This window comes from Labeo rohita, chromosome 19, assembly GCF_022985175.1.
Source record: "Labeo rohita strain BAU-BD-2019 chromosome 19, IGBB_LRoh.1.0, whole genome shotgun sequence".
Lineage (NCBI taxonomy): Eukaryota > Metazoa > Chordata > Actinopteri > Cypriniformes > Cyprinidae > Labeo > Labeo rohita.
The window spans coordinates 16,992,438-17,136,616 of record NC_066887.1 but is presented as its reverse complement, the minus strand read 5'-3'; the positions used below and the strand labels follow the sequence as shown (position 1 = coordinate 17,136,616).

The window sequence follows — 144,179 nt, the reverse complement described above, 5'->3', positions numbered from 1 at the left end:
TGTCAATCAGAGGTGGACAAAAGCCGCCAAGAGAACCAGAGTCATTCTAATGATCAACAATGCTATGGACCCATGAGATTTGTAGGGTCAGGCTAATCTCCACCTCTCGGTGCACCCGATGGGTGGTCCATCCAGCCCGCGGTCGTTCGGTTTTTCTCATCTACAAGGCGGGAGCACAGTGGAAAGCCAGTAAAGCTGAGTTTTGTAGTCCCTATTAACATCGTTAACAACAATGATGTAAAGTATATTACTATATAAGCTTACAGTCAAGGCTTAATAACATAAAACATTTGGTAAGCACCACCAAGCACTGCACAGAAAAACCCCAAAGGGGATATTTCTTTATGCTTTATGCAAAACAGATATCATTTACTTCATACAAACTGTCTGATTCAACCTCCTCGTGTTGAGAACGGTAGTCTGTTTTGAATCATCATAATTCTGCAAGCCTTCTGGTGGGCAGTTATGACTCAGCCAACCGGTCCATTCAGCACTTCTCAAGTCTTCGAATGTACAGTTTATGTCAGCATGGCAAACTAGTAGCTAACATTGAGTGTTGTCATAGAACGAGGAGCCAAAAGCCATAACAGAACAGAACGTCTGCTTTTGCATACACAATAACGACATTCCTGTAACTGCCAAGAGAGAGGAAATGGATTTTTTTAGCTGCTTGAAGGGCGGGGGATAGGGGGATTCCAGGCACATTAATCAGGAGAGCCAAAGAGTCCCCGCTCACTGTAAGCAAGCCCCTGCCTTATCTATCGCCGTTTTTTTTGGTTTCTCAGTATGTGTTGGGTGTGGTAAAACGGAGGGGGCATTTTCTAGTGGTAGATTCCCAGGTGAACTCACAGAGACTCACCCTCCCAACGACTTAACAGCCAGCAGCCCCTTATTAAAGAACTGAAACAACGTTTTTTTTGCACAGCAACCAAACCACCGAAACCACACAACTGACAGAAGGCGCTGGCAGTCATTCAGAATCTGCAAACTGAATGAGATGTGAAAAAGTAGGTTAACGTAGCACGCTCTTGCACTCCCTTGTGCGTGTGATATGGACCATGGTAACAACTATAATTAGTTGAGATGAATTCAATTCTTGCATCTTGACATCTTAACTAAATTTAAAAATGTGATAAATCAGCCATGTAAAACAGGCTATGCAAAAAGCTGCTGACTTAATTTTGGACTTTCTCTAAGAAGAGTAAACAGAATGTCCGTTTAAAGCCTGTGTGCTATCTTTTGACATCAGAGCCATCCTCAAGAGAATGTGACTTTAAGGGTGCTTTCACACCTGTAGATCGATTGCTTTGTTCCAAAACAGGGGTTAAAATTATTACAATGTTGCTTTTTATTCATGGTGCGGTTTACTTTCACACAGCAAAGTTTCTAAACTGACCAAATGTGTCACGCGTGAGTAAACTGTCATCTCATTGGTCAAAGTTCCACGTTTTCTTCCGGGATTCCGCTCAGCTGTCATCCATCAGAATGGAACAACAACAGCTTTGCCGGGCTTATTGTTGCATTTTTTTTTTTTTTCTTAGGTATCATTATATTAATTTGTAATTTTGAGCAGGAGTCCAGGATTCATCAGGAAAACATTTTTAAAACACACCTCCTACAAACAGAGCAATAAGACGGCATTATAAAATGAAAAGGCACGCTTTGATTTTAAATGGCGCAGACAGACACAGGTTCATTTTAAGCGGTATTAGCAAAACAACAAAGCTACTGCTGTTCATGGAACTGTAATTACCCATTATACAGTGTGATAAAGCCTGGTTCGTTGGTCCATTGGATCGGATGGCTTTCTCACTACAACCGAACCGCTCCAGTGTTCGTTTGAAAGCATACCGAGACCACCTCTTCAAGGAGGTCTCGGTACGCTTCTTTGGTCCGCTTTTGGTGCGCACTCGAGTGCGATTGCTACATTCACACCTGCCCAAATGAACCGCACCAAGAGGGAAAACGATTTGTGCTTTTAATTCAAAATGTGAAAATGGACAGTAACTACAAAGATTTCTAAGATTTGTATCATCAAAGCTTTCCAATGTTCACGTGAGTTTTCTCATTCAGGAAATACATTCTCTGATCATTCTGACACCCCATGAATGCAGTATTTAAATTTAACTAGCGATCGTGCATGTTGATGAATCAAAGCTTCTTACAACTGTGTCATAGCACCAGAAGACAAAAATTATTTAAATCGACAGTTCAGGCATTTAAGTGGCACCGAAATTCACGTTCTGACTCGGTTCGGTACATACCGGTACATGGGTACCGGCATTGGCAACATTTGACTCTTGAGAAAAAAATGAGGGGAAAACAAGCAAAAGAAAAAATCTTTTTCGGATAAGCATCAAAACAATGCTCTACTGTATTGCAATGCACCACAGCAGTCAATACAGCACAGTCAAGAATAATTTAAAGTGGTTGCCAACGTTCTATTGACTCTTACCGCTGACTCTTGAATCTGGCGATGCTTCCCGTTTTACGTGTCAGTTGACAGACAGATTGCTATATTCATGTGAATCAATGGTCTTTTCTATTATATTGAGATGACATTAGTTTCATTAAATTATACTGTTTTCTTTGTGAAAACTCCACCACCTGCTCTGCAAAAACGTTTGTGGCGTCCAATGTTTCATTCCTAAAATCTATTTAATTAAAAACAACAATTAAAGGTTCTAAAGGTTCTTTACTGAGTTATATAAGTGACTATTCACAAGCTGTTTTATTCACGGTATAATAGGGTAAATGATTGGAAATATATTTAACGTCTTCCATTCATTATTTGCAGAGCGCCAGACACCCAGTAATTGCAATAATTTTGTGCTTTGTTGCTTTTAATATAACACAACTCAGTCTTCAAATTCAGTTAGTTTTATAATGAAATACAAATTATAAATGTGATTTATTTCAAATTTATAGCACAATATAAATGTAAAGTAACATCAGAAGGAATGAAAAAAAAAATCCTAATTTAATGAAACAAATGTCTCATTGCAATTGGAAAGATGACTGATTCACATGCCGCTTAAACTGAAGTGAATACAACGATCTGTCATGCCACATTAGAGAGCGTGAAAAACATATTGTAAGACATATTGTTCGCATTTTGATAAAACTGACAGATTTTGAAAGCTGAGACTTTGGAATATCTCCCGGCGCTCCCAATCCGGGCCATCTGCATGCATGATAGGCTAGAATGTACTCTCCAAATATTATAATTTTAACCTCGTAATTGCTATGAATTAATTCTCACAAGTTTGACTTTATTCTCAAAATATTCTGACTTTATTATCAAAACACTTCAACTTTATCCTCGTAATTTTGACTTTATTGTTGAAATGTTTAGACTTTATTGTAGAAATATTTCAACTTTATTCTCAATATATTTTAACTTTATTCTTGAAATATTTAGTCTTTATTTTCAATTATGACTTTATTCTCTCGTAATATTACAGCTTTATTCTCAAAATATTATGAATTTATTCTCTTAATTTTTAACATTCTCTAAATATTTTGACTTTCGTAATATTTCAACTTTATTATGTTAATTTTTAACGTTATTCTCTAAATATTTCAACTTTATTCTCTGGTAATACTTAAACTTTATTTTCAAAATGTTTCGACTTTATTCTCGAAATATTTTCAACTTTATTTCTCGAAATATTACGACTTTAATCTCGTAATCTTTTTTTTTTTATTTGGCACTAAAACAAAAAGAAAAAGAAAGGAAAAAAATCTAACATTTATAAAAATCAGTTATATATTCATGTGTGTGTGTGTGTGTGTCATTTTTATGACATCATATGAAATTTTTTAAAACATTTGTGCTGCTTCAGACAGTTGTGCAACCCCGTTACTCACCACGGAAGTAAGAGCCATCTGAAAGCTGTAGATCCGTGCCAGACCAAAATCAGCCAGCTTGATCTGTCCTCCACTGGTGACTAGAATGTTTTGAGGCTTAAGATCTCTATGAACCACACGGTGAGAGTGGAGGAAATCCAGACCCTGCAGCAGCTGGTACATCATATCCTGCCAAAACAAGACCAGAAGACCAGCGTCATTCCAATTATATTTTAATAACTTGAAGTGGAATAAAAAAAAATGTCTGAAAAGGACTAATATCTATCTATCTATGTGTGTGGGGGAGGGAAAAAGTGTGCATGTGCCTTTAAACCAAAAGTATGGCAGATGTTGATAACTGACATGACGGCAGAGCAGGAAAGACACACAGCCTTAAGGCTACATCCCTGTAGGCCTCTGTTTCCATGCAGCTGTTCCGGGATCACAGCTAATTGTAAATTGTCTCGTTCTGCCTACGGGCCAATATGAAATCAGACCATGATACTGAAACTCAAAACAAACAAGCAAAAAAAAAAAACCCCACACACACAAAAAGAAGGTGGGGAGAAAGACAGAAACCTAACTGCCATTTTACTTGGTAGAAATCATCGATAATGGCAGTTGAAGGTCTAACTGCCAAATAGATTTTAAAAAAATGGGGCGATGCGCAAACAGGGGATAGAAAAGTCATCGGGTCGAAGTGTCGAGCGAGGAGCATTTGCTCACAGTTGCTGCTTGACTTGTTCCAAAGCAGAGGTATCAAGCGGTGGCAGCCTACCCCTGAGAAACCCGCTGCCAAGACCTCACAAGTGACATGGATCTGAGCCCACAGCACTGTTCATTCCCTGACCAGCTGGTGAGTGATTAAAACCACTGAAACAATGGGGTGCACACTCAAGCAGAAAACTGCAAACGGCGCGAGTCAGACCGGGCGAGGGGAAGGGGACGGAGGTCCTCACAATGTGCGCGCTGGGGGCCTGCACTAGGGAACGCGTGTGTGTCAGAGTCAGGCAGCCAGGATAAACAAGAAGCCTTTCTGAATGCCCATCCAGCCATGACCTTGCAGACCTTCAGGCACAGGCAGTTATTCTGGGAGCTCCTAAAACGGCATCACCCCCTACCAGCTCCTCTGTCTTGGCCTAAAATGGGCCACGATTGGCCCGCTTTTGCTCAAGACTAAGGTGAAAAGAAAATGAAAGGTACACAAACGCCTCGGAAGCGTGACCCGAGGATAAATACGCATATAGTCGCCTCCTAACTCCTCCAAACACATATTGAGCAGCTTGTGTACCTTTTATTGACGTGTTATGTATCTAATTATCACGACAAACAGAGTCTGTGCTCATTTCCAGTGCTGTCTTTACAGGTAAATAAGCAGATTGTGTCATTTGCATGTGTGAAATGAGAGCACCGTTTGAATTCTTAAGAATTTTCTGGGTATACATACCTCATACTTATTAACCATAATTTAAATGTTATTATTTTTGAATTATGAGTGATCTGCTTAAGTGACAATCTTGAAAGCACTTTAGTTCGGTGGAAAGTCAACCTTGATATACCTGTCATACAATCTCAGTAATCTTAAAAGGAGTAACCCAACAGGTGGAATCTGAATGATTCTTCAGAGACGGTTCTTTGTTGTAACATGCTATTCACACAACAGAGGCAGCGTAATTTATAATCAAAACATTAATGTCTCAAATTAAACCAACAGTACCGACCTGAAATAACCAGGCTTTGCTGAGAGGCATTCAGACTCTAAACAAAGGAAAGATTTGATAGCACCTGTCCTAAAGTACCTCTTCTCGGAAAAAGGGAGGAAATAAAGCAGAGGACAGAGTGGAAGAAGAAAAAAAAATCCCCAAAAACAGCAGTCAAAACAGAGCTTCCAGAAGGCACCCCCCCTTTCTCATGCTAATTCATGAGAGGCAGCCATATTGTTTATTGTACCCCGGCACAATGCAGGACATCTGCCAGTTAGCGTTAGTGTAATTCCTTCCCCATGCTTCATTAGGCTCTCCTTTATGGACCAGAGACAGGCCTCGGGAAGGCGCGGGGCCGGAGAGCCTAGCCGCACTCCCCAACGCAGGGCCAGCCGCTTGATCTCCTTCCAGCTCATTTGATTCCCGGGGCCTCTCTCATCAATTAGCATGCGGTGGGTCTGAAATGGGGCAGAAGTGGGCAGTTTGGGGGCTGGAATGGGGTGGAGGCTGGGACCTCTGCAATCTGGTGTCCTTAGGAGGGTGGTGAATAAGGTTGCTGGGCATCTTTGGGAGGGCCACACGGTCTACAACTGATGTCTGTTATCTGATGTCTGTGTGGCCTGACAGAATGAAATCTCACTAATGCATATTCAAGAGCTCTTTGGTTAAAACATTGTGTATTGCATAAATTACATATAAACGTCTACTAATTATATAATATTAGTATATAACAGAAACACAATTTTGTTATCATCAACATCTGTTAATTCGTGACTGATCCGTGACTGATGCGTGAGGATCCGTGATCCTTGATCCTTAATGAGAAAAAGTGTATATATTTTATGCTTCTCTTTTTATATATGGGCCATTCTACAGAAAAGTCATGGAAACATCTTGAAAAAAAAATGTCTTTTTCCAAATAATTTGTATGTACACAAATGGCATAATATCCAAGGTACACATTTCTAGTTAATTCTCATATTGTACTTTCCGAAAGTTTTGGAATATTTGTCCCGTCCCCAAATTTGTCACTACCGAAGGGTTATATTGACCTACATTGTAAATATATATAGTTTTCCCATTTCATTAAAAGCTTCTCAGAGGTAAATCAATAATTACATTTGTAACAATATTTCAAGTGTAATTTATGAGATTTGTTTTAACTCAAATCCAATTTTTTTTGTAAAAGGCAAAAAGTTGATCATTCTGATTTTAAACTTAAAGGAGAAGTCCACTTCCAGAACAACAATTCACATATAATGTACTCACCCCCCTTGTCATCATTTTCATGTCTTTCTTTCTTCAGTTGTAACAAAAAAAAAAAATGTTTTTTGAGGAAATCATTTCAGCATTTTCTCCATATAATGGACTGGTATGGTGCCCCGATTTTGAACTTCCAAAATGCAGTTTAAATGCGGCTTCAAATGATCCCAAATGCGGTTGTAAACAATCCCAGCTGAGAAAGAAGGGTCTCTTCTAGCGAAATGATCGGTTATTATCATTAAAATAATACAATTTATATACTTTTTATTCTCAAACGCTCGTCTTGCCTTGCAGTCCTTGAACTTTGTGTATTCTTACTCAAGACAGTTAGGGTATGTCGAAAAACTCCGACCGTATTTTTTCCCTCAACTTCAAAAATCATTTCAAAATCCTCCTACATCGCTGCAGAAGTACCGAGCCAGTCTTTGCAAAGAGACATGCAAAGAAGATCAAACACCCTTAACAAAAGGGTAAAACAACGATTTTGAAGTTGAGGGAGAACATGAGATGGGAGTTTTTCGACATACCCTAACTGTCATGAACTGGAACAAAAACAGTCCAGGCAGAGTAAGACAAGACAAGACAAGCGTTTGGCATTAAAAAGTACATAAATTGCATTATGTTTATTAAAATAACTGATCGTTACGCTAGATAAGACCCTTCTTTCTCGACTGGGATCATTTGAAGCCGCATTTAAACTTCATTTTGGAAGTTCAAAATCGGGGCACCATATCAGTCCATTATATGTGGAAAAATGCAGAAATGTTTTCCTTAAAAAAACAATTTCTTTACGACTGAAGAAAGAAAGACATGAACATCATGGATGACAAGGGGGTGAGTAAATTATTTGTAAATTATTGTTCTAGAAGTGGACTTCTTTAAGGATTCATTAGTTTGAATATACATTGAACCAAAAACTACTTTATTTATATAGCAAATGACACAAATACTTTATTTTTGACAAAACATTCCATGTCCAGGTAGTGACAGTAATGCTTTGGTAGCGATCGCATCACATTACAGTTTTAACTTTTAACTAAAACACTACTAAAACATACTAAAATACAAAAAAATTGCATAACTGTACTAAAACTGTGTTTATTTCCCCCAATATGAGGATTATGTGTTCTCTTTTGTCACTATCGAAACAATGATGACGTTTCAGTCGTACAGTGTTTCTGTAGTGACAATTTTATGCGATAACACCCAAAAAAAACTGTAGTGATAATGTTTGATACTTATGAACCTTGCTTAAAGATGCTAATCAGAAAAAAAGGGTGTTTCATTGCAGAGTACAGATTTTTCAGACTTTTGAACACATTTACCTCAAAATAATGAGACCTGTCTACTCACACCTTGTAGCTATGAGAAAGAGGGACACAGGAATATTTCCTGATCATAAATTTACAGGTTTAGTTAAAATCAGTCTCTGCCAATATACTAAAACATACACTGTTTCGGTAGTGACATGAAAATGCGGGACACATTTTTTTTTTTTACGCAGTTTCCTAATTTACAAAGAAAAAATAAAATAAATATTTTGAACTTTTTTTTAAAGAATCAAAAAGATACAACAGAAAAAAAAAAAAAAACATTTTTTCAATATTATTTTCTTAAGTTGAAATTCAGGGGTTAGGGTTCACGACAGCCACCTCCCAATTGAAAGTACCCAATAAATTATGATTTTAAATATATAAAACTTACTAATATTTTAAATATTATTGTGGGATTCAATGGGTAATAGAAGAATCTTACTAAACATATAAGATTTGAGGTGTTTTTTAAATGTATTTTTTGGTTGTGGGACAGCAGTTTAGATCAATTCTGTAGAAATGCCCATATACGTTGCATTACATGTTTTTATAATAGTCTCTTATGCTCACAGAGGCTGGATTTTTTTTTTTTTTTTTTTTTTGATAAAAAAAAATACAGTAAATCAGTAATATTGTTATAACTGTTTTCTATCTAAATTTTAAAATGTAATTTATTTGTGATGGCAAAGCTGAAATTTCAGCAGCCATTACTCTAGTCTTAAAAACCCAAAAATTAAAATTCATTCATGCAGTCATTTCCATGTTGTTCCAAACCATTTTTATGTTGAACATAAAAGAAGATGTTTTGAAGAATGAAGTAAAAAAAAGAACGAATTTAGAACTAATCAAACAGCTGATGGTCCCTATTGACTTCCACAGTATTTCTTTCCCTACTATGGAAGTCAGTGGGGACCAACAACTGTTTGGTTCTTCAAAATATCTTCTTCTGTGTTCAGCGTAAGAAAGCAACTTATACAGGTTTGGAAAGACATGAAGGTGAGTAAATTACGACAAAATTTAAATTTTGGGGTGAGCTATTCCTTTAAGTGTCTCATTATCCTTCAGAAATCATTAAATTATGCAGATTTGGTGTTAAACATTTCAATGTTGAAAACAATTGCGGGGCTTAATAGTTTTTTTGTTTTAAACTGGATTCTAGGAATTGATGAATAGAAATTTTAAAAGAACAGCATTTATTTTAAACATTTTTAGGGTCACTTTTAATGAGTTTAAAGCATCCTTTTTTATTAGGTCTTTTAGGTCTAACAGACAATCAATGGGAAAAATGCAGAGAAACCACATACTTATCTCTAACATGCAAACTAGAGACTCAAACCAAGACTGCGTTATGTTCAAAAGTCCCTCTCGATACACAATCCTTCCTTAACGATACACAAAACTTGCAAAGGAAACCCCTTAGGTGTCACTTTTTAACTTTTCGAATGTTTCTTAGCTTCTGTTTCCATTTCAATTTGGCACGAGTGACAAAGAGAGAGATACGGTTTGTTCAGGCACTCAATGTAAGATGTCCTAGGGGGAGAGGTAGCGAAATATGATGAATGGATTTGTAAGACTACCATGTGGGAAAAGTCATAATAGATTACGGGAGAGTAGATGATCAGGACAAGAAAAAAAAATCCAACATTTCCGCTCAAAGCTTTCCGGATGAACGTAAGAGGACACTGACACGGGACACGCACCAGGATTATTTCTAGACTAATGAAAATGATATCTTACAGCCACTTAAGGAAGCCCCTTGCAGTCCACAGGTTCATTCTAGTGAAAGGCTGAGAGGGAGGCCACTAACCAGACATACAAACCCTATGCATGAGCACACACACACATACACTGAAGCAACATTCCTCTGGCCAATCTTTGGTGAAAGCCAGAGCTGAATGAAAATAGAGGCACACAGGCACCCAGCCCTTTAATTAGAAGCCCATCCACCACATGTACTGCCCATCAAAAGGACAGGACTCTGTGATCTGAGGGAGCTCCATCCTTCATCTGCCGACTTAGAAGGCTATCATTTTTAATATAAAAATACCTATTGGAAGACAATATGGAACATAGAAATAAAAATCTTCTTTAAGTAAGCATCCATAAAACATACCTGTGACACAAGTTCCATCACGAAAACTCTCTGAAGATTTTAGCATGGTAATGGTATGACAGTGTATTTGGTCTTGGTGGAATACAATTGCTACACTGCTGAACTGTTGTTGTAGATTATTGCTTTTGCACAGGAACTTGCTACTGCCAATATATGCAGTTGCTTCGAGTATTTAAGACATGCTGCTGCACAAACAGCATATATAATAACCTGTAGTAGATCTTTACAGGTGGAGCCGGGAAGGTGGAGGGTTTCAGAGGAACTCTGAAAGCATGCTGCAAACTGCTCTAGTGAATGCTAACCAGCCATTTAAATGTAAAGCAGCAAGCTCATTGGCTGCGTATGCAACAAGAACCAATCAATTTGTACCAAGTACTTTAACGCTTTGAATACCATCAGTTCGTGTTAAGGACCCATCAGCCTGCGCCATCTACACTCTCAAAAATGCTGGGTTATTTTTTTAATCCAAATGCTGGTTTCAGCCTTTTGGGTCATTTTATTAGATTATTTTTAATATTTTTACCCAGGTGCTGGGTAGTTTTTCTGCACTCTAAAAAAAAAAAAAAAATTCTGTTGTTTTTTTTTTGAGCCTGAGCCAGAGTTGAGCCTGTCTCCAAAGAAACAACCCAGCTGCTGAGTAACAGTCAGATCGTGGGCTTTTTGCGTCCTCTACAGGATAGTACCACCGATTAGATTCTTCGGCGAAATAAAGGTTGGTATTTCATTTCATTCATAAATTCGTTACTGTGCTGGAAATTATGCATTTTTATGCAATGCAACATCCTGGGACGAGATGTCGGTCTGTTTAATATACTGAATTTCATTTAATTTCATGTTAAAATCTAATCTCAGTACTGTTTGTTTATGGGCAGGTTATGGAGTCAGTCACGGCATCTTTCAGCTACGAGTGAAACGCGAGGCAGTTTGAGGTTCGCAGTTCCCTTGGCAAACCCATCACCAGCTTAGATTTCGCTGACACACTGTCAGGAGAATTAGCACCATTTTGGTGAAAAGGGATTACAGCAAACGGTTGAATACACTTAAAGTAAAATGCTTCTTTTAAATGTTAATTTTTTTTATTTCTATAAAACTTGTTAAACGAGTTTAAATGTATGTAATATTGGAAATTATTCTGTATTCACTCAAATAAATTCAATTTGTCTTATATTTTTGTTCATGGGTGTTTTTGCCTAATAAATGTTCATCTTTTGATTATTGCTGTTGCCTCAAGTAATTCTGCGTGTGATTTTTAATTTCCAGTCTATTTTAAGCCAGCAATATAGTAATTTTTAAACAACAGTTGACCTAAATAAACCAACCCAGCAGGTTGGGTAAAAATATTTAACTCAACCAGCTGGATCAAAATAACCCAGCGTGTGTTCTGTCTAATATTTACCCAGCACTGGGTTGCCAAATAACCCAGCATTTTTTAGAGTGTAGAGTTTGATGACAGAACTTGGCATTTAATTAATGCAGGTTTTAAATTCCAAATTTACCTCGTTTAGTAATAACAGTTCATTCTTATCAGTTACAGCTTAACGTCAGTGTAAAATGTTTTACTTTAATAACCTGACCTTGTTTTATCCATCACCGCTGACATAATAGAATTTTTATTAGAAAGTTAGATTGATTAAAATATTATGAAACACAATGATTATGAACACGGTTAAGAATAACGCACCAGAATTTACACTGAATATGTGCATTAAACAGCTAAAAGGGTTTGTTTCGATTTGTTCGATGTTGACCTTACAATTATTAAAGTTATAAATATACAGTTTCTTCTCCTGATTGGCAATACTGACATGAATTTGTTGGTGTGATGGTACCTTTATGGTTTCAGGTGGCACTCCTGGATCAGGTGCTTTCTCCAAATATGTGGTTAAATCTTGGTCCACGTGCTCAAAGACCAAAGTTAGTTTGGTTTCCCGGTCTGTCCTGGAAACTGTGCATACGTCAAACAACCTAAACAAGGGAAAGGCATAATCAAGAATGCTTTCATTAAAAGCTGTTTAAGTGATTTAGTAATAGTTCATAAAATACATATGAATTAAGAATGGAAATTCTACAACAGAATCTGCAATGAAATTTTATTTAAACTAAACAGAAACCTACTAAACAAGACAAGCTGACACTGTCCTCAAATTGACATTGGCAAGACCTGTCAGCATAGCATCATCTCAATGCAAAAAGGCCAGAACCCTAAAATTGCTACTCGTTCTTCAAGGACATGGATGCATGCTCTATAACAAGATAATATATTTGACAGAAGAGAAGGAGTTCCCTAATTGCCTGACGTCACTTGAAAAGATAATGAATTATCCCAGACTTTTAGTGAAAGACAAAGTCAAATATCCGTAATCTAAGAAAATAATCTTTCATGGTAACGTTACTCGATCCCATGACATCATAAACCGAACCTCTCCAGGAAACACTTCTGCTGGAATCCAGATTGTGCCTCCACAATGAAGCCTCTTAACCAGCAAAACATATGGCATGAATAATATTCTCATTATAGGCACTGAGAGGTTGCCTGCACTTTCACAGCATTCCAAACACACGGCCCTATAGGATTCTTAGGCCCCTACATTTCTTAATACTCTTTAGTGTTTCATTTAAAACATTTTTCTTCCATGCACTCTACAAAAAAACCTGTTCTATAGATCCCACATATACTCATAAAAATATTGAGGTCCAAAAATCTGCAACCCCAATAAGAAGTTTGGAGATATTCTGATATAAAACGAAAGAGAAATATTTTAGATTACGCACTATTTCTAGGTATTGAAGCTCAAGATGCTCTCTGGAACATCTCGAACCATGCTGGAGAACACGATCATCAGGTGTTTGACTTGTTGAGTTTTAACTTGTTGAGTTCATACAGCTTAAGTGCTGCTGTCATTAAAGGCAAAGGGGAAATCAAATGGACAACATTAAAAGATTAATTTGCATCCCTGGACAAATTACGAACCAGCAAAATCTGCATTTTCAATCCAGACCTTGTCTGGTCTAGCCAAAAGAATAAAGAGTACATGCTCAGCAGCTTTAAGTACACAACAATTCATGGCAAGGTTAAAGCCTTGAGCTAGGCCAGCCAATGACGTGAGTTCTGTCATCAGTTGAATGAACTAGAACAAGACCTCCCCTGACGGAGTCATCGATGATCTCAAAACATTTTCCACCTACCCATTTTGACATTCACAAGCCACCAATCTAAAAATATCAACACACATTACCAAAACAATACAAGATGCCCTTGATGCCAGACACAGACAATAAAGAATGCGTCTATTCGCAGTCGAAGATGACAGCCGACTGCTCGCAGATTATTTACGCATCAATGGTTTCACATCTGCACATAAAGGTCAACAATGAATATCTTTTCAGTTGACCAGGAAAGGTGAATTGTCAAAGCGGTGCAGGCGTGAATGGTACGATTTGCATTTGACACTCTAATTATCAAAACAATGGAAGCCGCATAGCTGTTCCTTGAAGATGTCCTCATTTTAAATGCAAAGAGAGAAGACACTGTGGTTTGGTGGACTAGATTATCTGTTAATCTTTTATACCTAGGAAAGATGACTCATTTTATCATTATGGCTAGCGATCAACAGATAAGGTTACATCAGGGGCCAGTGCTGATACTAGTATAGCAAAAGATCTGCAGTATAATGGCTCAAATTGAAGTAAGTAATATTTTCTCAAAATTCAATAAAAAAAATATCTCATTGCTCTTAAATGGCCAGGTTAGGATGACTATCATCCGATGCCTCGGCCAATATATTGGTCTGTTATGAATTTTAAAAGCAAGCTTCCCACACTTGAACCATTTAATCAACTAAAAACCGAGTGGGCATAATGCTCCGCAAGAAAAAGAAACTGTTGGAGGCGAATCCACCTAATTTATGCAACTATCTTTGCAAATAATTGGAAAGAAGCCTTTCGGTTTTCTCGAAGTTCGTAGGGGATCTCCCTTAAACAAGGGTCGATGAGTGCAAAATGATGTGACAGGAAACCATAGGCGTGATGTATGTCTAAAACCAAATTTTGAGCCATTTTCCCCAATCAACTTAGGATGCCTACACATTAGAGATCACTGAGTTTTACGGATAGGAATATGTGACAGCTGACTCGCTATCTTGCATATTACCAGATCTCCCACTGACAACCCTGTTGAAAAAAAACAGCACATGCTGGTTAGGTACGTTTTGAAGCATGGCAGCTGGTTTAAGCTGGCCCTTGGTTGGTTAACCAGCTTATAACCAGTTCGGGACCATATTAAACCAGCTCATGACCAACTAAGGACCATCTTAAACCAGCTGTCATGCTTCAAAACGTACCTAACCAGCATATGCTAGTTTTTACAACAGGGTAGAGGGACAATGTAACGTAGCCTACCAAAACGGTTTTTTAAAGGACAGGATTTTGAGTGTAATATCCTCTGATATCAGGAAAAGGGTATGTCAGCAGCCATATTTAATATTGTGGGCCAGAGAAAGGTGCAGGAAATGAAACTTGTGATATGAGGAATAAAGTTATTTTCATTGTAGCACCATGCTGTTCTTAACATAAGCATTTTGAATGTGCAATGTCTTCTTCCGCTCTCATTTAATCGTGTTTTAAAACATTATAATATCAAGGTTATGTCGTAGCAATACGTCCGACGTTCAAACAAACCTACACCCTTGCAGGAAATACATACAGCATGAGGAAGTACGTTAAACTGTCGTCTATAAACAAACCAAAGCAGACTTGTTATCATGCATCCCTCATGCCATTCCCCCCACTTTCTTTACCTGACAACATTGGGATGCTCAAAGGACTCGAGCTGCCTCAGCACCGCCACCTCGCGGATGGTTGACAGCGGCATTCCCTCTTCCTCGGTCTGCACCCGAACTCTTTTTAGGGCTACAAAGCGGCCCCCGTTCTTCAAATCCCGTGCTTTGTACACCTTTCCGTATGCACCTTCGCCGATCTCAGCCACCGGCTCATACTGTTGGGTCTCTTTGTCCATTTTTTTTTCTCACGGCGAGGTATTGCGGGGAATCCCGAAACGTGACGAGTGCGCGGATATTTCACAAAGGCATTATTGGGAGAGCGGCGCTGGCACGTGCACTGCCTGTAGAGCGCGAGCACAAAAGGAGGCAGAGGTAAACACCAATGTGATCAGAGTTAAATCAAATCTTATCTACGCACTGAAGATAACAGACATGGAGCTTAAACCATAATTATAGCATTCACAAAGCTTGCTTAGCCGCCTTTACAGCCAAATAGCAAGGAAGGTCCAGTTAATATATTAACATCTGGAGTCTACAAGTAATAAAGCAGACGGGTGAATGACAAATGATGAGTTCCCGAATGATATCAAGTAGAAAACTTTTAAAGGTATAGTTAAAGTGCAAACCTTTTGAATTTCAGTCTGTGCCTTCACGTTGGTTTTACCAAATACAAAGCATCTCAAGCTAATGACTCTAAACGTGTCAATTGGCGTAACCAAATATGCTTTGGAGCTTGAACACGTGGTTGTGCACAACTCAATCATCATTTTCAACAAGTGGTATAACACTTATCATTTATTTAACAAATATTATGAATTTTTGAGTCGAAATATGAAAAAGTTTTATAGGTTACTCTGACCTGAACGAAACGTGTTTTTCATTTTGTTTTGTTTTTTAAAAGTCATTATGATATACATTTTTAATAATAATAATAATAGCCTTGACACAGTTATGAGGGTCTACAAGGGACCTTAATGTGATATCATTTCCTGTTTTATAGTTTTTTTTAGTCACATGACAACAAAATGGCTTCTTGCGTGCTGGTTAAACCAGAGACATTTTTTTTTACAATATTTATACACCTACTTTTAAACACATATTAAAAATATTATTTAAAATAATAATAATTATATTAATTAAAAAATAACAATAAATTCCCTTTTAATTAATGTTTTAACCATTTCAGCAGTCACACCACCCTGACATTTTTCACTTTAAGCCCCACATAGACCTGTGTTTTATTCAAAGTAAAATTTATTTAAAATAATAAACATAAATATTAAAAATGTAAATATAACAGCGTTTAATTTAGAAGTTGAACACGTTAATCAAAGACAAAAAATGTCTAATCAAATCACTTTGTAGGAATTGCGAATTTATTTATTTTTGTAATAACCTCACGTCACTGATCTATAATTACTTGTTAACCTTTGAGTCTACACAGGTATGTCTAATGTAACTCGTTTCCGCACAGTAAACGCCTGTAATACACTCAAGCTTTGAGTCTAACCCGTGCGCATATTGTCAATGAAAATAAACGGGCTGAGTTTTCTAATGACAAGATTGTCCTTGCTCTTCTTTGTGCCACACAGCCCTGAGCACGTGGTTATCTACTGATTGCATTGTTTAGCTGTGCATATCAATAAACGCTGGAACTAAAGCGCCCACGTTAGCTTCCAGACTCAAACAACACGAACGGGTCGCTCTAATAACCCCTCTAACGTGCACGCAAAGCCCCATATGTAGAAACACGCGCACTGAATGTAGAAGTAACGCCTAAGTGAATGAGAGTTTGCTCAGTATAGTTACCCCGTTTGTTATATTCCGCCCGGAGAGTCGCGTCATTCATAAACTTCAGTAAGTTTCCCAGCGTCTCCACACGCATCACAGCTCGTGCAGTGTCCTCGCAACGGGCCACACAGGTAGTCGGATGGTGCACGCGCTAAGCCCCATCTCCCAGCAGTACCACACCACTGCAACAGCAAATCAAGTGAAAGATCGTCTGATCAGTCCCCCTAGAAAGCGGAGTGGATCAAACAGGGACTGATTTTCATCGATCTGCTATGGCCGTCCTTCCCCCTTTATGTTTTTCCCATCTATGCAGGAATATGCAGCGTGTGTGTGTGCTCGGTCTCCTCCTCGCTTTCCCACGCTGGCTGAATGTGCCTTGACCCCCTTCAGAGCAGTTTGACACAGAGCAGGAGCGTTTCCGCATTCCTCACCGACTACAAAGACTAACCGCCTCCTCTTGCTTTCTCCCTGCCTGTTCGCTCCTTCACCATTCATACTGCTTTTTTGTTTTTGTCTCGGTGTCAAAACGGGATCACCGCGGGGGAAAGAGCTGGGACGCGGAAAGGTTATTGGATGCAGCAGCCCAAACTTTGTGCATCTGAAAATCTACATTCGTGAGGCAACACATTGCTTCTTCTAAAATAATGCATGCATCATGCATAATTTATATATATATATATATATATATATATATGTGTGTGTGTGTATATATATATATATATATATATATATATATATATATATATATGTGTGTGTGTGTGTGTGTGTGTGTGTGTGTGTGTGTGTGTGTGTGTGTGTGTGTGTGTATATATATGTATGTGTGTGTATATATATATATATATATGCACACATACACATATGCAGTCTATCCATATATTTACCTAGACTGCACTTATGGACTTGTACCATTTATATTCTTTAGTATTTTAAATTGTTAAAAATTAGGTTTTTGCACTGTACTGCTAAGCTGAGCTACAGTACAAAATGTTTAACAGAAAAAGAATGTAAAAATGCTACAATAAAAACTTTAGTTAACTATACTTTCACTATATAAACAGTGAAAATTATAATAATTTAACAGGACATTGCATGAACGTTTAATGCAAAATTTATTTGTTTCAAAAGTAAAAAAATATGATTTGCCTGTAGTATAAGCCTCATTATTTTAAAACAAACAAATCATAATTCTGATAATATTTTACCTTAAAGGGGACATCGGATGCAAAATTCACTTTTACGTTTGCATATACATGTGTCTTAGCAGTATGTGGACACAACCAGCCTACAATGATAAAAATCAATTTATTCATTTTTAAATCCCCCCAAAACCTAAACAGTCTCAATAATCAATTTGTTTTGATTTTCTGAGCAGTATGATGTCATACTGTTCAGACTCCGCCCATGACTGCTGACAGTCTCGTTTTAGCATATTTCAACCCTCAGCCATTTTCTCCGCGCTCAAGCAGCTGTAGCGACAACAACGTCTTGTAAGCAATGCAGATGTTTTTTTTATTTGGATGTAAAAGTGAACACAAGAGTCTTCATTTTCTCCTGACATCAGAGCCACTGAGGACGCAGTGGATTAGTTTTGTGTTTGATGGTAACGAGCCACCGAATACAGAAAAAAAAAATGGTAGTAGCTCATTATCATTTAAAGAGACATGCACCAAAACGGGCCGCTGTTTTTGATGAGAATTTTAAAGTATGTTGTAGACATTTCATGAAGGCCCTAAACAATGATACCAACTTGTGGAAAATGGGCATCCAATGTCTCCCTTAAAAGTTTGTTTGGTTACCTAAATTTTTTATTGTATAATTTTTCCATCCCTTTTCCATGTCGTCAAACGTTTTTTTAATACACTTATTTTAATTTTATTATTTATAATTAATATATATTGTTACCCATTATATTTAGTAACTGAACTGGTAACTTTGCATTTTAATAAATACATTTTGTACATTTATAGTGTTTTATATCAATGTATGTTGTTAATTGCATTTCTTTGTTGTCGTGTGTTACCCTCACTCTTAAAAATAAAGGTTCCAAAAGGGTGTTTTTGCAGTGATGCCATAGAAGAACCGTTTTTGGTTCCCCAAAGAACCTTTCAGTGAACAGTTCTTAAAAGAACCATTTTGAAGAACATTTTAATAATCTAGAGAACCTTTTCTGGATTTGAAAGGTTCCATGGATGTTCAAGTTTCTTCATGGAACCATTAATGCCAATAAAGAACCTTTATTTTTAAGAGTGCTGATGGTGTTTTGTAGACAGTGTATAGACCGTGGTACCAATTATTAGCCACTCTGTATAGACAGACTTTTATTCATCATGTGACCTGTTCGAACAACTGTATTAGGTTATCAGTAGCCTATATTTGTATTTTTATTTAAGAAGCTTGCTTTTTGTTTTTTTACAAAATGTCTGGGATAACAACTCAAAGGGATTTACCAGGATTTGTTTGTTTTTGCAGTTAATGTCATAATTGGGCTCATGTTCAATGTCACTGGATCTATGCTGCCTTTGCTGATCAATACTGCACTGCTGTCTTGTATGTTGTCTTGTGTAGATAGACAGATGGATAGACTGACAGACAATTTTATGTAAAAGCTTTATGAAAGTGCAGTTAAATCTGTTCCCCTGTTGCATTCTAAAGAGGATATACTGTAAAAGAAATGTAAAGTGTTGATAATCAGGCAAAGGATATGGGTGAATCTTCCTAAATGAACTGTATTGTCAGGTATGGTGGGGGGGCTTTGTAGTTCGCCGAGGTGAATGAATCTGCTCGTCTGCACTATTCAGAGCAACTGAACGTTCGTTGATTTGAGTGAGAGCGGTTCGGCATGGGGGCAGATGATGAGTCTGAAGTAGGTTTGTCTGCCAATACAGTTTCCCCATGCGTGCCCCCTCTTGTCAACTTAAAATTCAACTTTTTTGCATCACAAAGCACACATTACACACAATGGCCTCTAAACCAATAACTGCAAAGGCTTCCCTGTACATTTATGCATCATGATTGTTCATTTTAAATGAGCTCTGAGAGCCATTTCCCAGATTGAATACATTACCATGCACACACATGCTTATTAGCCAGTGAAAAACAAAACAATTAAATTGGTTTGTGTGTGGTATGTTCGCTGTCCTTTGAGCCATGCCAAAGTAGTCATTTTGAAAAAGGAGAAACAGTCATACACTGTAAAGTCTGTGCGAGACAGATGTCATAAAACAAGACTCGAATGAGTCAACAAACGTATATCTAAAACAAGAAAGTGGCAATATTATCAAAATATGTAACATTAAATCATTCTTGGGAACGAGGACACAGAGATGAATGAGCAACTGAAAGAGATCGCTTGGGGAGATTTATACAGCATGGTGGCGTGTGCTGGTTTAACGTTTGTCTTTTTGTGTAAGGATGAAAAGGAATTTTGTGGTTGAGATAATTAACACTTACCAAGGCATTTTAATTGTCTCCCAGTAAAAGGCCTTAATGGTTTATGAAAACAAACACATGCTTCAAGCAAAAAAATACATAATTTAGTCTGCAAAAAACACCTAAATATGTAAATGCGGTGAGAATTTCCTGTTTTTTTGCTGCTACTTTAAAATCCCTGTATTTTTCAGTTACATTTCAGTTTATATTACCACACATAATTAATTTTATAAATGCACCAAAAGATGTGAATTCTGTTGCTTACTGTTAAAGTTTTTAGGCTGTTGGGATGCAAGGTTCTAGTTAGAGAACAAATCTATACAACTTAATTTGTTGCTCAAGTTCAATCGTCTTATGTGTCTTTTTGCATATGCTTTTCTTATCATTACAATGACTTCTGGTTGAGCAGAGTGTAAGCCGTATAGTCTAGATGAAAGGCTCCAATCATACACTATCAGTGTTTTTTAAATGACAATCTCTGTGGTTATTTGAGAAGCTTGAGTGGCAGATGGGGATCAGTCTGTCTATGTAAGAGAGACTCTCTCCAGTGGAGAACAGGTGACATTCTACCAGATTACCTTTCCACCCCATACACTTCTAACCAGACACCAGTCGGCCCGACAGCAGCCTCTCAGATCGGCTTTCTCAAATCAGATTCAGCCACACATGGAGGCAGCATTTGTGAAAGTGATCCCAACAGTCTTCATGTTACTCCTAGTCGATTCACTGTCCCCCCAGCGCAGAGAATAACTGCTGACCACACCCCAAACACAGTGTCTGTGTGGTTTGTTAATGATAACACAACCTTATGTTTGGTTTACGTATATGAACGGAGGAGATTACATAACAAAAATCATTAATATTAGTAATTTCTTTTTTGAAAAAATGTCTCTTTTTTGTCCATACATTGATGTTTTGGACCCTGTGGACTTTTATTGTATGGACAAACAGTTGTAACATTCTTCAAAATATCTTATTTGGGTGACCTATCCCTGGAAAGCACTTTAAACTTTCAACTTTAGAAGTTAACGACTCGAACTTGCGGAACTGGAGTGGGAGCCTCATTCAGAGTCTACATAAACTGAGATGCAGCTATTGTTCACCCACTCAGGTTGCTATACTGTTCAAAAGTTTGGGGTCAGTAAGATTTTTGATTTTTTTGAAAGAAATTCTTATATGCTCACCAAGGCTGTATTTGTTTGATCAAAAATACAGCAATATTGTGAAATATTATTACAATTTAAAAATATCTCTATTTTAATATATTTTTAAATGCTATTTATTTCTGTGATGGCAAAGCTGAATTTTCCAGCATCATTACTCTAGTCTATCCTGATTCGGTGCTCAAGAAACATTACAGTTGTGCAAAATATTTTTGTGGAAACCATGATTTTTCTTTTTTTCAGGATTCTTTAATTAATAGAAAGTTTAAAGAACAGCATTTATTTGACAGAAATCTTTTGTACCATTATAAATGTCTTTACTGCCACTTTTGATCAATTTAATGTGTACATCCTAAATAAAACTAACAATTTCTTGCATGTTACCTCATTCTTTAGTTAGAGGCTAATTTAACTTAACTTGGGTATAGTTTACCCCAAAATAATAATTCTGTCATTAAAGGGATAGTTCACCTAAAAATGAAAATTAGCCCATTATTTACTCACCCTGCAGGCATCCTAGGTGTATATGACTTCCTTCTTTTATATTAAAAATTATCCTGGCACTTCCAAGCTTTAGAATGGCAATGGGTGGGTGTTTCTTTTCATCAGTCCAATAAAGTGCATCATCCATTATAAAAAGTGCCTCACACGGCTACGGGGGGTGAATACAGGCATCCTGTAGCGAATCGATGCGTTTTTGTAAGAAAAAAATCCATATTTAAAAGGTAAGAATCACTTTAATCTAGCTTGCGCCAACTGGTTGTACACAGAAGCAGCTATGGGAGGATGACGTAGAACATCGGCATTGCGCATGCACTGGTGAGTCTCACACAAACCAACGTTTGTTTACAGGAGCAAAGGAAGAAAAGTTTTGTTACTTTACAAATTTCTCCTCTTGGTTTATATTGAAATCCTCAATCCAATTCATGAGTATTGTTTTCTTTTGGTTTCTTCACGGTGTGTTCACGTTCATCACTTCCGAGTGGTGAATATGCAACGCCGATGTCTTACGTCATCCACCCAGAGCTGCTTCCATGTATGACCAGTTGGCGCAAGCTAGATTAAAGTGATTCTTACATTTTAAATACGGATATTTTTTTTTACAAAAATGCATCGATTCGCTACAGGAGGCCTTTATTCACCCCCCTGAGCCATGTGAGGCAATTTATATCATGGATGGTTGCACTTGTCGGACTGATGAAGAGAAACACCCACCCATTGCCATTCTAAAGCTTGGAATTGCCAGGATAATTTTTAGTATAACTCCGATTGGTTTTCGTCTAAAAAAAGGAAGTCATATACACCTAGGATGCCAGGAGGGAGAATAATAGGCTAATTTTCATTTTTGGGTTAACTATACCTTAAATTACTCACCCTCATGTCGTTCCAAACCGTCTAAACAAAATAAAAATATTTGATGAAATCCTGCTTTCTGAACCTGCGTAGACAGCAACAGAACTGACACGTTGGGAACCTAGAAAGGTAGTAAAGACATTAAAAAAATAATTTTGTGCACAAAAAAAAACTAACGACTTCAGGGCTCGACAATAAGGAGTGCCTGATGGCCTGGGGCCAGCGTGAAAGACGCTTGGGACAGTTGACGAATATGTCACTGGCCCGATCAGGCCACTGCCGCATCGTCACTTAAGTTTATCATCCCTGGTAAAAAAAACAGCATATGCTGGTTAGGTACGTTTTTGATGCTGGTTTAAGCTGGTCCTTTGCTGGTTTATGCTGGTCCTTGACCAGCAACATGACCAGCATAAACCAGCAAAGGACCAGCATAAACCAGCAAAGGACCAGCTTAAACCAGCATCAAAACATACCTAACCAGCATATGCTGTTTTTTTCACCAGGGATTTGCTCGTGTTTTTTAGCCTTGATAATTTTAAATTTTAAGCGATCACAGAGAGACGTGTCTCTGACGGACAAATAGCCTACAAAAGTATTAGCTTTGTAGCTTTAACAATTATCAATACATACTTTATACAGTGGAGACAGATGCACCGATCGACCGGACATATTTCAACCAATCTTATTCCGGGCTTGCACACAAACTGCAAAACTGTAATCTTCTTTCAAAATGTCATGTGTGTAGAAATATGACGAACTCTTTAGAAATCCGTTAACAGAGGCCAAAGATGAACGCAAAGAGAAAAAAATACTGTAGCAGGCAGACCAAGATTACAGCCCTGTTGAAAAAACCAGCATATGCTGGTAGGTATGTTTTGATGCTGGAATGCTGGTTAGGTAGGTTTTGATGCTGGTTTAAGCTGGTCCTTTGCTGGTTTATGCTGGTCTTTAGCTGGTTTATGCTGGTCCTTGACCAGCAACATGACCAGCAAAAACCAGCAAAGGACCAGCTTAAACCAGCAGCAAAACCTACCCAACCAGCATTCCAGCATCAAAACATACCTACCAGCATATGCTGTTTTTTTCACCAGGGGGTGTACAATGCGTGAAATATTATCCTAAATATTGAAACTGTGGTTTATGAGAATGTATCTGTGAAGGGAACTGACTGTTTAAATTGCGTTTTCTTTTCATTTGCCCATGTATGCTGTATTTAAAGTAGCGTTCATAAGCACGGAGCTGCTTTGTTTACAGCGGTAACCATAGAAACGTAATATCGCTCTTATTCTGACAAATACTTTTTTTGAGAGTTCGCGCTCTTTCAGTCTGTCTGCTGTATTTTCCTAAAGTATCTTTTCATTTTCAATAAAATATTAATAACAATTAAAATTTTTGTTGAACAAACAAATAATGTTTGGACTTTAGTTAGGCTAATAGGTTTAGGTGTGGTATCGAAATTGCAATCGAGAATTGTACAATTTTATTTGGTATGTAAAATTTTGGTGTCATATATGCTTATTTATTAGAATAAAAGATAACATAAATCAAAAACAATGATAACAGCAACAGTTTAATTTTTTTGTGGTAGGGCCAGTAAAATTTTGACCGGGCAAGAAAAAATCCTTAGCGTTGAGACTTTATTCAACAATTTCTTCTCTACCGTGTCAGTCTTCGACGCGCATTCATGAGAGTACCAATTGCAAATTGCAAGTCATCCTCTCTGTTGAAATCTTCAGACATGTCAAAGGGGTCATTTTGTGTATTTGGTGTAATGCAATGTGTTTATGCCCTTTGAAGTTAAAAAAACATTATTTTCCACCTACTGTACATTAATGTTGCTTCTCTCTGCCCCCGCCTTTTCTAAAAACGCAACGATTTTTGCAAAGCTAATCATTCTGAAAAGCGCAGCATGCTCTGATTAGCCAGCTAACCACCGCGTTGTGATTGGTTGAATACCTCAAGCGTGTGACGGAAATGTTACGTCTCTTACCATGTTGTGATGCCGTGTCCCGCGGCAACGAGACAAAAACAATAAAACCTGTTAAAAATGAGTCATTTGTTGCATCCAATGAGGACATAATTACTAATAATAATGACTCATACTTTTTTTTTACGCGCTGCACTGCTTCGCGCCATGTAAACATGACACCATGTCTCCATTTGTGATTGTAGAAGCAACAAACAAGCACTACCCTACACTGCCCAAAACTCGCGTTTAAATAGCCAGTAGTAGATTCTTTAAATATAAAAAATGTACTTACAGGCTGTGAGTCTGAAGCCCAGACTGTCCTTGCAAATTTGGAATTGCCCCCTTTTATAGTGTGCACAGTCGGCATTGTAAGCTCCTCTCCCAGGTTCAGGAAACAGTCCTCTATAAAATGCGTTGCACTCACTTGAATATTTGTGTTGTACTGTTCTGGAACATTGCTGTAAATATAACTTAACCACTGATTTCTAGTTGTGTACTCATTTGGAAGATCAAACAAAGTACTTTCGCTTTCGCAACGAAACTCACAGTGTCTCCACAACATGGCAGTGGTTGCAACAATACTATAGTGAAAATAAAAGTTACGCCTTCTTTGTTTGCGTATACATTTGGGCGGTGTTATGCAAATCTTCCCACACCGTGACGTAGATATGTGGGGGTGTGTTTGAATGAGCCGTTTTAGGAAGGCGTGGCTGAGTCTTAACTTTAATAAAGAATATCTCTTTGGGTTTGAGACTTTAATCATTGCAACTTTACAGGTTTTATATATGCACAAACAGCTTGTAACACTCCAAAGACAAAGGAAAACATGAGATCACATCATATGACCCCTTTAACGAAGACAAAGTTTCATGTACAGCGTGCATGTAAACTTGTAAACAAAGCGCAGCACATCCGGGTTATACATCTGAACACCACACGTATGCGTCGTGGTATTCTAATGAAAACAAGTCTGACTGACAGAAGAGACAAAAATGTTGAATAAATTTTTTTTGTTTTGTTTTCATTGCACACAAAAAGTATTCTAGCTTCATAACATTACGGTTGGGTTGCTGTCTATGCAAGGTCAGAAAGCTCTCGGATTTCATCAAAAGTATCTTAATTTGTGTTCTGAAGATAAACGAAGGTCTTACAGGTTTGGAATGACATTTATGGGTGATTTAACCCTTTCAACCCATACAACTATAGCTTAAAACTAATTTAACATATGAAAACAGGCATGTAGATTCTACCTGATGTTTCCTTTTCAGTCTCAGGAAGTCTTGCCATTCTCACAAGGATGTTCTATTTTGTTAAATGTGCTTTATAAATAAACAACTGCTTATAAAAAGGACATTTTAAGACGATTCGATGACGCTATCTGTACTGTGAAAGCCCAGCTCTCCCTTATATGAAACATCTGCTCTGAACATCTCCATTCAATCTCAGCATCAGGCACAGAGACAATGCTCAGTTGTTTTTCCATGTTGGATTGATTTTTCATCTTTTTTTCCTTTTTTTTCCCCCTCTTCACTAAAGTCCAGTCCAGGCAGCTAGTAAAGCCTTCCCCGGCACAGGCCCCTTAAGACAAGACTCTTTCTGTTGAGCATTTCCATGGAAACCAAGTAACTAACTTGAGGAGGAACATAAAAACTTGCTTTTTTGGAGAACGGAGGAACACCTGCCACCTCTGCAAATGGAGGGTCGAACACACAGCGCTTTTACACATCATACAGAACTCACTTTCACTGGCTCTCAATGAGACCCTCACATCTGTTATCACTTACATGAATAGCCATTTATCAGTGATTTGTGAGGGGACTGTGCGCTAGCGGAATAAACATCGTAAGGATATCCCATAGATCTCAAAGCTTTCACTGTCACAGCCGAGAATCAATGCTAACGCTGTGTTTCGTAGCCCATCTGAATTTATGTTCTTAGCAGAAGCTCTCTCAGCACAGGAAATTGCTTATATTGTGATGATTACATCAGCATTTGAGGCCAAACACAGTATCGATGCTACATTAGCACTGTTTAAACTTGAAAAAGACAAGCCAGTCCATACCGTGCTGACTCACGCGTATCTGGGGTTTTTCAGGAGGGACTGTAATGATACACACAGTGACTGAAATTTTCTGCCTCTCCTTCCCAAAGCACTTCTACCACAGACCCGTGACGAGGGGCCTTTAAGGGTCAGCACATCGCTGGCTGTGAGTAAAGAGTTCTGGAAAGTATCAAGAGCTTTCTTGATTTGTTCATTAACAGCATTAATCATTAACTGAGGTGCCATTGTCCCAGGCCAGCTGTCTACTGTTTATTCGGCTCCGAGCCTTGGGTTAGCAGAACTCACACAGAGCTGCCCCTTTAACTTTAGAAACTGACAGCTGCTCCTCACATTCATGTGAAAATGAAGCGCTGTTCCAAAATCAGGGTATGTTTGGAGAAATTCAGATGCTGTACTGTACGTCACTGCATATGTGAAATACTCAGAGAGTTCATATGGGGGTCAGTTAGGGTGACTCTCAATCTCTTGCGTACTGAGAAGTATTAGTCAATAATGTTAGTGCATATTTGCTTCATTTTACTTGTATAATAAGAATGGTTGGTTTAAAAAATATGAATTTTCCGATTAATCACAAGTTTTATTTGAACTCTCTCTATACCTGCTCTTAAAATCTCAATACTGACCACTTTGGAGAGGTGGTGCAGAACTACAGCTCCACAACAAAAGCAGCTATATTTTAGAAATATTTCAGTTATAAGAGGAAGAAATAATGGTAAGGAAACACGTCTTTCTGTTGAGTTTAGTAAATAATTTGATACGTTTCACAAATAAATGACCCTGGTTGAAAGCATATAGCTCATTTTTCATTCTGAACAAATGACTTTTTGGGTGGGTATTTAAATGAATCATTTAAAATGAACTCATGATTTGAGTTCAACAGCCATTCACTCAAAAATGAAAATTCTGTCAATAATTACTCACCCTCATGTCGTTCCAAACCCGTAAGACCTTTGTTCATCTTCGCAGCACAAATTAAGATATTTTTGATGAAATCCAAATGTTTCTGACCCTACAGCAATGCAACTGAAATGTTTTATGGCCCAAAAAGGTTGTGAGAACATCAATAAAACAGTCTATGTGACATCAGTGGTTCAACTGTAATATTATCAAGCTATAAGAATAAATTTTGTGTGCAAAGAAAACAAAACGCGTCACATGCGTTGTGCCAATGTGATCGCGCATCGAAGACTGACATGGAAGAGAAGAAATTGTTCAATTAAGTTGTTGTTACTCTAGTAGTTTCATAACATTACGGTTAAACCACTGATGTCACATGGACTATTTTATTGATGTTCTTACAACCTTTCTGTGTCTTGAATGTGGTAGTTGTGTTGCTGTCTATGCAGGGTCAGAAAGCTCTCAAATTGAATCAAAAATATCTTACTTTGCATTCTTAAGATGAATGAAGATGGGCGAACTAACATTTTTTGGGTGAACCATCCCTTTTAAGCCTTTTAAAACAAATATTTTTGTAACGTATCCACAAAGTTAGAAGGTTCCTTTTTTAAAATACAGCAAAGGCTGAGAGATCATTTCTTTCATACGTAAGCAAAATAGACAACTTAACTTACACAAATGAATCACACATTAAACTGAGAAGTTGTGAAGCAGAAACGGATGAAATTAGCACGTACCGATACCCAGCCATGATAACTTTTGTTTGTATTTGCTTTCACATTACGATTCATTTCAGTACACCAGGTTATTTAAAGGTGAATATTTTTACCTCTTGCATTTTACAGTAGGCATTTATATGCCACTTGTTACAGTAGTTTTGCAGAGTACTACTGCAAATATTTACTAAGAAGCAACCAACACAGTGAAGGAAGTGTGTTGGTGTCATTTTCTTTGTCTAAGATGAGTGCAAGATATCCGATGTTGTCTCTTAGCAACAGCTTTTGCTTTTGCTTGCTTTGTCAACAATGACATTCCAGTGGAAACTGTGGTTCGCATCATATTCTCACTAACTTTGTGTTATCGCTTTGTCACTACCCATATTGTGCAATATGTCAAGTAACCACACTGTATAAATATTGTAGCCATAAATTCATAGAGTCCTTTATGGTTTCGTCCTTTAGGTATGCCATAAAAAGAAATAAAGGATGGGTTTTATCTTAAAGACTTTGATTGGGTCTTTGAAGGTGCCGCTACCAGAACTTTGATTATGACAAATCATTATACAGTGGTTACTTTCATTATGGATTATGCAGTATCGGTTTTTCTGCAATCATCATGCTTTCAGACACATGAGACTTGAATGATTTACTTGAATAAGGTTTAAGAGCTCTTTTTTCAAAATAATAAAACCGCATGTTTAAAGATCTATCATATTTACGTGAATCACAGTTGTGTTAACCACAGAATGTAACATTGAACCTTTTGCTGAAGCAAAGTGTGCATGTGCAGTTGAATAAAGCCCATCTGGCTTGTCTTTTTGAATAATTCGGTGACAGGGTAAAGCACCTGAGCCAAAATACCTCTGGCTCCTTCCATCTGGCAGCTAACGCATGTGTCTGTATAGCAAGCTGCATATTTGGAAAACCATTTCTTTAGATTACATCACTTAAGTGCAAACTTGCCCTGGCTTCCCTCTGAGCATGTTCATCATCTCCTAATCCACTCAGTCTGTGAGGGCGGAGAACAACACGTGAGTTGTGTGAATGCATGTGGGAGGTCAGGTGGGTAGCTGCGTTGCGTTTACCACAGCTGAGCAAAATTATTTGACCTGACAAAATGATTTATAGCAGCTGCAGTTCTCAAATCTCAGCTACCTCAGGAAGACATGACCTGTTTTACCTCCAGTCTCTACAAAATGACATCATAGAGACTATGATCGCACGCCCCACTCTTTCAAATAAACAACAATCCTGTTTTAGGATGAACTGAGTGATGCCACAAGAGGCTGTGTGTTACAGTGTTTTCACCACATTTCTTGGTTTTATACAACAGCTGTGACAGCAGCAGGCTATAAAAAGACACCAATGTTCAATAAACAATGGTATTTATAATTATATAACAGTTATGGTTCTCAAATTTGATTGGTCGAGTTCCATTCCAAGAGTGCTGATATACAGTCCAACTCACTGTTTGTCAGCCAGTCCGATTTTTCTTTCACCACAGATATGCCAATAAGTGTCGACAAGTGTATGGAACTACATTTGTGCCAATAAAAATGAACTAAACCATGTTTTTGCAAAAAGGAAACTTCAAAAACTGTTAACAGAGAATGCAATTTATTTGAAAACCATGTTACATTTTTGGTATTTATTTAATTGTTTTAATTTTTTACAGATTGTTTTTCTTCTTTCTCAATGTGTATTTTGGTCAAGTTCCATTAATTCATTATTACTGGCACAAATCTAATTCCATACAAGTGCCTGAATTTAGAGAGAGTCATCAGTTCATCTGATCTGAACAACACTCCTTTCTTCAAGAAAGATTAGCGAGCAATTAAATAATTCACTCAAGCGACTGGTTTAAAAACAATGATTCCAGATTCAAATAGCTGTACAAAAGGCTTTACACTGCCAAAGCATTGGTTGCTAACATTAAATTACAAACATATGATAAAAAGGAAAAGGCAAGAAGCAGTACACAAAGACTTTTTTTTATGACCATTCACTGAGAAATGAAACAAGTGACTGTCTTTATGAGCGACTCACTGAATCATTTATTCAACAGATTCGTTGCAAAAACACTGATTCATTCAGGAACTGCAACTACGGAATAAAAATAGACAAAGTAACAAGCAAATTATTCGTGTACGATACTTCATTTTAACTTTTTGTGAGCTGTTGTATAAAAGCAGTACACAATTACTTGTTTTGTGACCATTCACTGAGGAATAAAAAAAAAGTATGAGCATCTCACTGAATCATTCATGGATTTGATTCATTCAGGAACGCCTGCTGCATCTATGGAATAAAAATAGACAAAGTAACAAGCAACTGTGTACGATACTTCATTTTAAATTTTTGTGAGCTGTTGTATAAAAGAAATATCATATGTGACCGTGGACAACAAAACCAGTCATAAGGGTTACTTTTTTTTTAAATTGAGATTTATACATTATCTGAAAGTCAAATAAATAAGCTTTCCAGTGATGTATGGTTTTTAGGATAGGATAATATCTGGCCAAGATACAACTATTTAAAATCTGGAATCTGAGGGTAGAAAAAAATTAAAATATTGAGAAAATCGCCTTTAAAGTTGTCCTAATGAAGTTCTTAGCAATGCGCATTACTAATCAAAAATTAAGTTGTGATATATTTATGGTAGGAAATTGGCAAACTATATTCATAGAACATGATCTTTACTTAATTTCCTAATGATTTTCGGCATAAAAGAAATATCGATGATTTTAACCCATACAATGTATTGTTTGCTATTGCTACACATTTACCTGTGCTACTTACGACTGTTTTTGTGGTCCAGGGTCACACATAAGTCGCTGGGGTATATTTATAGCAATAGCCAAAAATACATTGTATGGGTCAAAATTATTGATTTTTCTTTTATGCCAAAAATCATTAGGATATTATTAAAGATCATGTTCCATGAAGATACTTTGTAAAGTTCCTACTGTAAAGATATGAAAACTTAATTTTTGATTAGTAATACACATTGTTAAGAACTTTATTTGGACAACTTTAAAGGCAATTTTCTCAATATTTAGATTTTTGTTGCACCCTCAGATTCCAGATTTTAAAATAGTTGTATCTTGGCCAAACCACACATCAATGGAAAGCTTATTTGTTCATCATTTAGATAATGCATAACTCTCAGTTTTGAAAAATGGACCCTTATGACTGGTTTTGTGATCCAGGGTCACATCTTAATTAACATTTATTGGCATAAACAGTGGTTTCTAACTTTTTGTGAGCTGTTGTATAAAAGCAGTACACAATGACTTGTTTTATTACCATTCACTGTCTTTATGAGCGACTCACTGAATCATTCATTCATCGGATTTGTTCAAAAACACAGATTCATTCAGGAATGCCTGCTGCAACTACGAAGTAAAAATAGACAAAGTAACAAGCTGTGTATGATACTTCATTGTAACTTTTTGTAAGCTGTTAGAAATATCATATACATTGCTTAAGTAATGTTTATTGGCATAAACACTAAAGTGGTTTCTAACTAAGTTATACTTGCCGTATATGGTCATTTTACACAATGGCTTCAAATACTCATTCGTTTAGTATTTAAAGTTGGGTCAGTATTGTTTTTCTAAATGCTATTTTCTAAAATCTATGAGCTCTAGCTGTAGCAAAGTGGTTTGGATTGAATGCGTGACAAGAAAAGCTGACCAGGCTTCACGCTGTCAAGTTGACCAGTCTTCTAGTTTTCTCCTCTCTGTGTCCCTGAAGGGAAAGCGGAGCAGACCAAACAACAATTACATCATTTGAGATCATAATGTGGCACTTTAGAACTCTCCAAAAAGCTCAGCTCTACAGAACTACAGCCCAGAAATGTCAGCACTAAATACTTTAGGGAACCGTGTTCAAAAAAAAAAGACATGATTGCCCTTTAAGGTTATAAAGATATGCATGTGAGGGATCGGTGCAAAAACTGAAAGCAAGGGAAAATCACTCCTACATTATCCTGAATTTATTTCTGGAAATCTAGAAGATTTAAAGATAAAACTGCTGGGGTCGGACAACACGGTAATGCTCAGCGAGCTTTTGAGAAGGCCTTCTTGGAGAGAGTGTGGCTCTGCATAGCTGAGTGCAGGATTTGACATCCTTGATTTCCTGTCACTGGCAGTCACATGCCGTGTGTGGGCGAGATAGCTGAGTGAAAGTGGAATGCGTTAAAGAGGCGAGGCAGAAGTGCAGACGTCGCAGTCTCTCTCACTCTCACACACATAGACACTACTGTTCTGACTGTCTGAGCCGTTAGCAAGTAAAGAATGTGAAGACGTTTTCAGGCAGAGCTGTGCAACAAGTCATCAGGGCGGGCAGGCTGAGGCCAAGTACTTAGAGAATGAAGGAAATGTGCTTGATGTGAGGAAAATAAATCACTTATGCACACACATTTAAACTAAGTAATTCATCGATACTGTGCATAACTGTGTACAACTCCCACACCATGTAAATGAATAAAATAGAGTTGCTAGATGAGATTGCAGGGGGCGGAGCCATGCTACCAAAACAATCTTATTGGGTTTTGCACTTCATTGCATTAAAATGTTATAATATTTTAGAATAAACAATAAAATAATATATCAAATATAAATGTGTTTGTGTGTGTGCAATTTAGTCTAGAAACCATAGTTGTCCCTTCCCCTCTCTTTCTGTATATGTTGTTTTTCAGCTGTATTTATAAATGAAGTCAGTCTGAAAGGCTTTTAAAATGCAGCACTGTCTAAAAGTGTCCAAAACAAAATATAACCAATGCAAGTAGGTTCACTCTGTGGCCATATTGGTAACACCTCCAGCGTATAGGAAACACTGTAGAGAAAAAAGGGTAACGCCTTTTTCAGAAAGCGACTGGCTCTTGCAATTAAAAGCCTTGACTTCTGTTACTACAGTTGATATGTTGAGCATCAAGGTTTCTCCTATTCACTTTCCTATTGTATTTAGTCTTCTCCTTTCTCTCTGAAAGCTCATGACTATTCATTTTAGCCAGAAAAAAATGAATACACAAAATCTTTTATCTTTTCTCATTAGGGGAAAACATCATAGACTCCCTAAACAATGGCTGATTGTGAATTCTTAGCAGATAATGCAATCCCATAATTGCACAAGATGGCACACAAACCACTTATACATAATAATTAATTAAATAGTGAAGTTAAGCAATAAAATTGCTTAAAATAATTCAAAGCTTCACACTTACCTTACAATTATAGGGGATTTCATACTGGGTAATAATAGGAACTCAGTTATAGGAACCAGTCACCAGGGTGGTCCCCCAAGAAGAACTAAATTTTCCCCTAGGGTCATTTTCCTGGTTGCATTTACACCAGTAGCAGAAACTGTAAAGTGATGCAAGTGACATTGTTGTTGCAATCTGGTCTCATGGTGAAAACGTTTTTTTGCGAGATGTGAAATACACACCAATAAGTACATACTGTATTACTGCAGTTTCCAACAGAAATGTCCACTGAGTGGCGCTAAAAGAGTGTTTGTTGTTTTTCCCCGGAACAGACGAATGTACATATGGACATATTGTACAAATGTCCATTGAGTGTTGCTACTGAGCAAGCTTGTTACATCCGGTGTTATGACAATTTGTGCTACCTTGTTGTGTTCACCTACCCCAACCCTAAACCTACCCATACAGTATTAAAAATACAAAGTTGGTAGCATTATTTGTCAAAAATCGGGAAAGCGAAACATATGGAGAAACGATTAAAAGTGCTCGCTGTTTTACTGGCTCTAGTGTTCATTTCTGTTGAAAACTGCAGTGATATGTACTTATTGGTACATATTTCGCATCTCTCAAGAAAAAGTTCCCACAGGTACATTTTCATCATGAGACCACGTTGCATTTAAGTGCAGCATTCAACAATGTCAATAACTGGTGGATGGACGACAGATAAGTGCCTTTGGCATCTGTCCATCTATCACTGTTTTCCATGTTCATGGAGTTAGTTTGTGGAATAAGTATATGTAAATTGTGTGTTAAGATTAGCTCACTTCTAGAATACAAAATTCCTGATAATTTACTCACCCCCATGTCATCCAAGATGTTCACGTCTTTCTTCAATTGACAAGAAATTAGAGTTTTTGAGGAAAACATTCCAGGATTTTTCTCCATATAGTGGACTTCAATGGGAGCCAACGGGTTGAAGGTCCAAACTGCAGCTTTAATGCAGCTTCAAAGGGCTCTACACGATCCCAGTGGAGTAATAAGGGTCTTATCTAGTGAAACAATCAATCATTTTCTAAAAAAAACAATAAAAACATATACACTTTCTAACCACAAATGCTCGGCTTGCACTCACATTGTAATCACATTGAAAAAGTCACACGTGAAATGTGCAAAGAAAGTTAAATGCCCTTTACAAAAAAAAAAAGGTAAAACAACGTCAGATGATTTTGAAGTTGAAGAAAATGAGAGTTTTTTTTGCCCTACCCTATTTTTTTGAACCAGAAAATGCAGACAAAGAACTAAACACTCGTGACCTTTCCAAAATGATTATGCAATGCGTTAAGGACGTCCATCGCAGAACTGCAGTTTCCAACAGAAATGTCTACTGAGTGGTGCTAAAAGAGTTTATGTTTTTTGTTTTTCACAAGAACAGATGAACATACATATGGTACGTTTTGTGGTAAAGGCCAGATGGTATACAATAATTACTGTTTTTTCATTTTTGTAAGGGGTAGGTTTAGGGTAAGTGTAGATGTTGATTAAACACAATCTAATAGGTAGAAAATGTAATTAATTAGACTTTTAAAAAATAAAGTACCATCTGCAATATGAACAAATGCAAATGTGACGTAAAAACACAATCGTAGGTATGCCGTCTTAGCTTGTTTTTCGATCTCTCATCTTTCAGCTCTTTTATCATGAGTCATGTTTTTCACAGGATTCATACTCAAGAATTCCACATCCTAAGTCCAATTCCATGGCACCCGAGCTGCCGAGCTCCCTGTCGTGTACACCTACCCCAACCCTAAACCTATCCTTACTGTATTAAAAATATAGTGTTGGTAGCATAATCTGATAGGTAGCATTATTTGTCAGAACCCCAGAAAGCGAAACAGGAAGCTGTAATCATACCTGTGTACAAAAACGATTAAAAGTGCTCGCTGTTTTACTGCCTCTAGTGTTAATTTCTTTTGGAAACTGCTGTGATATGTACTTATTGGTGCATATTTCGCGTCTCATGAAAAAGTTCCCCCAGGCACATTTTTATCATGAGACCAGGCTTATTCCTCGGCTGGGATCGTGTAGAGCCCTTTAAAGCTGCATTGAAACTGCAATTTGGACATTCAACCCATTGGCTCCCATTGAAGATGGAGACAAATCCTGGAATGTTTTCCTCAAAACCTTTTTTTTGACTGAAGAAAGACATGAACATCTTGGATGACATGGGGCTGAATAAATTAGGAGGAAATCTTTATTCTGGAAGTGAACTAATCCTTTAACACAGCTTTTTAAAAGTGGCGGGTGCCAGTATTTTGTATGGTATAAGTTCGGCCAATCAACATACATTTATGTCACTAATACTTCCTATTGTGCTGTCAGACCCTACTCCAAGGTAGAAGCTTATTTAGTCTGCTCAAAAAGTGCTTGTAGAACTAAAATCATTCCTAGTTCCTGCGGTGCAAACAGGACTAAAAGCAGGTACTTCCACCAATAGTTATAGGAGAGTTTATAGGTTGTAGGAAAATATGATATTATGTTAATTATATATATTTATGCTTATTTCTCTTCTGTCACCTGTATTGAAATCAGTCAAGTTTCCTGTACATTTTGCATAGTAAGTTGTATGCAAACTATTCCAAAATGTCACTTAAGCTTGACTGTAACTAGGATTACGCTTTGGGTGTAGAAACAGAATTATTGTGTGAAAATGTAAAATGCGCAGCTTCAGGCATGACTAAGTATATTCACGCATTCTTACGCCACAGGCCATCAGTCAACACAGTATTACCAAAGAAACGTGGGAGGAGAACTACAGCAGAATATGACGTCCACATGGCTCGAACCATAGCATTTAGAGTGCATTGTTCCAGGGCCGCATGTGCAGTCATGTCATTAGCAGGCGTGCTGGATGATTATCTCAGGGTCTCACATGTTGTGGGATAAAATCCTGCCGTTGTGGGGAGGGTAACTGACCACTGAAAGTGCCAACCAGATCGCCTGACTGCAATGATAATCACAAGAAGCAGAGCCTTTTCCTAGCCGCAAGTGTGAGGCACTGTAGGGGCTCAAGTCTTGATGTTGGCTCCTATTGTGAGTTAGTGCTGAGAGTCTGCAGCTGGAGCTTTTGGCCTCAGAGCAGAGGGCGTCTGACAGGGAAGGCTTCGATGTGTTTCTGTTGGATGAACAGGGTCTTATTGCTAAGGTAGGGCAGTGACGTGCAACACCTCACCTGCAAAACTGACCTGCGTTATCCATATGCGTGGGCCTTGTAGTAAGTAACAGGCTTTTAACACACACACACACAAGTTTGTGTGCAAAAAGAAGCCTGGAGAGTAATTTAAAGGGATGGTTCATTCAAAAATAAAAATTCTGTCATTAACATGTGATTTCAAACCCGTAATGCATTCATCTTTATAATACAAATTAAGATATTTTTGATGAAATCCAAGCTTTGAGAACAGTTTTTGTGTGGAAAGTCGACACACATTCACAAGAGTTAATTTGATACAGGCATATATGATACTGATATGTCATGCGTGCTTTAATGGTCATCTGGAATACTTGATTCTGACTGGTCATTGGCTACATCCTGTGGTCCAGCGTCTTTACATAATGACCTGTGAACTGTATATTTGCCCACTGTCTCTAGCAAACAATCTGCACTATGCTATGCTAGCTTCATACGGTCTCTTTCTTCTCAGAAACTAATATAAGTAAGCAGTACCTCATCTTCACTGAGGTGGGCTCGAAGCGGGACACTGGCTCTGCAGTGTGACCGTGGCCTCCCTCCAGCCTCTCTTGGCTCAGGCCGTGTCTTTCCATCCTGCACAGTGTCAGCACAGAAGACCTATGCTCTACACAACCATCCAAGCAAGTGTCAATGAGTGCAAGCCATTGCAAAAAAAGACATATGTGTACACATACCCATATAGATACAAACACTCAAATCTCTTAACGTGTTTTTTTTGTCACTGAACAGGAGATGAACGTCTTGTTTTGATGTGAAACTCAACACACTGCAGCTCAATGAACAGTAAACATATACGGTGTTTTGGTGGCTCCATCTTGAGGTTGACTGTTGTACACGCAAACTGATAAATTAATGGGACGCAGAGAAGGTTCTCATACCGAATTTTAACCTCTCACAGAGTGTCTACAGGACCATGATACAGTACATCGATCGATTTATAATATATATAAGGTATATGAAATCTATCGACCTTTTCGAAATATTCTCCATGATATGGTCCCTTTTAGCATTTTAAAGGGATAGTTCATTAAAAAAAAAAAGTTCTGTCATTATTACTCACCCTCAATCCCGTAAGACTTTTGGAAAACAAATTAAGAGAGAGTTTTCTGACCCTCCATAGACATGGCACTACACACAGAAAAATAAGGGGTCAGAATTGTACCTTTCGGGGTACAACAGTAACTTACCCTTAAAAGGATATCTTTGTACCTTTTTTTTTAACCCCTAATAAGTACATAAGTACCTTAGGGTAGGGTAGAGTGGGGGGGAACGCCCCCTACTGTTTTTCCACAAAATGAAATCAAGATACATTTTTATTGTAACTGTGGACTACGTTGACAAGAGTGATGTAGATGTTTTCACGATGAAACTTACACTGGTGATGCATTTTACACCACCCAAAAATTAAATTTGAACCCCACCTATAGGGCAAAACGCCCCCTTGGTACAAATGTAATTTTTGTTAAAAATCTAATAACATGAAAACATTTTTCATACTTTGTTTATAATTTATGTCATTGTCACTAAAACTATGATAACTTTTCTTAAGACATTTAACTTTTGTTTCACAGAAAAAAATTGCACAGTCCTTAAGGGGGGAGTTTTACCCAACTCTACCCTACACATTCCTACTAATATGTACCTATTAGGGGTAAAAAAAAAAAAAAAGGTGCAAAGATGACCTTTTTAAGGGGACAAGCTGTTGTACCCCAAAAGGTACAATTCTGACCCCTTTATAGGGTGTATAGGGTGACCCAGAGGATAAGAATTGATGAATAAAGTTGTTGTTTTAGTTTGTGTGTGTGTGTGTGTGTGTGTACTTGTTTTTGCTACTTTGTGGGGACCAAATGTCCCCACAAGGACAGTAAAACCTGAAATTTTTGACATTGGGGGGACCGGCCTGCGGTCCCCACAATGTTAAAAAATGATTAAAAATAGTAAATGATGTTTATCTGAAAATGTAACGATGCAAACATGTTTTCTGTGAGGGCTAGGTTTAGGGTTAGGGTTGGGTTAGGGGATAGACAATATCGGTTGGTCAGTATAAAAACTATAGAAGTCTTTGGAAAGTCCCCACAATTCACAAAAACAAACATGTGTGTGTGTGTGTGTGAACAAAAATTATTCTCAAAACTTAACAAAATTACAGTTTAACCACTGTTGTCACATGGACTATTTTGTAGATGTTTTTGGTACTTTTCTGGACATTGAAGGTGTTAGTTGTGTTGTTGTCTATGCAGGGTCAGAAAGTTCTCAGATTTCATAAAAATATCTTAATTTGTGTTCCGAAGATGAACGAAAGTTTGAAACAACATGAGGGTGAGTAATTAATGACAGAATTTTCATTTTTGGGTAAACTATTCCTTTAAAGACAGATACACACATAAGGATTTACCAAATTGAGCATTATTGTAAATTCTATCATAAAAAAGTGTATTTGTCACATATATGGTCGTAAATGTGATGTGTGATATATAGTGTGGGAATATATTCTTTATATATATATATAATTATATAAAATATTATATAAAATATTTTAAATATATATAAAATATAAAATTCTTTATATATATATGTATATATATATACCAGGGGTGGTGAACTCCGGTCCTGGAGAGCCGCAGCACTGCAGAGTTCAGCTTCAACCCTAATTAAAACTCACCTGCCTGTTGCTTTCTAGTAACCCTTGAGACCTTGATTAGCTTGTTCAGGTGCGTTTGATTAGAATTGAAGCAAAACTATGCAGGGCTGCGGCTCTCCAGGACCGACGTTCGCCACCCCTGATATATACTGTCATGTAAAAAAGTTAGGACACCCTATTGAATTCCATGGTTTTCCATATCAGGACATCATTAAAAAAAACTGGTCCTTGGCTGGTCTTAAAATTTCGAAAATAAAAACCCAGATGGACAACAACACATGACAAATTGCACTGTCATTATTTACTGAACAAAAATAAAGCCAAAATAGAAAAGCCATTTGTGACAAACTTAGGACACCCTTACTGTAAACATTGAAATTAAGAAGGTAAATAACAGTCAAGCACTGCTAATCAAATATCTTTGATTAACTGATCATCAGCAAGTCTGAGTGCCTCTATAAACGCATAAGCTTAGGCAGTTTGCTGGTCTGGAGCCTTCAGGTGTGTGTTAACACAATGCCAAGGAGGTAAGACATCAGTAATCATCTTAGGGAAGCAGTTGTTGCTGCCATCAATCTGAGAAGAGTAATACGGCCATTTCCAAACAATTTGAAGTTTATTCACAAGTGGAAGACATTTAAAATAGACACCTCTCCAGACACTTCCAGGAGTGGATGTCCCAGAAAATTCACCCCAAGATCAGACGGTGTAAAGCTCAGAGAAATGGCAGACAACCCAAAACAACACCTCAGACTCCAAAGGCCTCAATTAACATGTTAAATGATAAAGTTCATGACAATGCCATCAGAAAAATATGGGACAAAAATGGCATGTTTGGAAGGATGGACAGAAGAAAGCCTCTTTTATCTAAAAAAACAAAAAAAAAAAAAAAAAAAAAAACACTGCAGCACAGTTTAAGTCAGCAAAGTTGCATCTGAACAAAACACAAGTCTTCTAGAATAATGTCCTTTGAACAGACAAGACCGAAGTGGAGATGTTTGGCTATAATGCACAGCGCCACGTTTGGTGAAAACCTAAAGAGCATATCAGCGCAAACACCTCATACAAAATGACAAGCATGCTGGAGGAGGGCTGATAATTTTGGGCTTGTTTTGTAGCCACAGGACCTGGGCACCTCATAGTCATTGAGTTGGCCATGAACTCCTCTATATATCAAAGTATTCTATAGTCAGATGCGAGGGCATCTAAAGTTGGGTCATGCAACAGGACAATGATCCCAAGCACACCATCAAATCTACAACAGAATGGCTGAAAAGAATCAAGGTGTTGCAATAGCCCAGTCAAAGTCCAGAGCTCATCCTGACTCAAATGCTGTGGTGAGAGCTGTGCATAAGCAAATGCACACAAACCTCAATAAACTGGAGCAACGTTGAAAAGAAGAGAGGTCCAAATTCCTCCACGATGTGAGAGACTGATAAAGTCACACAGAAAATGAAAGCTTCAAGTTATTGCTGCTGAAAGTGGATCTACAGGCAGTTGAATTACAGGGTGTCCTAACTTTGTCACACATGGCCTTTCCCTCTTGGCTTTATTTTTCTTAAATAAATAATGACACTGTGTGATATGTTATATGATGATGTTTATCTGAGGATTTATTTTCCAAATTTTAAGACCTGCCAAGGACCAGATCATTTTTTATTATGTCCTGATACAGAGAACCATGGAATTCAATAGGGTGTCTGAACTTTTTCACATGACTGTACATTATCTTATTCTATATTGTTAAAATCAGCATTCTATAGAAGATTTTACAAGGTTTCATTCAGACAGACAAAGTTCATCAATGTAGACTGTAACTGTAGAAATTCACAACAATGAAATTCAGTGTCCATTGACATGACATTATATTAGAGAAGGCACTTCTGGTTTTGAATAAATTTTGCCGGGCAGCTTTTTTTGAACGATGTTGCTTGGGCACTTTCCCATTGAGAATGGGTAGCAAATTTCTATCTGGATAATTTAGATCGGTCGTGGACCCTGTGTCTTACCTGGTTTCCCACTGACGCCAACATTGCCCAAAACTGCCCCGCAACATTGTTCAAAAAGTTGCCCCATGTATCATCAGCCTAAGAGTGTTTCTTTACCTCTGCATGAGACTTCATGACTTTGCTGTACTTACTTTCTTAGTCTGTTTGTTTATTTCAGCCCTTTTGCACCTGCGTCTCATTGCATCCACTGCTTGAATGAGTGAGCTTGTGAGAGATGAGATACACATAAGAGACTGTCATAAAAGATATTAATTTAAATGCATTTAACAAGGCATGAAGAAACACAGCTGTCACCACAAAAGTTTGAGATAGGGGACTAAAAGAAAATATCTGACTATCCACCTTCTTCCCGAGTAACCGATGAGCGGTGCCATGAAGGAAAAAAGATATATATTAAAAAAATAGAATATAAAAAACAGAATATATATATATATATATATAATGATAGTGAGTGAATGCTCCTGACACATAGTATACATCCATCAAATACTTTTACTTCAAACCTCAGCCCAATCAGAAATACCAGTACTTACATAGAAACCAGAAAGAAAAGTAGCCAGAAAGAAATGCTAATTTCAAAGAAATACTTCAGATGGATTTAGAGGCTTTTGCATCTGAACTCTTCATATATATATATATATATATATATATATATGAAGCATATATATCTGTCATATGCTCACACTTACAATGTAACAACGCCACCTATTGGGCATGTTGTCACATTTCACTTCTACTCTTTTGGGGTAAATAAAGAAATTAAGTATTATTATTATTATTATTATTATATTATTAAGTAAATTAAGTATACACTGTAATTATTAAAGAAAATCACACATTTCACTGTGAACTGCATTCATCTGAAGCAGAGATAAAAGGATTACAGAAAGACACAAAAGTAGCTCACAGCTGATTGGTCCATCTCTGGTTTGCGATCTCTTACGTAAAATAAAACCTGTTTCAAAGCAAATTAGGCGTGTAGCATAAGTTACTATACTGATGAACACACTGATAAAAAAAAAAAAAAAAAAAAAAAAAACAGACCTTCATGAGCTAGAAAAGCCAGGTATTCCAGAAAGCACGTTACGTGACATACCCTGGTAAACTTCCAGATAAGTTAACAGATAACTTAAACTTTCAGTTACAAAAACAACGATAATTTTTAGGTTATGTAAACAGAAACTGGTTATGTTTCAGGGTTAGTTTACTTTAGAGATACCAGTGCATGCATGCCTTGTTGATGGTGCTCCACTGGGTGTGACAGACTGTGATCAATATTATGTTTAGTTATACATATTGCTTAATATATTTATATATTTCTCTATAAATTCAGCTTCGCCATCACAGGAAGAAATTACACTTTAATATGTTTTCAATAGAGGGTTTGCATTTATGTCACGATTTGCTCAGTTAACCAGGTGTGTGGCCATATTGGCAATATTCGGGTGTAAACAACAGCAAGGATTGCACGGTTAATGAATATGTTGTTCTGCTGATGCTGTCTAAACCACGGGAAAACACATGGGAAGCTGCTAAATCATACAGAGAAGGACTTAGTAAGCAGGAAAGGGCGCAATATTTTGACAAACTAAAGTTAATACAAGCAGTATTAATTAAGGTATTAGCCTAATATTTTTTACCTACCTGATCGGAAACGATAAGAACAAACACAAATGTTGTCAAGATTCTTGCCCTGGAAATCCTGGTTCAGTTTGGCCAACCCCAAATGCCTTCCCTGGTGAAAAAAACAGCATATGCTGGTAGGTATGTTTTGATGCTGGTTTTAGCTGGTCCTTAGCTGGTTTATGCTGGCCCTTTGCTGGTTTTTGCTGGTCCTTTGCTGGTTTATGCTGGTCATGTTGCTGGTCAAGGACCAGCATGAACCAGCAAAGGACCAGCTTAAACCAGTATCAAAACATACCTACCAGCATATGCTGGTTTTTTCACCAGGGTTATGTTCCTCAGACAATTTTTTGCACTCCTCTCCTTGATTTGTTTTAACTTTTGGCAGTCTATAGTGCCGACCGATTAGTACAGCCCAAAACATGACAATAATTGACTATTTTCAGCAGCAATAATCAGCAAAATATGCTTTCGTTCGGTTCAGTGGCATTGTTTAAGTTAAGGGCAGTCAATTTGGGCGATTGCATTAGAGACTTCTTTCAGAAACATTTAAATTCAAACTTTTGACCAGTATGTATAGTCACTAAGAGTAATCAGATTACTTTTTTTAAAGTAAATAGTAAGGTAACACATTACTTTTTAATTTATAAGAAAATATCTGAGTTACTTTTTCAACTAAGTAAGGCCAGTTACTGCATTAATCATGCATTAATTCATCTCACTCACAAAAATATGTCTTTGCTGCTGACTTTTGATGATCCAGTTCAATCATACTAGTAAGCAAAAATTACTCTAGATAAACATTTGTGCTTTTTTTCTCTCCTGCGTTCTACTAAACAGACATGAATTTACTTTTCTTTCAGCCTGAGGCTTATTCATTTCACTTTTGGTGTGAAAGGGCTTTTACGTTTGCCAACAATATAACTTTTTATATTAAAAAGAAACAAGCAAGCCCTGCACATATTTTAAAAAGTAACAGGACAGTAATGTATCGCATTACTTTCCATAACAAGTAATTAAGTAAAGTAATTAGTTACATTTTTAGGAAGTAACATGTAGCATGTTTCCCCAGCACTGGTCACTAATATGCAACATGAAGTATGCAACAAGAGGAATAGGAAACGGACCTAACGAACAAAGCAGTAAAGTAATTTGGGAACCAAATAGTGTTAACTAAGTAGCAATTCCCACAGTTCATTTAAAATCAATGTGTATCAAAAAGTGAAGTGTAGGGTTAGACAGTTGGTCTACTGTTGACATTTTTGTACATTTTGAGAGGAAGTTTTGCATTTTGCATAATTGTGGGAACCTGTGTCAAGAGCTTTGCAATTTCTGTTTATGGCTGGAAAAAAGATGTGAAGAGTTCAGATGCAAAACCAGCTAAATCCAGCTGATGTATTTCTTTAAAATGAGCATTTCTTTCTGGCTACTTTGTATAGGTTTCTATGTAAGTACTGGTATTTCTGATTGGGCTGAGGCTGGAATTTAGCGAGTTTGAAGTAAAAGTATTTGATGGACATATAATATGTATCAGGAGCTTTCACTTAGTATCATTATCTCATTTTTGACCAAAATGGCTTTTAGCTGGTTTTGCATCTGAACTCTTCATGTATAAATGTTGAAACGAACAATTTATTGAATGAATGGAGTCAGAAAGATAATGAGGTTTCACAACCAGATCCTTTAAAAACTCAGAAAGTGTTATTTTTGATATAAAACATATAAGCATTATTGAGTCATACATTCAGAGATATTATTAATCATTTCGTATTTCAGTATCATTATTCATAAATATTTTCCCTTAGTCATTTTAATTATATACATCACCATTTGTAAGTTTGGGGTCAGTAAGATTTAAAGAAAGAAAATATGAATTATATAATTTAATACTTTTATTCAGCAAGATGTAATATAAAGTGACAGAGAAGACATGTGTAATGTTACTTAAAGATTTCTGTTTCAAATAAACCCTGAAAAAATGTATCACACTTTCTACAAAAATATTAAGCAGCACAACTGTTCAATATTGATTTTAAGACATATTTCAGCATATACACTACCGTTCAAAAGTTTGGGGTCAGTACATTTTTATTGTTTCTTTTTTTTTTGTTTTTTTTTTTAAAGAAATTAATACTTTTATTCACCAAGGATGTATTAAGTTAATAATTAAAAGTTTATTAAAAGTTAATAATAAATAATTTACATTGTTATAAAATATTTATATTTTGAATAAACACATAAAAAACACATATAAAGTATGTTAAAATAAAAAAAATATTTTTTATTGTAAAAACATTTTGCAATATTACTGTTTTTTTTCTATATTTTTAATCAAATAAATGCAGCCTTGATGAGCATAAGAGACTTCTTTAAAGACTATTACAAGTCTTACTGACCCCAAACTTTTGAACGGTAGTGTATGTTTAATAGATTAAACATAGATTAACCAGTTTTGGTTCCTCAAAGAACCTTTCAGTTCTTAAAAGAACCATTTTGAAAAACATTTTAAAAATCTATAAAGAACCTTTTCTGACTATAAAGAACCTTTTCTGCATTTGAAAGCTTCCATGGATGTTCAAGGTTCTTCATGGAACCATTGATGCCAGTACAGAACCTTTATTTTTAAGTGTATTGGAATGATTTTTAAAGACTTACATTTTAAAATCTATTAAAATAGAAAACTGTTATTTTTAATTGTAATAATATTTCATAATATTACTGTTTTTACTGTATGATCAAATAAATTCAGCATTGGTGGGAAGAAGAAAAACATGTGTCACATGACTTCAGTGCAAATGTCTTGGCTAACATTTTAACTGAAAAACTTAATATTGGGAGGTGAAATTAAAGAGAAGAAAAGAATGATATATGGTCCATAAAAAAAGTAAAAATAAATTAGTTTAAAGGACCAAATATTCATGAGTGTTAATGGTAAACAGAGTTAACCTGTTTGCTGTATGCTTTGGTGAGACACTGTGACTAACATTCATTAAAGCTCTGATTTCCTCCTGTTAATATTAATAATAGACAAAGATTAAAAATATGGTAGAAAAATCTGAAATAAAGTTTGCACTTGACGCTAACAGAATTGTACTCTGCAGTTGGGTGCTATACACTGTGAAAAAACAATTTGTTGAGTCAACTTAAAATAACCTGGCTGCCTTAAACTTTTAAGTTCAGTCAACTCAAAAAAAGTTTATTCAACTTGAAATGTTAAATTATACTAAGTGACAACTTAGATATTTGAGTTGAATCAACTTAAAATTTTAAGGCAGCTGGGTTACTTACCCATCTGTTAAGTTTAGCAAACACAAATATCTAAGCTGTTACTTAGTACAACTTAACATTTCAAGTTGACAACTTATTTTAGTTGTCTGAACTTAAAATTTTAAGGCAGCAGGGTAACAAATTATCTTAAGCTGACTCAACATATTGTGTTTTTTATTTTTTACAGTGTAGGTCGTGTGACAGACTGACAACTTCAAGACAGTAACCATGGAAACAAAAGGTTTAATATACCATGACACTATTTCCCATACAGTAAAAACAAGAAACTAAACCACAATTTGCATTAAAATACTGAAGTGAAAGTGTAGGCAGTTGGTGTGGTGATTATGAAATATATGTTTATGCTCCAAAAGTTACATAATAAGCGAGCGGGAACCTCATTTGCAAATGTTGAGGTTTATTAAGAAATCAAATTGTTTTAATGCAATCTTCTCATTCCCCAGCATAAATACAAAATAAAACTTTCCAAACTATGCAACCAGTACACAACCTCATCATTTTACAACGACCAACATACTTATACATGCATACTTTCACTTGCATGTGATATTAATCAGTCGTATGATTTTAGTCACCTTTTCCGGCAGTGATGAAAACATGGTTGAATATTTTCAAGCTGCAAATAACAAACAGTGTACAATAAAAATGTGTATGACTGATTATTTTGAACACACATTAAAGACAGTAATAATACAGTAAACGGTTGTTTCAAAATAACCCTCTGTTTGTAAAAATAAACAATAGGGAAAAAAGATTCCTGTAGATTCCTGATAGAAATCCAACTGAGCATGCATTTCATCTGCTGAATAAGATAGAAACTAAAAATGGCTGAATAAAGTATTTCAAAGTGTGAGACCCAGAGTCAGGTGATGTCTATGGGTTGTAGACGCACTTGTGATTAAATGACATGTGATTAAATGCAAGGAATTTGCAGAAGCTCAAATTTGCAGCTAAATACTAGCTTTCAGTGAGATGGATAAAAAAATTAAAAAGTGCTGCTCTTTTTAAGTGGTAAAACATGTAGGATTTGAAACAGCCAATAATAAAACATGACATTACTTAATTTTGAGTCATTTTATCATAGTTACAGATGTCTTGGCTCCATAGTAAAAGAGCTATTTTGCTAAAAAAATCAGCTTTGAAATCACATGAATGAATTTGATTAAATAAATAGTCATTTTAAGTAGTAAAGATATTTCAAAATGTATTTTTTTTTTGCTGTACTTTATCTCAAACGCAGGCTTGGTGAGCAGAAGAGATTTAAAAAAAAAAAAAAAAAAAAACATTTTATAATCAGTTTTATAAACTGCTCAAAAACTTTTGACTGGCAGTGTAATTGATTTGCCGATTTGCTGCTAATGCGAAAGTTAAGCATTTGTATGTTTTTTTTTTTTTATTTTATTTTAAAGGGGTCATGGGATGCCCATTTTCCAGAAGCTGATATGATTCTTCAGGGTCTTAATGAAAAATCTATAATATACTTTGGTTAAAAATTCTCAATGGTAGTTTAAAACAACACCCTTTTTACCTTGTCAAAATGAGGCCTGCAAAAAATCATCCCATTCTGATGGATTGTTCCTTTAAATGCAAATCAGCTCAGCTTGCCCCGCCCCGCTCTTCTCTCTGTTGAGTGAGGAGTTGCTCTGAGAGATTGTTTACTTTAGCCGCATTTAGCACCTTTAGCCGCGAAACTTGCTAACTACCACGTTATTAGGAAAGGTGATTGCAGAGATTCATAAAAAAAAATCCTTTATACTCACTTCTGCTGTAGGTGAAGCTTGATCACGAATCGTGAACATAGACGCATTTATGTAGATTCCCTTCACAAACAAATGTAATCTACTGCATCTTCAGCGGCTCAGATATTGGGAGCAAATGAGCAACACAACACCTCAATCGCTCAATCAGAGACATTCTTGTCTAACTTACATCCCTGCTCCGGCATCGAAACAATGGAGGTCGGACTGTTACAGCTGATCTGAGGTAAAATGCTCATGTCAATCAACTATTGTGGGAGCAGCCTCCATCGGTGTGATGGCACAACAACAGGCATCTGAGAATGGCTTGATTTGAAAAAGGGGATATTATTATTACAGATTAATTAAAATCCACTGCATGGATTTTTATCATTATAGGGTAGATTTGTACATACACTGCCAACACATATCAATGTTCAAACAACATGTAAAAGTGAACTTTGCATCTGATGACCCCTTTATTAAAAAAAAAAAAAAAAATTAATAATTTTATTCAGCAAGGACACAGTAAAATTAATCAGCAACATGATTTCTGAAGGATTACGTGACACTGAAGACTGGAGTAATGGCTGCTGAAAATTCAGGATTAAACCTAGGAATAAATTACATTTTGAAATCTGTTCAATTTTTTAATTGTAATAATATATTTGTGACTGATTTATTAATAATAAGAAATACATTTTAAATGTATGCCTTTGGATGAGAGGAAGTGATCCTGCCTTACTCCCATTTCTGTTCATGCAAAGACTTCTGCATGTTCAGAAAGCCATAAAGTAGTATCTAAATGTTATGGTTAAAAGGTGACTAAACAGATTTCCTGTTTTTACAGAAGAGGAACCATGTGAACAAATATAAGCGGTAGACAGATCACAGGTCAGCACGGCGAGTGGCAAAATACAATCATTCACACCAGAGGAGACCCAGCCAGCAAGGTAAATGATCTGACGGTCACTGTCAGGAAGGGAAAACAAAAAAACAACAACAAAAAATGCAATAGCAAATTGCAAAACAATAACATATAATAAATAAATAAATTACATTATATTATGTTATACTATTTCACTTTATTTATTTATTATTTTTAGATGGTTCCAGTGTTGATGTTACTCATGGCAGCTCTTGTAGCTGCAGATGAGTCAATGATGGATCTTTCAAGTCCAGTAGAGTCTGACAGTGCTGTTTCTGTGGTTCACTGTACTGCTACTATTGTTTGCCCTGATAGAACAACGTGCTGTCGGACTCCTTATGGTGTGTGGCACTGCTGTCCATATTCAATGGTAAGTGAATCACAGTCTAATTGTTTTACACTCCAATAAATTTATGGTTTAACATTTATTCATTTTTTTTTTACCCCTTCAGGGTCAGTGCTGCAGAGATGGAATTCACTGCTGTTCTCATGGTTATCACTGCGATTCAACATCAACCCATTGTTTGAGGGGCTGGCTGAGACTGACATCTTCTCCCCGGATGGCCACCAAAGCTATCGAGAAACCTCAGGTGAGTATGTGCTCTGTATATGACAGAAAAGTAATGCCAACTATGCAACCAGTGATGGAAATTTCTTGTTACAGTGACCTATATACTTGACAGTCATATGACTTGTAATCACTATTTCCGGCAGCAATAAAACATGGTTAAAAATTAGCTGCAAATAATCAACAGTGTGCAATAAAAAGGCATATGACTTCTGAAAGTTCAAATCAAATGGGTTCAAAACACATTTTGTAGTGTGTTCTTAATTACAATAAGCAGTCATTTCAACAGTATATTATATTATCTATTTATTTGAGCTGTAAAAAATGAAATGGTTATTTTCTAAGTAGGTGAACTTCTGGGTATGTTTAGCGCATTTCTCTTTTGCAGTCTGCGTCCTTTGACCAGGCTCTCACATGGCAGAGCCAGACTGAGACGGTTCATTGTGATGGAAATGCGTACTGTCCCGTGGATCAGTTCTGCTGCAAGACAGCAGATGGCCAGTGGGGGTGCTGCAACGGTAAAACAAACTTTATTTTGCTGTATTAATCATGTCTAATTATGAATCTTATGCAAACGTAGATGAATAATAGCAATGCAATAAGGTTTTGTGTTTGCTCATGTTATAATTTGTATTTCTTTCTTTTTTTAGAGATGGTGTCGTAAGTAATCATCCCACGTGATCTGGGTGCAGCTCTTATCAAAGACGGTTAAAATGCAAGAGGCTTTTAAATACAGTTACTGTTGAGAGAAAGCAGTAATATACAAACAAGCTTTACAGTCAAAGGTCATTGTCATTTAATAAATGAACTGTTTCAAAACTTTTTTCGAGAGTGTGTTTTTATTTTGTATTTTTTATCATCCATCCATAGGCTACATGGTATATTGTTCATGAATGATTTTTTTAAGGCAACAAACTTTATTAATGCTAATGGAGCAGAATGAGCTTATGTGATCAAATGCTTATAATGATTATGATCGAATTTTGGTGATTTAATGACTCATCAATACACAACACTCACTGGTCACCAGTTACACAGACATAATCTACGAAAAGGGCCACTGAGTGAACTTTGAACAAATTTCCATGCAAGACAATAACTACCGTAAACAGTTTTAGTCAATGAACAGTCATTGCATTTTTGTCAACTTTCGTAACTGCAGTTACCAACATTTATTTTGGTAGCTATTTTAGTCTTCAAACAAAAATAATCATTAATTCGTTAGACCAAATCAAAGCTTATGACAAATTAGAATCAAGGATTGAATTTGGGAAAACTTGAATAAATTCTGACAATTTTCTTTTTTGGGTGAACTATCCCTTTAACAGTATGGAAAAAGGAGTACTTATTATTATACTTGTACTTCTACTTATTATTATATAATTATTATAAGTTTTGAAAAAGAGGCACAATAAGACAAATACGCTAGAGATACAAATAAACTCATTTTCAGATACAGTAAGTTTAATTACCATGTAGGCTATACATTTATTTTAAGTTGTAAATAGTGTAAAATAAAAAGGCATATGACCTATTCTTTCCACATCCTATTACATGGCAGTCATATAAGATCTCATGATCGCAGTTTGACCGAACAGATTTACAGTGTTTGCGGTAGGAGGAACCATGTGAACGAATATAAAAGGTGCAGTCAGAACATCACAAGACAGCACAGATAGCAGCAAAACACAATCCACACCAGAGGAGACCCAGACCCAGCCAGCAAGGTAAAGGTTCTTATTTTTACTGTAAATGAATCTATTACTGACTTTCTCACATTTTCAGTAATATCAAATGTAAAAAAAATATAAAGCAAATGTATTAATCGATTAATCATGTTAAATCGCATCCAAAATAAAGGGTTGTGTATACATAACGTGTGTGTGCTGTGTATATATATACACACACACACAAACATACAAGTATATATTAAAAAAAATGTAATATATATTATATATAAATCATGTGTAAATATGAACACACACACACACACACACACACACACACACACATATATATATATATACATATATATATATACAGTGGGTACGGAAAGTATTCAGACCCCCTTAAATTTTTCACTCTTTGTTATATTGCAGCCATTTGCTAAAATCATGTAAGTTCATTTTTTTTTCCTCATTAATGTACACACAGCACCCCATATTGACAGAAAAACACAGAATTGTTGACATTTTTGCAGATTTATTAAAAAAGAAAAACTGAAATATCACATGGTCCTAAGTATTCAGACCCTTTGTTCAGTATTTAGTAGAAGCACCCTTTTGATCTAATACAGCCATGAGTCTTTTTGGGAAAGATGCAACAAGTTTTTCACACCTGGATTTGGGGATCCTCTGCCATTCCTCCTTACAGATCCTCTCCAGTTCTGTCAGGTTGGATGGTAAATGTTGGTGGACAGCCATTTTTAGGTCTCTCCAGAGATGCTCAATTGGGTTTAAGTCAGGGCTCTGGCTGGGCCATTCAAGAACAGTCACGGAGTCGTTGTGAAGCCACTCCTTCGTTATTTTAGCTGTGTGCTTAGGGTCATTGTCTTGTTGGAAGGTAAACCTTCGGCCCAGTCTGAGGTCCTGAGCACTCCGGAGAAGGTTTTCGCCCAGGATATCCCTGTACTTGGCCGCATTCACCTTTCCCTCATTTGCAACCAGTCGTCCTGTCCCTGCAGCTGAAAAACACCCCCACAGCATGATGCTGCCACCACCATGCTTCACTGTTGGGACTGTATTGGACAGGTGATGAGCAGTGTCTGGTTTTCTCCACACATACCGCTTAGAATTAAGGCCACAAAGTTTTATCTTATTTCTCCCCATCTTGGAGTCCTTCAGGTGTTTTTTAGCAAACTCCATGCGGGCGTTCATGTGTCTGGCTTCCGTCGGGCCACTCTGCCATAAAGCCCCGACTGGTGGAGGGCTGCAGTGATGGTTGAATTTCTACAACTTTCTCCTATCTCCCGACTGCATCAGTTTTTCTTTTTTAATAAATCTGCAAAAATGTCAACAATTCTGTGTTTTTCTGTCAATATGGGGTGCTGTGTGTACATTAATGAGGAAAAAAATGAACTTAAATGATTTTAGCAAATGGCTGCAATATAACAAAGAGTGAAAAATTTAAGGGGGTCTGAATACTTTCCGTACCCACTGTATATATATTAGAGCTGTCAGTTGAGACAAATTTTTTAATCTAATTAATCACATGATGTTTTGATTAATCTAATTAATCGCAAAATAAATTTGACTGTGAAAAACCCCACAAAAGATTATTTAAAGCTATTTTTGTGGTAAATGAAAAAGTATCAAGTAGACATTACAAATTGTAGAAAGAAATGTATATCAGCTGCCAGTAGCAACTGTAGCAGAATTAATATGTCAATCAACTGATCTGTTCGTCCAGCGAACATTCAGTGTAGTTTTATATCAACTCTAAGAAACGTTATTCAACATATAATACACACTCTCATTTAGATCATCAAAGTACGAATTCATCCATTAAATATAATTAATAATTGTGTGTCTGATTGGTCCAAACTCTACACACTATGTCATATAATTTATTTATTCATTATTTTCAGATGGTTCCAGTACTGATGTTACTCATGGCAGCTCTTGTAGCTGCAGATGAATCTATGATGGATCTCTCAGGCCCAGCAAAGTCTGACAGTGCTGTTTCTGTGGTTCACTGTGATTCTACTACTGCTTGTCCTGATGGAACAACATGCTGTCTGACTCCTTATGGGACCTGGGGCTGCTGTCCATACTCACTGGTAAGTAAACCACAGTAAAATATTTTGCCCTAATAGTTACATATTAAGATTAACTTTTGTTTATTCTCCCCTCTCCTTCAGGGTCAGTGCTGCAGAGATGGACTTCATTGCTGTCCTCATGGTTATCACTGCGATTCGACATCGACCCAATGTTTGAGGGGGTGGTTGAGATTGCCATCTTTTCCCCAGATGGCTACCAAAGCTATTCAGAAACCTCAGGTTTGTCCATACTTTACATGAATCTTTAATGTAATATTTTTAGGGCTGTCAGTTTAACACGTTAACTTAATTAATTAGGTATGAAAAATAACGCGATTTAAATATTTTACCGCAGTTAACACGCTGACCCCGCCCACAGATCATCTTACATTTCAGATAGTTGACAAATATGATGCAGGGCAACAACTCCACAAATGAGTGCTGATTTTGTCCCGATCTATCACGAGCTTAAATGTGATTTTATACAACAGTTCAGTAAATAAAAAGTTGATATTGTATTATATTTTAAACTCAATATTATGTGTTTTTGCTCAATTTTGCAGAGAACATATTACCTTTCAAGCCATAGCTGAATTGTTGCGCATCTCCAAGCAACACAGGGGTGTTTAGTTTCTGAATGAATCCGCGTTTTGAACGAACTCCTGAACCAATGATTCAAAGGTCCATTCATAAAGAGAGCAATTTACTTAATTCCTGAATGAATCTGGAATTAACACCTGCTGGCAGATTCATTTAGAGTATCATTTCATAAAAAAAAATAAAAAAAAAAATACAAATAATAATAATAACAATAATAATTATAACCAACAAGAAGAATAAAAAAAAAAAAAAACATTAAAGGGATAGTTTTACAAAAAAAAAAAACATTAAATTCTGTCATCATTTACTCACCCACATGTCGTTTCAAACCTTTCTTTTGTGGAACATGAAAGAAGCTATTTTGAAGACTGTTGGTAACAAAGCTGTTTTGGTTACCATGACTTACATCATGTAATTAATTAGATTGACAGCCCTAAATAATTTATTTGCGACTTAAAACAAAACAATTTTTTTACAGAGTGTCTTTGACACAAAAAAAAGCAACCTGTTCAACCAGTGATACAATTTATTTTGCTATAACCTACATACTTGACTGTTTACATATTCGCCATTTCTGGCAAGCGTATGGTTGAATGATTTCAAGCTACAATTAAAGAATGAACAATAAAAATGCATATTGAATTAATCATGTTTAGGGTTTTGTGATTCAGTGGCATTATTCTTTAGTACAAACATTTATTATTTAAGCTGTATAATGGTCCTTTTAGAACCTTTTTTAAAAAAGCAAGAAGGTGAATGTTTGCTATGTTTCCTACCTTTTTTCTTGTCAATGAAATATCTCTTTTGCGGTCCTTTGACCAGGTTCTTAAATGGCAGAGCCAGACTGAGATGGTTCATTGTGATGGAAATGTCTACTGTCCCGCTGATCAGTTCTGCTGCAAGACAGCAGCTGGCCAGTGGGGGTGCTGCAACGGTAAATCAAACTTTGTATTAATCATGCCTAATAATGAAGGTTATATAAATGTAGATGAACAACAGATTTAGGATAACCCATAAACATAATAAAAACTCATGCAATGTGAAGTTTTGTGTTTGCTCATGTTATAATTTGTATTTCTTACAGAGATGGTGTTGTAAGTAATCATCCCACGTGACCTGGGTGCAGCTCTTATCAAAGACTGTCAAAGTGCAAGAGGCTTTCAAAAGCAATAATGCATCCAAGCTGAAATAATGCATACGAAAATTTGAAAGAATTCCAGTCAAATGTCAATGATGTTGTCAAATAAACTGCTTGATTTTTGGTTTTTTATTTGTTTGTATTTTTGTCATCCAGCAATATGCTACATGGTATTTTGTTCATTAAATAGTCAGCGTTTATGACTGATTCTTTTAATAGGACAGTTCACCCAAAAATGAAAATTTGATGTTTATCTGCTTACCACCAGGGCATCCAAGATGCAGGTGACTTTGTTTCTTCAGGAGAACACAAACGAAGATTGTTGCAGTCTGTCAGTCATATAATGGCAGTCAATGGCTCCCAAATCTTTGAGAGTAAAAAAACATACACAAACAAAACCAAATTAAACCATGCGACTCGTGACGATACACTGATGTCCTAAGACATGAAACGATCGGTTTGTGCGAGAAACTGAACAGTATTTATATCATTTTTTACCTCTGATTCACCGCTATATCCTACTGTCCTAAGCGCATGCACAGCATCTGGCGCGTGACATGTTTACGCACACTGGCGTAGTATACACAACAAATTGAGCATAAAAATATGTTTATCATAATGGAGCGGAATGAGCTCATGTGATCAAATGCTTATGCATGATGCTTATGCAGGAGCCCTGCTACGGTTTGCGGGCCTAAAGGGCATTTCCCCTAACTGTATTAAATACATGTGTCATCTTTCATATGAAATTCATACAATTTATTAATAATTTCATTTAATATAATAAGACACTATAGGGCTGTTACCAATCAAATGGAATCAGTATTAACAAAACAGAAGCAGCTGAAGTGGCATTTAGACGCATCTACATAGTTTAATTAGGCTGAAATGTAGAATGCATGTTTGTAGTTCTAGAGTAATGCATTGTGGGCAATATTAGTTATTAGAGTGTGGACACATTCACACTTCAAAATGGACCTGAAATAGCAGACCATCCGGGGACTTTTGGCATACTCTTTTCAGCATATTATGCTTTGGGACACACTTATTGTAATCTCACATACTATTTAGGATGGATAATATGAACATTGGGACGCAGGGAACGTCTTTATGAAAGGACCACTGAATCATTGACTCAGATGATTAATTTAAAAACGCAGAGAAACAAAACCTCGCGTGTAAACTTTGTTTTGAACTATTTACATTAACCAAATCAAGCAAAAACAGTCAACATTGACAATATTGTGCTAAATGTGTAGTAACTGTATAAAACCAATGTCAAATTTGCAATTGTGGTTTTCAGAGAAAAATTCACACCCTTAGTTGTATCCTGTTGCAACTAGCCTATATGTTATAAATGTAAAAACTAATTTTACATTTTTACCACAGTATGTTGATGAATGCAGCTGCATTTATTTGTTTTGATTTCTCCATAAGATTGTTTCACATAGACCTTGTTACTGTTGAATATCCATTATCAGTTGCCGTTTACATCGAAAGTAATGAAATCAGAATCATGCCGAAATTTTAATCAAACTGTCCGTTCGGGCAAGTAAAATTCTCCACTTGCCCCTTTAAAAAATCCACTTGTCCTAGACAAGCTCTGTTACTGTAGGCTTTATCAAACTCAACTCACGAAAGTGAAAAGCGAGAATGACCGTATTACCCGTCACTGCTGAAGTCCAGCCTCATTTGGTGGGTGTTAATGTCAAGTTCTGATTTTAACCAACTTATAAAAAGGTTTTATAACTTGTTATTACAATAAATATAATTTTAATGACAAACGTCGTTATTACGAGAAAATGTGTTGTTCAAACGACATAACATCTTGTTATTACTAATTGCATGGAAAAAATAATATGTATGTGGCAGCAATGTGCCACCATAGTCTATAGTAATGCAAACTATGCAGCAATGCAACCCATCATGTATGATGACCTATGTACACTTGACAGTCCAGTGACTTTTAATCATCGTTTCCATCAGTAATGCGAGATGGTTGGGTATTTTTCAAGCTGTAAATAATAAACAGTGTTCAATAAAAAGGCATATGACCTATTTGTTCATATCATATTTCAACACAATCACATAAGATCTCATGACTACAGTTTGACCGAACAGATTTCCTGTGTGTACAGAAGGAGGAGCCATGTGAACAAATAGACTATAAGAGGTGCAGTCAGAACATCATAGGAAAGCACAGCTAGCAGCAAAATACAATCTTTCACACCAGAGGAGATCCAGAACCAGCCAGCAAGGTAAAGGCTCTTATTTTTACTGTCAGTGAATCTATTATTGACTATGATTGAGTCACATTGTTACAGCATATGTTAAAAGTTCTTTTTCTATAATTAAAAAAGTATTATATTATGTTATTATTTCACATCATTTATTTATTTATTAATATTTTCAGATGGTTCCAGTGTTGATGTTACTCATGGCAGCTCTTGTAGCTGCAGATGAGCCAATGATGGATCTCTCAAGCCCAGCAGAGTCTGACAGTGCCGTTTCTGTGGTTCACTGTGATTCTGCTACTGTTTGTCCTGATGGAACAACATGCTGTCTGACTCCTTATGGGACCTGGAGCTGCTGTCCCTACTCATTGGTAAGTAAATCACAGTATTTTGTCCTAATAGTTACACTGTAAAAAACAACTTATGGAGTTAAAATTTTGTTAACTTAAAATAATTTGTCACCCGGGTGCCTTAAAATTTTAAGTCAACTCAAAAAAGTTTAGTCAGCATGAAATGTTAAGTTGAACTAAATGACAACTTAGACATTTGAGTTGATTCAACTTAAAATTTTAAGGCAGCTGGGTAACTTACCCAGCTTTTAAGTTTAACAAACCAAATTATTTGCAGTGTACACATTGAGATTAAACTTTTGTTCATTCTTGCCTCTCTTTCAGGGTCGGTGTTGCAGAGATGGATTTCATTGCTGTCCTTATGGTTATCACTGCGATTCGACATCAACCCATTGTTTGAGGGGGTGGTTGAAACTGCCATCTTCTTCCCGGATGGCCGCCACAGCTACCCAGAAACCTCAGGTTTGTCAGAACTTTACATGAACCTTTAATATAATCGCTTGTTTACAGTGTACTCTGTCTTTGATAACAGAAAAATGCAACCTATACAACCAGAATTACAACTTATCATGCTACTATAACCTACATACTTAACAATGCTGACATATGTCATATGACTTTCAATCACCATTTCCGGCAATCATGTGGTTTTCAAGCTGCAAACAAAGAATGAACAATACAAATGCATTTTGAAATAATCACAACATGTTTAAGGTTCTGTGATTCAGTGGCATGTCGACAGTTACCGTACAGCACGTTTACAAAGAAAAATACCTTAAGTTTAAACTATATTCTCAAGTATTTGCTTTAGACTTTTTAGATTTTCAGATTAATTTTATCATAACAAAACAATCCTCCAATAAAAACACATTTATATGAGCTGTAAAAATTTAAATGGTCCTTTTAGACATTTTTCTAACCAAGAATGTGAACCTCTGGTTAACTAGTTACTAGTGCATTTTCTATGAATGAAATATCTCTTTTGCACTCTGTGTCCTTTGAGCAGGTTCTCAAATGGCAGGGACAGACTGAGAAGGTTCATTGTGATGGAAATGTCTACTGTCCAGCTGATCAGTTCTGCTGCAAGACAGCAGCTGGCCAGTGGGGGTGCTGCAATGGTAAAACAAACTTTATTTTTCGGTTTCAATTATGTCTAATTATGAAGCTTATGTAAATGCAGATGAATAATAGATTTAATATAACCCATGAACATAATAAAATGTTATAATTTGTATTTCTTTTCTTTACAGACATGGTGTTGTAAGTAAACATCCCACGTGACCTGGGTGCAGCTCTTATCAAAGAGGCTTTCAAATGTCAGTTACTGTTTGGAGAAAGCACTAATATACATTTATGCATCCAAATGCTAAGACTTACAATCAAAAGTATAACAATAATCATATACGGTGAAACTGTCCCACCTGTATTTAACATTTTTGATTCTGCTCTGCTGTACTTCATTCTGTGACTCTGTGTTTTGTTAGCAAACAAAATGTAACAGAGCAAATGTATTACTCAGCTCTGAAATTCTCTATTATAGATCAATGGATAAAGGCTTGTTACATCATGAACAAAGTATGTCATTTTAGCCATATAATATCTTAATACAGGGATACAGGGGAAAGCATATCGGTTTTATAAGTCATTATTATGAGAAATATCGTTTTAACAACATATCACTATTACGAGAAAGTGTGTTGTTTAAACGGCATAACATATTGCTATTACAACAGAACTGTGTTGAAAAAATTATGTGTGGCAGCAATGCACCACCATCCCTTATGAAAATTGATCATGGTTTTACTAAAAAAATAAAAAATAAAAAATAAAAAAAACATGGTTACTCTAGTTGACCTATGGCAACCACAACTATGGCCTTGCTACACTAACCATAGCATAAAACTATGGTTATACAAATGGTAATCAATGCACCACAAAAAAATAAAAAAAACATGGTTGCTATGCTTTCACTACAATAAAACCATGGTTTATTTCCAAAGTAATGCAAACTATGCAACCAGTAAATTACATTACTGGCAGTAATGCAACTTATGTTACAATGACCCATACACTTGACAATCACGGTTTTTAATCACCATTTCAGGGTGTCACGTATCATGCCAGAAAGGGTAAGACCAAGGTAAAAGATAAAGTCTTTATTATATTCCACGGGTAAATCCAAAACAAGTAACACCACAGCAGGAGGTTAACACCACACACACATTGACATTCACATTGAGGAGACCAGACAACAAACACTGAACTCAATGCAACTTATAAAGACAGGTGATAACGATGAACATAATTAAGGCACAGGTGACACAAGGTTAACTAATGATGATGAAACGAGGACAGGAAACAGGAACAACCAAATATGGGCACAAGAGGGAGAAACCAACATAAACAGGAGTAATGAAAGACAGATTTTTTTTTTTAAAAGCTGCAAATAATAAACAGTGTATAATAAAAAGGCATATGGCTTTTGAAACAATTGAAGAAATTTTTAGGGTTCAAAATACTTATGGATTGCACTGTATACATATAATACAGCAAAATAAATAAAATAATAAAAATGTAAACGTTGTGCAACAAGTATGTAAAAGTTTGGCCACAGTAAGATTTTTTAAAAAGAATTTAATGCTTTTATTCACCAAGGACACATTGATCATAAGTGACAATAAAATGATTAGAGTGATTTCTGAAAGATCATATGACATTGAAGACTGGAGTAACAGCTGCTTTAAATTCAGCTTTACCATCACAGGAATAAATTACACTTCAAATATATTAAAATAGAACACAGCTATTTAATTGTAATTTTATATTTTTCTAACTCATTAATTAGTTAATTAATAATTACAAAAAAATATTAAATATATGTGTTTGGATGAGAGAAAGTGATCCTCTCTACCTTTGTAAGGATTGTAGAAGATTTTTATTAACCGAAATATAAAGGAATCATGTATAAATTATTTTACCACTCTAGTTCTATAGTTCTACCCTGTATTTCGCTGGACAAGCACGTTCTTTGTTATTGTTAGGGGCCCGCTAGTGAGGCCATGGTATGGAAAAACATCTTTTTCCCATTATAATGGTTACTCCAGGGATTCCCCAAAAATTCAGGCTGACGTGTGCAAGAGAAGACCCCTCCCTATAAAGGCTCTTCCCCAAGCAGGCAGAATCAGCTAGTCCTCTATCTTACGATTATGTTTGACTGAACAGATTTTCAAATATACAAATATAAGAGGTGTAGTCAGAACATCACAGGACAGCACAGCTAGCAACAAAACACAATCATTTACACCAAAGAAGACACAGACCCAACCAGCAAGGTAAAGGCTCTTATTTTCACTGTTAATTAATCTATTATTGACTTTTTACATAATTTATTTATTATTTTCAGATGGTTCCAGTGTTGATGTTACTCATGGCAGCTCTTGTAGCTGCAGATGAGTCAATGATGGATCTCTCAGGCCCAGCAGAGTCTGATAGTGTGTCTGTCAATGTGGTTCACTGTACTACTACTGTTGTTTGCCCTGATGGAACAACGTGCTGTCTGAGTCCTTATGGTGTGTGGTCCTGCTGTCCATATCCAATGGTAAGTGAATCACTTGAAGTGTTTTGTTCTAATAGTGACACATTAAGATTAAACTTTTGTTCATTCTCCCCTCTCCTTCAGGGTCAGTGCTGCAGAGATGGAGTCCATTGCTGTCCTCATGGTTATTACTGCGATTCAACGACCCATTGTTCGAGGGGGTGGCTGAAACTGCCATCTTCTTCCCAGATGACCACCAAAGCTATTCAGAAACCTAAGGTTTGTCAGTACTTTACATGAATCTTTAATGTAATGTTTTACTTAAAACTTATTTACAACTTTTAAAAAAACTGTTTTATACAGTGTACTCTTTCTTTGACAAAAAAAAAAAAGCTACTGGTACAACCAGCAATACAACTTATCATGGTACTGTAACCTACATACTTGACAAGGTTTACATGTGTCATATGACTTTCAGTCACCATTTCCTGCAGTCATTTGACTGAATGTTTTTAAGCTGCAAATAAAGAATGAACAATAAAAATGGATATCAAAATAATCACGTTTAGTGATTCAGTGGCATGTCCACAGTTACCACAGACAATAATATAAATTTCTCCCTCCATTTGTAAATCGAAGGGAAAAATGCTGAAATATTTCTGTGTTTTTTTTTGCTAAGAGGAGGAAGCATTTTCATATTTTATTTCTGTTCTTACACCAAATATTTCTGGTTTCAAATTTCAGCATACATTTTTTTCTTCTGTCTTCTCCCACTTGTTTTTGTTCTATAATGTTATTATATTACATAACATTATATTATTCTTTAGTACAAACAGCTGAGCTGTAAAAATGAAATGGTCTTTTTAGAGATAACTTTTTAGATATAATTCTGGTTATGCTTACTAATGTATTTCCTGTGAATGAAATATCTCTTTTGCAGTCTGTGTCCTTTGTCCAGGCTCTCAAATGGCAGGGACAGACTGAGATGGTTCATTGTGATGGAAATGTCTACTGTCCAGCTGATCAGTTCTGCTGCAAGACAGCAGCGGGCCAGTGGGGGTGCTGTAGCGGTAAAACAAACTTTATTTTGCTGTATTAATCATGTCTAATCATGAAGCTTCTGTAAATGTAGATGAATTATAGATGTAAGATAACCCATACATATAATATTAAACTCAAGCAATGTAAAGTTTTGTGTTCATGTTATAAGCTGTATGTATTTCCCTCTTTTATAGGGTTTGGTGTTGCAAATAAACAATCACTGTGACCTGGATGAATCTCTTATCAAAGACTGTCAAAGAACAAGAAGCTTTAAATGTAATTTACTGTGGATAGAAAGCAATAATATACATTGACGCTGAATGTATTTATTTTTTAATATTTTTGTCATTAAGGTTCTTTTTCACTATGTTTCTGGCAGTAAGGAGCTAGATGATGTCTTAAACTTTGTATGATAGGCACTGCTTACTCTTTTTATGTTACGTTTATCTTAAGTTTTTTTTTTGTTTGTTTTTTAGTAAATAAAGGCATGGGATGATAAAAGCCTCAATGACTTGTGTATGCCTTAATTTTCTGTCTTAAAGGAGAAGTCCACTTCCAGAACAACAATTTACAGATAATGTACTCACCCCCTTGTCATCCAAGATATTCATGTCTTTCTTTCTTCAGTCGTAAAGAAATTATGCTTTTTGAGGAAAACATTTCAGCATTTTTCTCCATATAATGGACTGATATGGTGCCCTGAGTTTTAACTTCCAAAATGCAGTTTAAATGCAGCTTCAAATGATCCCAAATGTGGTTGTAAACAATCCCAGCTGATGAAGAAGGGTCTTATCTAGTGAAACAATTGTTTTTTGTTTGTTTTTTTTCATAAAAATAACACAATTTATACACTTTTTAATGTCAAACACTCATCTTGTCTTGCTCTCCCTGATCTCTGTGTATTCTGGTTAAAGACAGGGTATGTCGAAAAACTCTATTTTCTCCCTCAACTTCAAAATCGCCTATATCGCTTATTGTTTTACCTTTTTTGTAAAGGGTGTTGATCTTATTTGCATGTTCACTTCGCAAAGACTAGGTCGGAACTTCTGCAGCGATGTAGGATGATTTTGAAATAATTTTGAAAGAAAGACATGAACATCTTGGATGACATGTTGTTCTAGAAGTGGACTTCTCCTTTAAACGTCCAGGGACCTACACGCTAGGTAGAATATAGGTTACAGCTAGGTTGCAGGCTGGCCTTCCAGTGGCTTTGGCACTATTCACCCGCCATAGTAGCTTACTGGGCTCGTCACAACATTGCTCCGCCTCCTTTACTCGACGCGTTTCTATAGCAACATCTAACCAAATGTGAGTAAACAGTGTGAGTAAAAACATGCAAAAAATGTCGGCAATGAACAGGAAATTAACTCAAAACCTCGCCGAAACTTTATGCAAGCAAGTCAAACATTGTAGGTATCTACTAACCATTTTTTCCTTCTTCTAATATGTCAGTTAATATTATTCTTTATAGTATAATTCTCATAAAAAGTGCTAGCAGATAGTAGTCCATTAACGTTACCCGGCTGTTTTCTGCATTAAAAAGTCAGAGCAAAATGCCTTGTTTAGTAGCTGTTTGGTTATTTGACAATACTGTGGTCATGCTGTAGTTAATAAAACAGAGACGGAGTGTCTAATAAGGCTTTTCCACGAGCTGCTGGGAGAGCAGGCAGAGAGAAGAGCGGCTCATGGACTGGACCGGGTCAAGTTTAGAAACATACTGCACAACACATTCGGGATGACCGACGATATGATGATGGATAGCGGTAAGTTTCTGATTTATGAACTGTAGTCTGGTCTATATGGAAGTCTGTTTCCGCCACTGCAAAAAGGTAACGTTAATTTGCGACTTTTTAATCTCATAATTCTGACTTTTTTTTCTCAGAATTGCGTGATACAAACTTGCAGTTCTGACTTTTTTCTGAATTGTGAATAAACTCTTTAAAAAAAAATTGAGATCTAAACTCTAACAATTATATCACTCAGTTTAGTGGCAGAAAACGGCTTCCATACCACTAAAATAATCGAAATTGCATACTGAATTGGAATACAGAATAGTAGTGTGTTTAATATAAATACATAAGTTACACATATGCTCATACTTATTTAAATGAAGTTTGCAGTGTAATAAATGAGTACATACATTACAATAATTAATCTTAGCAGTATGTTTCTTATCAAGTATTATTCATATAAACTGATTATCCTTTTTGTGAGTCTCAGGAGGACATTAACCACTTAACTTCTGTATTAACAGTTTTTCGCGCTTTTGACAAGGACAATGACACCTACATAAGCGTCAAAGAATGGGTGGAAGGTCTGTCTGTCTTTTTGCGAGGCACACTGGATGAAAAAATTAAATGTGAGTTCTTTATGTGTCAATTTAATGTGGTGATCATGAATATTATGTACTTAATGTTTATATATAAATATATATATATATATATATATATATACAGTCTGTTTTGACGTATACAACCTGCATGGGGATGGATACATCTCACGGGAGGAGATGTTACAAATGCTAAAAGACAGCCTCATCAGACAACCCACTGAAGAGGACCCCGACGAGGGCATTAAGGACATTGTGGAGATTGCCTTGAAGAAAATGGTACTGCTGTGTGTCATGAAGCTTACATGTAATATTTCACCACTGCTAAAGGGATAATTCACCCAAAAATGAAAATTCTGCCATTAATTACTCACCCTTATGTCATTCCAAACCTGTAAGACCTCATCTTAAGAACACAAATTAAGATATTTTTGATGAAATCCGAGAGCTTTCTGACCCTGCTTAGACAGCAATGTAATTGATTACGTTTCAGGGTCTGGGAACATTTAAGTTGTGTTGCTGTATATGCAGGGTCAGAAAGCTCTTGGATTTCATCAAAAATATCTTAATTTGTGTACCGAAGATGAACAAAGGTGTTATGGGTTTGGAACGACATGAGGGTGAGTAATTAATGACAGAATTTTCATTTTTTGGGTGAACTATCCCTTTAAGTACAAAATACAATCAATCTTTTTTTTTCAGGATTATGACCATGATGGGAAAGTTTCTTATTCCGATTTTGAGAAGACAGTCAAAGATGAAAACCTTTTACTAGAAGCTTTTGGGAACTGCCTCCCAAATGCAAAGGTAGAAATCACAAGCAACTATTTGTGCATTTAAAATGTATCGTCATTTTAAAGGACAGGCTCTTAAATTGTTCTTTCATTTTTTTCGGCAGAGTGTATTGGTATTTGAGCAACATGCATTTCAAGAACTACATGGACACTGAAAAGAATCGCTTCCTTTTTTTAATAAAAACAAAACAAAACCAAAAACTCCAGTTAAACAATTTTTGTGGCTGAAACTGAAATAAATATCTGAAATACTGTTCAATGTGAGACCATGATTGTATTAAATTCTTCTGCGCGGCTTTGCTGTAGGGGTCTTCACTTGTACAGGTTTGACCTCTGGAACAGATGCAACCTGAAAAAAAGAAAATATTGTAACAACATACTTCAATATACCATCATGAAAAAACTATGTCTATAACATTTTATTTTAGTATCATTTAAATAATATTACTGTTTTTATTAATATCTTGAATCAGTTTTTTGTCATATTTCCATTTAAATCTCAGTTAAAATTTTAGTAATTTTCTCATGTTTTTATTTTCATTGTTGGTTTGTGTAGTTTTATATATTTGTTTTGATTATTTTTATTTCTATTTTAGTTTTAAAAGTTTTAATTAGTGCTGTCAAATGGTTAATCGCGATTAATCTAGGGCTGCAACAACAAATCGATTAAATCGATAAAAATCGATTACTAAAAGAGTTGGCAACGAATTTCATAATCGGGAAGACTAAGTCCCGTTTTGAGGGAGGGAAGACTGAACATCCCTAGGAGGAAGGGAGTTCAACAGCAGGGTAAGTCACTACAGAATCCTACTTTTGTTCCGTTTTGAAGTGAGGAACGTAATGTCCCTGGTGCTGGTGTTTACTCGTTATCCAGCTTGACAAGCATGACAAGTTAGCGTTAGCTCGGTAATAACAGTAGTAAAGCAGGGGTGGTATAGTTACTTTGCACTTTGCGTTGCAAGACTAAAGACTTTGTTATTCTTTTTTTTTATTCACTCGCCTTTTTTGGACCATTCATTCTTCAATCTGTTGTCATGTATAGCTACACTGCAAAAAAAGCTTTTCTTACTTAGTAATTTTGTCTCGTTTCCAGTCCAAATATCTAAAAAATCTTAAATCAAGATTACTAGACAAGAAAATTGGCATGAGAAAATTAAGTGATGCTTAAAACTTCTGTTTGAGATTATATCTCATTAAGATTATTTTTCTTACCCCATTGGCAGATAATTTTGCTTGTTTTAAGCAAACAATCACTTAATTTTGAGGTGTTTTTTCAGAAAACAAGACATAATTTCTTATGTTATTTCATGTGTCTAGTAAATGTATCTTGATTTAAGATTTTTTAGATATTTGGACTGAAAACAGGACAAAACCACTAAGTTAGAAAAGCATTTTTTGCAGTGTATATTCTGTGCTTTGTCCCATATAGGTTATTATTGACAAATATATTTGTGTGTGTTGTACTTTTTAATTTCATTTTAAAGTTCTTTTATAGCACTTGGTCATCTTAAGCGGTGTTTAAATGTGGTGTATAAATAAACCTTGCACTTACTACAATGATGGTAATAATTTAATGAATAAGCTTCAAGTGAACTTAAGAGAGAGAGAGAGAGAGTGTGTGTGTGTGTGTGTGTGTGTGTGTGAGTTTGTGAGTGTGTGCGTCTGCAAAAGTGTGTGCGTCTGCGAGTGTAGTGTAGAGAACAAGTTCTGACATTCAAACAAATCCTGTTAAATTTTCTGATTTGTATTGTTCTTTATTTTTTTATAAATGATTTATTGTTCTGGCAGCTCAGGTGACACTTTATTTAAAAAAAAAAAGTCTATATATTTGGCAGATGTAAAGCATACATGTGTATGTTTTTTGTGTTAGTCCATTTTTATTTTATTTTATTATTATTATAACAGCTCAAGGAGCAACATTTTTGTGCACTTTCTAAAGATTTTAGTTCTGTTTTCAAATAAAGGGTTGGAAATGAATGCTTTTCTTGTTTTTTGTTTTTTATCCGATTCATCGATTAATCGAAAAAATAATCGACAGATTAATCGATTATTAAAATAATCGTTAGTTGCAGCCCTAGATTAATCACATCCAAAATAAGTCTTTGTTTCCACAATATATGTTTGTGCACTGTGTATATTTATTATGTATAAATAAATACACACACGCGCTTTTATATATTTACAAAAAATGTTGTTTATATATTAAAAATATTTCTATATAATCTCAATTATATGAATATAAACATATACACATGTAAATACATGTAAATATTTTCAATATATACTACATGTCTGTATTTATATATGCATAATAAACATACACAGTAAACACATGTAAAAAAAAAGTTATTTTGGATGTGATTAATTGAGATTAATTGTTTGACAGCACTAGTTTTTATACATATTTAATTTGTTATTTTTTTCATTTAATGAAAATGTTTTAATGTTTTTAATTTTAGTTTAAGTTTTTGTTCACTAATAAATGTGGTAAACAATGTACTTATCATAATATTTACAGCAGGAATGAGACAAACTAACCTTGCTCATTGTTTGACGAATCAAATCGGCAGTTACATTTAATGAATTATCTTCCATGTCCACCTTGGGCAGCTCTGGTAATTTTGGACCAATCAGAGTCTCTGTTTCAGCTGCTTCATTCAAAAAGAATGCTTGACCCTCCGACTTTCTTTTTCTGCTTTCTAAATGTGTAGTCCTTGGCATAAATCTAACAGAAGGTGAAAGGTTCTTCGGTTTTTGACTCAAATCTCTCTCTTTAACACTTGAAGATGAGGAGGATGCACTCTGCTTTGAAGTTTCTGGGACAGGAGGGATGGAATTATGTAGAGAGCCCATCTTATCCTCTGTAGGTAATGTTGTATCAGTGGTCCACTGCAACTGCAATGGCTGTGCAAAACTGTGAAGTCTATAAGAAACATCCTCCACTGGGGGCAAAGGCAGCACAGAAAAGCCCATGTCGTCAGAATTAACATTCTCCGTTCTGGCCTTTTCAGAGTCTTTCCGAATCTCAGGTGCTGCAGCTGCTCGTGTGTCCAAGCTTGATGACTCTGTGCTTTCTTCTAGTTGCTGATCGTAATGTTTTGCTAAAAACAAGACCACATAAGTTCAAAAGATTTTCTACAGATGTAACCTATCAGGAGACAATTCATATGATTAAAATACCTGTATGTTGGCTTGCTCTGTTAACATATCTTCTCCTGTCCTGTAACTTTTGCCTCGTCTCTTCCACAGTTTCATATTCGGGGGCATAACAGACGTGCAACTGACCCCCAAAGAAGCTCTTTTCGTCAGTGTGCCGTTTAGCAACCCTGTAAAATTCCACATTGTAACATCTGCATGTCATTCCATGAAAAAAAAACTTAAGTTTTATTATAGGCACTAAAAAATGAATCAACCCATTTTTACAGAACTTTCAGATTTTATCATATAATTATCTTGCAGTGTCATATGGAAGCCCGTTTCCACCACTGAAAAAAATTAAAAAGAGGTAATCGCAAATTTTTCCATTTCAATTGCGAGTTTGAACAATTTCTTTCTCAGAACTGTTAAATTAAACTTTGAGTTAAAAATTCAGAGTTCTGAAGTCAGAGTTACATGACATAAACTTGCAATTGTGAGTTAAAAAGTCAGAATAGCAAGATATAAACTCGCAATTCAGATGTTTTTTCTTGCAATTCTGACATTTTACTTCTCACAATTATAACTTTATAACATGAATTTGTGAGTCAAGTCAGAATTACAAGGCTTAAACTTGCAATTCTAAGAGCTTATCAGTCTTCCCTCCCTCAAAACGGGACTTTCTAACTCGCAATTGCGAGTTTATCTCTCAAAATTCTGAGAAAAATGTCAGAATTGCAAGAAAAAAGTCAGAATTGCGAGTTTATATCTCGCTATTCTGACTTTATAACTCACATTTGTAAGTTTATATCATGCAATTCGGAGAAAAAAGAAGTCTAAATTATGAAATAAGTTGCTATTACCTTTTGATTTAGTGGTGGAAACGGCCTTGTAGTGTCAAGGCCTTCAGCAAAAAAAAAAAAAAAAAACCTTCACACTGTATTATGAATATTGTTGGTTTTGAATTACTTGTTTATATGTTTCTTATAAAATATTTCACGATACTTATTTAGTAAGGATATATTCATCAATATTCAATCAAAAAAAAAAAAAAAAAACTGCTAACTGGAATACTGACCACCGAAAATTCAGCTTTGCATCACAGGAATAAATTTAATTTCAAATGTATTAAAAGAGAAAATAGTTTTATTTTAAATTGTAATAATATGTCACATTGTTGCTGTTTTACTGTATTTTTTTTCTGACGAAATGAATGCAGCCCTGCCTTGGTGAGCATAAGAAACTAGTTTAAATAAAATAAAATAAAATAAAATAAAAAATTTGGCACAAGCTAACTGTTTTAGTCTGTCCTCACCTTGCACTCGTCAGCTTCTGGAATTTAAACAAATAGACTTCAGTGAACTGCTCTGCTGGGTATTCATCGAGCGCCCTGTACTCCTCGATCACTCCATAGAGAGCAAAGAGCTGCACCAGCTCTGTCATCACTCCAATAGCGGGCACGCCTTGAACTAACAAGAACCGAGACTCCAGGTTGATGGTATATACCTGAAATAAGTGATTCAGTCAAAAAAAAAAAAAAAATATTTACATTGGCTGTGGTTCAAAACCTAACGTTAGTGAGGTGACTTAGGCGCACACTGACCGATGGTAACGTTACAGACAAGCTAAAATACGGTGCTCACATAAAATAAAATAATTTATTAATCAACCCACCTTAACAGCTTTAAGGCGTCTTCCCTCTCTGTATTTTGGGCGAGTTTGAGCAACATTTTGTTGCTCATGGTGCCTATAAACTTTTTGTGTATCCACACAGAAGGATTAGCAACTGAACTGTCCATTTGTGTGAAGTCAGCTACCAATGGAAAAGTAGGCTTTCAAAATAAAAGTCTAAAATTTAAACAACCATTTTATTTATCATGCTGATTTGCAATTAGTTAATTTGAAATGTATAATTCAGAATTAAGTAGTGTATGCCACGATTTAATTAATGTTATTTTAGTCAGGGTTTTTTTTTTTTTGTCTCTGTTTATTTATATAGCACATTTGAAACCATAGGTTGACCAAAGTGCTGTACTTTTTATCGAACAATTAATAAATAAACATAATTAAAATGTCATTTTTAAATATTATTAAAACTTTTATTAAACGAACTTCAAACTCTAATATTGTGTTTTGAAAAGGTGTGTTTTGAATTAATTACAATTTTGCACTTTATCGTAATGATACGAAACTTTTGTTACACAGGCAGTTACACACACACACACACACACACACACACACGTTTGTTTTTGTGAATTGTGGGGACTTTCCATAGACTTCTATAGATTTTATACTGACCAAACGATATTGTCTATCCCCTAACCCAACCCTAACCCTAAACCTAGCCCTCACAGAAAACATGTTTGCATCGTTACACTTTCAGATAAACATCATTTACTATTTTTAATCATTTTTTAACATTGTGGGGACCGGCAAAAATTTCAGGTTTTACTATCCTTGTGGGGACATTTGGTCCCCACAATGTAGCAAAAACAAGTACACACACACACACATAGTGGACATGATTTGAAAAGGCTAAATGGTCGCTAAACAAAAAAATGAAAAAAGTCATACTTGTGTTGTTCGTGGTCAGAAATTGGAAATAAACCACCACTGGAAATAGAAAATACAAAAAAAAAAAAAAAAAAAAAACAGCAAATAAAATCTACAAGTAAATCTGACTCCAAAATTAACAATACCAGAAGGCTAATTTCAGACATGTAATATCTAGCCTAAGAATATATATTGGTCAGTGTCCTGAAGTATTACATTTATATTGTTAATAATGAATTTGTCAAAGACTACACGACTATTTAATTGGACTTATTTTAAACCTAAACATAAGACGACTCCCTCACCAAGAAATGGTTAGAAATTCAGTGATCCTGGATGTACACCAATGCAGTCTTATATACTTCACATATATAATTGTAGCATAATATTCCATAAGACATCAGATTTCAGACAAAAAAACCAACAAGTTCCTCTTTTCATTAACTTGCTGCGGATACAAGTACTGAGAAGCATCCCTTCTGAATCAAACACTAAAAAAATGTCTGAAAACGTTGTATACTCTGAGGTCGTGTTTGTGAAGAAAAACAAAGGTGACAAGGATGATCGAGATGAGTGTCATTTAGGTAAGTTTTTAGTAAAATTAGTTTTCTACTTACATGTTCTGACAACTGCGTTTTTGCTGAAGTAACCGAAGAGTGCAACTACAGTCTATGATGAACGGGCAAATGTTTGCAGTAAAACAGATTAATTATGTTATATAGTTTAGGTCAAAGCAGTATCATGTTAACATGTTAAACAATGTCAAGATCAATTAAAGTAAAATATGGCATATTCTCAAAAAAAAAAAAAAAAAAAAAAAAAAAAAAAAAAAAACAAGAACAAACAAACAAAAAGTAAAATTTAAAGGTACCTTAAGGATGCTTATTACTACTCTAAGATATACATAATATGCACCATTTAGGGGTAAAGAAGGTACAGAGGGAGTAGGCTACTTCCCCCATGACAAACTGTTATTCGAAAGACATGTAAGAATATCACAAGTTTGCATGTGAATGAACAAGTTCTGTTGAATCAGACTGATATTACAGTAGATGGCAAGTGGGAAGTTGAGTCCAAGAGTTATGTTGTTTATTTCAAAAGCCTAAATTTACCAAGGGAGTTAGTGGATGACTGTATTTAATGTGAAAACTATTGTGCAAACTCTTAAGTGAACTTTCTATTGTGGAAAAAAAGTTTACAATAAATGATTGGGAAATTCATGGCAGGATGTTGTGATGTTCTTATGAAATCATGGTAACATCAACACATTAACAAAAGGGTACTGCCCACACAGAGTGTTGAATGTAATGTATTACTACATAATTATTTACTGTAATACTCTTCCCTTGAATTTTATTATTATTATTATTGTTATTATTATTGTTACTTGTTTAAATACTATATAGACTAAAGAACAATTCTGCATAAAACGAGTGGATTTAACAACAAAATTTAACATGGTAAAATGTGTGCTTTTTAAGGTTATCTTCCTTTACATACTCAGCTCAAAAATAATTAATGCAAATTTATATGATCTATTTTGAATAATTAAAAAAGCAGGTTGATATACGATTTAGAAAGTAACGTGTATAATGCAAGATTATTTAGAGAAGTACTTGGTAGCCTAGAGTAATTTAATTACAGTGTTGAAGCTGTAATTAGTAGCTAGTAACGTTCATCATTGTGCTTGTTCAGATTATTTTATCTGTATATATGATTGATTAAAACATTAAATGTGTTCCTGGACCACAAAACCAGTCATAAGGGTACTTTTTTTTTTTTTTTAAATTTAGATGTATACATCATCGGCAAAGCGGAATAAATAAGCTTTCCATTGATGCGTGGTTTCTTAGGATAGGACAATATTTGGTAAAGATAACTATTTTAAAATCTGGAAATACTGAGAAAATCAATATTTGTCCAAATAAACTTCTTAGCAATGCATATTACCAATCAAAAAAAAAAAAAAAAAAAAAAAAAAAAACAAACAAACAAAAAAAAAAAAAGAGTAAAATTTAAAGGTACCTTAAGGATGCTTATTACTACTCTAAGATATACATAATATGCACCATTTAGGGGTAAAGAAGGCACAGAGGGAGTAGGCAACAGGCAACTTCCCCCGTGACAAGCTGTTATTCAGAAGACATGTAAGAATATCATAAGTTTGCATGTGAATGAACAAGTTCTGTTGAATCAGACTGACATTACAGTAGATGGCAAGTGGGAAGTTGAGTCCAAGAGTCATGTTGTTTATTTCAAAAGCCTAAATTTACCAAGGGAGTTGGTGGATGATATTTGTCCAAAAAAACTTCTTAGCAATGCATATTACCAATCCAAAATTTAATTTTGAGATATTTACAGTAGGAAATTTACAAAATATTTTCATGGAACATGATCTTTACTTAATATCCTAATGATTTTTGGCATTAAAAAGAAAAATCAATCATTTTGACCTATACAATGTATTGTTGGCCATTGCTACAAATACACCCGTGCTGCTTATGACTGGTTTTGTGGTCCAGGGTCACAAATATGTTGTGATTTAGCATATTAAAATACTCTCTCCTATCAATTCTTGTAGGTAATTCTTCTCAAGCTCCACAAAAGACCAAACACTGCTGTGATTCTGTTCGACTGGTACTGATGTTTTTCTGTATTGTCCTCACGGGTGCACTGATCATCCTCACCTCACAGTGTATGTATGCATCCTTATTATATTAAGGGATCGTTCACCCAAAAATTAAAATTCTATCATTGATTACCCTCAAGTTGTTCCAAACCTGTAAGACCTTCGTTCATCTTCTGAACACAAATTAAGATAAAGACTGGAATAGTTCACCCAAAAATGAACATTGTGTCATTTATTACTCACCCTCATGTCATTCCAAACCCATAAGACCTTCGTTCATCTTAATAACAAAAGTTAAGATATTTTTGATCAAATCTGAGAGCTTTCTGAACTTGAATAGACAGCAATGCGACTACCACGTTTAAGGACCTGGTTTTTCTTTGCGCACAAAATTATTCTTGTAGCGTTATAAAATTACGGTTGAACCACTGATGTCACATGGACTATTTTAACATGCATGTTCTTACTACCTTTCTGGGCCTTAGTAGTTTCGTTGCAGAGTCAGAAAGCTCTCAGATTTCAACAAAAATATCTTAACTTTTGTTCTAAAGATGAATGAAGGTCTTATGGGTTTGGAACAACATGAGGGTGAGTAATTAATGAGAGAATTTTCATTTTTGAGTGAACTATTCCACTCTTTATACTATCCAAAGTAATCCAAAGACCTTTTATGACATTTTATGCCTGGCACAAATTAATTTTGGGTCTTAGTTTAATGACTAATATTATGGGTCAATATAAATGCAGACTACATCTAATTACAACCTACTTTAGATGTATGCACAAAGAACAAGCTTAAAGATCTTCAACAGCTCCACAGTGCGCTGAAGGAGAACTTAACAGGTAAGGACTCTTAATATTAAATTGAGTTTAAAACAATCACACATTACGAACATACATCAGTTTCGTCTATTTCAAATGGCATCATCAGTGGCGCTTCAAGACATGCATCGCTGGGCACAAAATCTGTCCAAGGCTCTGAATGAGAGTGGTGAGTGATTATTACACAGTTTTCACCAATATGAAAGATGAAACAAATTGCTTACTCTCAAATGCAATAAACTTACAGTGTGTCCAAAGGACTGGGAGTATCATGCTGGAAAATGTTACTTTTTCTCCACAAACAAACTCAGCTGGGCTGATAGTCGAGATGCCTGTATCTCTGATGGCAGTCATTTGGTGATCATTAAAAGCAGAGACGAACAGGTTTGCCCATGTATTTACAAAAAAGATGGTTTGAAATGAATATAACATTATGCAGCATTAATAAACCAACACTTTGTAATAAAAAAAAAAAAAAAGGAGTTCCTGATGGGCATTTTGGGAACCAAACATAACGAGTTCTTCTGGATCGGCCTGACAGATGAGAAGGAAGAGGGTCAATGGCTATGGGTAGATAACACCAAACTTAATGAAAAAATACGGTATTTACTCTCTTAGCACTCAAAATGTTTCATTAATTTAATTCTTTAATTCTTAAAATCTAAACTGTAAATATTTGACCCTTTGACAAGTGTTGAGAAAATTCTCACAGTAAAATGAATTATTTCTTTCAGTTACTGGAATCCAAATGAACCTGATGACTGGAAAGGATATAAAGGAGAGTATTCCAGTGGAGAGGACTGCGCTCACTTATTTAAAAACAACATGCAGGATCTTAATATTTGGTTTGATGCAGTCTGCAAAAACACAAACAGAAGAATATGTGAGACCAGATCCTCCAAAGATAGTGGCGATGTTAAGTAATGTGTGTCATCAGATTTTTTTGAAAACAAAAATGTGGCTTATGACAAAGGAGATATTAGAAAGGACTGAATAGGCAGCTTTGCTGTCTCATGATCAAACTCGCCTCTGCTAGTAAGCTTCGGTGCCTTGAATTTAGTGAAGTAACAGATTTGAATCTCAGCTCTAAATTGGCCATCTTGGATTTTTAAAGAGTTCTCACTGCTCTTATTGCATTTTCTGTTGTCAAGTCTTCAAGAAGATGTTGCGTTTATTAATAATTACTACACCAGCAACTAATGAATATTCTACATGATTCATAGATTAAGTTATAAATAGCTATTAGTTAAATGTATCATGATGTATAAGTTCCCTAATAACATATGTGACCCTGGACCACAAAAGTCTTATGTCGCTGGGCTTTATTTGTAGCAATAGCCAAAAACACATTGTATGGGTCAAAATTATTGATTTTTCTTTTATAGCAAAAATCATGAGGAAATTAAGTAAAGATCATGTTCCATGAAGGTATTTTGTAAAATTCCTACTGTAAATGTATGAAAACTTAATTTCTGATTAGTAATATACATTATTAGGAACTTTATTTGGACAAATTTAAAGGTGATTTTGTCAATATTTTGATTTTTTTGCACCCTCAGATTGCAGGTTTTCAAATAGTTGTATCTCGACCAAATCCTATCCTGTCCTATTCTAACAAACCATACATCAATGGAAAGCTTATTTATTCAGCTTTCAGATGATGTATAAATCTCAATTTTGAAAAATTGACCCTTATGACTGGTTTTGTGATCCAGGGTCACATATTATATTAACTAATGATGTAAATTCATATACCCAAAATGTAAATAAATAAGCCTCAGCCTGAAGCAAAGATAAATAAATGTACAGAAAAACACGACTGAAGAAAGTTCAACACTCTTCAGCAATAAAAAAAAAAAATGAAGCACACGTTAACTTAAAGGGGTCATGGGATGCCCATTTTCCACAAGTTGATATGATTCTGTAGGGTCTTAATGAAAAGTCTATAATATACTTTAGTTAAAAATTCTCAATGGTAGTGTAAAACAACACCCTTTTTACCTTGTCAAAATGAGCTCTGCAAAAATCATCCTGTTCTGGTCGAGGCTGCTTTAAATGTTAATGAGCTCTGCTCGTCCCGCCCCTCTCTTCTCTCTGTGGAGTGACGAGCCTGTTTACTTTAGCCGCTAAACTTGCTAACTAGCACGTTATTAGGAAAGGTGACTGCAGAGATTAATAAAAAACCCTTATACTCACTTCTGCTGTAGGTGAAACTGGATCACGAATGATTAGCACAAACATAGACGCATTTATGTAGATCGGGAGGCGCATTCCTTTAACAACCAAACTTAATCCACTGCACCTTCAGCAGCTTAGATGTCGGAAGTAAATGACGACCACTATGTTCATTATTACATCCAGCAACACAACACTTCAATCGCTCAGTTGGAGATATTCTTATCTAACTTACATCCCTGCTCCGGCATCAAAACAATGGAGGTTGGACTGTTACAGCTGATCTTAGGTAAGATGCTCATGTCAATCAACTATCGTGGGAGCGGCCTCTGTCGGTGTGATGCCACAATGACAAGCTTGATTTGAAAAAGGGGATATTATTTTCACAAATAATTAAAAACCACTGCATGGATTTTTATCATTATAGGGTAGATTTGTACATACACTGCCAACACACATTAATGTTCAAACAACATGTAAAAGTGAACTTTGCATCCGATGACCCCTTTAACTACAGTATTTTGCTTATTAGTATGGTTGAACTGGATAATCGAAGGTCAGCAGCAAAAACATTGGTTAATAAAATGGGATTAAATACATATAGGATTTGTGATATTAACATATTTAATTATTGCAGGTTTGTGTCATATTCTGAGTTTGTATTTTTTTTTTTCATTTTGAGGAATACGTGAATCTGTTTTGTTTGTTTTTTTTCTGAATGAGTAAATGCATGTTTAAATTTAGTCTAGAGCTACAGTAACATCATGTTTACACAGTGCTTTTAACCTCTGCATTTACTCCCAATTTCTGTCAACATGGGGACAGGAGACTTGTCAATAAATAGGAAAACAAAGTAACTGGCATTACTTATTTGAAAAAGTAACATAGATTTTCTTGTTAATTAAAAAGTAATGTGTTACTTTACTAGTTACTTGAAAAAAGTAATCTGATTATGTAACTTGCGTTACTTGTAATGCGTTACCCCCAACACTGTGCATTACTGTGTTTTGATAGTGACAAATTTGGGGAGAGGACAAATATATATACATACAAAATTTGTGGAAAACCACTTTTTTTTTACCCCAAAACAATTCCAACTCTGACTTGAACCAATTCTGTAGAATGGCCCATATTTAAAATGTACCAAACCACTTATTTTCAATTATTTTTTTATTATGTTTGTAGAGACTTTAAAAGATCTTTAATGTTCAAAACAGTTTTTCTCTGTTTTGTATGTAAAAAAGTATGTAATTTCTGAGTGAAAACTATTTCAATGTAAATTCTGCACCAACTGTTTTAAGTGTGGATATATTTCCTGCAGCGTAAATCTAATTTGCCTGCCATGTAGAAAGCTAATTAGCAAGAAACAGTGCAAAAAGCTCCTTTTCTATCTTTTCATTTTTTTTTCTAATTATATGGACATATAGTTACAAGTAAATTATTTCTAAAATCACCACCAGGGTGTCATGACAAACAAAAAAGTTTAGGTTTTATGCATCAAGTGTTTCTGTGCAAATACAAAGGTGATGTTTGTACCTCTTTTCAGACAATAAAGATGAAAGACTTGCAGAGTCAGTTTCACAGTCTTTTTATCCATAAAAAAGCCATCAAGAGTCAGTTTCAGGAACATTGCATCTATTTGAACCAACGTGGCTTGCAATGAAAAACAACAATTTCAAAAACTGTTTTTGGAATGATGCTGTCGACGTCTTTAGTGTTTAAATATAATAGAAAGGTGGCGGCTTACAAGAATCCCAATGTGACCGTCTACTAAAGGAAGATTGAAAATGGAGAACAAAACAACAAACAGCTTGCTTTCCAGCATCCAGAACAAGAGTCAAAATCCCAAGGACGCATTCAGGTTTGTTCAGTAAAACTGTGAGAAGTCCGAGTCACTGTCTGAATCACTCTCATTGGGTAATTTGTCTCTTTCCAGGTGCAGCTCTCTGACAGTAAGGATACGTGTGAGCATGCTGTCCAGAGCCTCATCATTCAGCGAAGTGGTTGAGAACCATGTGGGACTGCTGGGTACACAGGAGCGCTCAGGACTCAGGTAAAACTGGGTCGTGTCTTGTCTTATGCCGGGCGAGCTGGAAGAAACAACATAGTAAGACAACCAAATACACCGTGACTCGTTTTATATAACAAAACGCTGACCTACCATTTTGAGAGATAGAACTCGTACAGCCTGACAGGACAGCGGAGAGGATTGTCCGAATTCTGCCGTATTTTTAGCACCCTCTGCCGTTCATCTTCCTTCTTCTTCTTCTTTAGAGGGACACCGTCTAAATTGGACAAAATGATTAAGTAAAAACATATTAACAAAAAACACATTACAAAAAGTGACCACTGACCTGTGCTTGTGTCATCTTTCGGGGGATAGAAACGTAGGAAGGACACTTTGTTGTTGGCCTGTCCTCGAGAGTAGCGTTTGATGTGGCCAAACGAGAGGCGGCGGTGCTGCTCCACTGTCCTGTAGTTGAAGTACTTGGTGAAGAAATAAAGCAGCGTGTTGAGCAGCACACCAGGAGAAAATGCTCCCAGCTGCTTACAGTCCCACAGGTGATACTCCTCCACACGAGAATGAACGTAGCCTGAACAAACACATAGACATGTAGAGCAACAGCAAAACAAGCTACTCGCATGTTCGTATCTTAAATTACTCACCACTGGGCAAAATAGTTGGTTTCCACCCTCTGAGTATGTTGCTCATTTCATGGGAGAATTTGGCGTAGAAGACGTCTGCGAAGATGTTCTCCATCCGATTGTTCTCAAACAGATACTGCAAACATAAACGACATGAGTTAAATCAACTAAACTATACATAAAATGACTGAATGTGATTGGTTTGTGTTGTTTCTTATTGATTTACCTGCTGGATGCCCAAGCAGAGATAAAAAATGCTGTCAGGGCTGTATTTCTCTCTGTTGGGTCGACGAACTTCAGAAATGAACTTGCAGAGGCCGTAGCTTAGTTCAGCAGTGCAACACTTCAGCAAGTCCTCCTTTAGTGTCATACTACGTGCTACGGATGAAGAGGAAGTGTTGAAAGCTTAAAGGCCACAAAACTTGTCTCCCAAAAGTTAAAATGACTAATTATTCCAAATCTCATTCATTTTACCTAAGACAATGTGGTCTAGTATTGCAATATAGACCTTGTTTTTGGAATGAAATGCTGGAAAAAATCAAAAATTGAGGCTTACAGCCTAATTTGAGAGTCTCCATGTTGGGTTGGGTGTTCCTCCAGCGTACCCACTTCTTCCAGGCTTTGACTCCGTATTCATGGTGCAGTTTGGAGAGGCTGTTTGGAGCTACCGATGCACACTTACTGCCCTACATTGCAACAAAACACACAATCAGAAACTCACTTTTCAATAATGATATGTTAGAATTCGGTTGGTGGTCAGGAATGAGTTCTGCTTTAGTTTTTTTTACTTGTTTCTTCTCAGGAAAGCCATCATATCCTCTCTTGCGAGATCTCTGTTTGCCAGAATTGATCTCCTTTTGCATTTGCTTTCTGAAAAGTTCAATGCTCTCTGAAATGTAAAAGAATAAAGATGCATGAAATATAAATGGATGATGATAAAAAAAAAAAGCTTGTTGGTGTTTTTTTGACCTTTTAACCATAGTAGAAGCTCTTACCGATTGGGAAGTCTGCCTCCAAGTCCATCTGTGGCTCTTCTGCCTCGGTGGAGATGGGGGTCAGTGTGGCAGATCTGGACGGAGGAGGCTTCTCAGGCTCTGGGATTTGATCCCATGTCTGGGCAGAGGACACAGAGTCCTCCTCCCAACTCAGATTGCTGGATAGATCTTCCAAATCGAGGTCCTCCATTATGTTACCAGTCTGATCTAAGCAAAAAAAAAACAGGTGGCTTCAAAGATATGCATGTAACTTAAAGAATTCAATTTCACAGCTAAAACACCGTAACCCTCAAATTTTTCATTATTTACCACTAGAGATGACTTGTTTGTCCTTCTCTGCATCTTCAGCCACCATCTCCGCCATCATGATGAGGTCTGCTTCCAGAGGATCGTCAGGAATCTTCTCTTTGATTTCCTGAATGGTCTTCACAATGTGCTCAGCATTGTCCAGAGTTGTAGGGAAGAACAAGGGCACGGGAACCTGCATATAAGCCACATTTACATCATAGACTACAAAACTAGATTAAGCCACAAAGGTAACGGTCCACATATATACTTTTTACAAGTTTGAAGGAATATTCAAAGCTAAATACACTTCTGTGATATGCTGTTAATACAAAAAATAATTCAGACTCGGAAAGTGAAGAGGAGGAAGAGATAGCAGATGTACCGGAAGCGGAAGCCCCACAGACTGTGGAACATACTGACTGTAGAGATGCATTGGAACTGGCACATACACTGGCACCGGCACAGGCAGCACTATAACTTTAGGAGTTCCATCTGCAGGATTAAAAAAAACAAAACAAAACAAAAAAAAGTGTCAGCATATGCAACTGTAGTTGTTTACTAAAGGGGGAAACACAAATAGGGAAGATTTGTCCAGAATAAGGTTTTTAAAAAGTAGAGGTACTCCCAAATCGTGAATCCGGATTAAGTAAGGCATGAAAAATGAATAACGTGTACTATGAAACCACTGAAGGGGCATGGTTAGCCAACTGCTAGCAGTAGCCTGTTACATTACAGTACACAAAATTTCACTTACCACATAAACAGAGTAAGGAGAGATGACTGATAGGACGATGGCAAATGATTTGCAGATTCTGAGCACCACTGACAAACATCTAATGTTGTAAAATGTGTGGTAAGTACTGCCGTTCTGTAGTAAACACAGAGTACATGTGATTGTGGATCTTGAAAGTGAAAGTAAAAATTGAGCACATTTTAACAGCAATTTTAATGCCCCAAGTATTAAATTGTGGTTCCCTGATGCCTGCAATTTATATACAGTATAAATACCCATTGATATAATCGCGAGAGAAAGCACTGAAATATATTTTTTCCATATTTCTCTTATTTATTCCCCTCAGGGGTTCCCTAGTACACGTCACTTCTTTTCTGGACATGGTATTCAAAATCAGGCACATCTTAGCTAAAAAGTCATTGTCACGTTGGAGCTGGTTAGTACCTATTTGGGTTTCAGCCTCACAGGTGTGGGGTTTACAGGACGTGGCTTTGTTTTTGCTTATGGATTTATATGGCAAGTCCTTATCTTTCTGGGTTTGGGATGATGAGACAGGAGCTTTTGCAGCACGTTTCTGTGAGCAGAGCAAAGAACAAGAGATTTGTTTACAGCAATAAGACTTATCCAAACACTGAAACAAAAAAAAGAGGGACAAATTAGACAATATGAATCCTGATTCTGCTTTAAATAAGTACAGTAAGAAAGATTTTCCCTGAACTCACATTTCCAGTGACTTTTGCAGGAACAGAGCCTAAGGACACAAAGGGTTAAATATGAATGATTTGAATAACAAACATCACATCTCAGTCTTTAAAGACACAGTACGCAAGATTTATTTGATTAAAATATGCAAAAACCACCAGAACAGTGTAATATATTTTGCTGACTTGTGTATTTACATGATTTCAAATGTTTTGAAGAATGTTTAAATCCAGAGAAAGAAACCATTGTCCTTTGTCATCACATTCCGGTTTTATTTTGTAGAAAACATGGAAACCCCAAAGACGCTTTAATATATTACAGCGCTGCTTTACCACATATACGCATGATCGAAAAGAGCAAAAGCGGTCGACTGTCACATAATAAATGCTGTGCCATTTTCGAGCCGAGTGCTCCAGCGGCCTTGTTTTACTTTCACGGCTTTCAGCCCCACCCTGCTTCATACTACACTGACAACAATAAATCTATATTACATTAGCTGATTCCATACTCAATCATGGTGTCATCAAACTACGCCTTTGTTTCTTTGTTTGTTTTGAATATGTGCCCTCTAGCAGTGAAAATTACATACTGTGCATTTAAATCACATGCATTATGTAAAAGTGTTCCATTCAGGTTGGCATGAGGGTTTAGATATTTAATGCTATCACCTTTTGGATCTGTGCTTCCCAAAACAGCTGGCGGTTCCTTGGATGCGCTTGAAAGCGAGACGACATTGGCAATGACCGGTGTGCCCTCTTTAGTACTCTGAGGAACTGCAGAGGTTACTGGGGTCACACCTGTGGAGACAGTGACAGCGCAGGACTCCAGACTAAAGAAAATAAAACATTTAGGATGCAATAACTTTAGCCAGCCAATTAGAGAATCTACAGGTGTAATGAACAAAGACTAAATGGGATAAAACCAGACCAATACACCCAAATATCTGCAAGAGGACATACCTTGTGTGGCTTGAGATTTACTTGAAGCTTTGATAACGGCTCCAGTGATTCCCTGCAGACTGCAGAAGAACATCAGGCACCGCAGGCTGCAGAAATGCTTGATTTCACCCAGCCAGTTCACAGTCTCGGTCATCTTCTTGGCCTGTCTGCACATTGAGCACTTTACTTCCTGTCAAAATTGCACAGCAGAAACATTTACCATTACTTTCAGAAGCCTGTTGCTTAATATCTTAAGTCTAACGATGCAATAACTGAATAGCTAAACAAACAACTCAACTACATGAACTAAATAAAATATTACCTGACGAATCAATGATTGATGTTTTAACAAGCAATCGTTCCCACAGAACTCCTCTTGCTTGCCATCAAAGACATCAGTCGCTATAGTCTTAGACGTGCTGTTACAGTAGAAGCAGTTGCAACAGTGTTTCTTTCCCCAGCGTTTGAACAGGCTCTGCTCAAAGAGTGTCTTGCATCCTGTACAGAAAGGAAAAAACACAAACACAAGGTCACGTATGCAAATTGACAAGTTTATTAATCGAATATGCCGACAGTACAATAATAACAAGGTCCTAATTATGCTTACTCTCACTGCAGAAAGAACGGTCAACCTTATTTATCCTTCTCACTGTTTTTACAATTTTATCAAGCTTGCAGTATTCACAGCGAGCCTCCATGCGGTAGATCCTTCTGAACTCATCAATACAAGTGTTGCCACAGAAAGCGTACATTTTCCTCTGAAAGATCATTTAAAAAAAAAAACAAAAAAAAAGTTACAAGCATGTACTCAACAAGAACCTCAGGCAACTCTAAAGATATTTTATTATTTTATGTTAAGAAAGAAAATCAATCAATGGATAAACAGGCAAGTAGGCAATTTCCCCATAGTCCTACTGATCCTAATATGATCATACTTTTAAATGAGCAAAATTAAAGTTACACCACAGTTGTATAATTGTTGTTGAAAATAATACTGTATGTTGGTTTACAGTAATAATACACTGGAAAATGTAAACTAGTAGGTCTAGTGAACAGGCGTACTCTAAACTCCAACAGCTCTGGTCTGTGGAAGAACGAGTTCAGACACTGAAAGCAGGGGATCTTGGTGACTGTCTGCGCCGGACCACTTGAAGCGCTAGTCTTTGCCGATGAGCTGGAGTCTGAAGCAGCAGGTTTGGAGGCAGCAGGTTTTGGGGTAGATGTGTTGTTGCTTGTAGAGGTTACAGTATTTACCGGCATGTTAGGTTTCGTCTTACTGAATGACTCCTGAACCAAGCAAAACAAAAATCAACAAACTGACATCATTTGAATCAATCAATCAATTAATAATGCATGACTACAATAATATTTAAAAAAAGATCAGTGCCAGACAGAACTGTACCTGATATGCTAGTACACAGGAATAAGAGCAGAAGTTCTGAACGGATCCATCAAACAAGGATATGTGGTACTGAGGCACTAGTTTCAGCTTGCAGTTGTTGCATTCCACTGCAACACCTTGTTAGCATGCAGACAATAAAGACATTCAAGTATACTTTCTTATACACAGAACAAAATGAAACTGTAAAGCTGTAAATGTCGACTAGAATAAATGCATGGTAACACTTTAGTTTAGGGATCAGTTCTCACTATTAACTAGTTGCTTATTTGCATTCATATTACCAGTATTTTGGCTGTTTATTAGTCTTTATAAAGCATGTAATAATGCCTTATTCTGCATGACCATATGCTATACCCCCTAATCCTACCCAATACCTAAACTTAACTACGTTACTATTAATAAGCAGCAAATTTGACAAAAGTCAAGTTAAAACTGGTCCCCCAACTAAAATGTGATCAAATGCATTATTAAACAATGCATTCTGCAATAATAATGCTATTTGCATTAATTTATAAAACTAAATAAATTATAAAATTCTAAAATGTATATATTTAAATAAATATTAATTTATTTATAATTATATAGTTAATATAAATACATTTTATCAACCAAACGTTACAAGCTGTAATGTTGATTAAAATAATGGGATGCATGGGTGACTATACTATCATGTATGTAACATTGTTTTTAAAAGAATAGTTCATACAAAAATTTAAATTTTGACAATATACACACAAAAAAAAAAATCACAACTTACTCACCCTCAAGTTCGTTCCAAACCTGTATGACTTTCTTTTTTCTGTGGAACACAAAGAAGATATTTTGAAAAATATAAGTGAGTAAGTGTTGTTTGTTTATACAATTAAAGTCAATGGGGTCCAATATTTCCTCTTGTGTTCCACAGAAATTAGAAAATCATACAGGTTTGGAAAGATATGAGAGTGTGCAATGATTTATTTTATATAAATCGCTGCTCGTGTGATATCACTTATCATATGATATAAATGTGAAACTCACACAGGAGCATTTTTGCCCCAATATCTTGAATTTTAGGGCAAAACTGCATTTATGGATTTGTGGCCCTGCATCATATTTGTCAACAGTCAACTGTATGAAATCTAAGTTGACGTACAGGTCTGGGGGCGGGGCCATTATTTTAAAAAATATATTTTAATTGCGTTATTAAATTTTACCTGTTAAACTGACAGCCCTAATTTAAAATGCTGGGGTTAGTATGATTTACTTGGAATCTGGGGGGAATCGGCATTAAGTTGATTAAAAGTAAGACAAAAAACAAAATCAAAAACACTGTTCTTTTGAGCTTTCTGTTCATCAAAGCATCCTGAAAAAACAAAATATATCAAGCAGCACGAATCTTTTCAACACAGACTAGAGTAATGGCTCCTGAAAATGTAACTTTGCCAACACAGGGAAAAATAACTTTTTAAAATAGATTAAAATAGAAAACAGTTATTTTAAATGATAATAATACATCACAATAAATAATTTTACTGTTTTTTGAATAAATAAATGCAGCCTTGGTGTGCATAAAAGACTTGTTTCAAAAATGTTAAAAAATCTTCCCGAACACAAAATTTTGGATGGTAGTTTAGTTATTGGCTAATACCTTAAAGAAAGAATATTTGTACTCATACTCTGATACTAAAACTTGTATCTGTGCTTCGCTACTATTAAATACACTGGTTTGTGTTGCAAATGTCATCACGGTACCTGATGAACTGCCAGTCTGGACTTTACTCGCCATAACGCAGGAAGTGGAGCAGAAAAGCTCCCTGATACCCTCCGAGTTTGGAGTGTCCACCGCATCTGCAGCTGGGCGCAGGGCATGACACATTTTGCAGGTGACAAGTTTCAGACTCCTCTATAAGTAAAGATGAGTTTATCCAATTTATTTATACTCATAATTCAGCAAAATGAAAGATATCTTAGTCTTATCTTGAGCACTATTACTATTGACTTGCTGTCACCTTTTTGTAGGCTGTGAGGCAGTTTTGGCTGCAGAACTTCATAACTCTGTCCTCCATCCTCAGAGACGGACACTGACTGTCTGTACCATAGCAATATCCTCCACAGTTCACACAGCTGTTCATGTTCAGCTTATTGGAGGAGCGGAACTGGTTGAAACAGCTGTCACTGCACAGCTTATGAATGGAGCCCATGTAATTCACCTCATGACTATGAGTCTATGAGAAACAACAATTTCAGATCTTTAAAAGCTCAAGACAATTACAGCAACAAAACATGCATTTCAAATTTCTAAGTACACAAGAATATTCCACAGCACAGATGGAGCCGTCTACTCACCACTCCTGTCTTCTGACACACACTGCACTTGAAGTTAAAAGCGCTGCGGCATTTCTGACTGCAGAACTCCTTCACAGTCCCAGACACGTCCATCGGGGCAATTATGATATTCTCATCACGAATTTCTCTGAAAAGAAAGAAGATACATTAAGTCAATTCACTCCTGTCACATACAACAATAGCTAAATTAAATGCCGCAAGCGTACTTAAGGCAGCAGTGACATGTTTTCTTCTTGGAGCTGCAGAGACATTGAGGTGAGCAGTAGAGTTTAGAAGAGCCACTACGTTGAAATGCTGTATGTCCCTTCAGCATGACCTTATTACAGGCTGTGCACAACACACCATGTCGTTTTAAAGGTTGAATGGATTTTTCTGGTATTGATGGTGCCTTTTCTGGGATGCCTACTGGAGCTCCTGTGACAGGAAGACAATGTAAGAATGCAAAAACTGATTTCAGACTCTTAAAGAAACAGCTCACCCAAAAAGGTGTTTTTCATCCCATTTTTGAAGAATGGTTATTATGAACTGTATGACAAAGTCATACAAGTTTGGAACAAATGTAAAAAAAAAATGTAAAGACTACAACCACTGTAATGCTCATACTGATGAATGCAGCATTTATTCCAATAGAAAAACGCACCTTGTGTCTTGATATCATCCAGTGCTTGGTCAAAATCCTGAAAGCATGAACACATAGAGATAATCCATAATCATTAATTTACAAAAATGTGTGTAATCAAGGGTAATGGATAATAGGTGGCTGACATTGGAGAATAAATACTAACTCACAACTTCTGAACAGTAGTTTATGTTGTATATATTATGTAATTTATTTACCAAAAATGTATTATAACTTATTATTTGGTTAATTTAAATGTCAGTATACAGGGCTCCAGACTAACATTAGAGAGAGGTGGCACCAGCGTCACTAGGTGCAGATCTGGCTGCGCTGGGGGGTGGGGGTAGTGTGTGAGAGTATTAAAAATACAGATAATTTAATCATAAAATTACTATTGTTTTGCAATAAGTACCATGTCCTAAACAGTTACTAATAATATCACATTTATACAGATTTGACATTAGCTGCGTTTCCATTATCCTTCAAGATATGCAAATTGAAATTGTGAACTGAAAATTCAAAAATATTTAAAATTCAAAACCCCGTCAAAATCCCACCAAAATCCGTTGCCATGACTTATCGTGAGAGAAACAAATTACGCTTTAGTCGCATGGAGTGTGCAATGGAAACGCTGTCCTTTCTCAATTCTTTTTTTAAATCGACATTTATAAAATAATCGCCAAATTTTGCACAAATCGGTAATGGAAACGCACCTAGTAAAGCACTAAGCATACATATAGAAAATTTATATATTCTACTCTTATTAAATGTACCATTATTCTTCTATAGTTTTGTATGGAATTGACCAACTTCAATGATTATGTGTGATTTAGTTGCAAAATGAAGAAAAGTTTGTTTTTTAAAAGCACTTTGTGACTGATTTCTTGATGATTTGATCTTTTATAACAGTGATTTTAGAATTTCAAATTACAAAGCAAAACGTAAAAATGAATGACTAATATGCTAATAAGTGCTCTCTGCTGCTATCTACTGGTTATAATGATGATTTCATGTATTTTTAAATTTTACATAAATGTTTGTGTACCACAAAGTATATTTTGGTCATCCCATTAAAAAATATATGTATAATTTTAGAGCTTTAAAATGCTGGTAATAGTTGTGTGAAATGCTTGAAAGTCACTGAAAAGTGCTTGAATTTCTCTCTAAAATGGTTGTACAAACCCTGAAATGAACAACGTCATAACATTCGACTATCTCTACCACAATACCATGGTTACAGTTAGCATTAATACTTCTGATTTTATGACGTACTTCAGCGCTGTTTATAACAGAGAATTCTGTGCAGAATTTGAGTCTCACTAGATCTTGCAGCAACCTTATTCATTCTACGCTGAATTCAAATGCTTCTCACTTTCACTTGCAGCACTGTGCAGTAACAGTGTCGCGAAATCAACTTTAGTTCCTGAGTAAAGCTATTCTGAGTTTGTTAGTTTTGTTAGCCGTGTGCAGCTCAAATGTAGCACGGTTTTGTGATGCTTTTGTTTTGTTTGCCGTTTGATGATTCTCATATGCAACAGAAATGCCAGCGCTTATGAGTTGGACAACGCGGTGGTCACACTAGTGTGACCGTTTACAAAATTCAGTCACACCGGCAGAAAAAATGGTCGCAGTCTGGGGCCCTGGTATAGTTCAGTAACTTCTCGAGTAGAGCACCTCATCATCCTTAATGTTTCCCATCGGGGAATGTGGTGCTTTCTTCCATTCGTCATCCATCGGTTCATCCTTGATCTTCAAAGGCATTATGACAATTGGGGTTGCTTTAATTCTTTTGTCAACAGCCTGGATAGAAAAAAGAAAAATTATTTTAAGAAGTGTACTGCTCTAAGCGTTAGCAAACAAACTCGTGAACATAAAACGGGGCTGTGCTCACCATTACAGAAGATGATTCCATAGTCCTGCTGTCTTTGGCTCTCTGTGATTCTGTTAAACAGGAGTTCAAATCATGTTCAAATACAATAGTAATAAACATTATCGCACTTACTGTGAGTTTACTATTTTTGTTTAATATAGTTATAAGGACCAGTATTTTGAATCAACTACCAGCACAGTCCACGCTAACCAGCAAAACTATAACCACTTTGCTTAGCGGTAGTGGTTTCATTGGTTCAACTACCTGAATCTTCTGGTCCATCCATTTCAGTCATCCCATTGTAATCCTCATTCTGGTCCATTTCATTAGTGTCCTCAACTTTAGTGATCACAAGCTCTTCTGAACACTGGGCCATGTCCTCTCCCTGGTACATGTCCGGATGTTCTGTGAAATCCTCACTGGGCATAAAGACACCAGCTGCAGACGTAGAGCCCAGCATCAAGCTCTCATCTGAAAGTGAGAAAATGACATTTATCCATTTCAAATATATGACAGAAAAATATGTTCTAAAAACAATTTCTCACAATAGAGGGAACTCATATGTAAATGCAAAACACATAATTTACATAAAAACACAGCCTAAACTGGAGACGTTACAATCCCAGCTGTGCTTCTTTGTAGGATAAATTTGGAGAGGCTAAACTCACAGGAACAAAACTATAATCCTTCTTGCCTTCTGAATAAGCAACAGAATCCATGTTAGCGTTTACATCATAACAATCTTCCATTTGTAGCCCAGCCTCAGCAGGATAATCCTGTCCGAAAACAGTTAGGAGAGCAACATAACAGTTATGTTTTAGAAGTAAAACAGCACAAGCTGTTTATTTTCAAACTGTGTGACAAAATATTTGAGGACTTGCCATTTGGTAGTGCCATGTGGGTGGAAGAGCATAGTAGGACCCAAAAGTAGATAGAGATGTAGATGGTTCTGTAGGTGGATTTGTAACATTCAAAATAAGCTGACCACGTTGTTCAGAGCAGGTTCTGGGGTTCTTTTGTTTTCCTGAAGTTGACTCAAAGTCATCTTCATAATACACCTCATCATCATCATCTTCTATATCCCAACTGTTGTCTGCTGACAGGGCGTCTGGTTCAATCACAGTTTCCTAAAACAGCAGCAGACAGTGTTAAAGAAAACGTTCAGCAAAACATTTAAACTTACTGAAAATGTATTCACCCTCAGGCTATCCATGAGACAGATGTTTGTTTCATCATCAAATTATGAGAAATGCTTACCTGTGGATCCTCCGCAGTAAATGGGTGCCATCAGAATGAGAGTTCAAACAGTTGATAAAAACATCACAATCAATCGATTAACATTTTGTGAAGTGAAAAGCTGTGCACCTGTAATAAACAAGTTCAACATTACAATTATGATTCATCATTTTTTTTTAAATCTTCAAACATTGCTTTCTGCTATAACACAATTTCAGTGCTTTCTCTAGTTCTCTAGTCTCGGTCTCATCTCGTCTCTGCGATGCGCATGCGTAGTCGGTGTAATCCGGGTCAATACAGTTAGGGCATGTCAAAAAACTCCCGTCTCGTATTCTTCTTCAATGTCAAAATTGTCCTACATCGCTGTCTTACCCCTTTTTTTTGTAAAGGGCATTTTATGAGTTCTGCATGTTCACTTTGTAAACACATACTTTCGGTACATATGCAGCAATGCAGGACGATTTTGATGGGGAAGAAAAACTCCCACTCGTTTTCGACATACCCTAACTTCGACCGAGTTCATGCAGATTTAAACAAGATGAGCATTTGAAGTTAAAAAGTATATAAATTGTCAACTTGTTTTGAAAATGACAGATCGTTGGCTAGATAAGACCCTTCTTCCTCGGCTGAGATCATTTAGAACCATTTGAAGTTGCATTTAAACTGCATTTTGGAAGTTCAAACTCAGGGGCACCATTAAAGTCCACTATATGGAGATAATTCCTCAATTTTTTTCCTCAAGAAACAATTTCTTATTGACTGAAGAAAGAAAGACACAAACATCTTGGATGACAAAAGGGTGAGTAAATTATCGGTAATCTTTTATTCTGGAAGTGAACAACTTCTTTAATGACGGATTTGTTTTTGAACACACAGCTTTTCATTTCTCAAGATTTGGATCAATTACTTGTGGGTTATTGCAATATTAGTATCAGCTGTTTGGACTCTCATTCCGATGGCACCCATTCACTGCAGAGGATCCGTTGGAGAGAAAATTATGTAATGCTAAATTATTACAAATCTGTTCCTACATATTGAAAAAAAAAAACGTAATCTTGAGGGTAAACTACTCCTTCAAAAGGAACATCTAGTTCATCAAATAAAAAAACGCTTTCATTATTTACACTCATGTCATCTCAAAACTGCATGGCTTTATCACAAACACAAAAGGATAATCTTTTCCATACAATGACAGTCTGTCAAATATGACTTATGCGCTGTATTATACATCTTCTGAAGCCATAGAATATCTATTTATGAGAAATAGTCATTCTTCAATGTTAACCGCCACCTTTGCTGCAGCTGGATAGCATCTCACACTCGCAACTCAGATATTAACGTTACGTCGAGAAGACCAATGACATTTGACGTTACGTGACAATTTATTTTTGTGCGAACTATCACTTTAAATGGGTAAGATAAGAATTCTGAATGCAAATACACAGAAGACCAATCAAATCAATATTCAATAACACTCATTGTCAGTTTTTTAAATTGTTTTTCCGCCTTTAAAATTGCAAACATTAAAACAATGTAAATCAACAGGAGACTGTCATAAATCACCTCCCTGACTAAGGCCCTTCTCCCCCGACTGCTCGGTTTGGCCGGGCGGCCCGCTCTAGGAAGAGTCCTGGTGGTTCCAAACTTCTTCCATTTACGGATGATGGAGGCCACTGTGCTCAATGGGACCTTCAATGCTGCCGAAATTTTTTTGTACCCTTCCCCAGATCTGTGCCTCGATACAATCCTGTCTCGTTGGTCTACAGACAATTCCTTGGACTTCATGGCTTGCTTTGTTCTCTGACATGTACTGTTAACTGTGGGACCTTATATAGACAGGTGTGTGCCTTTCCAAATCACATCCAACCAACTGAATTTACCACACGTGGACTCCAATCATCACCCCAAGGACGAATAGTGGACACAGGATGCGCCTGGGCTCAATTTTGTGATTTTTTGTGCTTTTTATTTTTTTTTTATAAATTTGCAAACTTTTTGCAGATTTCAAACAAACTTCTTTCACGTTGTCATTATGAGGTATTGTTTGTAGAATTTTGAGGAATTTAATGCTTAATGCATTTAATCCATTTTGGAATAAGGTTGTAACATAAAATGTGGAAAAAGTGAAGCGCTGTGAATACTTTTCCGGACGCACTGTAAATCAACGGGAGACTGCAATTTATCTCATCTTTTTCTCCGCAAGCCCTCTTGCGACAATTAGCAACACACACACCTCCGTTTGTTGCCTAGGCACAGCAGTTGACTTCAGATATCTTCGAGTTGGTCCTGTGAGATCGTCCGGCGAAAAATGGTCACTGCAGACTCTCAACGCGCGGATATTTTCAATGGGTGAATTTACATCACGTTTGAGAGCGAGCAGCCACAGCTTCAGCCTTTCTGGATCATGCAGCGGCAATGTGTGGAAAGTCAAACTTTCCTCCTGTGATGATGCAGCTGGACGGAGTCGTATCGCTTTCTCTCGGTTGAAACAGCTAGGAAACGCACAAACGCGTACCATTGCGAAAAACAACAACAAATCAAGCTGCGCTTTGCAGGGACTCACTGTTACGCGAAACGCAGAGGAGCCATGTTTGAACGTGCAGAAGCGGAACGAGACATGACAGCTATGGCAAGATATCCGTCAAAAATCCCTCTTATTCTCATAGAGCTGCATTTGGAGGCTTTAGGGCGCGCGAGTCACGTGGGCTATTGTTATGGTACTTTCTGCAGCTTGACAGCTGCTCTCTCCATCCATTTACGTATGCACAAAAAAGGAGCAGCATCGAGTGCTTCTTGTGCTTGTTTACATACAACATATGGTGCGTTTCCGCCACCTACTGGATTGGTGCCACATCATTTGCTCATTGCTTTTCACCCGTCAACAAGCAGAAGGGTTAGTTCACCCAATCATTACTATTCTGTCATTACTCAGCCTCATGTTGCATCAAACCCCTAAGACCTTCATTTGTCTTCAGAACACAAATTAAGATATTTCTGATGAAATCCAAAAGGTATCTGACCCTGCATAGACAGCAACATAACCACCAAGTTCAAGGACCAGAAAGGTACGAAGGACATTGTTAAAACGGTCCATCAGTGTTATCCCCCATGTTATCCAAGATGTTTATGTCTTTCACTCTTCAGTCGAAAATAAATGTTTTTGAGGAGAACATTCCAGGATTTTTCTCCATATAGTGGACTTCAACAGGGACCAACAGGTTGAAGGTCCAGGTTGCAGTTTCAATACAAGTCAAGTGACCGTTATTTATATAGCGCTTTTTACAATACAGATTGTGCCAAAGCAACAATAAAGTGATAAATAAACCCCATTTAGACAGGGCTAATTTTCGAATCGACATTTGAGTTACATCTTACCATCTGATGATATAGACGTAAAGAAATTGTTTTTTGAGGAAAACATTTCAGGATTTCTCTCCATATGGTGGACTTCTATGGTGCCCCCAAGTTTGAACTTCCAAAATGCAGATTAAATGCAGCTTTGAAGGGCTCTAAACGATTCTAGCCGAGGATGAAGGGTCTTAGGGTGCTTTTACACCTGGCACTTTGTTTTGGAACCTGGTGAGTTTCCCCCCTTAGCTCGGTTTGTTTGGGCATATGTGAACATGGCAATCGCGCTTGGGTCTGCGCCAAAACAATCGGTCCAAGATCACCTGAACGAGGCGGTCTCGGCTCGTTTGAAAACAAATTCTGGAGCGTTCGGTTATAGTGGCAAAGCTATCCGATCCAACAGACCAACGAACCAGACTATATCACGTTGTATAATGGGTAATTACAGTTCCGTGAACAGCAGTAGCTATGTTGTTTTGCTAATACCGCTTAAAATGAACCTATGAATGTCTGTGTGGGGGCACTTCTTCGCCATTCAAAATCAATGCATGCATTTTCATTTTATAATGCCGTCTTATTGCTCTCTTTGTAGTAGGTGTATTTTAAAAATGTTTTCCCGACACATCCTGGACATCTGCTCAAAATTATTAATTAATATAAGGACAGCTACAAAAAGAGCAACAATAAGCCCGCAAAGCTGTTGTTGTCCCATCCTGACGGATGACAGCTGAGCAGAATGCTGGAAAATAAACCGTGGAACTTTGACCAATGAGAGAACAGTTTACTCGCGCGTGACTTGTATTAACACATTTGGTCCGTTTAGAAACTTTTCTGTGTGAAAGCGAACCGCACTGAGAATAAAAAGCAACACTGTAATAATTTTAATCCCTGTTTCGGGAAAAAGCAATTGATCTACAGGTGTGAAACCACCCTTATCTAACGAAACGATTGGTTGTTTACTAAAAAAAATAAATAAATAAAAAACATAAAAAGTACAATTTATATACTTTTTAACCACAAACGCTTGTCTTGTCTAGCTCTGCGTAAACTCTGTGTATTCGTGTTCAAGACAGGGTATGTCGAAAAACTCCCATCTTATTTTCTCCTCAAGAAAATGAGATGGGAGTTTTTTTAACTGTCTTGAACTGAAATACAGAGTTTACGCAGAGTTAGACCAAGACTAGCATTTGCGGTTAAAATGTATATAAATTGTAATTTTTTAAAGAAAATACCCAATCGTTTAGCTAGATAAGACCCTTCCTTTGAAGCTGCATTTAAACTGCATTTTGGAAGTTCAAACTCAGGGGCACCATAGAAATCCACTATATGTAGAGAAATCCTGAAATGCTTCCCTCAAAAAAAAAAAAAAAAAAAATATTCTTTACGACTGAAGAAAGACATTAACATCTTGGATGCCAAGGGGGTGAGTACATTGTCTGTAATTTTTTGTCCTGGAAGTGAACTACTCCTTTAACAGTTTACATGATCTGGCCCTTGATTTTATTATTACTATATAATTATTATTAATAATTGACCCCCTGGAAAACTAGTCCTGTCGGAAGAGGGCTAAAGACATACAAATGTGTCATTCAACACACAACTTTTTAATCGGTCCTACTTCTCCACATTTGTAAACACTGGGTCGGTACTTCTGCCTACTTCACATATGACCTTTCCAATGTGATTACATAATGTGTGAAGGATGTGCATTGCAGAGATAGTGCAAGTGGAGCATTTGTGGTTAAAAAGTACATAAATTTAGATTTTTTTAATATACATTTTTTATTAGAAAATAACCTGTTGTTTTGCTAGATAAGACCCTTATTTCTTGGCTAGGATCATGTAGAGCCCTTTGAAGCTGCACTGAAACGACCGATTAGTACAGCCCAAAACATGACAATAATTGACCATTTTCAACAGCAATAATCAATAAAGTATGTAACTTCTGTTTGGTTCAGTGGCACTGTTTACTGTGCAGCCAATGTGACTGATTGACACATGAAAACCTCATGAAAACACTCTCTATGGAGAAAAATCCTGGAATGTTTTCCTCAAAAACCTTAAATCTTTTTGACTGAAAAAAAAAAAAAAAAAAAAAGACATGAACATCTTGGATGACATGGGGGTGAGTAAAATAAGTACATTTTTATTCTGGGGTGAAATAATCCTTAATTTGAAGCTACCACAGTACTTTCTGTGCGCAAAGAAAACAAAAATAACGTCTTTATTCAACAATTCCTTCTTTCCCTTGTCAGTCTTATAAAATAAAGTTTTAAAAATTATTTTAAAATCATATAAAAGTCAAGTCATTTGAATAAATTACCGTATCGTAGCTTTAACAACTTCAAGGATCTCCCCATGCCACTTCCACTCATACCTCTGTGTTTTGTAAAAACAGGTTGGGCACAGCTGTTGATTTCAGAAGTCGTCGTATCTTTCCTAGACCCGGTTTGAAGTCGTCTGGTGAAAAGTGATCACTGCACAACTTCATTTGCTTGACGTATCGAAGAGGCAAATCAACATCCCGCTTAACAGCCAGCAGCCACAGCCTCAGCCGCTCTGAATCGTTTACTGGGAAAGTGTGAAAGGTCAGCCTTTCATCTGCCGGCGTTGGTAATACGCTTTTACGTTTACTCAATGGTTTCTCGCGATTCGGGCATCCAGGAATTGCACACTTTAGCACCATTTTAAAAACTACAATCAGAATTCAAAAGCGTGCATACAGCGCGTCTTCTGCAAGACGCAACGCATCCGGGTTCTACGTCATAACGCGTCAACAGCATCACATGCATGGGTCGCGGCATGGGACATATTTCTTCTATTAGGTTTTATTGATATTCACACTGGCATTTAATGCCACAGTTTAATGGATAAATGAACTTATCGAAGAGAGAAATTCAACAGACAAGCACGCACACAAACTGGCTTTTATTTCTGCACGTAACATGAAACTAGGGCCTATCTATGGAATGTGTGGTGGTGGGTGCTTCGTCCGACAGAGCTATTTTTACAGGTTTTTGGCTGCTTTATTTTTTACTAACCACCAGACGGCACTGTTTACACCCTGGAAGCTTTGAATCTTTTCCTGGAACAGTCAGAGGAAAGCCTCAGTGCTTAATGATGCTTCGTCTGCTCATCACTAGAAGAAACTGTTGAATAAAGTCGTTATTTCTTGGTGTTCTTAGCGCACAAGAGGCATCGTAGCTTCATAACATTACGGTTGAACTACTGATATCACATGGACTATTTTAATGATGTACATTCCACCTTTCTGGACTTTGAACGTGTCAGTTGTGTTGCTGTCTATGCGGGGTCAGACAGCTATTGGATTCCATCAAAAATATCTTAATTCGTGTTCGGAAGATGAACGAAGGTCTTACGGGTTTGGAACGACATGAGGGTGCGTAATTAATGACAGAATTTTCATTTTTGTGTTAACTAACTAGACTTGAAAAATTAATAAGTAAATTCTTACAACCCCATCAGACCCAGGTGTTGCAGATAATTTAACAAGTATTGACTGCCTTTTTTGTCGAAGGAATATTTCATCCAAAAATAAAACTTTTAAGTTATTTTCACTTTCACAAGAGTCTGGGGCTCATGCTTTCTGTCGCACGATGACGTATGCGCGGTAGTAAAATCACGCGTGATCTGACGCCATTGTTAGTTTCTAATCCAGCTGCTGATGAACTGTCAGTTTTACATACCTCAGTTCGGTGTGAAACAAATATAGGCACCGCTGATGATTTGAGTAAGACTTGATTCCCACTGATGGCTTTGAAATCATCAGGGGCAAAATGTTCACTGCAGACCCTCCATACTTTGAGTAACCTCATGGGTGTGTTAATATCCATCTGAAGAGCAAGCAACCATAAATGCAGTCGATCCGGCTCAAACGTTGGGAATCGGTGAAAAGTCAACTTTCCCGTTTGCGTTGACGCCCGTAATCTTACGCTTTTAAATAGGTTGCGGCATCCAGGATAAGCACACGTAAGCACCATTTTAATGAACAGTACAAGTATAAATATATTACTAATAACAATCCACCTTCTGCACAAGCGTTCTCCCTCTCTGTAAACAACAATGGCGTCAGTTCGCGCGAGATTTTGCTACGCACATACGTCATCATGCGACGGAAAGCTTGAGCTCCAGACTCTTGTGAACAGTTTTGTAAAGATATCGAATTGAAATGTGTTTCTTTGCAAAGAGGGAAACGAGAACTTTCTGAATTCTTTATCCACAAATCTTAATTTTACTGTATACCTAAAAAGAAATGAGAAATACGTTTTTTTAAACCTTAAATGTATAACTTGAATGATTTATAATGCACGAAATGTATATTAACTGATTAGAAATATGTTTTTTAAACATTTTCAGGACGTTTGCCTAAGGCTACAGATTACAGTAATAATGATGTACAAGGCAGCATGAGGCTTTACCTCTTGGGGGCCCTTCATCCAGCAGAACTACAGGATACATTCACTCAATCTTTATAAACACAAAGCATGTCAGGCTTTAATTTTGCAAGAATAAATGCCTTTAACAAAACATCCAAACCTATAGGTCTGTCATATAAAATTTACACAAATATCACTGTATGAACTACACATACGCACATAGTCAGACATATTTTACACCGATATGTACATATAAAAACACTGATTCAAGCTTTCTGCTTGTGAAGCTTGTGAAGGTAAGTTTTCACAAATCTTCCTCTACATGTTAATTATTTATTTAAATTCACTAATTTACCTTAATAATAGTGAACTCATTTATTAACATTAACCAAAAGAAATAAACAATGTAAAATATTGTTAATTATGGTAGTTATTCTTGACAGCTAATGCAATAACTAGGCTACTATTAACGAGTGAAACCTTATGTAGTTTTATAACCATGCACTCTGTAAGGGAACAAACAGTCAAGGGCAAAGAACACAGGATTTCCAAATAAAAGAAATTAATTTATTCAGTATCAAAACCAAGTTACAAATCAAACTGAGAAAAGTCAGTATAAATAAATCCAAATCTGGGCCCAACAAAAACAGTCAACTAAACAGAACTAAACATAACAAAGAAATCATAACTTAACAAAAATAACACCCTAAATTAAACATGAGGAAAACTTATATACAAAAAGTTTTAGTCCATTACGCACACACACACACACACAGGGGGTAACACAAAACAGGGTAACACAGTTAAAAACAGATTATTTCATTTAAAAAGCACCTACTATGCCCCTTTTTACAAGACGTAATATTGGTCTTAGGTGTCCCCAGAATGTGTCTGTGAAGTTTTAGATCAAAATACCTCACAGATAATTTATTATAATATTTGGAAAATGTAATTTTTTAGGGGCGTGTCTTTGGTGTGTATCACTTTAAATGCAAATGAGATGCACATTCCCACCCCGACTTTATAAGAGGGCGTAGCATATACATCTCTGCTTTGCATATTAACTACAGCAATAAACAGTCAGTAGATGCAACATGACTGAGAGTGAGAAAACCGGTGTTCAGCCGTATGTATGGGAAACCAAACACACCATAAATGGGATGAAACAGCACAATGTTACAGAGCTCGTTGCGCACACAGAGGATGTGATTGCCAGGTTTGAAAGCCAGTGACATGAACTATACTTACCAGCGTGGTGCTGATAAATGAAAATACTTCAAGGGTAACGTACAAACACAAATACGGTTAAAACCTTAGCTAAACACTAAAATGACATGCGTGTAAAAAATTTAAATTTGTAACAAATATAGCTTTTAAATTTTAAATTTAAATAATTTAAATAACATTTAAATTAAAATAAAATTTTATAATTTCAAAATGAAATGCATTGCACAGACTTATTTAGGAAGATTTTGAGGCGCATTAACTTCAAAAACAAAAGTAATCCACTGCGTCTTCAGTGGTCAGATGTTGGGAGAAAATGAAGACTCTTGTCTAGAACACCGGGGTTTTTTTGAGACCGGAAAGATCAGAATTGACAGAAAGTGAAGTGGGAGAGAGAGGGGGGGTGGGATCGGGAAAGGTACTCGAGTTGGGATTCAAACACGGGGCGCCCGGAGCGCAACAGTGCTGTATGTCTGCGCGCTGACCACAAGGCTATCGGAGCCGACTAGGAGATACTGTTGACGTTACAGCTGCTTGAGCATGGAGAAAATGGAGGACAGCGTACAACCAAACACAACTCGCTGAAGGCAGAAACTATGGCAATGTAGGACTGTCAGTCAGTGGCCGTGGGTGGGGCCTAAACAATGTGACATCAAGCACACAAACAAACAGATATGTCTGTGATTGGCTACAAATAATCATCGTTTCACAATCTTTACCGAGTGCTAACGCAGATACACACACAAGCATTTGAAAGCCGCGGCTCTATCAGAGGATGAATCTATTAGCAGATATATTAGGGATCTGCTGACAGACGTGGCTTTCAGCACAGAGTGCGTGAACACAATGGACAATCAGATGTGTTTAAGAATCTCGTGGGAAATGCTGGTATTTTGTCACATTTTTAAAATGTCACTATCGAGTGGTACCACTTCCCATAAAACCTGATGTACTTATTACATCGTAAGAAGAATGGCATCTACGCTAATATTAGTCGGATTCATTCTTATTCCATAGCCACCCAGATCCAGTCTGTGTCAAGATCAAATGGTCACTGCAATCACTCGGATCCAGTCCATATCCAGCCCAGATGGTGCATCAGCACCTAGGGATGACCTTGACGGCCCTGATGTCAGCAGAGACCATGTCAACTAGATCAGCTGACAACTAGAACTAGACAGATCCACTACGAAGATCTCATCACCTAGATGGCCGTCGGCACAGATCAAGAGAACCCTTCACTCTCTTGTAAGAAAATAAGCGAAGCCACCGATGTCCCAATAGGGCACGGACATATTGCGCTGATTTGGGACCAGAGTCTGTGCAGTAGTGAACTTGGGACCTGTTGACGCTGTTGAGAGCGAAGTGGAGCCACATCCCGCCCACACTCCTGCAGAGACGATTGCAAGCACATGCCCCTAATTAGCTTGACTGCTCTAATTTCTGTCTGCTGATTGCCGTACAAGAGGCTTGTATTAAAATAAGGTAAATACAACCCCATTCTCCCTCTGAAGATCCCGAAAAAGTCAGTTTGTTCCTCAGAGAAGCTGTCAATCGCAGCTGTCAATCATGACGTCACACTCCTGTTTTTATAGCATCACTTAACTAGCTAAAACACTTGAACTTACATCAGTGTGATAAAATCTACATAAAATGACAAAAACCATATTTGGGAAAAAATTATTTGAAGTGAAATTCAATTGTTTAGTTTGTCTCACGTTCTATTAGATTACATAGAGAGGGTGGGGCTGGGACCAGCCACCTGGGGGCGTTCAAAAATTTTGGCTTCACTTTTCACAAGTCACACTTGCGAGAACCAAACAAGTTCTCTGCTCAAACGGACTTGTGTTACAGCCTGAAAAGAAACCACAATATACTAATTCGATCTGGCAAGAGGAGAACTGGCCCCCTGACAGAGCCTGGTTTCTCTCAAGGTTTTGTCTCCATTTCTGTCATAGATGGGAGTTCCTTGCCATTGATGCCTTTGGCTTGCTTAGTTGGAGACACTTCATTTCTGGAAGTATTGTCGACCTGACTGCAAGAGACACTATTTGAACTGAACTGAGCTGGACGATGACTTCAATGAATCAACAGCCAATAAAACTTGGTTGAGCTGGAACAGGAATCATGATATGACAGGATTAAACTTCAAAAGGCTATGATTTCATTGCCTATGAATGCTGCACATTTCAAAGTCAAAACGTGGCGTGTTCATGTGAATACATCTCTGAAGGGAACAGACTTGCTTCAAAAAAGTATCAACAGCATTTTCATTTCATCTTGCTTTCATTTGATCAAAACCAATGTATTTCTGCCGTTCCAACAGCGCCATCTAGGCACCAGAAAATGAATTTACATTTTCAATCAGCCCGGCTGCGGTTTTTGTTCTGACCGGTGCGAAAATTGACCCAGAATTTTAAGCAGCAAACACACAGTTGTAAATGTGAGCCAGTGGACAGCTAATATGCCATAATATCCACCTTCTAATTCCTCCTGTAAGAGTGAGCACGGCCATTTGTAAATTTTATGTGTCTGGCTTCTGGTCTCATCCGCCTTCAGCTATTTTTAGCTGTACAAAACAGTTCGTTTTGCTGCTTGATATTTTAAATTGGTGTCTTACCACATTATTTTAACGTATTAACGTAATTATGAGCACAGTGGGTTGTAATGCAAGCATTGTTATTCTGTTCTTTATTTGCCTGTAGTGGCTAATGAACTAGAAGTCTCACCAGTAAAGAATCTAAATAAGACAACAAGATATATTTGTTTTAAATTAATATGATACTTTTGACTCATCCTGTTTTCTTGAAAATTGTTCAAAGTCTGAAATGTTAAGTTTTTAATGAAATGTGTTTTTATAAAAATCCGTATCTGAACTGTAAATCATTTTTTTGCAGTCATATTACGGTTTAATATGTTACCACAGACACTGCTCACATGGCATTCATTTTACTCGTGCAGGTCTTAAAAAAGGGTTAAAAACCCTGCAGATACCATGGTATATCGACTGTAATGTTAACGTCTTTAACTTTGACGCTCAATGTCTGCTCTTTCAATCCAGATGAACACTGAAATATTATCCAATAAGATTTTTTCAGTAAGTCCGGTGTTCAAATAAAGTTTTACAACAGCTACATGAGCGATTATTTAGAAACGGCACATAACAACCATGTAACAGTATAGTTGAATGTATACCTCATTTGGCTGAAACAACAGCGCGGGCACGGGCACAGCTGACTTCAGAAGTCGTCTCGACTTTCCCTTCTCTGTCATGTAATCCTCGGAGCTGAAATGTTCACTGCACAGCACGCGTCTGTTGACTTTTTCCATGGGTGTATTTACATCCCAGCGAATAGCGAGCAGCCATAGCTTCAACCGCTCAGGATCATTTACAGGGAATGTGTGAAATGTTAAAGGTGCATCTCCCTCTGATGTCCGCGCACGTAATCTTAAGGGTTTAGCTATGTTAAAGCATCCAGGATATACACACGAAAACACCATTTTAGGACGAATAAAATGTATAGCTAAAACAATTCACTTCTTCACGTGGTTTTCCTTTGCTGTAAACCAGAGCCGCTGAGAGAGAGAGCGAGCGCCAACGGAAGTTCAAAATGCTTTATCGTCATGTGATTCACGTAGACTTCAAGGGACAGTTCGCCTAAAAATGAAAATTACCTCATGAATTACTCACCCTCAAGCCATTCTAGGTTTATATGACTTCCTTCTTTCAGACGGATACAATAGGAGTTATATTAAAAAATGTCCTGGCTTTTCCAAGCTTTGTAATGGCAGTGAATGGGGGTTGATATTCAATAGTCCAATAAAGTGACTTCATCCATCATAAAAAATTCTGCACACGGCTCCAGGGGGTTAATAAAGGCCTCCTGAAGCAGAGGCTAGACATTATGGTGTATAAAGTTATAAATATGGATATTTTTCTTAGAAAAAAAAAACATCAATCCGCTTCAAGAGGCCTTTATTAACTCCCTGGAGCATGTGGAGCAATTTTTGTATGATGGATGGACACACTTTATTGGACTTCTATTCACTATCATTATAGTTGGGAAGAGCCAGGACATTTTTAATATAACTCCGATTGGGTTCGTCTTATCATTCATTGCAGTTTCACTAATCTCAAGGTAACTGAAAGGCCTAATTAATCTTAATGACACAATGTTTTGTGTTGTGTTAATTAATTCAAAATAAGTGAATTTTATATATATATATACACAAAATCAGCCAAGTTTTTGAACAGCAAGATTTTTTGTTCTTTTTTATTTTTTTTTAAAGTCTCTTCTGCTCACCAAGCCTGTATTTATTTGATCCAAAGTACAGCAAACACAGTACAATTTTGTAATATTTTTACAATTTAAAGTAACTGCTTTCTATTTGAATATATTTTAAAATGTAATTTATCTGTGATTTCAAAACTGAATTTTTAGCATCATTACTCCAGTCACATGATCCTTCAGAAATCATTCTAATAATCTGATTTGCTGCTCAAAAAACATTTATTATTATTATTGTTAAGATCACTTTTGATCAATTTAAAGCATCCTTGCTAAATAAAAGTATTAATTTCTATAATTTCTTTCCCAATAAAAACCTTGAATCCAAGCTTTTGAAAAATCAGCAAATCAACATATCAGAATGATTTCTGAAGGATCATGTGACACTGAAGACTGGAGTAATAATGCTGAAATTTAAGCTTTGATCACAGGAATAAATATTTTAAAATATATTCAAATAAAAAGCAGTTATTGTAAATAGTAATAAAAAAAAAAAAAAAAAAAAAAAAAAAAAAAAAAAAAAAATCACAATATTACTGTTTTTTTTGTATTTTGGACCAAATACATGCAGGCATGGTGAGCAGAAGAAAATTCTTTAAAAAAAAAAAAAAAACAAAAAGTAAAAAATCTTACTCAAAGTTCAAAAACTTTTGGTAGTGTGTATCTGTCACTCTCTCTCTCTCTATATCTATAAATCTATCTATCTATCTATCTATATATATATATATATATATATACACACATACACACAGACATCTATCTATCTATCTCTATTTCTATCTATCTCTATATATCTATATCTATATATAGAGAGAGAGAGAGAGAGAGAGAGAGAGAGAGAGAGAGGGGTTACATTTATAATATAAATGGGAAAAAAAAAAAACTCACATATAGTTTCATGTTTTTTTTTTTATCCAAAGAAATGCAGACTTGACCATACAAGAATTATCCTGGAGTGGTTAGGTTGCAAAAAGAAAATAGGAAAAAAAAAAAAAAAAAAAAAAAAAAAAAAAAAACTCTTTGATTTTATGGGTAGATACACCAGCCACTGTTTTTAATGTCTGTTGTACAAAGACTGCGTCAATGTCTTTAGTGTTTCATTATGATACAAAAATGTGCAGAACTCCATTAAACATTACATGTATGTAATGTGGCATTGCATAAAACTGAGCATTGTCCTCTAAACGCAATCCATACAACCATATGCACCTTTTGAAATGTTTTTTTTGACATCAGCTGCTTTTGTCAAATATAGTTTTTCCATACACTTGTTCACAAAAAACACTGTACAGTCTCATAACTATCCAATTAAACATGGAAAATACAATGAGAGAACACTTGCTTTCCATCCATTGGAATCACTATCAATATCCGCAAGGCCTATTTAATAGCATCCAGATTGTGTCACAGTTGTAGAAACAGTCAGAGAACCATCTAGGAGAAACCCAAGATAACTTTGTCACTGCAAATTTGGTGTGCGCTTATGCTCTGCGTCTCGATTTCAAAATCAGGGCTTGAAGTCTGAGTCACTGTCCGAATCACTCTCATTGGGTGATTTGTCTCTGTCCAGGTGCAGCTCTCTGACAGTAAGGATGCGAGTGAGCATGCTGTCCAGAGCCTCATCACTCAGAGAGGTGGTCGAGAACCACATGGGGCTGTTGGGGACACAGGAGCGCTCGGGGCTCAGGTAAAAGTCGGTTGTGCGTTGCCTCACGCTGGGTGAGCTGCAAAGAAAGACAGTATTTAATAGAGCTGTGTAATTAAGACAAACTTGTTATAATAGAATCAGGTTTCGTACAGATACTGTAAAATGAACTTTAAGCACTACTTAGAAATAGATAAATATATACTACTGCAAAAAAAAAGGCAAAAATAAAGTGAAGCACAAGCATAACAAGCAATACCACTGAAGTATTACAAAGAATACTACACTTTTACTGTAGTAAAACCAATGTTAATTTGTATTTGTGTAATGTTTTCTTTTTTCTGTGTTTTGTTTTTATAACCATATTGTCTTAATGGTTTGATGTTTTGTATGTTTATGAAAAGAAAAAAAAAAAAAAAAAAAAAAAAAAAAAAAAAAAAAAAAAGATTTGCAGAACTGCTCCAAAATCCTGATATGACACTAATGATTTGCAAACCCGCACCGAAGTCCCGATCTAAATCAAATGATTCGGGACCCACACTTTGAAGTTCCGGCCTAAATCAAATGATTCGCAATCAGTTCTCCAAAGTTCCGATCTAAATTAAATGATTTGCGATCCATGCTCTGAAGATCCGATCTAAAGCAACAGATTTACGAACCCACTCCGAATTTCCAACCTAAATGAAATGATTTGTGATCAAGGCCCTGAAGTTCCAATCTAAAGCAATACATTCACAAACCGACTCCAAATTTTCTGATCAAAATCCAATGATTTGCAATCAAGGCTCTGAAGTTCTGATCTAAATCAAATGATTCATGATCTAAAGCAAAAGATTTGCAAACCTGTGTCAATTTTCCGATCTAAACTATATGATTTGCGATCCATGCTCCGAAGTTCCGATCTAAAGCAAAAGATTTGCAAACCAACTCAGATTTTTCGAAATGAAATGATTCGTGATCCGCATTCCAAAGTTCTGATCGAATGCAAAAGATTCGCAAACCCGTTCCGATCTAAATTAAATGATTTGCAATCCACACTCTGAGTTCTGATCTAAATCAAATGATTTGTGCTCCACGCTCCAAAGTTTCCGTCTAAAGCAAAAGATTTGCAAACCCGCTTCAATTTTCCGATCTAAATCAAATGATTCATGATGCACGCTCTGAAGTTCCAATCTAAATCAGATGATTTACAATCTGTGCTCCGAATTGCCAATCTTAATCAAATGATTCCCGGTCCATCTAAAGTTCCGATCTGAATAATGACTCGTGAACCATCATTTCAGATCAGGATTCGTGAAATGAGTCATGAACCCGTTCTGATCTAAATCAAATGATTGTGCGATACATGCTCTGAAGTTCGGACCTGAATCAAATGATTTGTGAAGTTCCAATATAAATTAAATGATTCGCAATAAGCTATTTGAAGTCCAGATCTGAAACAAATGATTCGCAATAAGCTATTTGAAGTCCAGATCTGAAACAAATGATTCGCAATCCACGATCCAAGTGGAGTGCTTCAAAACAGTGAATGATTTTGTGATGCAATGGTTTAACTAATTCAGAGTTTCAAAAAGCTCCATTTCACCTATCATTACATGCTTTTTAAAATTGTTACAAGCGATGTTGAAATTCAAAAAAAAAAAAAAAAAATTTGCTCTTTTAATTTGATTCGTTTTTGCTAGTAAAAAGAATGATCAAAGAAAGTCACGAATTTGAATCAGTCTGAGTGGTTTCAGCGTAAATGACTCAATTGATTTGGCCTTGTTGACCAGACACTTTCAGTAGTACTTGTTTAGTTTGATTGTTTCTGACATGAACTGAAATAAGTGATAAAGGTATGATATTTTTTTGAATTGTGAAAAGATGTGCTTATTGAAAAAACTAAACACTTCATAGATACATTTTCTTTCAAAAATTACCTCTTCAGGAATATTGCTATTTTCAATGGCTTTCCAGAAATAAAGAATAATTTTACATTTCAAAACGTCCGATTCAAGTACTTCAAGCACTTTAAGCACCTTGTACGAACCCGACAGAACATTTATTCAGCAAGAATGCAATAATAAATAGCTGGAAGTTCAAACAAACATACCATTTTGAGAGATAGAACTCGTACAGCCTGACAGGACAGCGGAGAGGATTGTCTGCATTCTCCTTTATCTCATATACAGTGTCATTTTCATCCTCCTCCTCCTTCCTTTTCTTTGCTGGGACGCCAGCTGAATTAAACAAAACAAACATGTTATACATACAACAGGAACTCAAAAACACAGTCAAGCTAAGATAGTATAACTAACCGCTGACCTGTGCTTGTGTCGTCTTTGGGGGGGTAGAACCGCAAACAGGCCACTTTTGTGTTGCCCTTGCTCCGAGAGCAGCGTACAATGTGGCCAAACGAAAGGCGGCGGTGCTGCTCCGCCGTCTTGTAGTTAAAGTACTTGGTGAAAAAGTAAAGCAGCGTGTTGAGCAACACACCAGGTGAAAACGCCCCCAGCTGCTTACAGTCCCACAGATACTCTTCCTCCACACGAGAATGAACGTAACCTGAGCAAACACACAGACGGGTTTGTAGGGCAACAGTCAAACAAGATAGTCAGACGTGTTGTGTTTTACATTACTCACCACTGGGCAAAATAGTTGGTTTCCACTCTCTGAGTATGTTGGTCAGTTCCTGGCAGAATTTGGTGTAGAAGACATCCGCGAAGATGTTCTCCAACCGACTGTTCTCAAACAGGTACTGCAAACATAAATGACGAGAGCTAAATCAAATAAACTGTATATGACATGAGTAAATGTGATTGGTTTGTGTGGTTTCTTCTCAGCTTACCTTCTGGATGCCCAAGCAGAGATAAAAGATGCTGTCAGGGCTGTATTTCTCTCCATTGGGTCGACGAACTTCATAGACGAACTTGCAGAGGCCGTAGCTTAGTTCAGCAGTACAACACTTTAACAAGTCCTCCTTTAGTGTCATACTACGTGCTATGGATGAAGAGGAAGTGTTTAAAGCTTAAATGGCATGTTGACAATTCTGTAATTTTACTAGTAGTGCGTGATGCAAACATAAGGCTAAATGATCAATTCCATGTGAACGCATATACTCAAATCTATACCTTGAACACACACACATACCAACACATCTTAAAGTAGAATAATGTAAGTGGATTTGCGTCTTTGAACGAATATATAATTGTGGCATCTGTAATTGTAATCACGATTACAAATTTGATTAATTGTGCAGCCCTATTATGATATGACAATGTTTGGCTGAGATACAACTATTTGAAAAACTGGAATCTGAGGTTTAAAAAAATAAAAATAAAATAAAAATAAAAATATTGAGAAAATCACTTTTAAAGTTGTCCAAATGAAGCTCTTAGAAATGTCTATTACTAATCAAAAATTAAGTTTTGATATATTTATGGTAGGAAATGTACAAAATATCTTCATGGAACATGATCTTTACATATTATCCTAATGATTTTTGGCATAAAAGAATCAAAATCGATCATATTGACCCATACAATGTATTTTTGGCTATTGCTACAAATACACCCATGCTTAAGACTGGTTTTGTGGTCGAGAGTTACATATTTGCACGTTCACAAGTGAAGAGAGTCCAAAACAGTTTTATGTTGGTGGATTTTTGTGAAGGAAAACAGGTGATGGACTTTTTTACTGACGAAAGCGATACTTTGGCCAGAACTGATGGTTTAACATGTCTAACTGATGGATTTGTTTCTTACAAACACACAGCTTTTCACTTCACAATACATTAACTGATGTGCTGGAGTCATGTGGATTACTTATGGGTTACTGTGATTTTTTTTTAATCAGCTGTTTGGACACTCATTCTGACGGCACACATTCACTGCAGAGGATGCATTGGTGAGCAAATGCAGTGGTACATTTTTCTAAAACTGTTTTGTTAAGGAAACAATGTTAATTTTATATATAACTGTTGATTTTACATGGTAGAACTTTATTTTGGGAAGAAATGCTGGATAAAGAGAGACCTACAGCCAAATTTGGGAGTCTCCATGTTGGGTTGGGCATTCCTCCAGCGTACCCATTCCTTCCAAGCATTTACAGCGTACTCGTGTTGCAGTTTTGAGAGGTTAGAGAGGTTGTCTAGAGCTGGTTTGACTGGAACAACAGCTGCACTCTTACGGGCCTGCACACCAAAAAAAATAAATAAATAAATAAATCAGTCAATCAATCAATCAATCCACAAAAATATAAAGCAGCACTGTTTTCAACATGATGATGATAACACTTCTTGAGCAACAAATCAGCATATGACAATCAATTCTGATGGATCATGTGAAACTTAAGATTAGAGTAAAAGCTGTTAAAGGCTTTGCCATTACAGGATAAACTTACATTTTAAAAATATACACTATCAGTGAAAAGTTTTTTTTTTTTTTTTTTAAGAAAAAGCCTTCATTTATTTGATCCAAAATACAGCAAAAGCAGTAATATTGTGAAATATTTTTACTATTTAAAATAACTGCTTTCTATTTTAATATATTTTAAAATGTAATTTATTCCTGTGATCAAACCTAAATTTTCAACATCATTACTCCAGTCTTCAGTGTAACATGATCCTTCAGAAATCATTCTAATATGCTGATTTAAAACAGTTCAGCACATTTTTTGTAATATCCTTTAATGAATAGAAAGATCCAAAGCATTTATCATTTATCAGCATAAATGATAAATACATCAGCATTTATCTGGAATAAAAAGCTTTTGTAACACTATACCATTCAAACCATTTGTATATACACTACACCATTCAAAAGCTTGGAGTCAGAAATGACAGAAATTAACACTTATTTAGCAAGGATGCTTTAAATTAATAAAAAAAAATGATGATGATGAAGACATTTACAAAAGATTTCCATTTCAGATAAATGCTGTTCTTCTGAACTTTTTATTCATTGAAGAAACCTGAAAAAAATTCTACTCAGCTGTTTTCAACATTGTAATAATAATAATAATAAATGTTTTTTGAGCAGCAAATCAGAATATTAGAATGATTTCTGAAGGATCACGTGACTGGAGTAATGATGCTAAAAATTCAGCTTTGATCACAGGAATAAATTACATTTTAAAATAAATATATTCAAACAGAAAAGAGTTAATTTATATAGTAAAAATATTTCACTATTTTACTGTTTTTGCTGTACTTTGGATCAATAAATGAAGTAATAAATTAAAGATCACATATTGTACACCTTTCTGGAGGTTTATTTTAGCTGTTAATGTCCTTAAGAATATATATTTGCGGTATAAGTGCCAAAAACCATCTCATTTGGAATACATGTACCATTACACCCCTTGCTCGGCATGCCAAAATCTTGTCATTGGCTGTAGCTCGTTCAGGTGTAAAATAATATTTGATATAATTCACTCAGGGTTAAACTGCTTCCCTTTCCATGCCTCTTTTCACTGCAGCAGAACAAATGCCATAATAGGTGCTTTTGCACCACATAGTTCTGAGAACTTAGTTCTAGGAACTAGCCAGTATTGTGGTTCCTAGAGAACCAACACCGTGATAAGAGCTATTTTGTTGTGCCCTGATAATGGAGATGGAATGTAAACGCACAATTTACGTGACTGAAAGAGCAAAGAGTCAGGCTAAATTTTCTATGACAACTTGCAGTGTTACATATAATCAAGGCTGAGAAAAGAAAGCAGAAAACGAGTAAATGCCATTATCGTCGTTTTCAATGTTCGAAGTAAATGTTTAAAAATGCCAGGTAGTCAGTGTTTTGTACGTGTTTGGCCAATCAGCATACACTTACATCATTAGTACTTTCTATAGAACTGTGTTAGACCCTACTCTGAAGTAGGAGCTAAAACAGAGTTCCTAGAACTAAATGCATATTTTGCCAGAGTGCCTTCTGTGCGAAAGCAAACACGTCCCAGGATGGGGACCTAGTAACATTGCTGGGATCGGTCACAGAATGAGCCCTGCTTGAACAAAAGGAAGGACCGATGCTGTAAAGGCTGTATTGTAGCGATTATGGTTATTATGTAACTTTTTTTACCAGGTGTTTTGAAGGCAGATAACCATTCATGATGAAAAAAAGTGCAAATTGGAATGAAGCAGAGATCAGGGAGCTCCTCACTATCCGCACTGAGGCTGAGATCATTTAGCAGCTTCACACATCCTAATGTCATGTGTCTTTACAGGACCTTTACAAGATGTGTCGGCACAGATTCTGGAAAGATCACTGGCAGTGTGATTGAACCAAACATCAAACAATTCTGGGACAAAGCATGGGATCACATTATCTGTGTATTTTCCAGAATATCTATGTGAAAACGGCCTCCTCTCATTTTCACCTTTGTGATGTTTGATAGACACCTGTTGCAGCTCCAGCTTCATTTTCCACCTGTCTTTTAAAAACCACATTGTGGCTAAATGCAAAGTGACAGGATCATTCCTATTTTGCATAACGATAGAAATGCTTTCAAAATAAAGCTGTAGAAAAAAATAAACTGGACTATATCACAAAACCCTAATATGATGTAATCCTAATATTCCAAAGAGTTGAAGTGTTATGTAGTGGACACAATGGTGGCAAGTCAAGAATAATTCTCCTTTAGCCATTCTTACCCGTTTCTTCTGAGGGAAGCCGTCATGTTTTCTCTTGCGCGATTTCCGTTTGCCAGAATCTGTCGTCTCCTTTTGCGTTTCCCCTCTGAAAAGTTCAATGCTCTCTGAAATATGAAAAAAATAAAGATGCATGAAATATGAATGGAAGGTAACTTGGATTGTGTTGGTATGTTTGGCCTTCTTAACCACAGCAGAAGCTTTTACCAATTGGGAAATCAGCCTCCAAGTCCATCTGTGGCTCTTCTGCTGCGGTGGAGATGGGAGTAAGTATGGCAGATCTGGATGGAGGCGGCCTATCAGGCTCCGGGGTTGGATCCCACGTCTGGGCAGAAGAGACAGAGTCCTCCTCCCAACTCAGATTGCTGGATAAGACTTCCAGGTCAAGGTCATCCATTATGTTACCAGTCGGATCTGAGTAACACAAAGAAAATATGCGTTTGCACCTGCAATATCTTATTACACCACCTAAAGCATAAAGCCTGTGCAGTGCCCAAACATTACCAAATTTCCAAGTTTTGTTTAATCAATGTGTGAACTAAAATGTTAGAGGTTTCAGCAAAATTAAAAACCTTCCAATTGTTTCTAATTTACCAGTAACGGTGATGCTTTTGTCCTTCTCTGCATCCTCAGCCACCATCTCTGCCATCATGATGAGGTCAGCTTCCAGAGGGTCATCAGGGATTTTCTCTTTGATTTCCTGAATAGTTTTTACAATGCGCTCAGCACTGTCCAGAGTGGTGGGGAAGAACAACGGCACCGGAACCTTCATAAACAGACAGAGACACATGATGATGCCTTACATACTGATTCTGGTAGTAAATATGTATATAGCTTTAACCGTTTTAATAATCAAAGATGATAAGGACAAGTAGGGAATAACAAACGCACTGGAAGTGGAAGCCCCACAGACTTTGGAGTGTATTGGGTGTAGAGATTCATGGGAAGCGGAACATAGATTGGCACTGGCACAGGCAGCACCATCATGGAAGGTCCATCTAAAGGACAAAAGACATGCACAACATGTGAGTTTCAGCATATGCAATGTCAACTAGAAACATGTCTGCAACAGTGCTTCCTAGTACCTGTTTGTGTATTCATGTCACAGACATTGGGTTTACAGGAGGTGCCTTTGTTCTGACTTAATGGTTTACACAGCAAGGCTTTGTTCTTCAGGATTCGAGGTGGTGGAGCAGAAGCCTTCGCACCGTCCGTTTGCGTGCTGGCCGCCTGGGGACAAAACAGAGAACGATTGACGGCTGATTTTCATACACATTTCAAAAGGAAGTTCAGCTGGTTTACCGATATTGTGAAAAACTCACATTTCCTGTACTTTTTGCTGTAGCAGCTGGAACAGAGGCTGAGGAAACAAAAAGGTCAAATGTAAGAGATGTGCCACAGGAAAGAGTTGATTTGAGTTCGCAAAAAAGATAAGGAAAAATGTTAAAAATACATGTTATAAGCTTAATTATGTATCTAGGAACGTGCAATGATATTAAAATTCTGGGAGATCTGATTAGCAGATAATTACTTTCATGGCATGGCTGATAAAATAATAAGACAAAAATTAATTACACTAAATGACCTAGATAATGGCAAAAATAACAAATGTAAAAATAAGAGAAATGCATGAACAAAATCTAAGCTGATGATAGAAATATCCAATAAATTAAATTTTTAAAAAATAAAAATTCATAATTTTTGAACAAATACATACACTACCAATCAAAAGCTATTTTTTACTATAAAAAAAAAAAAAAAAAATTTCACTGTTTTCTATATGAATATATTTTAAAATGTAATTTATTCCTGTGATTTCAAAGCTGAATTTTTAGCATCATTACTCCAGTCACATGATCCTTGAGAAATCATTCTAATATTCTGATATGCTGCTCAAAAAAACATTATTATTATTATTATTATTACTGTTGTTGAAAACAGGTGAGTGTAATTTTTTCATTTTTTTTTTTTTATTAAGAAATGGAAAGTTTTAGAAGAGCATCATTTATCTAAAATAGTAAACTTTTGTAACATTATACATGTTTGTATAATCATTTTTGATCAATTTAAAGCAATCTTGCTAAATAAAAGGATTCATTTCTATAATTTCTTAAAAAAAAAAAAAAAAAGACTCTGAGATTTTGAAGAATATAGTATATAATGTTACAAAAGCTCTTTATTTCATATAAATGCTGATCTTTGGATCTTTCCATTTATGTTTATCTTTTCCATTGATATTAATTTCTATTTTCTATTAATAATTCTAAAAAAAAAAAAAAAAAAAAAAAAAAAAACGTACTCAACTGTTTATAATAAATATTTCTTGAACAGCAAATCAGCATATTAGAATGATTTCTGAAGGATAGTGAGACAGTAATAACCACGAATAAATTACATCTTAAAACATTCAAATAGAAAACCGTTATTTTAAATAGCAAAAATGTCAAAATTTTACTGTTTTTGCTGTACTTTGGATCAAAAAAAAATGCAGGCTTGGTCAGCACAAGAGACTTCTTTAAAAAACATAAAAAAAAAAATCTCACTGTTCAAAAACGTTTGACTGGTAGTGTACAACCATAATTTAAAAAAATAAATAAATATTACAGATAAATTAAAATCTTTAATGGCAGCCAATAACCATTATGGTATGCAGCGTGCAACCCTGAAAGTACAGAGATGATTACGAGTTAAACAGAGGTTAGTCACCTTGCAGTGAAACTGTGTTTCCCAAAACACCTGGCTGTCCATTGGATGCACTTGAGAGTGATATAACACTGGCAATGACCGGCGTGGCCTCTTTAGTTATCGGTGGCGTGCGATTAACTGTACTTTGAGGGGCTGGAGACGGTGATGGGCTTGTCCCTGAGGAAAACAAACAGTGAAAGATTAAAATACAGACAAAATAATAAGATAAAGAGAAAAGAGAGACATCCTTCTATACAAATCTAGAGGAAAACACACCTTGTGTGGACAGAGATTTGTTTGCAGGTCTGACTGCCCCAGTGGTTCCCTGCAGACTGCAAAAGAACATCAAGCACTGCAAGCTGCAAAAATGCTTGATCTCACCCATCCATTTCACAGTCTCAGTCATCTTCTTGGCCTGCCTACACATGGAGCACTTTATTTCCTGTTAGAAATATACTCACTGTTAGTTAAAAACCATATCCACGGCATAAAGTCTAAAAAAGTAATGCTGCAGCACAAAACAGTCTTGTACACTGTTTTTCAGAATAAACCAAAAGAGACAGAATATTACCTTACGCAATAATAAGGTGTGTTGTGATAAGCATAAACTCCCACAGAACTCCTGCTCTACATTATCAATAACTTCAGTAACCAGAGACTGAGCGGATCCGCTACAGTAAAAGCAGTTGCGACAGTGTTTCTTCCCCCAGCGCTTGACCAGGTCATGTTTATACAGTAACTTGCATCCTGTATGGGAATGAACAAACAAGTAATTGTAACATCATAAACCACAATTTGGGATCAAGACGTGCATGTCTGAAGCAAAAAGAAAACATGCTATATCATCTTAATTTTGCTCTTAGCACTTACCCTCACTGCAGAAAGAGCGGTCAATCTTGTTTATTCTTTTCACCTCCTTGACAACTTTATCAATCTTGCAGTATTCACAGCGAGCCATGACATTGTTGATCTGTTTAAACTCCTCAACACAACTGTTATCGCAGAAAGCGTACATTTTCCTCTGAAAGGTCATGAAAATATGCAACCAGTTAGGTTTGGGGTCAACTGCTCATCGCTGACAACTACAAACTACTGTTTAGATTATTAAATTGTAAGAATGTTAATTATAAACTTTACAATACAAATATAAATATGTGATATATGACCCTGGACTACAAAACCAATCTTAAGTAGCACAGGCATATTTGTAGCAATGGCCAGCTATACACTGTATGAGTCAAAATTATCGATTTTTCTTTTATGCCACAAATCTTTAGGATATTAAGTAAAGATCATGTTCCATGATGATATTTTGTACATTTCCTACTGTAAATTCCTCAAAACTTAACTTTTGATTAGTAATATGCATTGCTAAGAACTGGAGTCCTATTATTTTGGCCAAAAAAAAAAAAAAAAAATTATCGATACAGGTTTAATAAATAAAATATGCAAATATATTTAAGACTTATAATTAATAAATGGCATCCAACTTTATTTCTAGCAGGTCTATTTTGTGCTAAACATATAAAATTAATATGAAATAGGAAATAATACATACTTTTTTTTTCTCCATGGTAAAGACATCTTTGTATTTTTTTTTTATTTAACAGATTTTTTCTTACATGTTTTTTTCGTAAGCAGCTTAACAAAATGTAGACTGCTATTTAATGAATGGCCAATATATCAGCGTAATGGCTTTAAAATAATGATTATTATCAGTAATCTGATAAAGGGTAATTTGCACATGTCATCAAATTATAAATGATAGTAGGCTGTGTTTTGTAACCAGCCTTACAAAATCTAGATTGTGAGGTAATAAATGACCAGTACATCAATTATTGGCTTTAAAATAATTATTGGTATCTTAATCTGTGCATATTGTTGCATGTCATCAAAGTATAAACAAACACACTGCAGTTTACAATTAATGGGATCAGGGCTGCACGATTATGACAAATCATAATTGTTGATTATTACCTTGAAATTGTAATTGTGATTAATAATGATTATCACAATTTACACTGAATGATGTTTTGAATAGCTTTATACCATTGTTTAAAGCACTGCAAGCCACATTTTTATATATAGTTTCTTTTTTAAATATTAAAAAATAAGTAAAATTTGAAAAATTGAAACAGTGGGAAAAAAAACCCTTAAGATAACCTGTAGAAAAAACACACCACCACATCTTAAGCAAGCAGAATAATGTGATTTTTTTTTTTTTTTTTTAATTGGGCCTTTGAACCATTACATAATTGTGGCATCTGTAATTGTGATCACGATTAGAAAATCAATTAATTGTGCAGCCCTAGATCAGGCTATACTACAAAAATGAAGATACCCTCCAAATTATGTGCGGATCTGAGTTAATCTGAATGGAAATCCATTTGAAATTTTGGAATTCCATTCATCAGTATTTTCAGATAGTACTGATGCCTGTAAAACACCCACTCTTCTAGTACCAGTAAACAAGAATACCTTGAACTCCAGCAGCTCTGGTCTGTGGAAAAACGTGTTCAGACACTGAGAGCAGGGGATCTTGGTGACCGTCTGCACCGGACCACTGGAAACATTGGTCTTCGCTGATGAGGTGGACTCTGGGGGAGTAGGTTTAGGGGTAACAGGTTTGGGGGCAGCAGGTTTTGGGGTAGCAGGTTTTGGGGTAGATGTGTTGTTGCTTGTAGAGGTTACAGTATTTACTGGCATGATAGGTTTTGTCTTGCTAAAGGACTCCTGAAACAAAGAAAAAAAATAAAATATTCAAATAGGTCTACTTCTGTACAAGGACATCTTTAAGGTGACCTATTATGCCCCTTTTTACAAGATGTAAAATAAATCTTGCATATCCCTAGAGGTTTATGTGAAGTTTTAGCTCAAAATACCCGACAGATCATATTTTATGCCTTGTTAAAATAATTTTAGGGTGCAGTGTTTGTGTTTGTCCCTTTATAAAAGGAAATGAGCTGGTGTTCCTGGCCCCTTTTCAGAAGAGCTTCGGCATACCGGCAACAGCAAAACAGGACAATCTCACATACTGAAAATGTCAAACTCTCAGTTCAGCCCATATGACCCTGGACTACAAAACCAGTCTTAAGTCGCTGGGGTATATTTGTAGCAATAGCCAAAAATACATTTTAAATGGGATTAATATATCATACAGCCTTGGAAAACAATCTAATAATGCGTTTAATGGATTCTCAGTGGTATTGTGCCAGTTATTCAACACCGGCAAATTACTTCGAGGATTTTTTAAAATCCAGCACTCAAATAACAGAGGAATCGTGACAGTTCTAATTACTTCCTCTGGAGCTGTCGTTCACGCACGAAGCATTGTATGGATCCCTCTTTCAGAACCAACCTTTGCGAAAATACAGTGTTAAACTGACCCTCATTTGTGAGGGAGTCCTATGTAAAATGGTTGGCACACACATATAGGAATTTACCAATTTTTTTTCTGGGACATTTTCTGTCCTCAGCTGCTCAAATGGAGGGAGTCTATGGTGACTCCTATGCTCATCGGTGCATCCCAAAACACTACACTTGTATCACCAGCAGCTACAGCAGGGTTGCCAGGTTTTCAAACAAAACCTGACCAATTGCTACTCAAAACTAGCCCATTCGTGTTTTGAGGGGGGTTCCCCAATAAAAATTACGTTCCGGGCAAAAGAAAAATTAAAAATACATGTTTTTTTTTTGTCAGGGTTCCCCTGGTAAATTCGCACTGCAGGCGCTAAATATGGGGTCGCTTCAACATCAAAAACTTTTTGTAACTTTTTTGTAACAAAAAGTTTTTGTAACTTGATGAAACGGTGATATGATACAAAGTACAAAGTGTAGTGTTATAAATGTACACACATATTTTTAAAAATATTTAAAAAAAAGGATTTATGGTGGGCTCGCGAAAAGGGTCCATTGAGCAGATATCATCACACATGGGTGGGATTTCACCCTGCAATGACATCAACGTTGAGAAATCTAGAATGGCTTGTTATGAGAGACTGTTTCTGCTTCATTGGAATTATAATAAAAAAATAATTGAGTGGATATTTTACCATAGTCTGGTTGTTTTCACACACTGTGGCTACACAACTGTGTTCAAACAGCTTATAAAAGTTAGTTTTGCATTACAGAACAGCTCTGTTCACAGTTTGGTGCGTGTCTCTTTAAATGACAATGAGCTGCTGCTTACCCCACCCCTCTTTTCCGTGGGCTATTAACACCACTAGCCGTTCACAAAAAGTCTTTTCATAAAGTAATGTGCTTTGGACTAAATAACTATTTCACAGAAATCGCAAGTCGCTACCATTAGGGCGCTATACAATCAAATATATTAACAGGAACGGCGATTTGCAAGTACTCATGAAAATACAAAGTGTGAGACTTACTACTTTTGGAGGTGCAACTGGATCACGAACAGTGGGTACTGATCCATTCTTGAGTATTAACCTTTTCGCAAAACCTGCCTTGTATTGTCCCTCATTCAGATAGCAGTCCGAGTTAAAGTGATTAGCGCAGACATAAACGAACTTGGGTATATCTGGTGGCGCTTTACCACCAAAAATAAAACTAGACCACTGCGTCCTCAGTGGCTCTGAAGTCGGGAGAAAATGAAGACTCTTGTGTTCATTCCTACATCCAACTACAAAACAGCGGTACTGCCTACGAGACATTGTTGTCGCTGCAGCCAAAGCCACTGGAACATGCTGCAACGTTTAGCCAAAAAAGCGTAGCGGCTAATGCTAACGCAGCGGTAAGCAGGGAAGGGGACCGGGGGCTGGTACTTTAATGGATGTAAATGGAGGAGAGGTTTCACTACGCCGAATAAACAGCTATTTTGAGGAAATAAATCGACAGCCTGTTCGATAATCTTTAACATTACTGAACAACACTGTCAGGGCTGTCGAGTTCTATCAAAAGTTTGGAGCAAGAGGATGAGCCACTCAAATATTTGCAGCAGCGGCCCCTTGACCACTAAATTCTCTCAAGTTCAGTTTTACCTATTGTTCATAATTGACCAGCACAAATAGAAATTATAACTGATAAACCTGATAAAAGACAGACACATTCATCCAAATTAAATAAATTTTATATATATATATATATATATATATATATATACACGTATCGTAAGCAGTGTTGGGTTACTCAAAAAAAAAAAAAAAAAAAAAAATTAGTAGTTATTCCTTTCAAAAATATTATTATTACACTTCATTATTACTTTTTTTTTTTTTTTATTTATTTCCCAACAAAATTTTTCTAAAACGTTACTAACAATGTACTGCCATCTCAGAACTATATATGCCTAATATATGCCTCATCATTTGACCAAAATCCACACTGGATCACAGTCAGAAGTTATTACAAACACTCAATGGTGACTGAAAGTGATATTTGAGTAAAAGTGTTGTATTAATCTCATTAATTGTGTAGCTTGAAGATAATTGTAGCTATAATTTCTCTGTTAGCTGTATACGATTATATTTCATGATGAATTTTTATCAACAGAATTCTAACGTTTTCGAACAAGAATTTTAATTTTAGTAATACAATTTATATCATGATCAGAGGGATGTGGGGTGGGCAATCCATGGAATGCCAGAGTAAAGTAATGCCATAACTTTCATAATGCCTTACATGGTAACTTTAATATTATTACTGAAATCTTATTAGTAATTAGTTACACTACTGGTTACTGCAATATTATTACTGTAACTACTTACTGCCCAACAATAGTTGTAGGTGTTTGTTGCACATTTTGATGCCTTGATCAAAGGGCTAACGGGCTCTCACTTAAAAGCACTGTGCCTCAAGGCCAGCCTTTTTCACCGTTATCATGGATGACGGCCTTCTGTCCAGAGGCAAACTGTTCCTAGATTTAGTTTTGTTCAAACCCACCATGAAGAACACACTCACTGCATCTGCATTTGCACTCAAGGCATCAAAATCTGCAAAAACACGCGCGCACACACACACACACACACACACACACACACACACACAGCTTGACATACATGCTCAGGGCAAGTTCTGCAATCCTACTGTATTTGTACAGTATGTACATTGAGCACTGCTGTTCAGTTGACTTGTTTTGGGCCAGTTTTCTTTTTCGGATGCATCTGCATTTTTGAAATATATAAACATTTTATTTTATTTGGATGAATGTGTCTTATCAGATTTACCAATTTATAATATCTCTAGTACTTAGATTCAGGTAGCCAAAGCTAAGCTAAAGCTTCTGGTTGCAAAGCAGAGTTTGACTGCATCAGTAATAATTTAGCTATATTCTTCAATATCAGCTTACACTTCTTTCAATCTTTGATCACAGGCAAGTGATTTAGTCCAGGAATCACAAAATCAAAACCCAAAAGGGGTTACTTACAGTATTCATTGGATCTTGCTTTTGTGTGCATACATGTTGCCTAGTAATAAACGTGCTTAGGTAATTTATGCATAAACAACTAAATTTAAATTTCTGATAGGCTGCTAGGTGTCATTTCACTCTGTATTGAGACAGCTATGAACTTGGCAGAGAACTGCCCTCCGTGTGCCTGCGCCTCGTCCATTAACTGTATAGGAGGACAAGTTATCCCTTACTTCTCATCGTGAGAAATACAAGGTATGGCATGCGAGCGTGTGAACTGATTGAAATGTGTCTCTCACGGCGAATGTGCGAAACTTGAAACCCTGAGACTGTTTAGTTTTACACTAAACAATACTTTTGTTTGGAACTATATGTAGATTTTACCTTGATAATACTAGATGTGTAATATTGTGTACTGTCTAAAAATATTGACGTTTTATTTCTTTGGTTTTCAGGTTTTACCTGAAGACTTAAAATGTAATGACCATCATGTGCTTTATGGTGATATAATGCATTTTAATGAATAAAGTGAATCATTTAAAATAATGTATTATATTGGGTGTGGGTGCTGTTTAATGGGCAAAAAAAAGTTCTTCATATGGCTTCCAAGTTTTAATGGATTTTAAATGTAATGACTTAACTGCTCTGTAAAATGATAACGCTTCTCAATAAAGGTGTGTACATATTTACACATATATGACCGTGTACCACAAAACCAGTCTTAAGGGTCAAATTTTCAAAACTGAGATTTATAACCTGAATGCTGAATAAATAAGTTTTTACTGATGCATGGTTTGTTAGGATAGGACAATGTTTGGCTGAGATATAACTATTTGAAAATCTGTAATCTAAGGGTGCAAAAAAATTAATAATAAATAATAAAAAATAAACATACAGAGAAAATCACCATTAAAGTTGTCCAAATGAAGTTCTTAGCAATGCATATTACTAATTAAAATTTAAGTTTTGATATTAATGAATTTGTGGTCCACAGTCACATCTAATCTTTCTATGGTTTATTATAACAAATGAATTCGAGATACTGGCAGAGTATCTGAGTTACCAGCTGTAAAGGCACAACCCTATTCTGGAAAAGGGGGCGGGAGCAGCAGCTTATTTGCATTTAAAGAGCCATGCACAAAAACAGCATGTTTGTGCTTCCACTCAAAATGATAAAATCAATGATCTGTGGGGTATTTGACATTGTAAAAAGTGGCATAATAGGTCGTCTTTAAGCACTGCCAATGAAGCTGTTTTTTTTTTTTTTTATGTACAGAATAAAATCGAAACATTTGGAAAAACAGCAGCTTTATCTGCACAACGGTGACCAGCAATTTGTGCTCTTTTTTTTTTTTCCCCTCACTCAGTAAAGCACATTCTGCACACTCTTGTTATCTCTTCTCTACTGTAGTAGCGAGATAAACGTATTTATTGACATTGCTGTGATTATACGGTTGGTTGCGGTGCCTCACGTGACCCCGGTAAGCCGGTAGGCTTTCCCCAATGTTAAGTATTTCAGATCCTCTCATCTCTACAGCTACTCGAGTGCAGAGAAAATGAAGGACAGCGTACAACTGGCAGAGGGGGGAAATATGCTAATATGGGACAGACGGTCGTGGTTGGGGCTTGATAAATCAAAACGATTTGATAATTGAGACCGTTTAGGTTTTCTGAATAATAATAATAAAAAAAAAATTGACTTAATGTAGGTTGGTTGTGTCCACACACCGCTAAGACACATTTATATGCAAACACCATGTAAAAGTGAATTTGGCATCTGATGTCCCCTTTGTATTAGAGAGATCAGTAAACTCTACCTGATATGACACTACGCATGAAAAGGAGCAGAAGTTTTGGATGGTTCCGTCAGACATGGCTAGATGGTACTGAGGTGATAGTTTAAGCTTGCAGCTGTTGCATTCCACCGGAGCACCTTTTTTGCACGCAAAGGAAAAAGACAAAGACATTTGAGTATACATGATAAAAAGAAGATTATTAAGAATGCAAAATCTTAATGTTACCTGAAGAACTGACAGTCTGAACTTTATTCGCTGTGACACAGGAAACCGAACAGAAAAGCTCCCTGATTCCGTCCATGTTCGGACAGTCCACCATTTCCGCAACCGGGCGCATGGTACGACAAATTTTACAGGGGACAGGTTTCAAACTTTTCTACAAAGAAAGATTAGTTTATTTAATAATGACTTCCAACACATTAATTGACCGTTATTTTAGTTACTCATTTGCTATTACCTTTTTGAAGCCTGTGAGGCAGTTTTGTCTGCAGAACTTCATAACACTGCCTTCTATCTGCAGAGACGGACACTGACTGTCTGGGCCATTGCATAATCCGCCACAGTTCACACAGCTGTTCACGTTCAGCTTATTGGAGGAGCGGAACTGGTTGAAGCAGCTGTTGCTGCACAGCTTATGGACGGTGCCCATTAAGTTCACTTCGTGAGTGTAAGTCTATGAGAAATACAATTGGAACATGCAACATTTTAGATCTTTTAAAGGCTTTATTTCTATATAGACCTTACAGGCAGTCACATGGAATTGTCACAGACAAATAAAAGAACTAAAACATCAAGAAAATGTTCAGAACAATAGTGTTTTCTACAGAACTATCAAGTAATAAATGTAGCACAAGAACATCCAGTCAGTTATGAAACTGAATATTTTTTTTCCCCAAATCTACACTGTATAAAGTTGAAAGACAGCAATAATGGATTCAGCATATTAGAGATATAAGACATGGGGTCATAAAAACAGTAAACTTGTTCATCAGTTTTGATTACTGGATTTCACAGACCAGAGCCTGTTGTGAAAATCATTGTGTCCGTTCTTTCATTCACATTAAACAAAATACCGATTTAACATACGTGCAATGCTTTTATGACATTTTTCCACCGTGTTGAGACATTTCACATCAGGTAGGTAAAGACCTATCAATGTGGGATGCGACTGTGAGGAAGCCAAAAGAAATAATGTAAGAAGCCTTAAAAGAAAGAATATATGTTTGCAGTTTATTTACAGCAGTGTACAATATAATACAGACAGAAAGACAGATCAAATAAAAGAAAGACAGAAGGTCAAAACCACATTTTTGAGCACACAGTCACAGAGCTTTGTGCCATTCCTGGAAACAATTCCTGGTCAACTGAAGGCACAAGTGCACGTCGCATGCCTGGCATTTCCACGGAGTCTGCTGCTTCTTTCCATTCACTGCTTTGCAGTGCACACAGATTCGCCGACCACTGGAGGCAACTTTTCTGGCATCAGTGCTCAGCGGAGCTCCAGGAACGGGCACGTGGTCACTGCTGGCCCGTTTCTGTGGGATTTTCAGTGACACGCCACAGAGCTCTGCGATAAGCTGCTCCATAAACTCCTTGTGGGTCAAGTTGCCGTATAGCTCCTTGTGAATAGTGTAAGAGTTGGTGGCAGCAATGTCCAAGAAGTGCAGGAAGATCTTTCTGTACCACTTCAAGGTTTTGTGCTGTGTGGTGTAGTATTGCAACAGCTGATCGGACAAGTCGACACCCCCCATGTATTGGTTGTACGCAACAACAGGTGCGGGACAGGGAAACGCCTTTACGCTCCATGCGTCTTGTGTTTTCACTCTCCTCTGCACGGTGTCTCCTGTGTAGGCAGGATGGATGGTGGAACACACAGACACCTCTCGTGTGTCCAGCCACTTCACGAACACAAGCGGACCGTTCCGAATCCATCTGATGGATCCCCTGGGGGAATTTTTAGTTAGTGAATTAGCTGCATTTTGTGGGCTGTTCTTCCTGTAGTCTCTGTAGGTTCCGCAAGCGCCAAACTTCTTGTCTAACAAGTCTGTTAGGAGCTTTGGACTTGTGTAAAAATTGTCCATGTACACATGGTACCCAGATCCCAAAACTTTTTTGTCCAAGAGAGACATCACAGTATCATACGGCAGTCCATTGCCTGTGGCCACGCTGTTCTTTCCAGTGTACACAGAAAAGTCAACAGTGTATCCATTGGACGAGTCCGCCAGGACAAACAGCTTGAAGCCCCACTTGGTCGGTTTGGCTTTCATGTACTGTGTCATTCCTGTGTTGGCTTTGCATGCCACCATTCTTTCATCCACAGCTAAATTTCTTCTAGGATGATATATGGTTTTGCATGCAAGACGGATCGTGTCCATGAGGGGCTTGACTCTGAAAAGCCGGTCGTATTGATCAGTGCCCTTCTTTTTGTCATTCTCCTTATCTGCAGCTGGGTGACTCATGTGCATGTTCCACGAAATGGTGCGGTACCTGTCCCTTGACATGATTGTGGCAGGAAAAGGCACAGAGAAAAGACTACCCTGCCGCCAGTAGTCATTGATGGAGCTCAACTTCACCATTCCCATGTAGAATACGAGTCCGAAGTAGCGGTACATTTCGCTAACGCTGACATCTGTCCACTTGTATTTGCGACCTCTTGCAAGTGACCTGGCGGCCTGGGCATTTGTGTTGTAGCACAAAGTTGAGACAGCATTTTCAGTGAAGAAGAGCTTGAATAGAGTGAGGGGAGTGTATGAATCAGTTGACCACAGCTGCGGTCCGGGCTCCCGCGCGGGCACAAATCTCAGAGTCTGTGGAACCAGGTCGACTTCGGTCTCTGCTTTCCACGTTTGAGCACACTGCTTGTTTGTCCTGGCTCTCTTTGCAACAGGCATCTGCTCACAGTCATTCTCCTCATTTCTGTTTTATAAAAAGAAAAGGAAAAACTTTAAGCATGATGACAACAGGATCAATTTTTTTTGTACAGTACTAATAGCTAATATTGCACACTCATAGCAAGAACACATGCACAATTATAGCACACAACAAACATTTATGCCTGATCAGACATTCACAAACAACCTACATTGACAGGGTCTTATTTTACAGTAAATATAGTAGTCAACATTTGAAGTGGATCAAAACCTCTCAAAGTTGTCCTAAAACCAAAACAGTTTTGTTCTTGTCTTAGGACAGCTATGATGAACTCATCTGATTCACTTTAAAATGTTGCTACTGTAGTATAAAAAACTACTTTTCAAAAATTTGGGGTTTCTTTTGTTTACCAAGACTGCATTTATTTAAACAAAACTACAGTGAAAATACTAATATTGAAATTTTATTATAATTTCTTTTATAATAACTTTTTTTCACAATTTATTCTGACAAAGCTGAGTTTTTAGTAGCCATTAATCCAGTCTTCAGCGTCACATGATCCTTCAGAAATCATTAAAAAAATGCTGATTTGGTGCTCAAGAAACATTTCTTATTATCAGCATTGCTTATTTTTAGTTCAAACAGTGACATATTTGCAATTAATGAATATAAAGCTCAAAAGATTTAGCTTTTATTTGAAATAGACATCTTTACTGCTACTTTTGACCAATTTAATGCATAGTTGATGAATAAAAGTATTAGCTTTCAAAAAACTAATTCAAAAAAAAAAAAAAAAAAAAAAAAATTATCCCAAAACTTTTGAACAGTAGTGTATTAAACAACACTTAGATGTAACGAAAAGTTATATTATGTCCTATCCTATACCCAAGACTAAAAATATAGTAAATTAGTAAAATATGTACATGCTTTTTTAAAATAACATGTTAACTAAAAATATGAATGACTTACTCATCAGAAAGGACATCCTCTTTTGGATCAAGTCGCTCTTCAAAATGCGACCATTCATCATCAGACTCCTGCTCCTCTTCTGAGGAAAAGGTGACTTCTTCATCGCTGTCCAGGACCGTCCCAAGAGCTTCCTCACACGTGCAGTGTGCCATCTTCCAAAAGCGATGAAAAGTGAATGAATCGGATGAAGCTTGAAGCTATTTTTATCACATTTGATGGGGGAGCTTTTACCATGTATGAATAGCGCGCTCTGCGGGTGGGGATGAGCCACAAAAACGGTTCCTAACCAAACAATAATCGTTCGCATACATAAATAAAAGGTAATATAGCGAGTTGGATGCTTTTTGTTTTTGTTCTGTCTTTACAACGCACCGCTCCTATTGATATCTATGAATCTCTTCATTGTGCAGCAGCCCTACTCACCGTCGCTTGACTGACAGCGGCAGCTCTCCTCACACGCGCAAAGAGAGAGAGAAAGCGAGACTCTCACAAACCACGTAGAACGACGCGCTGGATTTAAATTATATATATTTTTTCACTATCGAAATGACTACGGTCGTTTATTATTTATTATTTCAGCCGGTCGCATCCTTCGGCAGATGGAGGATAAGAAGCAAGCGGTAATCTCATTGGCTAGCGCTCACCTATTACCGGCTCAGCCAATCAGCTTTGCCCAACGTAGACAATGTGATTAATATTCATGAGTCGGGAAGCCTGTGAGACCCCAGAGCGACAGACAATGCGCTAGCCTACAATATACAACCTACCTGAGGAAAGATGCGAGCAAAAGTCGTCTTTGGAAGTAAATATGTTAAACAGAGGAAAATATTTTACATTAGCGCGTTTTTATTAGTAGTATTGATCTTTTTTTTTAAAGAAACACTGAATGACCATTGTCAAGCACCACCACCAAGATCAGTTTAATATGAATGCACACTTTTCATATATTTGCATTCATACATGCTTGCCACATTTTAGCTTAGTTTTTAATAAAGCATCTATAAAAGCATGCTTGCATTTGCATTAGTTATGATTTCAAAAGATACACGCTATCAGTCAAAAGTTTTTAAACAGTAAGATTTTTAATGTCTCTTTTTTAAGCCTCTTCTGCTCTCCAAGCCTGCCTTTACTTGATCCAAAGTGCAGCAAAAAACTGAAAATTTGAAATAATTTTATTTCATTTTGTATTTTCAATATTTAAAACATTTTTCAGGGATTTTTTTAATGAATAGAAAGATCCAAAGATGAGCATTTATCTGAAATAAAAAGCTTTTGTAACATTACACACTACACCATTCAAAAGCTTGGAGTTAGTATAATTTTTTGGGAGGAAGATTATAGAAATTAATACTTTTATTTACCAAGGATGCTTTAAATTGATCAAAAATTATAGAGACATAATGTTACAAAAGATTTCCATTTCAGATAAATGCTGTTCTTCTGAACTTTCTATTCAAAGAAACCTAAAAAAAAAAAATAAATAAATAAATGTTTTTGAGCAGCAAGTATTAGAATATTAGAAAGATTTTTGAAGGATCATGTGATTTTAAAATGTATTCAAATAGAAAACAGGTATTTTAAGTAGTAAAAATATTTCCAATTTTTTCTTTTTTGGCTGTACTTTGGATCAAATAAACTAAAGCTTGGTGAGCAGAAGAGAAAAAAAAACCTTATAAATCTTCAACAACTTTTGACTGGTAGTGTATGAATGTATTGCTTTGTGAAGAGAAGCTACTGAGATTTTAGATCTTTCCCAAGCTACTACATTACGCAGTAATATAAAACAGTAATGTAATTGTAACAATATTAATTTAGTAAAGATATCTAAATTAAAATGACATAATATTACATAATACACAAAACAACCCTTGGTTTGGATAAGAAAGCACAGTAAAATATATTCCTCATTATGCACAAGTTATTTAAATATCTTCTATATGTTTATAGACATTAGATACATTACGTGCCAAGATAATTTTTTTTTTTTTTTTTTAATTTCAAGAAAGCAGAACTTGCACCTTGGTTGTTTTCTGCATTTCATAAATGTAAACTGTGTGTTATTTTGAGTGGCCAGAAACGAAAGCAGTTTTGCAGTACAGTCTTCCTTATATCTGCATAACATTAAATAAGAGTACCTCAAGTCATTACAGTTGTTTTAATAATAATAAAAAAAAAGAACTGAAATTAAATTAAAGACCTGGGGTTCACTGAGCAAGTCAAATGTTACCTGATGTGTAACTGCTATAACAGATTTAATGTACAAAAAAAAAAAATTCTAGACTGGATCAAACTAATCAAAATGTAATTTATTACAAAAATCAAAAGAATTATTTGTATTTTGTGTTGTCTTGACATTATACACCCAGATCACCTCAATTTAAGGCCTGTTCACACCAACATGTTTACCATTAATATTCAGTGCAATTTGCTTAAAAACTAGTGAGCCCTGTATACTAAGAACTGTGCATCTTTCAGTTTCCTACTTGTGACAGAAGAAAGGAAGTAAAATGTAAATTTAGTTCCCTAACTGGAGGAAACGAGAAATGGTATACATATATATATATATATATATATATATATATATATATATATATATATATATATATATATATATAAGTAGACAAAAGCATTATGAGCAGTGGCAGCTCAGGCGCTTTTATATACATTATTAGATAAATGCATATTTTATAGGTAGATAAAAGCACAATGAGCAGCAGTAGTGCTGCCGTATGTATTTGCACAAGTACATGAAAGCATTATAAGGGCATGTAAACATTCATATCACTTTGAATGAAGTAAAACCTGTTTATCCAAATTAAAATGTTTACATTTGTCTTGTTGTGAACAGGCCTTTATTTAGGGGCAAAACATGATTTATTTTACTGGTCGCATTTTCAGTACCAGCAATCCAGGTGGAGTAAACACCTGCATAGATAAAGATGGCCACTTACCATTCCTGACTTCTGACACACACTGCACTTGAAGCTTAAAGCGCTGATGCATTTCTGACTGCAGAACTCCTTCACAGTCCCGGACAGGTCCACCGGGGCACTGATCACATCCTTTGGGTCAAGAATGTCTCTGCAGGGAAACAAGTATGTTGTTATGTTAGGTCTTGTAATTCAGTTGGTATGATGTTAAAAGTTACATTTAAGAAAAACATGACAGCAAGATTTGTAGGCATACTTGAGGCAGTGGTGGCATTGTTTCTTCTGAGGTATCTTGACCACCACATTAGAGGTGCTACAGAGACACTGAGGTGAACAGTAGAGTTTAGGACAGCCTTTGCGCTGGAAAGCCGTCTGTCCCTTTAAGAGAACTTTGTTACATCCTGTGCAGACCACACCAATTGGATTGGCAGGGGCCAAAGAACGCAGGGATAGTGTAGGGCTTGGTGCTGGCTTTGCTGGAGCAGCTGCTGGGACTGTGGTCACACAAAGAAAAATATGGAAGAACTATAACATGTAACCTTAAATTACATTGCGCCATTTATCGTCACATCTATTCACCCACGTAGTAAATGGTAAAAGAATATAATATAATATCAGGGCTCATACCGATGGATGTGGAATTTCCTCCTACAGAAAAAACTGCGCTAATCTTGATCGCATCAGATGTCTGAGTGAACTCCTGAAAACATGAACACAGTGGAAAAAAAATCTTAAAATACAAATTTCAATTAAACATTTTATACCTTAATGGGACAGTTCACTCAAATATAAAAAAATCTGTCATTAATTTAAATAATTTTTGTTTTATTTGCACACAAAAAAATATTCCCATAGCGTCACAAAATTACAACTGAACCACTGATGTCTCATGGACTATTTTAACAATGTTCTTACTACCATCCCGGGCCTTAAACACGGTAGTTGTGTTGCTGTCTGTGCCGGGTCAGAAAGCTCTTGGATTTCTTTCAAATATCTTAATTTGTGTTCTAAATATGATTGAAGGTCCTACAGGTTTGGAACAACATGAGGATGAGTAATTAATGGCAGAACTGTCATTTTTGGGTGAACCATCCCTTTAACAGTACCACTGATTAAACCTGAAGCAATGTAAATTTAGCTCATGTTTTCATTGCCTGTCATATGGTTTGGCTTGTTGTAGTTATTTCATTCATCTAATTGGTTACTTTGCATATTAAAAAAACTTTTAGCCATTCAAACACGGTAATTTTGGGTTCATTTTCCAGTTCAACTCACAGCTGCTGTGTCTGGCTCATCTTTAATGTTTCCCACTGAGCCCAATGGCTCCGACGCGTTCTCATACTCCTCATCCATTGGCTCATCTTTCACCTTCACTGGTAGGGCAGCAGAGAGCTGGGCCACTTGAGGTTTCACCTCGGTTTTTAACTGAGACTCTGTTTGCTGGATTTAGAAAGAGAGGATTTCAGTGTTAGTAGTTTACTTCCTCCATTGATTAACAAACAAACTCAGTGAACTTCAATGATAAATAAAATAGTTTGCACTTACCACAACAGATGGTTCTGTTTTCTCTCTTTTTATTGGTTTAGAGCAAGACTTTCCTGTTAAAAGTAAAAACGACAAAAAAAAAAAAAAGTCAAGTCTGTAACTCAATTCTATTTGGTTAAATTGTAATGAATAAATAATATTAAATGATACAGCAACATCATGCAGTATCTAAAAACATGCATTTCATTAATAATATAATGTTATCAATACACAGAATCAATAACCCAATATTAATAATGCAAAGTCATTTCAACAAGGCACATCTAGTAACATGCAAAAAGTTCACACCAACCTGCATCATCTGATCCATCTACCTCCATCCTCCCATCGCAGTCCTCAGTTTGGTCCACAGCTATTGTCATTTCATTGGTAAAGTCTTCAACTTTAGCGATCACAAGCTCTTCTGAATACTGTGCCGGATCCACTGCGATCTTCCTCTCTTCATTCTTCTCTACTTTTCCAGCGTTCCTCTGCTCAGAGTGTCCCTGTGCACAGTTTTCATCTTTATTCTGGTCAGATTCACTGGCCTCTTCTGGTCCGCTCTCATGGTCCACACCCGTTTGCTGACTTAAATCCAGATCTTCCACTATCTCCTCTTGAAGCTTCTCTACCCCCTCCTGCTCCATCTGTTGGCTTCCCATAAGGCTGTTTTGAAGGTTTGCTTCATCTACACCAGCCTCAGTGGCATCCAGCAGGAATGACTCCACTGCATCTGGCTTCACTTCTGAACCAGCTGCATCTCCTGGAAGATGTTCCGTCGAATCCTCACTGGCCATTGGGACACGTGCGGCAGACGTAGAGCCCAGCGGTGAAACTGCCTCTGTAGACTGTGAGGGGCCAGACTTTACTTCTGAAAGTGAGAAATGACGACATTTATCCACAGGGCGGAGTTTAACAATAACAATGGCCCGGGGCATTCCATCAGGCCTGTACTGTATTTACACAAATCACTAAAGAGTGTTTTGACGACGCCTCATCAATTGGCCATTTGGCGGCAATTTATGTAAACAATACCTCTGAACCGAACAGAACTCGCAAATTGTCCTTATTATTGCTGCTGAAAATGGTCAATTATTGTCATGTTTTAGGCTGTACTAATTGGTCAGACAGGAAAAAAAAAAAAAACATTGAGTACTACAGGCTGCAAAAAGTTTTAAATCAGGAAGAAGAGTGCAAAAAAAAACAAAAAAAAACAAAAAAACCGTGGCATAAGTGCAAACCCTCTAAGCAGCCAATTTTATTTAGCATAAGTGCAATGCAATCTTTTAAATTAGTGTTATAACGTTACATTTTTGAGAAACTCTGCAAGTACAAATATAAAATCTAACGATTTCATTGAAGCACAGGTTAGAAAATTTAACGCAGTGTTATGTTTTGCTGCGTTTTCTAACAAAACTGGTTTAAGATGAATTAACAGCATTCATTGATAAAGCTATTTTTATTCACGGAAAATAATACACAATTAACTTCCTGTCGTTTTGAATGAAAACAAAATTCAATGAACATATAAACGTTGCAATTAACTAACCGTATTTGCGGCAGCAAAAAGTTAAAAACTGATTTTAAAAATCCTTAACGTTTTATTTCTTTCACAGTCTTAGGGATGAATATATTCCCATTGCTGTGATAGTTTATTTGCAATACAAAAAATATTTCAAAACTACTCTAATGTTACCATTTTAAACCAAACCACCCTCCACAATGGACTTTAGTCTACTATCTGCTGCAGCAAACGTTTCTGTACTTTAGCAACTGCTGCACATAGAATCTAGTCACAGGATTACAGACATGCATCTTTGGCTAGTATTGTCCCAGACTGATCATGCATGCCATACAATACTTCAAAATCTCAATAATGCATTAATTCTTTGTTTTATGTTACATATGCGCCGTTCTATTGTCGTTAGCACGCTATTCGACGGGAATTGCACAACAAAACTCTCCAACATGAGGATTTGAAATAAAAATGCAAAGCAAGTTGTTGCCAGACCGAGCGAAAAAAGGTGAAACACGCTGCAGGGCATGCATATTTTGCAGCGAATCTCTGCAGAGATGATAAACAACACGCGGGCCAATCTTTTCAACAGTTTAAACACTCACCTTAAAACTCCTGGCGTATTCTTTCAACAATCCCTCCCAAAAGACAGTCGATAAACAACCTCTGCAAGACGCACGGTTGATCACTGCTGAATTAAAACACCAAAATACTGCAAAAGTTGATGAAACCGAATGAACTAGCTGCTGGATGGACTCGGTGGCTCTCCCGCGAATGCTCTTCCCCCCTCCGCGTGCAGCAGTGCATTATGGGTGAGGCACACAATACGGGTTGTTACCATAGGTATCGATTCATTTGCGCAAATCGGTTCTTTCGAGCGATTCGTTTAAATGATTCAGCCGCTCTATTGATTTTTAGTGTTCGTTCGTACTGATTCGGTTAACGTGGATGATTAAAAATATCCGATTAAATAAACGATTGTTTATCATCAGTATACATGTGCTCATCAAAAAAAAGAAACGGCCTCTCAATTTCAACTGATTTTATTTCCATCATTTTTCCGAACATGTGTCAATGTTCTGAACATCTGAGACATAAACTGAACAACGTTTACAAGCATGTAAGAAACATTTAAAAGAGGGCTTGCACTCTCACAACTCGTTCAGTAACCCGGATGCGCGGTCATATTGGTGATACTCGGATGTAAACAACAGCATGAATTGCACAGTTAATATATTACTGAATCTTGTTCTGCTAATTTATGCTGTGTAAACCATAAAAATATGTGTGGAAGCTGCTAAATCATATGGAGAAGGACTTAGTAAGCAGGAAAGGGCATGATATTTTGACTAAAGTTAATAGGTGGTAAAGATAGAAGCAATATTAATTAAGATTTTAGCCTAATATCTCACCTTCCTGACCTGAAATGATAAGAACAAATGCAAATGTTGATTTGATTTTTGCCCTGGAAATCCCAGTTCAGTTTGGCCAACCACAAAGGTCTTTTGTTCCTCAGACAGTTTTTCGCACTGTTCTCTTTGATTTGTTGTAACTTTTGGCAGCGTCAAGTACTCCAAATGTTTTTTTTTTTTCAGTCTGACCGATCAGTACAGCCTAAAACATGACAATAATTGGCCATTTTCAGCAGCAATAATCAACAAAATATGCATGTTTCATTCATTTCAGTTGCTTTGTTTACATTAAGTGCCGCCAATATGGCCAACTGATGATATGTCGTAAAAACACTCTGTAAGCCCCTGAACAAAGAGAGGGTCAATGTTAAAAGTAGCAGCCATTAACACATTTAAATAATGGAACTAACCAACAAGTTGATGGTCCATACTGATTTCCATAAAAAACCAACTAAAACGAACAGATATTAATATTATATCAGCAAATTTTAATTTTGGATGAACTATTTCATGTGTTGTGTGTGTGTCTGGAATAACAGCACTACTGCTGGCCAGTTTCAGGGCAGTTGCGGTGCGGTTTGTCTCCAAGCATTTCAGGAAACGATGGCAGCACAGGATGCTCTAGCAGCAGAAGCAGCAAACCAACCTTGAACAATACCCTTGTGTACTTATCAGCCTTCCTGCAGCTCAAAAACAGCATGGTGCTAGCAAGAACTAAGTCATGAGTTTGATTACCATGGAAAGCAAAAACTACAATCTGAAAGTCTGAAAGTCACTTTGGATAAAAGCATCTGCCAAATACATCAAAATGTAAATGTCAGATTTTGAGAAAGCTGTTCTAAGCTTGGAGGCAGACGCTCGTACCTGTATTATTTGATCAGAGCTAGCACTGAAAACAGGGCTGAGTATTCATTCTGAAAGTATAGTGATGGTGGTCTCTGATCTGATAAGCCCATTATCATCAGGTAAAGCCGTCAATGTGCCCTTGATTAATGTTTGTTTGAGATAAGATTGGTTTAAAGGACGTATTTTTTCTCAAAGAGCACATTCTGGAAAAACAGTTGACAACTATTCTTTGCTCATGCCATAAGTTGTGTCTGTCATCCACAAACTAAGAATGCACCACAATGAGTTGTATTAGCAACATTTGTAAGTTTGAAACAACATCCAACCACTACGCTTGAGTTTCTCTGTGCCCAACCACTAGAACATGGAAATAACTTTTACTGTACTTCTAATTACACAGAAAAAAAGTGATGTGCTTCCTCAGTATTTTTGTCTTATGTTCCAGTACATCTAAAGATTCTTAAATCAAAATATGTTACTTGAGAAGCAGAATGATTTGTTTTCTGTGGAACTGATCTAAATTAAATGAGTTCATGATTAAAACAAGAACAAATATCTGCCAGTCAGCTTGATTAAACAAGTTAATGGTAAGATGAGCAGTTTCTGCGATACTTGTTTCACCAAGAGGAACTACAAAAATAAAGATGTTTTTTTAAACATCTGTAAACGACCCTTTCACAAACCACACCTCACTCAACTTCAACATAACACAGCTCACACAGCTCTTACGGGTCTGTGAATGTGAAAACATGTCTCAACGGGTAAAAGTAAGCTACTTTCAATAAATGGTCCAACATATTATGAATTCTTTTAACTTGATGTTTAGCTTACCTGTGAAGAAGTTTGTCATAATGATTGAAAACCAAACATACAGTTTTTAAAGACTACATTTTACTTTTGTACACTACCAATCAAAACTTTTTGAACAGTAAGATTTTTAATGTTTTTTTTTTTTAAAGTCTCTTCTGTTCACCACAGACTGCATTTATTTGATCCAAAGTACAGCAAAACAGTAACTGCTTTCTATTTGAATGTATTTTAAAAAGTAATTAGTTTTCGTAATCAAAGTTAAATTTAATTTTTCAGCATCATTACTACAGTCCTCAGTGTCATAGGATCTTTTATAAACCATTTTAATATGCTGATTTGCTGTTAAAGAAACTTAAAAAAAAAACTTTTTTTAAACTATTATTAATATTATTTATATTTAAAACAGTTGAGTACATTTTTGAGGATTCTTTAATGAATAGAAAGATCCAAAGATCAACATTTATCTGAAAAAAGCTTTTGCAACATACACCATAGCATTTTTTTATTATGAGAAATTATAGAAATTAATACTTTTATTTAGCAAGGATGCATTAAATTCATCAAAAATTATGATAAAGACATAATGTTTATTATTACAATGTAATAATGATAATAACAATAATCAATGTTTTCTGAGCAGCAAATAATATTAGAATGATTTCTTAAGGATCATGTGACTGGAGTAATAATATTTTAAAATTGACTGTCTTTGCAGTGTTTTGGATAAAATAAATGCAAGCTTGGTGAGCATAAGAGACTTCTTTAAAAAACATTAATAATCTTGCTGTTCAAAAACTTTTGACTGGTAGTGTATGGCTTCAACAAAAGCATATACCATCGATTAACAAGATAGGAGTTCACAACAGGATTTAAAAGGTTTATCAGGTATCGATTAAAATCAAACAAATGGTGTTTTTACTTTTGGAACCTGTTTGTTGCACAATATTGTGCTGCATGCTGGATACATACCTCGAAGCTATGTAACATCACTAACAGATACAAATACAAGACACAGATAATCATTGTAAAAAGAGACAAACTGAAAACCTTTGCTTCTGAAATGACTTTGTAGAGTTTCAAAGGATGACTCCATGTCCATGGTTTTATGGCTTTCCAGGTCTGATTGTATCCCTACATGACTCTGAATGGCATGTGATGTTTTCTGCAAAGATTTACAACATGCAAGCAAAGTAAGAATTCCTCCAAAAAACACACTGCACAAAATTAATAAAATAATTTAAGGTTAGTAAACTGGAAAAGCATCATAAAGGTAACCAAAGCAGATTACTGTTAACAAAATTCTTAAAAGCAACACGGGTATTAAGACTTCTGTAGCTTAAAATAATGTAAATGATGTCTCTTACTCAAACATGTAATAGAAAACCCATAAATGATTTAGGTTATTTAAAAAATCCACAGCATGCTGGGACTGTGGGTGGCGCCATTATTTTAGGTGCGCCGAGTCTACACGCCCCCGGATGTCGAGTGAAATGTATGTCTGTGACTGACTTCCCTTACTAAATTCATCGTCTGAGCCTGGGACTGACAATCCTGATTCTGCTAGTTAACTTCCCTCGGGCACTGCTGCATGCATATAGTCGGTGTCCGTGTCACACTCATCCACTCATTGTACTGCTGCGACAGACTTATCAACATCCGTCTGTGTTGCTGCATCAGTCATAACCGGAGAACACTGTACACTTACTGACTGCAGTGAAACTGACAAATCGTCCGGTTCCTCCGCAAATAAGCTTGAACTTTCTTCTTCACCGGCTGCGGCGTCATGACAAGCGTCAGCATCTTGTGTTTCTCGTCTCTGTTTTCCCCTGTGTTTCACAGCGCGGATTTCACTCGATATCCGAGGGGGTTTAGACTCCTTGTGGAGAAAGATCGACGGTACGGCATTTGGTTTAAGCCTACGCTTATAACCATCAGCACCTGCGAGCTCTTTCATTAGCTGTCGTCTACTAAAAGCCTCAAAGGCATCAGGGCTAAAGTGCCGAGAACAGAGACGTGGGTCTTTAGGAAGGTTTATTCGTCCACAGGCATCTTCCCATTCTTTTCTCCTCTTCTCATCACTAGGAAAGCAGTGGAGACTTACATCACTTCCCTTGTTGCCCTTCGACTGAAAATTACAACCAAAAGCCGCACAATGTGGCATGGTATCAGTATTTCATTTTCCCAGTTGTGCTGCGGTAAAAATAGCAACAAGCATTGCTAGTGGCTCATGAGTGCAACCACTTGACGTCATCAAAGCAGAATGCACTGCGCAACTAAAACAATGGCGCCCCCCATAGTTCAAAATATGCACTTTCAAGGGTTTTCAACTACATATTTTACTAAAGACATCATTTACATTATATTAAGCCATACAAGTCTTAAAGGGGTCATATGACCTTGCTTAAAAGAACATTTTTTTTGTGTATTTGGTGTAATGCCATGCGTTTAAGGTTAAAAAAAACCCCATTATTTTTCACATATCATACACTACTGTTGCTCCTCTCTGCCCCGTTTTCTGTAACGCATTGATTTTTACAGTGCATTCACACAGGGCGTCGGCGTCAACGGCTCTCGTTAACTTTGAATGGAATGGCGTCAAGTGTTGTTGAACTAAATTGTGGGTCCGCTGCGTCGTGTCACTGGCGTTGAGCACCAATGCAAGCATCAGCCAATCAGGTCGCCTTACGGTGCATTACTTGTCTGGTGTTACTTGTCTGGTGTTGCATGAACATGAATAGCTGGCGTCTGCACTATTTGCATAAGGCGATCTGATTGGCTGATACCTGTTGATTAAAAAGTTAAAAGTTTTTCAACTTCTGCCACGAACAATGCCAGTGGCGCAATGCAACAGATTCACAATTCAGTTCACCAACGCATGACGTCACCCATTCAAGGTAAATATGTGTGTTCGATGACATTAGCCCGTTGCAGGGTCAAAAATGGACACGTTAAGTCGGACACTATCTTCTCCTGGTAATGATGCTCACGCGGTGTTTGCACAATCTATCACAGATGAAGTAGAATAAATGCAATATTGAATATTAAATGCGAAATTGAATGCTCTGAACTTCCTACTGCGGTACTTGATGCCACACATGACAGTCACGTGGCGTTGACGCCGTCCCAAGTCGGACAAAATTTCGAACCGGCATGCATTGCTTTCGATCTGCACAGCCTTAATTCGAACGCAACCAATGAGAAGCATTAACACTGACCTCCTGTGAATGCACCATTATGCAAATACGCTAGCCAATCTTGTTCATGCAACACCAGAAAAGTTATGTTATTGGCTGCTTTGAGGGTCACGTCAGCACCAAGCTTCAGACACACCCTCCATCAAGCGTTGATGCTGACGCCCCGTGTGATTGTACCGTTACAAAACTCATCGTTCTGAAAAGCGCAGTGTGCTCTGAATGGCCAGCTATCCAGTGCATTGTGACTAGCCGAATACCTTATGATGGAAATGTTACGCCCCTTACCATATGTGGAATATCAGCTTCCAAAGCTATATTGACCATGTACAAGTTTCTACAGGAAAGTTATGGAAGTAATGGAAGCAGATCGGGGCGTTTTAAAATCAAATTACCTGACTGGATGACGTAGCAATGGTAGGTTTAGGGGTGGGGTTAGGTAAAAGAGATCATTTTGATTGCATGATTTAGAAACACCCACAAATTCAGAAATGCCCACTTTTGCTCTGCGGAGAACTCAATAGTGATGGGAAGTTCGGATCATTTTACCGACTCGGACCTTTGAGTCTCGTTCAGCAAAATGAACGAATCTTTTTTCGAATCATTTCGTTCATTTTAGCAAAATAAAATTAAAATGTTACCTGTTACCTCCCTAACACATCTACTGCTTACACAAACGTTGATCACACTTCAAACAAATCAAAACTATAATGCTATAAGAAACAGAAAATATTAATTCATTGTTTACCTGGGTCTTTAATCTATGATTCGCTCACCTCACCTCTTATCTGACAAGTTTTCGGGTTTGAGTCGTTCGTTCATCACGTGACAGCCCCATAAGGTGAACGAACGACTCTAAAAACCCGAAGACTCGAAACAGGTGTACTAATTCCAGTACAGAACCTAATAGGATGTTGTGCATGCGCGACTGAACGAATCACTCCCCGAGACGACTCGTTCGTCCCGAGTCACATTAAAGATTCGAAGAACGATCCATCACTAGACCTCAATCTCACACTGACACCCGTTATAAAAGCATCCAGTAGAGACATAATTACCGATTAAAATGTCTTATACAGTCTTTTTATGCGTCTCGGACGGCGGGGACAGACGATACTATGTAAACAAACAAGCAGCTAATCTAAGCAGCTAACCTGCTCGAAACTCGCGTTTGAATAGTTTTTAGCAAATTCTTTTTAATAACATACTTACAGGCTGTAAGTCAGAAGCGCCAGACTCTTGCAAAATTGGAACTGCTCCACTTTTGAGAAAAAGTCTTTGTGCACAGCCAGCCTTGTACTCCCCCAGGTTAAGAAAACAGTCCTTTGTAAAATGCGCTGCACACACTCGAATATTTGGGTTGTACTGTTCTGGAACAGTGTTGTAAATACAACGTAACCACTGCTTTCTACTTGTGTCTTCTTTTGGAAGGCCAAACAAAGTAGTTTTGCTTTCACAACGAAACACACACCGTCTCCACGACATGGCGGCGATGCAGCAATACCACAGTGAGAATAAAAGTTATGCAAGTCTTCACACACACAGTGATGTAGATTTGTGGGGGCGTGTTTGAATGAGGCGTTTTAGGAAGACGAGAATGAGTCTTTACTTCTACTTTTTTATTAAATTCTTAACTTTTTTTAAAGAAATAATATCTCTTTGGGTTTGAGACTTTAATCTTTGCGAGTGTACGCATCTTTATTATGCACGGACAGCTTGTAACACTCCAAAGACAAAGGAAAACATGAAATTACATCATATGACCATACATGAGCCATACAATATCCGGGGTTCCTTTAAGGAGACGAGGACAGTAAAACACTAACACGGTTGGTGTTTTATTTTACTGTACAAATAGATAAATGTACGTACCTGCGCTTCCGAGGACAAAATGCTTGGTAGTGCTGCATCTTTTAATATAAGGTATTTTGCAAAACCGGCTGCATGTTGAGAATAATTCACAAAACAGTCCGTGGTGAAATGTGAGGAACAAATGGAAGCTTTATCTCTCTGTCGCGCAGGCACATCCTTATAAATAAACTTCAACCATTCATTTCTAATGCTCGGATCTTTAGGAAGGCCATGCAGTGTTTTTGGAGGTGCAGTTTCTTTACAGCCACTGACAGAACACCGTCTGAATTTGACTGTCTTACGCGACATCTTTATTCAACAGCAATAACACTCTTGTGCTTAATGGACAGTCATGAGTTGTTTGTATTCTTCTTCTTCTGTATTTTAAGGGCGGTTGGCAAAGCTACATTTGGTGCAATTCCGCCTCCTACTGGGATAGACTGAGAAGCTGTGACGTCGAAGGGAGATTTCTTTTAAGTAATTCAAAGGAGTTTTTAACCTTTTTATGAACAGCTTAGAACGCTTTGCAACATCTCCTTTCTTTTATATATCAAAACACAACGCCTTTTATTATCATTTTGATTTATTTTAATCAACATAATTTATGATTTACATACACTGCTTGAGAGCAAATATTCAAACTAGTGTTCAAACTGGTAAATACAGGACTTATTTCTGTAGTCATCAGTGTTAGCATACAACACATCATAATACATGACCCTGGACCCCAAAACCAGTCTTAAGTAGAACGGGTATATTTGTAGCAGTAGCCAAAATTCAATAATTGATTTTTCTTTTATGGCAAAAATAATTAGGATATTAAGTAAAGATCATGTACTATGAAGATATTTTGTAAATTTCCTACTGTAAATCTATCAAAACGTATTTTTTTATTAGTAATATGCAATGCTAAGAACGTCATTTGGACAATTTTAAAGGCCTTTATTCAGCTTTCAAAAAATGGACCCTCATGACTAGTTTTGTGGTCCAGGGTCGCATGAATGCTACAATAAAGGCATGACACTATAAAGTTAATTGTACCATTTGCCCCGTCAGTGATTTTTCTCTCTGTTTGGGGGTCTTTGGATCTCGTTGAAGTCTCAGGGTGGTGACTTTGTTATCCAGCTCATCCATGAAACCTTCATCGACAGACTCACTATCCCTGTCTTCTTCCTGTCCAGCACCCTCTGCAGGCAAGAACACGTGCAGCTGTGTGCGAGATGCGCTGGATGAAGAGGTGGGTAAATGCTGGGTGGGAAGGCAAGTTTTTCCTCTGACAGATAAAGTCTCTAGGTTTACAGGCAGCTTGCGCTGCCTCACTAACGGCTGCAGGCCTCTGTTTTCTGCGGCCCGTCGCTGACTGTGAGTAAAGGCCTGTCCAATCTTTGGTACAGGCTTCAGAGGCTGGGAGAAATGCATGTACACTTGATGATAGCTCTGCTGAGGTGTCTTTGTGTTGTCAAGGGTCTTGCAGGAGGGTGAGGATGGGCCACGTTTGTGTAGAAGGGGATGGCGGTTCTTTGAAAACCCCTCGAAAACCGCTCTCTGGCCTGGGGTGAACAAGCAAGGCTCACTGATACTGAGAGATCAGAGGAGACCAAAAACAAACATGTGAGGTTAAACATGTGAAATATCTTCAATTACTTGAGATCAACAGCTTACATACACAGAATCTGCCAAATGCTAATACTGACCTGAATAAGATATTTCACATAAAAGATGTTTACATATAGTCAGCAAGAGAAAATAATAGTTCAATTTATAAAAATGACCCTGTTCAAAAGTTTACATACGCTTGATTCTTAATACTGTGCTGTTACCTGAAAGATCCATAGCTGTGTTTTTTTGTTTAGTGATAGTTGTTCATGAGTCCCTTATTTGTCCTGAACAGTTACACTGTCTACTGTTCTTCAGAAAAATCCTTCAGGTCCTAAATTCTTTGGGTTTTTCAGCATTTTTGTGTATTTGAACCCTTTCAAACAACGACTGTATGGTTTTGAGATCCATCTTTTCACACTGAGGACAACTGAGGGACTCATATGCAACTATTACAGAAGGTTCAAACGCTCACTGATACTTCAGAAGGAAACAATACACTGAGAGCTGGGGGGTGAACACTTTTTGAATTTGATAATCAGTAAATTTAACTTATTTTGTTTTCTGGGAAACATGTAAGTATATTTTGTAGCTTCTAAAGGGCAGTACTAAAAGAAAAAAAAAAAAGATATTTAGACAAAACAAGAAAAATGTACACATCTTCATTCTGTTCAAAAGTTTTCACCCCCTTGGCTCTTAATGCTTATATTTCTTCTTTTCCTAAGTGTCATTAACCCTTTGAAACTGTTATATCAATCAATAAATAATTTGATCCACTGGAACATCAAATCAAAAATGTGGAAAGAATTCAATAATAAAAAATAAAAAAATCATGATTGTTTTATATTGATTCTTTCCTTTGCTTATTTCATAATATGGCCAGCACAGCATATGTGTGACCCTGGATCACAAAACCAGTCATAAGCGCCAAACTTGTAAAATTGAGATTTGTACATCACTGAAAGCCAAATAAATAAGCTTTCCATTGATGTATGGTTTGTTAGGATAGGGCAATATTTGTCCGAGATACAACTAGTTGTAAATCTGGAATCTGAGGGTGCAAAAAAATTAAAATACTGAGAAAATCACCAGTTGTACAGATGAAGTTCTTAGCAATGCATATTACTAATCAAAAATTAAGTTTTTTATGGTAGGAAATTTACAAAATATCTTGCAACATGTTCTTTATTTAATATCCTAATTAATTTTTTTTGCATAACAGTAAAAATCAATAATTTTGACCCACATAATGCGTTTTTGGCTATTGCTACAAATATGCCCGTGCTACACTGAAAACTGTACTGGTTTTGTGGTCCAGGACCACATATTGTACAGCTTGAGAAACACTGCAAACTTTGGCTGCTGTCACTGGATGATCTGTGTTATATAGCTGTTGTTTTTTTCCAGTGAGCTGTTTGGGTGTGTTGCCATGTAAGAAGAATGTTTCTCAGGTTTCTAAAGCATTCTCCATTGTGCATAGCGGATTTGACACTTCCTGTTACTGGCTGATGAAGAGCTCTATCTACACTTACATTTGTACAGTTTTGAACTTTATTGCAAACCTGAAAATTTTTTTTAAAAAAACTCACGTTGCTATTTAACATTTTAAATTTTAAAAACAAAATTATTTAAAATAAAAGTTCTTTAAGAATGTTAAATATTATATAATAATAATAATATATTTATATAATTAAATATTACAAATAAAATCAAATTAATTTTTTCCTTTTTTTTTTTTTTTTACGTTTTTAAAAATCACACGCAGTAACCAGTTCTCTTTCACTAATGCTGAACCCCCA

The 144,179-nt window shown here is 36.5% G+C and overlaps 9 protein-coding genes across 18 annotated transcripts in view; 5 read left to right on the top strand and 4 right to left on the bottom strand.

Moving 5' to 3' along the window:
• The window catches only part of cdk6 (cyclin-dependent kinase 6), a 47,776-nt gene extending 30,496 nt beyond the window's left edge, over positions 1-17,280 (bottom strand). The window contains exons 1-4 of one of the 2 annotated variants that reach the window (XM_051137008.1): positions 16,829-17,280; positions 15,038-15,360; positions 12,071-12,206; positions 3,871-4,038 (exon numbers count right to left, since the gene is read on the bottom strand). In XM_051137008.1, coding sequence (XP_050992965.1) covers positions 3,871-4,038; positions 12,071-12,206; positions 15,038-15,255 — 522 coding nt within the window. In that variant the 5' untranslated portion in view covers positions 15,256-15,360; positions 16,829-17,280. Of the gene's footprint in view, positions 1-3,870; positions 4,039-12,070; positions 12,207-15,037; positions 15,361-15,645; positions 15,689-16,828 lie in introns of those variants that run through there. The other variant, XM_051137010.1, reaches the window with a different exon arrangement.
• Positions 17,281-49,010: 31,730 nt separating this feature from the next.
• LOC127182213 (progranulin-like) lies at positions 49,011-50,474 on the top strand. The gene is made up of 5 exons (XM_051137369.1): positions 49,011-49,108; positions 49,262-49,453; positions 49,536-49,673; positions 50,040-50,169; positions 50,302-50,474. Exons 2-5 carry the CDS (start codon positions 49,262-49,264, stop codon positions 50,313-50,315), a joined length of 474 nt encoding a protein of 157 aa, XP_050993326.1. The 5' UTR covers positions 49,011-49,108; the 3' UTR covers positions 50,316-50,474.
• Positions 49,053-59,297, top strand: LOC127182214 (progranulin-like). 4 transcript variants are annotated; one of them, XM_051137374.1, is made up of 6 exons: positions 51,259-51,378; positions 53,238-53,429; positions 53,511-53,648; positions 54,831-54,860; positions 58,767-58,848; positions 58,981-59,297. In XM_051137374.1, exons 2-6 carry the CDS (start codon positions 53,238-53,240, stop codon positions 58,992-58,994), a joined length of 456 nt encoding a protein of 151 aa, XP_050993331.1. In that variant the 5' UTR covers positions 51,259-51,378; the 3' UTR covers positions 58,995-59,297. The 4 variants fall into 4 exon arrangements, with proteins under 4 accessions (XP_050993328.1, XP_050993331.1, XP_050993329.1 ...); XM_051137371.1 differs by lacking the exons at positions 51,259-51,378; positions 53,238-53,429; positions 53,511-53,648; positions 54,831-54,860 and adding exons at positions 49,053-49,108; positions 57,560-57,751; positions 58,055-58,192 and having other exon boundaries at positions 58,737-58,848; XM_051137372.1 differs by lacking the exons at positions 53,238-53,429; positions 53,511-53,648; positions 54,831-54,860 and adding exons at positions 57,560-57,751; positions 58,055-58,192 and having other exon boundaries at positions 51,345-51,378; positions 58,737-58,848.
• Positions 59,298-60,901: 1,604 nt separating this feature from the next.
• Positions 60,902-62,814, top strand: LOC127182211 (progranulin-like). The gene is made up of 5 exons (XM_051137368.1): positions 60,902-61,062; positions 61,134-61,328; positions 61,410-61,544; positions 62,206-62,335; positions 62,501-62,814. Exons 2-5 carry the CDS (start codon positions 61,134-61,136, stop codon positions 62,530-62,532), a joined length of 492 nt encoding a protein of 163 aa, XP_050993325.1. The 5' UTR covers positions 60,902-61,062; the 3' UTR covers positions 62,533-62,814.
• A 328-nt stretch (positions 62,815-63,142) lies between these two features.
• clxn (calaxin) lies at positions 63,143-65,675 on the top strand. The gene is made up of 6 exons (XM_051137366.1): positions 63,143-63,715; positions 63,914-64,069; positions 64,561-64,665; positions 64,763-64,914; positions 65,338-65,442; positions 65,534-65,675. Exons 1-6 carry the CDS (start codon positions 63,640-63,642, stop codon positions 65,582-65,584), a joined length of 645 nt encoding a protein of 214 aa, XP_050993323.1. The 5' UTR covers positions 63,143-63,639; the 3' UTR covers positions 65,585-65,675.
• rbm48 (RNA binding motif protein 48) lies at positions 65,589-70,378 on the bottom strand. The gene is given in 6 exon segments (XM_051137367.1): positions 65,589-65,778; positions 67,968-68,530; positions 68,610-68,755; positions 69,880-70,070; positions 70,239-70,330; positions 70,333-70,378. Coding segments are annotated over 6 exon segments (1,095 nt in total). The 5' UTR covers positions 70,364-70,378; the 3' UTR covers positions 65,589-65,706.
• A 1,193-nt stretch (positions 70,379-71,571) lies between these two features.
• Positions 71,572-77,416, top strand: illr4 (immune-related, lectin-like receptor 4). The gene is made up of 7 exons (XM_051137365.1): positions 71,572-71,701; positions 73,699-73,812; positions 74,521-74,589; positions 74,678-74,737; positions 74,816-74,952; positions 75,049-75,170; positions 75,303-77,416. The coding sequence occupies exons 1-7, from the start codon at positions 71,617-71,619 to the stop codon at positions 75,490-75,492; spliced, it is 777 nt and encodes a 258-aa protein (XP_050993322.1). The 5' UTR covers positions 71,572-71,616; the 3' UTR covers positions 75,493-77,416.
• Positions 77,417-78,315: 899 nt separating this feature from the next.
• Positions 78,316-103,036, bottom strand: zmym4.2 (zinc finger MYM-type containing 4, tandem duplicate 2). Of its 6 annotated transcripts, XM_051137363.1 has the most exons (29): positions 96,223-96,950; positions 90,143-90,388; positions 89,956-90,037; positions 89,526-89,732; positions 89,283-89,332; positions 89,066-89,191; positions 87,413-87,449; positions 86,979-87,186; positions 86,773-86,899; positions 86,436-86,651; positions 86,179-86,329; positions 84,448-84,563; positions 84,108-84,332; positions 83,653-83,803; positions 83,368-83,543; positions 83,067-83,235; positions 82,776-82,904; positions 82,128-82,156; positions 81,850-81,979; positions 81,055-81,164; positions 80,694-80,865; positions 80,385-80,591; positions 80,178-80,278; positions 79,946-80,075; positions 79,616-79,767; positions 79,411-79,525; positions 79,098-79,337; positions 78,905-79,028; positions 78,316-78,833 (listed from the first exon to the last, which is right to left on the bottom strand). In XM_051137363.1, the coding sequence occupies exons 1-29, from the start codon at positions 96,529-96,531 to the stop codon at positions 78,611-78,613; spliced, it is 4,458 nt and encodes a 1,485-aa protein (XP_050993320.1). In that variant the 5' UTR covers positions 96,532-96,950; the 3' UTR covers positions 78,316-78,610. The 6 variants fall into 6 exon arrangements, with proteins under 6 accessions (XP_050993320.1, XP_050993316.1, XP_050993318.1 ...); XM_051137359.1 differs by lacking the exon at positions 96,223-96,950 and adding an exon at positions 102,662-103,036 and having other exon boundaries at positions 78,905-79,337; XM_051137361.1 differs by lacking the exon at positions 96,223-96,950 and adding an exon at positions 97,553-97,940 and having other exon boundaries at positions 78,905-79,337.
• A 1,886-nt stretch (positions 103,037-104,922) lies between these two features.
• Positions 104,923-138,000, bottom strand: zmym4.1 (zinc finger MYM-type containing 4, tandem duplicate 1). The gene is made up of 28 exons (XM_051137357.1): positions 137,448-138,000; positions 136,790-136,904; positions 131,472-132,029; positions 131,180-131,232; positions 130,910-131,074; positions 130,262-130,334; positions 129,891-130,128; positions 129,656-129,785; positions 123,322-123,537; positions 123,090-123,240; positions 122,886-123,001; positions 117,186-117,440; positions 115,578-115,728; positions 115,279-115,454; positions 114,984-115,149; positions 114,729-114,884; positions 113,345-113,382; positions 113,108-113,252; positions 112,914-113,020; positions 112,617-112,788; positions 112,230-112,436; positions 112,026-112,129; positions 109,418-109,571; positions 108,228-108,379; positions 108,023-108,137; positions 107,705-107,944; positions 107,493-107,619; positions 104,923-105,479 (listed from the first exon to the last, which is right to left on the bottom strand). The coding sequence occupies exons 1-28, from the start codon at positions 137,901-137,903 to the stop codon at positions 105,263-105,265; spliced, it is 4,953 nt and encodes a 1,650-aa protein (XP_050993314.1). The 5' UTR covers positions 137,904-138,000; the 3' UTR covers positions 104,923-105,262.
• Between the last annotated feature and the right edge of the window lie 6,179 nt (positions 138,001-144,179).

Coding starts and splice junctions, on each gene's coding strand:
- LOC127182213 (XM_051137369.1), top strand. CDS start 49,262: ATGGTTCCAGTGTTGATGTTACTCATGGCAGCTCTTGTAGCTGCAGAT. Junction 49,454..49,535: donor ACTGCTGTCCATATTCAATG/GTAAGTGAATCA, acceptor TTACCCCTTCAG/GGTCAGTGCTGCAGAGATGG. Junction 49,674..50,039: donor AAGCTATCGAGAAACCTCAG/GTGAGTATGTGC, acceptor TCTCTTTTGCAG/TCTGCGTCCTTTGACCAGGC.
- LOC127182214 (XM_051137371.1), top strand. CDS start 57,560: ATGGTTCCAGTGTTGATGTTACTCATGGCAGCTCTTGTAGCTGCAGAT. Junction 57,752..58,054: donor GCTGCTGTCCCTACTCATTG/GTAAGTAAATCA, acceptor CCTCTCTTTCAG/GGTCGGTGTTGCAGAGATGG. Junction 58,193..58,736: donor CAGCTACCCAGAAACCTCAG/GTTTGTCAGAAC, acceptor TCCTTTGAGCAG/GTTCTCAAATGGCAGGGACA.
- LOC127182211 (XM_051137368.1), top strand. CDS start 61,134: ATGGTTCCAGTGTTGATGTTACTCATGGCAGCTCTTGTAGCTGCAGAT. Junction 61,329..61,409: donor CCTGCTGTCCATATCCAATG/GTAAGTGAATCA, acceptor CCTCTCCTTCAG/GGTCAGTGCTGCAGAGATGG. Junction 61,545..62,205: donor AAGCTATTCAGAAACCTAAG/GTTTGTCAGTAC, acceptor TCTCTTTTGCAG/TCTGTGTCCTTTGTCCAGGC.
- clxn (XM_051137366.1), top strand. CDS start 63,640: ATGCAAAAAATGTCGGCAATGAACAGGAAATTAACTCAAAACCTCGCC. Junction 63,716..63,913: donor ATGCAAGCAAGTCAAACATT/GTAGGTATCTAC, acceptor GTCATGCTGTAG/TTAATAAAACAGAGACGGAG. Junction 64,915..65,337: donor AGATTGCCTTGAAGAAAATG/GTACTGCTGTGT, acceptor TTTTTTTTTCAG/GATTATGACCATGATGGGAA.
- illr4 (XM_051137365.1), top strand. CDS start 71,617: ATGTCTGAAAACGTTGTATACTCTGAGGTCGTGTTTGTGAAGAAAAAC. Junction 74,590..74,677: donor GCTGAAGGAGAACTTAACAG/GTAAGGACTCTT, acceptor TGGCATCATCAG/TGGCGCTTCAAGACATGCAT. Junction 74,953..75,048: donor TTAAAAGCAGAGACGAACAG/GTTTGCCCATGT, acceptor AAAAAAAAAAAG/GAGTTCCTGATGGGCATTTT.
- zmym4.2 (XM_051137358.1), bottom strand. CDS start 96,531: ATGGTGCTAAAGTGTGCAATTCCTGGATGCCCGAATCGCGAGAAACCA. Junction 83,236..83,367: donor ATCAATCATTGATTCGTCAG/GTAATATTTTAT, acceptor CAATTTTGACAG/GAAGTAAAGTGCTCAATGTG. Junction 79,338..79,410: donor ACCAACTATTTTGCCCAGTG/GTGAGTAATTTA, acceptor GTGTTTGTTCAG/GCTACGTTCATTCTCGTGTG.
- zmym4.1 (XM_051137357.1), bottom strand. CDS start 137,903: ATGCCACATTGTGCGGCTTTTGGTTGTAATTTTCAGTCGAAGGGCAAC. Junction 123,241..123,321: donor GCCTCACAGGCTTCAAAAAG/GTAATAGCAAAT, acceptor CTTTCTTTGTAG/AAAAGTTTGAAACCTGTCCC. Junction 107,945..108,022: donor ACCAACTATTTTGCCCAGTG/GTGAGTAATGTA, acceptor GTGTTTGCTCAG/GTTACGTTCATTCTCGTGTG.